Source organism: Polypterus senegalus, chromosome 15 (genome assembly GCF_016835505.1).
Source record: "Polypterus senegalus isolate Bchr_013 chromosome 15, ASM1683550v1, whole genome shotgun sequence".
Taxonomy (NCBI): Eukaryota; Metazoa; Chordata; class Cladistia; order Polypteriformes; family Polypteridae; genus Polypterus; species Polypterus senegalus.
Window position 1 is genome coordinate 116,896,818 of NC_053168.1, and position 144,179 is coordinate 117,040,996.

At 41.2% G+C, this 144,179-nt stretch overlaps 1 protein-coding gene and 1 long non-coding RNA gene across 3 annotated transcripts; both read right to left on the minus strand.

Annotated features, from left to right (window-relative positions):
• Window positions 1-10,211: 10,211 nt before the first annotated feature.
• Window positions 10,212-62,332, minus strand: tmem170b (transmembrane protein 170B). Of its 2 annotated transcripts, XM_039736656.1 has the most exons (4): window positions 61,966-62,332; window positions 38,339-38,509; window positions 18,055-18,105; window positions 10,212-10,475 (listed from the first exon to the last, which is right to left on the minus strand). In XM_039736656.1, the coding sequence occupies exons 1-3, from the start codon at window positions 62,093-62,095 to the stop codon at window positions 18,056-18,058; spliced, it is 351 nt and encodes a 116-aa protein (XP_039592590.1). In that variant the 5' UTR covers window positions 62,096-62,332; the 3' UTR covers window positions 10,212-10,475; window position 18,055. The 2 variants fall into 2 exon arrangements, with proteins under 2 accessions (XP_039592590.1, XP_039592589.1); XM_039736655.1 differs by lacking the exons at window positions 10,212-10,475; window positions 18,055-18,105 and adding an exon at window positions 22,876-28,945.
• Window positions 62,333-106,770: 44,438 nt separating this feature from the next.
• Window positions 106,771-109,347, minus strand: LOC120515876. The gene is made up of 3 exons (XR_005630720.1): window positions 109,202-109,347; window positions 108,756-108,860; window positions 106,771-107,343 (listed from the first exon to the last, which is right to left on the minus strand). It is a non-coding gene; the product is annotated as an uncharacterized LOC120515876 (long non-coding RNA).
• Window positions 109,348-144,179: the final 34,832 nt, after the last annotated feature.

Here is a 144,179-nt window from a genome sequence, read left to right on the forward strand (position 1 = left end):
ACTGGCTGTGCAAAACTTTAGGGCCCCTTGTAATTTTGCTGATTTGAAGGCCTGTCACTGCTCAGTGCTGATTACTTGCAACACCAAATTGGTTGGATTAGCTTGTTAAGCCTTGAACTTCATAGACAGGTCTGTCCAATCATGAGTGGTAAAAGGTATTTAAGGTGGTCAATTGCAAGTTGTGCTTCCCCTTGACTCTCCTCTGAAGAGTGACAGACAGCATGGGATCCTCAAAGCAACTCTCAAAAGATCTGAAAACAAAGATTGTTGAGTCTCATGGTTTAGGGGAAGGCTACAAAAAGCTACCTCAAAGGTTTAAACTGTCAGTGTCAACTGTAAGGAATGGAATCAGGAAATGGAAGGCCACAGGCACAGTTGCTGTTAAACCCAGCAGGTCTGGCAGGCCAAGAAAAATACAGGAGCGGCATATGAGCAGGATTGTGAGAATGGTTACAGACAACCCACAGATCACCTCTAAAGACCTGCAAGAACATCTTGCTGCAGATGGTGTATCTGTACTTCGTTCTACAATTCAGCCAAATTTGCACAAAGAACATCTGTATAGCAGGGTGATGAGAAAAAAGCCCTTTCTGCACTCATGCCACAAACAGAGTCACTTGTTGTATGCAAATGCTCATTTAGACGAGCCAGATTCATTTTGGAACAAAGTGCTTTGGACTGATGAGACAAAAATTGAGTTATTTGGTCAAAATAAAAAGTGCTTTGCATGGCGGAAAAAAAGAACACCGCATTCCAAGAAAAACACCTGCTACCTACTGTCAAATTTGGTGGATGGTTCCATCATGCTGAGGGGCTGTGTGGCTAGTTCAGGGACTGGGGCCTTTGTTAAAGTCGAGGGTCGGATGAATTCAACCCAATATCAACAAATTCTTCAGGATAATGTTCAAGCATCAGTCACAAAGTTGAAGTTACGCAGGGGTTGGATATTCTAGTAAGACAATGACCCAAAACACAGTTCAGAATCTACAAAGGCATTCATGCAGAGAGAGAAGTACAATGTTCTGGAATGGCCATCACAGTCCCCTGACTTGAATATCATCGAAAATCTGTGGGATGATTTGAAGCTGACTGTCCATGCTCGGCTGCCATCAAATTTAACTGAACTGGAGAGATTTTGTATGGAAGAATGGTCAAAAATACCTCCATTCAGAATCCAGACACTTATCAAACGCTATAGGAGGTGTCTAGAGGCTGTTAGATTAGCAAAAGGAGGCTCAACTAAGTATTGATGTCATATCTCTGTTGGGATGCCCAAATTTATGCACCTGTCTAATTTTGTTATAATGCATATTGCATATTTTCTGTTAATCCAATAAACTTAATGTCACTGCTGAAATCCTACTGTTTCCATAAGGCATGTCAGATATTAAAAGGAAGTTGCTACTTTGAAAGCTCAGCCAATGATAAACAAAAATCCAAAGAATTAAGTAGGGTTCCCAAACTTTTTCATATGACTGTAGCGTGAAGTACTAAGTACTTGGCAGTTCTTGAAAATGCTGGACTTATCTATTATATGGATGAGTTGGGTCCCATTTGCAAGCAGGAACTCTGCTGCACCACAGATCTGGGCTTGAAAAGGTCAATTAAATGTTAGGTTACATCATAAAAACTGCTGAATGGAATCGAAAGAACCTTACGCTCAGATTATATAATGCGCCAGCGAGACCACATCAGGAGGGCTGTGTGCGGGTCTGGTCACCACGCTATAAAGAAGACATAGCAGCTCTTGAAGCCGTGCAGAACAGAGCAACCGGTGCATCATGGGACTTGAGGACATGTCGCACTCTGACAAACTGTGAGAACTAAACCTGATTAGTCTCAAGCAGAAGAGCCTGTGTGAGGATTTAATCCAGATTTATCAATGTTATCAATGAAGGAGATCCATCAGAATTCTTTGAGCTTAACTGGGAATCACATATTCGAGGACATCAGTGGACATTAAGGGGAAGTGCATTTAGGACTGACGCATGGAAGAGCTTCTTTATGCAAAGAATTTGGGGTATCTGGAGCAAACTACGGAGCTATACTTGAACATGAAACCTTGGCAACCCTTTAGGAGTACCAGGATGAGATACTGGGACAGAAAGTAAGGAGTCTGATGGACCGAATGGTCTCTTCTTGTTTGTCAAATTCCTTATGTTGTTATGTAAGCCTTCCACACCGTAAATGACTCAGTTTCGAATGGCTAAAGTCCCCTCAAAGGCTCCTTCCCGGCATTCCCTTTGCAGATTTATGAGCAGCCCGAGAAGCCTGCATTAGAAAAAACGAATACATTGATGTGTTTTCCAGGCTAATCCTTATGTGTTATTTTTAGCTTATTTTCCAACAGTTTATCTTGTATTTAAAGAATGTCGCTCTTTGATGATCTGCTCGGTATTGTGTACCTTACACGGAACTTTTTGATGGTGTGTTGACTGGAATAAAAACGCGCAGTCCGCTTGCCAGACTTTCCAAGTTCTCTCTTCTTATTACGTCACACTCCAGTCTGGGCCGCGCTCGCGTGCACTACTTTTGCGCGTGCCTTGTTCTCGCGATTACGGCGTTGTGGTGCGCGTGTAGCTGTCCGCTGTCTGTCTCTCCCCAGTCACACTCCCTTCGGGACGTGGACCTCAAAGCATTACTCATTGCGTACGACAAAAAGAACAATGGCCAGCTCTGGTTATTTTTCTTTCTTTCTTCTTCAAAGCCTGCATTATTAAAAAAAAAATCGACCGTCTAGCGAGCCAGACTGGAATGCGGCTGAATTTAGCCGTCCAGCCCTCTGACAGGCAACGTTCGCTTCATCACAGACTTTCTTATCTTGTTTTGACTTTCTTTTACAGGCGGAAGGAATTTTATTGGCCTGATAAGTCACCAGAAGCTGCATTTTTCGCATATCTTAGAAATGCAAGTTGTGCGGCATCGACATTCTTTAAAACGGCTCACTTTCTGCTCATGTGACAAATGCTCGTCTTTTGAATTCCAGACATCTGAACGTTTTGCGAAAACAATTCAAATGTCACCGGCCCTGCGCCAGTCATGGATGAACTGTACAGTAGGCTTCATCCGTTTTTAGACATTTCTTTTAGGGCAGATTGAGAGAAGAAGCAAGCCATTAAAGTGACAGCAAGACATTGGCTTCTAATGTCCAGGTGTTCGCCATCAGGGTTGCGACAGAATGAATGGAGAAGATTTGGCATTTCACATTTATCTGAATTAAATGTCTTCTGCTAAAATACAAAGTCTCGGAATTAAACATTTCAGTTTATGGGGATATTCATTATTACGAACAGTCTAGCTCCTTTATAGGAACTGGCTGCCGCCTTTCAGTGGTACGTAGCCACGGGGATGTCCTCGTGGTCACCCGGAGGGCCCGAAAGTTCTACGCCATTGGACATTGAAAATCGGAGATAATTGCCGTCCCACCATGTCTGTCCTGCTGGCCGGGGTGGATGTAGTGGAGAGGGGGATTGAAGCATTCTCCTGTCCTGGGAGGACTTCTGTGTAATGTCAAAGCGTAGGAGTCAGCTAAACATGGAGAGGCACCACACATGAGAAGCAGGTAGTGGCAGAGCATGACAGGGGTATGGATAACAGCGAAAGAAAGAAAGCAAGCATCGAAACCTACCATACATATACAGTGTAGTCACAAAGCATTCAGACACCCTCACTTCATGCACAAGTTATTGTGTTGTAGGTTTAATGTTAAATGGTTGAATTTGCCATTTCTGCCCATCAATCTACAATCAATAACCCATTATGAGAAAGTGAACACAGGTTTTCAGAAATGATTGCAAATTTATTAAAAATACAAAATGGAAATTTCTCACAGATATAAGTATTCAAACCCTTGATTCAGTATTTTGTAACAAGTCCCTTTGGCAACAATTGCAGTTTCAGATTTTCTTGGGTAAGTCTCTACAAGCTTTGCACTCCCAGATTTGGTCAGTTTATCCCATTCTTCCTGGCAGATAGATAGATCCCTTCAAGCTGCATTAGACTGGATGGGAAGCGTCTGTGAACTGCCATCTTCAGGTCTCTCCACAGATGTTTTATGACTGGACCACTCAAGGCACATCCGGAGGCCTGTCCTGGCTGTGTGCTTCGGGTCATTGTCGCCATGATAGTTAAACTCTCTTCCAAGTCTGAGGTTGTGCTCATTTTGGAGCAGGTTTTCTTCAAAGACCTCTTTGTTTTTGCCTGCATTCATCCTTCCCTCAATTCTGATCGGTTACCCGTCCGTGCCGCACTCCCATGTTGCCACCATCATGCTTAGATTAAAAAGGTGGGGAGCAGCGCTTGGTCTTCACCAGACTTAGTGCGTGGAGTTCAATTTTTATCTCATCAGGTTTTTCCCTCAGGCTCTCGGAGTCCAGGCGGTCTGTCATATGCTCTTTACTCAAGAGTAGCTCCCATCAAGCCACTCTGCTGGGATGTTCATCCTTCTGACAGGTTCTCCCGACACAGCAGAGGACTTCTGAAGATCTGTTAGAAGGACCATTAAGTTCTCGGTCACCTCCCTTGACCAAGGCTCTTCGTGCCTGAATACTCAGTTTGGCTGGATGGCCAGCACTAGGAAGAATCCTGTTGGTTCCAAACGTCTTCCATTTCACAATTCTGGAGGTCACTGCACTCCTGGGGACACTCAAAGCTTTAGAAACGGTTTATCCCTTTGCCGTGATCGATGCCTCACCATAAACTGATTGTGGAGGTCTACAGAGAGTTCTTTGGACTTCATGGCTTGGTTTTTGTCATGCAGTGTGAACTGTGGACCTCATATACACAGGTGTGTGCCTTTCTAAATGGCGTCCTCCTTCCACGTGGACTCCCGTCAAGTTCTCAGCACATCTCAAGGATAGCAAATGGGACACAAAACCTGGAGGGTCGCAACAAAAGGTCTGAAGACTTCAGCTTTTGATTTTTAATACATTTCTTCATGTCTTCACTTTGTCATTATGGGTTATTGAGTGTTGATTAATGGACAGAAATGGCAGATTTATCTGTTTTACAATTAAATCTACAAAACCGAGACCCTGAAGCAGAATCCAGGTGCAGTGGTAGGGGTTTTGGGCCCCCTTTTTTGGTTGTGTTTTCTATTTCATTTACACCTGCTGATACGTGGTGGCCTACATTGGCTCCTTGAGTTAGGATATTAAAAAGATTTAATATTGAAGGCTATAAAGTTATTATTTACAGCTCTGGTATGTTCCACATCAGCAAACCCCAGTGCCACCCTTCTGTTTGCTTGTGGAGAACTAAGGCAGCTAATCAATGCCTGGCTTATTTCTCAACTGCTTTAATGGCAGGCTGTGTAACGGTGGGGTTTTACTGTACTTGTGTTTTATCGTTAAATGTGAAGTGTGTTTGTTTTTTCCCCCCAGTTTGCAGCTCTTTGTGTAAAGTATTGCTAATCCCAAACTACAAGACTATCGTGTAAATTTTGTGTTACGTGTTATCTGCTCAGCTGCTATAATGAAGTCAGCAGATTAGGGCCGGATGTCCGATAACTGCAGATAAACATTTGGGTGTATCGTGGACTTTTATTCAACATTTCAGTCTGTTGGTTCTTACGGACATCAGGGGTTGGAGAAGGAAAGCCAAATGTCCTGTTAGGCCCAAGACACCGTGGACTCGGGATCAGCCCCTGGCATTAAGGGCCAATGTGACCTGTGATACAAAGAAAGCTTCCCTCGGTAACTGAACTTATTATTAAAAATTCTCTATTGTAAAAGGAAAGACTTTTTACCAAGAGATTTTGTCAAGTCCCACCCTCCTCTCAACCATTTTCAACCAGGCCCACGGTCCTCTCACCTCTCATTCATGTGAATGCTTTTGTCAGACACACTTCCTGCGCTCTCAGCTCTTATACATTTTTATGTTTTCCTCATTTAAAGTCGTTCATGAAAAGTCCTCAATTTCATCCTTCTGTGAAGAAGTTTTTCTGGACAGTATTTTTAGACATACAATCTATTCGTTTCCATCGATGTAGTCCTTTTCTATTCCAAATGAAACATCAATGACTAAGCGAAGAAGAAAGGGCAGCGTGTCGAAAAGAGGCCCAAAAGCATTGGAGAGAAAAGAATTAAAAAAAGAACAATAATAATCAAAGTGCAAATTCAGAAAATCAGGAAAGTAATAATCAGCCCGGAGCATGTGGAACTGAAAACCTAGCAGGTCCAAGCGGGGTCGGAAATAAAAGACAAAGAGTAGAAGACAAAGTAGAACATCATAAAGAGGTTGAAAAACGTTGACGCGATACACATGCAGAGCAGGTTAGAGATAATGAACGTACTAAAGTTCAAAAGTCTCAAAAAACTGATAGTAAAGATCACATTAGCGCAAACAAACGGAAATTATTAGTCAGTGAAATAACAGAACAGCGAAAAGAGATTGAATATATGAACACAGGTGATATGACAGAAGTATGTAGTTATTGTTCAGCTTTAAACTTTAAGTCGGAGACTTATAGATCGTCTAATTCGTGTTGCCATCAGGGAAAGTAGTGTAGTGTTTCTTCCCAATGAAGAGGCGTATCCACAAAAAATAAAAGATTTGTTGCTTGTTGAAAGTGAAATCCACAAACACTACAAGTAAAATATCCACATCTACAATAATCTGTTCGTGTTTGCATCATGCAATGCTCAAAACGTAGATTTACATGATTCAGGACCGTACGCTATGAGAATCTGTGGTCCTGCAACAATTAAAGCTACTACAAGTTTAATTTCAAAGAAACCACAATTCGTTCAGGTTTATATTTATGATCATGGAGAAGCGATGCAACATAGAATCGAAAGAGTTAAACGATCGAACGTATTAGAAATTCTACAGCCAATAATGGATACAAATCCATACATCCAAAAGTATCGCACTTTACATGAAATTTGTCTGCAAAACACAGACAAAGAAGTTTTCTTGGATTTCTATATGAGCCCAAAAGATCACACTCGTATATATAATAAACCAACATGTGATGAATTGTCAGCGATAATAGTTTCAAAAGACGGAGATATCAAAGACAGAAGTTTAAAAAGTATTTGCGTGTTAATTTCAAAGCCAAACAGAATGAAAACATACAGTATAACTCAACAAATACCTCTAACGCAACATGAAACAATTTTATTTCAATTTATTACATTTTACTATTTTTTACTATGGTTAATTACTTGCTGTAATGTAAAATAGTTAGATCTATTATGCATATATAACAGTTCCCATGAAAACTGTTTAAATTGTATATCCGCTTCTCCATATGCAAAGTGCCTAGTGTGTATCACCAGCAAGGGGTTAGCGAGCAGGGGGCAGAGCCCCCTAGTATTTATAACAACACTCAGCTTTGTCTTTGTAAGTTCCTTGGTGTTTACCTTAAGCATGAATCAGGAATTCTAAGTAAATACGGTTATTCCCAAGTCAGACTCGGGGTGGCGTGTAAAGTGTTGTAATAACGCTGGGGAGAGCATTCTGCTGCCATCTAGTGGATGATAGAAATTATTGGGTTTTTTTGCAGCATGCTGCCACTGTAAGGTAGCTCTTCAATATTCATGAATAGGGGCTGAGCTTTCAACCAAAACACAATTAACATGCAGCTGTAAAGCCAGTTTTAGGACAAGCTGAAACAGAACCATCAGATGAATCGAGTGATAGTGATGACAATGTGAATTGGTCGTCAGACGTTGACACGGATAGCAAAACTCGTGCAGATGACACCGTATATACAGTGGAACCTTGGTTCACGAATGTCTAGGAACACATACGAATCAGTTTATGACCAAAAAGTTTGCCAAACTTTTGCATCTGTTCACGACCACACACTCAGTATACGAACAAGCCATTTTCCCTTTTGGTTTGTGCGTTCCGATGATTTCCACACGTGTTCAGTCTCTCCCTGTGCAGCGCACCAGAGAGAGAGAGAGAGAGAGAGAGAGAGACACACACACGAGAGAGAGAGAGAGAGAGAGAGACACACACGAGAGAGAGAGAGAGAGAGAGACACACACACACGAGAGAGAGACAGCTGGACGCATAAGGCAGAGAAGGCAGTTCAAGAATGCACCGGGCCTGCTTTTAAAGAGATAGATCCGAGCATTGTTTTAGACTTTTTTCTATTGGATTTTAACCTTGCTGCAATGTTAATTTTCTTGGTGGTTTATTAAAATTACGGATTTTTCAAATGTTCATTTTATTCCCTGTGCTTGAAACTCATTAAAAAAAGTGTTTTTGGCAAGCGGATCGTATCTCTATAGCGTGAACTCTTGCAGTGTTAGTTTTCTCTGTTGTTCAAGGTTTTGTCAGCGTTATTCAATGTTTTTACATTTAGTTTACTATTATGCTGTGCATTCTATGGTGTTATTAACTAGATTTGTGCTTAAAAAATTTAAAAAAAAAAAGATATCTACATACAATTAATCCATTCCAGACCATATGAACTGTATTTACATGCAATCCTAAGGGGGAATTTACTTCGGTTCACGACCAAATCAGTTTACGACCAGAGTTTTGGAATGAACTATGGTCGTGAACTGAGGTTCCACTGTAGTTGAGTACTGTGGTATGGCTGGGGAGTTTGGTCACCTGAAGGTGGTGCAAGTAAGGTGCAAGGCAAAAAGGGAAAGTGACTGCATTCAAGTAGAAAGAACCCCCAAGTACTGCTCACAGTGCAGCAACATGTGGACGCCACTAAGCTTTGCACTGTGGTGGCCTGCAATAACACGAGGGGCGTATTGATTGGGCAGATCAGGGACTGACATTCCAACCCCTCAAGTGCAAGCAACAGAAAAAAAAAAGTATAAGAAAAGTGTGCAAAAAAACACACATCTAGTATCCTGAGTGTGACATCAGGCTGTGTGGCGGTGACTGTCACAAAACATGTCACACGAAGGACGCGTACTGAATCTGCATCTCTACAGTGGTGACCACTCGACATTCTGCTTCAACTTTATGTTGACAGTGTGCTATTTACATGTTTCAGTGTTTTTGATTCGTTTTTCTTGGGGTAAACGTAATGCTAAGGAGGCAAGACTCCACCCATGATATTCCTATCCTACGCTCAATGTATTTATGATGGCACTCACTCTCAGTGCCGGTTGTCACCCATATGGCGCCCTAGGTAGGCGGTGGGCTCTCCTTGCTATCAGCTGTGGGCACAACCTCAAGTTGCCAAAATGGTGACTCCGAGTCCAGAGGGAAGATATGGAGGAGCAGCAAGGTGAGAAGCGCTTCAACTAAGTTACATGAATGGCATCGTGTCCAGAGCACACATTCAATATTATTAGACATTAATGACCAAGGAGGGGTGCACCATGAGTTACCCCCTCAGTGTCCATAGTGCAGCTGGCTTTTGAGGATTCAGGAGCATGCAGTGCTCAAGTTACACAAACAGCTCCCCTCAGTGGCCGGAGTGCACATCACTTAACTTTTCATAAATGGCACCCTAGGGGCCACCTAATGGATTGATCAGCTCTGCTAGCTCTGTTGGCCCTACACGTTCTTGCTTTATATTAATCTTACATTTTTGTTTTCAATTATAAAAGTATTTAAATAAAATCTTAAATTTCTCTGGGGATCAATAATGTATCCATCTACAGTCAAGGCCAAAAGTTTTAAGAATGACCCAAGTGTTGCTTTTCACAAAGTTTGCTGCGTCAGTGTTTTCAGATCTTTTCGTCAGATGTTTCCATGGTACACTGAAGTAGAATTACAAGCATTTCATAAGTTTCAAAGGATTGCTGACAATGACATGAAGTTTATGTACGGAGTCAATATTTGCAGCGTTGGCCCTTCTTTCTTTTTCAAGGCCCCTGCAATTCTCCCTGGCAGGCTGTCAATCAACTTCTGGGCCAAATCCTGACTGATGGCGGCCCAATCTTGCAGAATCAATGTTTGAAGTTTGTCAGAATTTCTGAGTTTTTGTTTGTCCCCTCCATCTCTTGAGGATTGACCACAAGTTCTCAATGGGATTAAGGTCTGGGGAGTTTCCTGGCCATGGACCCCAAACTTCAATGTTTTGTTCCCCGATCCACTTAGTTATCACTTTTGCCTTATGACCTGGTGCTTCATCATGCTGGAGCGCTCATTGTGTGTCACCAAACTGTTCTTGGATGGCTGGGAGACGCTGCTCTCGGAGGACGTTTTGCTACCATACCAAACACTGAAGCAGCAAACTTTGTGAAAACCAATACTTGGGTTATTCTCAAAACTTTTCGGCCACGACTGTACCTGTCTATCTTTACCTTTGGCTGTGTGTGCAACCAGAACTTTCCACTTAAGTGGTGGGGGCTTGAAGACTAATAATAATAATTCTTTACATTTATATAGCACTACACACCGGGAGGACCCGTGACATGAACCCACCCCAGAGCAACAAAATCAGAGTACCTTTTACATTTTCTATTTAATCCTGCGTACCTGATGTACTTCCAGTTCCAGCTTTTCTCAGTCAAGGTGTCTCCATCCAACATGACAGAGCTTGAGAAGATCTGCAGAGGAGAGAGGCAGAAAAACCCCCAAATGCAGGGGAGAGAAGTTTGTCGTGTCAGACCCCAAAAGAGACTCTGGGGTGGAATGGCTGCCAAAGGGGCTTCAGCTAAGGACAGAGTAAAGGGTCTGAGAGGACTTGATAGATCAGTTTATTATTTTTTATTATATTTGCCAAAATTTCTAAAATCCTGTTTTTCACTGTGTCATTTTTGGGTTAAGGAGGGGAAAAATGTGAACAGAAACAATTTGAGCACAAGACTGCAACATAACAAAACGTGTGAAAAGTGTGGGGGTCTGCATGTTTTCTGAAGGCACTGTATGTAGCCCCTTTTATAATGGGCATTGTGCCCTAAGTAAAGACTTTACATGAAGATTAAAGTGGACTTACCACAGTGCCCAGGAGTTCCCATCAAGCTTCACCACATGAAAATGCAGACCCAGTCGAATTTGAGGGGCGATCTGGTGGCCCAGTGGTTAGAGCTGCTGCCTCACAGACCCAATGGCTCTAATGCCACTTCTGAGTATCATTAACTGTATGCGGAGTTTGCATTTACTTCCTAAGAATGACAGGCAGGTGAGGTTAAAGCGACTGGACACTGGCACTTGCCTTAAGCCCAGCGATACCAGAACAGACTCGCCCCCTAAAACCAATGACCCTAAATTAAGCGGGTTTGAGAATATGCTTTTGTTTAATTTGGAGTTTACACCACAATCACGTCTTCTGGGACGCCATCAAAAGACATCTTAGCAGACGCTCCATTTTTCTAGTGTGTCACATTGGGGGCTTCTGCTCAGCCTCTGATGAGCTTTATGAATGGACACGAATGCAGGAAAACTGCCCTTCTGACAGATTTACGGTTCATTTGTACCTCTGAGGGGGTCTTGTTTTGTTTTGTTTTTTTGTTTCCCCTCTCAGTCAGGCGCCACTGCAGGTCTTCCTGTGCAAGGCCTTAGTGAAAAAAGACCCAGAGATCAGCAGCGAGAGGAAAAGTAAGCAGCAAGAAACTGCACCAGTGGCTCCTGTGGGGGGAAACGACTTCCAGCTGTGGACGGCCTGATAGTACAGCACTCGGTGCAGACCCCCCAGAGCGGCAAAGGGAGCACAGACCCCCATTAGTGTCGTATAAAAGTACCCAACAGCCATTCTTGAGTAAAAACAGAGGCACCTACAAGAAAAAGAATCAAGTTAAAGTAAAATTTGTGCACAAGGAAACTACTCAAGTAGAAGTTTAGAGTATCTCGTGTTAAGTATACTTAAGTTTCAAAAGTAACTGGAGGATCTCTCTCTAATATATAGTCAAAAAAGGCTCTTACAAACCTAAAACAATTCGGATGACCTTTTCTTGCTTGAGTCGTATTACAACCCTAAAGTGCGAGCCAAGTAAATGCAACAAGAAGCAGTGCCATTAAACGCAAGCAAACATCTTAATGATGTGATAAGCGCAAAAAGGAAAGGTGTACAGGCTTACCTCGCTTTAAGAAGGAGCTAATCGACTCGTGAAGACCCCTTTATAAAGTGAACTAGCTGTCCTGCCCATCCAAGACGGATTGTAATCAACGTAAACCAGAGTTCATATTTACAGTTCACCATGCAATGCATACGTCTCTGTTATATGCCAGTTGGTACATTATTTGTTAAGAGCAGTGTTAACGTTTGTGATGCGCCACCTAGTGGAATGATAAATGTAACACAATTTATTACTAAAAATGGTTACGTCAGTTGGAATGATAAATGCAATGCAATTACTAAAATGGTTGTGATGCGCCATCTGTTGGAATGACAAAGACACTGCAACCTGACAGACGCATCCTTTTAGTAAGGTGGATTTTCATAACTTAATTAGATTTTTTAATTTCATAACTTAATTGTAATTAATTCCAATTAATTAGAATAGAATACGTTTTAAAGACACTGCAACCTGATGGACACACAGACACATCCTTTTAGTAAGGTGGATTTTCATGACTTTATTACAATTCATTTTTTATTTCATAACTTAACTGTAATTAATTAATTACAACTACTTGAATAGAATACGTTTTAAGCATTCACTGGCCCCAAAAGTACCCCCCTTTTTCGTTCAAACAACTACAATTAAAATTGACAGAATAGTATCATTAGTCATTAAAACAAACCCCAACGAGGCCCCCAATCCACAGCTCGGATAAAGGCTTGGCGAAGTGGGCTGCTGTTTAAACCCGCCGCTGAGACTGTCAGCAGGTGATGAAACGCCACTATCCACTCGGGGGGCGACGGGGTGGAGGAGACTAGCGGCAGGCGAGATCTCTCAGGGATAACAGTAATGAGGTTAAAGCGGACACGTTCGGGAGGAATTGCTCTTTGAAAAACAAGAACTTTTTTCTATTCAAAGTTTGTTCATTTCGGCCGCAGCCCAAATCAGAGCGTACAGAAGCCCGGCCGTGACCCTCCTGATCGTGATTTTTGCAAGTTTGAATAACAAAAAAAAAGCGAAAGAACGCCACTCGATTTTTTAATTTAATTTCATTTTAACCTCCGCAACAGCGCCCTTCAGCTCCTTTCCCACAACATAACTTCACCTAGAACTGAACTCCGGTTAACGTGGTTCCAACCGGCCCAAATCTCGTTTTCTCTCGTCGCTTTAAAACTTTATTAGCACACCAGCATGAACACCCGCTTATGCATGCTGCGGCTAACAGTCTAAATGTTATTTTACACCGCCATCTACAGGACAGCTCACTACATTACATAAAATCCCTGAACGTCCTACCAAATCTGTGGACAAATTAAACCTGTGATTCGACATAGAGAATCACTGATGACCTATGGAGGAATATTTCGGACAAAAATAAATAAATAAATAAATAAATAAATACATGCGTAAATAAATAAAAGTACTGTGAAATGTGAGCATAAATAAATAAATGTGTTATGAAATGAGAGCCTAAATAAATAAATATGTCATGAAATGAGTGCATAAATAAATAAATGTGGCACGAAATATGTTTTTCGTTGCTTATTTATTTCATTTTGTCCGTAACATTCCTGCAAACCGTCATGAAATACGACTTGAAATAAAACTGTCACTTTCACTCGTCAAAGTTGAGAGGGTGGGCTCTAACACGCCCTCTAGTTACTGATTGGTGAATCGATAGCACAAGAATTAATTAGAAAAATGCTTACTACTGCCGATGAAATGGATTCTGCCAAAGATATTACGTACTATTTCAGAGAGAAAATTGAAGATTTATCGGAAGAAATTACAATGTTGGCGGCCCTTTTAGACCCCGATATAGATTACACTATTTTTGAAATTATCGAAGAACAGGTGGAACGGACTCGACTACACTCCAGTTCGGGTGATGCAGTTCCCTGCTCTGGACGTCCATCCTTTGACATTCCAGCTGAGTCAATAGAACACCTTCTGTTATGCGGTTTAAAAGTACGACAGATTGCAGATCTGTATGGTGTATCAGAGAAGACGATCACAAGGCGAATGAGCCAGTTTGATATACGGTAAGCTGCAACGGCTGTATTAGTTTAGGTACTTTGACTTGGAATGCCCAAAGCAGCGCCAACTAATATTTTGAACTGAACAACTTTGCCACTGATCAGAGCTGTAGAGTTGTTTGAAAAAGTAGCTGCGAATATGCACCTGACTTTATACTCGTAACACAAGGGTCAAATACTCAGTTCAAAATATTTTGACGAGTGAAAGTGACAGTTTTATTTCAAGTCATATTTCATGACGATTTGCAGGAATGTTACGGACAAAATGAAATAAATAAATAAGCAACGAAAAACATATTTCGTGACACATTTATTTATTTATGCTCTCATTTCATGATACATTTATTTATTAAGGCTTCATTTCATGACAAATTTATTTATTAAGGCTTCATTTCATGATACATTTATTTATTTATGCTCACATTTCACAATACTTTTATTTATTTGCGCATTTATTTATTTATTTAATTTTGTCTGAAATAGTCCTCCATAATGACCAACATCGATACATCACCGTAAATTCCATGTTACAATTATAACATTTTTTTGTTAAACGTACTCGTTTGAAAAAATACTATAACAACCTGAGGTGCAAAGAAGAAGAGTTGGCACATAGACTTAAATAGTAGTTAGTAGGCCTGAGCAGGGCAGTATACTGGAAAACACCTCCTTAATGTAACTGCCTGCGTTGTGCCTTTGAAATGTACCTGAAGTAGCGCAATACAAACAGAACTCTGCTAAACTTGCACAGCTCCTCCGCCTCTTTCCATGTTTCAAGCTAATTCTTTTGGTGCTACTCGCTCAGCTGTCTCCATTTTGATTTTACTCACACATCTACACTTTTCAACTGGTTTCTTCTTGCAGGTCTAGGTGGCATACCTGCCACTATTTCAACACTCAACCCTACCCACCTGGAAGGAAAGTGAATTACAGGACAACGGTCAGACCTTAGACCTTCCTGGTTTTCTGTTTCAAAGTCCCACATCATCCATTATAAAGCCGGTGCTACAGCACAAAGACTTATAAAATGAATAAATCAGAAGCAGAGTGAGAAGAAGTCCATATGGAATTAAGGGATTGCTGTTGCCACGGGTTGGCTCTCGAAGTGAACGTCAACTTTTGTTTTTGCTGCAGTCACCCACTCTGTGACAAAGGTACATCAGCGGGGGGTCTTGAGGTATTTTGTTGTCAGGTGGTGCAGCAGAGGAGTTGAATGGTACATTTCTGAGCTGTGATCCGTCCATTGTATGTGTACTGATGAAGCTGCAGATCTATCTTCCTACACTGAACCGACACTGCAAATAGTGGTCTAGGTGGGGACCTCAGCTTTGAGACTCTCCCTCCCTCCACCGCTCTGCTGCCTCCAAGTTCTGCCTCATCCTTTTCCTGAGCAGGCTTGTCAACAATCCACTGCTCACCTGGGCTCAGTGACAACTTGATCTGCCACACTTCTCCCCCTAGCCTTGTTCACACGGGCGTTAAGTTTTTGGATAACCGAACTTGCTCTGAACGTCCTAGACGTTTATGTTGCATTTTGTGGTGGCGATCGATTGACTTCTACACCGGCGTTCGTTTGTCTCTGTCTAACACCAGCCTGCAGCCCAAATTGTAGTTTGTGTGTTAACCTGTGGAGGCAGTGTCGGGAACTGGATATGAAAGCCCTTGTCGTTTTATTTGAGGTGCCTCCTTTCAATATGGACCATTTTGCTATGTTAGATATTAATCTTCTTGTTTTAAAAATACTCGTAATACGGCGACGTAGGGAGAGAAAAAATCGCCGCCGCTACTGGGTTCATCCTCAGACTGCACAACGTCGGGTTAAAGGAAGTTTTTTTGTGCTTTATGAAGAAATGCGAAAATTTCCGCGCAGTTTTTTAAATTACTGTCGGATGTCGGTTTCCACTTTTGATTGTCTGCTGCAGCTGGTGCAATGCCACATTGCACGCCGATCAACCAATATGCGACTTGGTGTTAGCCCCGAAGAGAGACTACTTGTCACTTTGAGGTAAGGAAACAGTAGTCGAGTGTGCGCTTACACCGGTTATGCACTGAAATGAAACCCCCGCTCCTCCGAAGCGTAAAATAAACGCGCAGAAAACGAACTAGAAGCGGTTTCCTTGCGTTCGTTGGGTTTTGAACGCCAAGAAAAAGCTGCATGCAACGTTTTTTTGATGCCGTATAAACGCGCAGCCGGACAAACGCACGTCACCAAAGCCCGTGTGAACACTCTCATTGACTCCTACGTGTAGAAAACACTCGGCGCTTGATCCGCGCTCACCGGACGCTACGAACGCAAAAAAACGCTCGATTTTAACGCCCGTGTGAACAAGGCCTAAGGCCATAACCCTCTCGAGCCTCAGCCAGTTGCCACACACCCAGGATAATGGACCCTAGCAGCTGGAGAAGCTGTGGAGGAGCCACATAGGTAGTGGGCTCTCAGCTGTCTTCCTCCCTACACTGATGCTCATATGGCATTCCAGATCCTGGATTACTTGGTGGGCTCATGCACAACAAGTAATGTACAGCAATACAAGTCTCAGAGTCAGAAAATCCATATGAATGTCCTGCCAACTTGGCGAAAACTAAGCTTTCCAAAATTCTCCAGACTTTGACGTACTACTGACCTTTCACCCTAATCAAGTGTATAAAACAAAAACTTGAACCAGGTCAGCCAGAAATGCAATTTTTGTTGGTTGAATGCACTTTGAGCTGCGCTCCTTGCATGAAAATGTGCTATAGAAATAAAAATGTTATTGCTGTTGAATTGCATGTGGAACAAAGTGATGGAGCATTCAGTGTGTTTAGTTTGCTCTTTATTGTCATGGAAAGCAAACAGTTTATCTTGCAGTGCAATTTTTTTATAAACCAAGTAACAAATCAACAACAAACTCATTTATGGTTCCAATGCAACAAGGAGTTACCACAAATTATGGGATCCAATCCAACACAAAAACAGCAAATTCTCAACGTAAGAGAGCAGTCCAACTGCACGAGAGGGGACATAGATGGCAGATGGGATGCTTGCATTTACACAAATGGTGCCCCTCAGTGTCCAGAGAGCACCCTTCGGGTGTCGGCACCCTAGGTGGCCACCTAATAGATTGACTAGCTCTACTAGCTCTATTGGCCCTGCAGTGTTCTTGCTTTACCTTTAGCTGTGTGTGCAGCCAGCAGTTTCCACTTTAGACGGGGGGCTTGAAGACTAGAGATTATTAGCAATAGAATCAGGAGGTTAGGAGCAGGCGCAGATAGAGCGAGTTGCCACACCCACCACATGACAAACCACCTCAAGATCCCAGATTAAGACCCAAGTGCAGCCATGCGACGGGTGACACCTCAGCAGCACACTAGTTCAGACAGAATGGAATAGTGTGAGGTTTTTTTTTTTGTTTTTTTTATGATGGCTGGAGTGCCAATTCTACCATCAGCCCCCAGGCTTTTCCCTGCAGGTTCGAGGGTCTACACACAGGGCTGGATGCAGATTAACGTCATACCCAGGACGGAGCAATTGCAGGTTAAGGGTCTTGCTCAAGGGCCCAACAGACTAGAGTCACTTCTGGCGTTTACGGGATTTGAACCAGAAACCTTCTGATTGCTACCGCAGATCCCTAGCCTCACAGCCATCACTCTGCCCGCAATAAAATTACAGTACCCATTTTTTTAATCATCTAATCATGTGTACATTATGCACTTGCAGTTCAAGCTTTTCACAGTTAAGGTCTCTACAGAGATGTCCCCATTCAACATGACAAGAACTTGATAGGATCTACGGAGAAGAAAGGCAGAAAACCACCAAATGCATGGGGTGTAAAGCTTGTCATGTCAGACCCAAAAAGACTCCGGTGTGGAATGACTACCAAAGGGGCTTCAACTAAAGACCAAAGAATGAGTCTGAGGGTAACTTGTGTCAATATGACAGTTCAGTTCATTTTTCATGGTTCCAGCTCAACAAGGAGTTACCACAATTATGGAATCCAGTCAAACGCAGAAAGAACTGTTAGAGAGGTGAAATGGGACACTTGGATTTCAACCAGTAACAACCAAAAGGTCCAACATTACAAAACACACACAGATATTAGCCTTCTTACCTTAACCTTTTGTATAATTACACCTGGGCAACATCGGGTACTTGGGCAAGTCTGAAATAGAATTAGAGATACAAAATGTCAAATGTGTGTTCAGAAATCTCAGAGTAGCCAGATTCCTACATCTCAAACGTTTCCTGTCTGTTTTTAAGATATTTAGAAAGCCCTATGAAGTGCAAAGAAGTGATTTGGAGGAATCTCAAAATTAATTTCAGGTATCTTACACTGCATACAAAGTCAAATTGGGATTCCTTAAAATGTATCCAAGGTCCCTCGAAGTGCAGAATTAGTTATTTGAGATCTTAAAATGAAATCCATCAGAAGTATCTCAAACTGTGTTGAAGAGATCATAAAAAAGTAACCTATTGTGATACCCCCTGAAAAGCTGATCTTCATATGAAGAGATCTGGAATCCATTCTGAGCTCTGCTGTAGAAACAGCTCTAGATGTAGATGTTAGTCTGGCTTGCTATAGATACCACTGTCCTCCCCCAGACTCTCAGCGTCATGTGCATTACATCTTTCCTCTTCAGCGTTAGCTGGTTGGTGTCGTCCATGAGCAACTCTTCAGCCGGCTTTGCAGAGAGCGCCTCATTCCCACCCTTCTGCATCACTGCACTCCATTGCAGTGCTCCCAGCCAACCAGCAGGTGACATGCCTTCAGTTCTGCCGTGCTCAGACGTTGGAATGGCTTCTCTAAAGTTCTTAGATCTGTTGATTCTGTTCAGACCATTAAAGGCAACCACCTGTTCAAGACATCACTTCTCTTTAGGTGGAGTTAACTTCCTCAAACAAACCTAATTATTGTTTAGTGTCTTACGCACTTTAATCGTTACAATTCTGAATCAGGAATAATTTGTTTCCTTCATTATCTAACACTTCCCATATTACCTTCTACACAGAATTAGGACTTGGACATTGCACGTCTGCCTCTATTGGATACTTGCAAAGTGCATTGAGCTTGGGGAAGTCATTGTACACTATAAATAAATCTTATTGTCATTAAAACCTCAAAAGTGTTGCAGTACTGCCTCACAGATTCAACATTCTACGTTTGAATTCCACAACCAGTCGTCCATTTGGTGTCCACCTTCTTCATGTGTGTACAGATTTGAAGGGAAGGGAAACAGATTAACAGATGACAGTCACTTATTAGCTTTGTTCTGGGCAATAGACATTTTGGTAGGACTTCTACAACATTCTCTTCAGAGGAATGTTAGGCTTGTTTCAAGGTGTTTGGTGTGTCTGGTTGGTACTCCAAGATGCTTGTTACGCACAACATTTAAGATTATACCAAATACATTTTTGGTTTTCCCCAAACATATTGCGTCGTCATAAGATTTTGGTGATTACGATAAGAATCTTCAAGCTGAACACAAATATAATATCAAGTTGACCATACCACAGTTTTAATGTTTATTGAATTTAGTGTGTTTAATCGCTGGCAGTGAGAGAAGCTATGTTATATGGGTGGGAGATGGTGGCACTGACCAGAAAGCAGGAGACAGAGATGGAGGTGGCACAGTTAAAGATGCTAGTATTTGCATTGGGTGTGACGAGGATGGACAGGATTAGAAATGAGGACATTAGTGGGTCAGCTCAAGTTGGACGGTTGGGAGACAAAGTCAGAGAGGCGAGACATGTGCAGAGGAGAGATGCTGGGTATATTGGGAGAAGGATGCTAAGGATAGAGCTGCCAGGGAAGAGAAAAAGACGAAGGCCTAAGAGAAGGTTTATGGTTGTGGTGAGAGAGGACATGCAGGTGATGGGTGTACAGAATAAGATGTAGAGGACAGAAAGATATGGAAGAAGATGATCCGCTGTGGTGACCCCTAATGGGATCAGCCGAAATAAGAAGAATCACTTAATGATGCTGACACACGATATTAGTTCAATTAAACTAAAAATGTAGTGCTGCCGATTGTACTCCACATCTGATGCTTCTCATTTCAGTTCCCATCAGTAGTTGGCCAGCAATGATAGATTCCACTGCCTCAATTCCACTATTCTATCATTGTAATGTCCTGCTGAAACCTTTCACCACGTTCACCATTGGATGCACCAAGATTAGCAGGGAAGATTAGTATTTCAAGTCTGAATGCAGAAAATGAATCTTGAGCGGCACATTGCACTTCATGGTTTTGTACCCTTGAAACTTGTCCACCAACTGGATGTACTTTGGTGCTCTGTAGATGCCAAGAAAATTCTTGACAACATCCTTCAATGCCTTTTGTACAATTTCCTCCTACACCATGACAGATCTTCAAACCGCTGATCTATGGACCAACAAAAATGTATTCCTTAATCTTAGTATCATCAGATATTTGTGGAAACATCTGTCTCAAATATTCAAAAGCCTTCACAAAATTTTTCATCAGTCCAAGTTTTCAATGAAAAGGTGGCAAAAATGCTGGGTTGACAAGAGCCACACACTTCTTCCCTGAAATGAAATGCTCACAGAGCTGCCAGTTTTTCTTAAAATAATGAGACATTTAGCACGGCTGACCTGTTCGCAAACAAAACAAGACTTGGGAAATCCAAGTTCCATTCCTAGCAGCAGTGCCACCACTCTTAGATCTCCACAGATGTTCCAGTTGTAGTTGTTGTACTGTATATGTGTACTTATGAGAAGAAATCACGAAACTAGACAATTACAATAAAACTGTAGATGACAGGAAAATTCTGAGGTAATTTATGTGATCAGCAGGCCAAAATCCATAAGATACACCCAAACGTGTTCAGGAAGCTAAATCTTCACTGTCCAGTGTTATTATTCCGTACTTCTACACAATACAGCGGGTATAGAAAAGAATCACCCCTTTCAAAATATTCCCTTTTTTTTGCTTTAAAGCCTTAAATGAAAAACACACAAACTAATATTTTTTCCAGCTTTACTTACTCAATGCAATCTCTAACATCCATGTGAAAGGTATCACAGCTACAGTTCGGAAGAATTAAAAAAAAAAAATCAAAAACAAGAAATACTGAGATGAATAAAGGATCCCCCCTCTCCTAAACTCAATCAGGTGTAAGTGCCCACCATTATCATTGCAGACCCTGGTTACTGGCTTCCTTCCACCTGTGATCAATTGTAATCCGTGTGGTTAGTGAAGCTGTTCCTAAAGCCTTCATTCCCTTGCTTGGTGGTGCAACTGACAGCAAACAGCTGACTGTGGGGGGCAAGCCACTTTCAAAAGATCTCAGATATAGATATGTGGACAGACATAAGGCAGGAGATGGATACAAAAATAAATCTGAAAGGCTTTATCAAATCGCAAGGAGCTCAGTAAAGTCCATCATAAAGAAGTGGCGAGTGTTTGGTACTACTAGGACCTTCCCTGGATCCAGCCGCCCCTCCAAACTGGATGGAAGAGCAAGGAGGGAACTGGTAAGTGAGGCTAACAAGAGGCCAATGGCCACTTCGAAGGAGTTACAGGCTTTTATGGTAAAGAATGGTCACTGTGTACATGTGACAACAATTTCACAAGCTGTGGTTTGTTCGGGAGGGTCACAAGGAAAAAGCCACTTCTCAAGAAAGGCCACATTAAGACTCGTTTGAGCTTTGCCAGAATGCACCTTGAAGATTCTGATGCTAAGTGGAAAGAGGTCTTATGGTCAGAAGAGACCAAAATCAAACTATTTGGCCTCAATACCAAACGGTACACCAATGCAGCTCACCATCCACAACAAACCATACCTACAGTAGAGCATGGAGGTGGCAGCATCCTGTTGTGGGGATGTTTCTCTGCCACAGGGCCCGGGGCTCTCGCTAGGGTAGAAGGAAAAATGGATGGGGCAAAATACCGTCAAATTCTTGAGGAAAACCTCTGGCATAAAGTTCACCTTTCAACACGACAACGACACGAAGCACACAGCAAAATTGACCACACAATGGCTGAAGGAGAAAAAAGTGAATGTCCTTCTAAGGCCCAGTCAGAGCCCAGACATAAATCCCATGGAAAATCTGTGGAAAGATTTAAAGATGGCAGACCATCAATGCTCACCATCCAATTTGATCGAATTTGAACAGTTCTGTAAAGAAGAGTGGGGGGCAAATATTGAGTGGGCTCAATCTAGATGTGCAAAGCTGATAGAGAAGCATCTCAAGAGACTGAAGGCTGTCATTAAAGCAAAAGGTGGTTCAACAAAATGACACTGACATGGGGGGGGGTGATCTTTTATTAATCTCAGTAGGTCTTGTTTTTGGTTTTTTATCATTTTTCTGAACTGAAACTGTGATATCTTTCACTTGGATGTTACAGGTTGCATTGAGAAAGTAACGCTGGAAAAAATATTGGTTTGTGTGTTTTCATTTAAGGCTGTAAAGCAAAAAAAAAAAAAGGGAATATTTCGAAGGGGATGAATCTTTTCTATACCCACGATACATCCGAGTACACAGTAGATACACCACACAGTATAAAAGAGCTCTGGAAACTGACCTGTGCTTCTCTGTACTAAAGACCAGAAAGAGGGCCAAGGAAGATGAGGAAACAAGAGCTTCAAATTCAGAAGTCAGTGGATGACATTTCAGAAAGTTTTATTTTCCTTTTTAGTTATGTAGCCAGAAACTGCATCACCTCAGCAACTTGCACATCAAAATCTCTCACCCTTTGGTCACACCAGGACGCAGCTCTAACCGTGCTTAATCAGAAGTGAAAACAGCGGCTGCCTTCAGTTTCTTTATACACAAACTGCATTCACACACACAACACAGACTACTTGAAAGGCTGCTACTTGCTTTTTTCTTTTAATAAGAGAAAAAAAAAATAAACACTTGAAATAAAACAGGCCACATTTTGAACTTTTCCAATGAGTCATGCTTGCATAGTTGTAGAAAACGTTTATTAAATACTTCAGATTTACAAGAGCTGAAAAACAAAATACTGTATGAGTTTAAAAAAAAAAAAAAAGTCACATTATGATAAGGTTCTATTGGTAAGTGCTGAAGCTATGTCATGTATGTCTCTATTTTATGAAGTCTTTTAAACTTTGTTTCAATAAATAAATAAAAAAAAAAAAAGATCCCACTCAAAGAATCTGGCAGCAGGTTGTACTGTAGTCTTCACTAAAAGAATCTCCAGCCACGAGGACTGAACGATCATTCTCTCCACTGCACAAGTCTGGCATTGGACACCCGAACAGCCCATAAGCCACGTTACACGTGTAGGCCTCACTTAAAACACAGAAGGGAATTTCTTCCCTGAAAACGCCACACGTTTCATACTCCATCACACAAGTAAAACTTCATTCTATTAGTGCAGTATGTGTCAGACGTATTACACAAAATATCAATTTAATTTACAATATTTACGTAGGATAAAAAAATAAATAACATTTTAAAACGTAAGATGGCACACAATTTCATTCATTCTACTTTGGGAATAATGTATTTGAAAAAAAGTGACTTTTGTTCATTAGCATTTAAAAAACTGAAAATAAGGCAAAAAAAAAAAAAAAACAGACACAAAAACCACATTCTGATCTTTAAATAACACGACTCTTTAGAATTCTGATAACCAACCTCAAGATTTAGTTGCTTTTTGGGTAAAACTCTGATTTATTCACACTCCCATCTGCCTCCTCCAAAACCAATCCACTATACCTGTGGGGGCGAAACTGATGAACCACCTTTTGTTTTTCTTGCCTCTTAAAATAAAATAGAACAAAGGGAAAAAAGGCAACTTCAGCTATTAAAATGTTTGACAAAATGAATGAAACAAAAAAGCCAATGCAAAATAACCTATAGAGTAGAACATCTGGGAATTTCTTTTATTCTACTCTTGAAGAGCATTTCTGTATAAAACTTCGAGATCCACATTAAACAGTTAAAAAAGAAAAAGGTAATCATTAATTATTTAGGGGTTAAACTTGCCTCAATAGTACTGCAGTGCAGCCTCTATTTTTATTTAGGAGTTCTGGTCAAAAATGATGAAAATCATATGTTCTGTATGCCTTTTACAGTGTTACATTGTGGTGGTGATTCTGCTTATCAATACAGGTCAGGAGGTGTACAGGTGCATACTAGGAGTACATGCCTCTGTATTATGTGGCTGAACTTGGGTTAACCCCTCTTCCATTTACAAGTCATCAGTGGCATCAGGACAAATATAATGGCATGAACAGGTCTTGTAGGTTTTACTGTAACTGACAGAACAAAAATTGACGAGTCTCCTACCACATACTTCCTACGTGATATGAAATGGTCTGATAAACCAAGTCCTCTCTTGCAACTCCTCCAGAGGACAAAAGAATGTTTTGGTTCTCTAGTATCAAAAATCATCCTCAGACTAATTTAATGTAGCATTACTTAATAAAAATCTGTAAGAAATTGTGTAATTGTCATTAGATGTAAAACCACTTATAAAATATTTTAACTGTCCAGAATGAAGAGTTAAAAATGTATGTTTTACCTGCAACTTGACACTTCAACATAAATGTCACAAATTCTGGAGCAAACAGTTAATACAGTTGTATGCATGCGTCCATGTTATGCATGTGAAGCAAACCACAAGATGGTGGTCATTCTCAGGCCCGCATCTGAAGAAGCCAGCGTGTGTCTTGAGGTGGGCCTTAACCAGCAACACCCCCAGACTATGGTGGTCCCTCACACTTTCTTTGAGCTCATAACAAGCTCTTCATTAAATGGAGATTTCAGTTTGGACCCCAACCTTTTCCTCGTCCACTATATTTATATACATAATGTATTATATATATTTTTAGAAGATTTACTTGAGAAATAAATCAGGAATTTCCCTGAAAAATAATTGGTCTTATCAGAGAAGTGGTTATGCAAATACAAGAGAGCATCTTTCTAATAGCCAGACATGAAAACTGCAATACTTGTGACCCAAAGATAATAACATTTAATAACGAGAGGTGTTTATCTTTTGTTCTCTGTTTTTCTTTTTTCTTAGTTTTACAACAGTGGCTCTTAAACTCAGTCCTAGGCTCTCCCATAGCTCTAATATAATGGTATTTAAATCGCATTTCTGTAAACCCTACAAGCATATTATACATAAGATTTTTTTCAGGTTTTAATGTTGAACCATAAGGAGGACATGGACAGGTACATTGACTCATTTCAAGTCTAGGGGGAAAAGAAAAAGAAAAACCTCAAATGACAAAACATGGCTTGAGCCCCACCATAACTTGCTGATGCAATAAATGAAATGGTAACCCTGGGAGTAAAAGTCCAGTATCTTAATCGCTGCGCCACACCACCTGCTGTGCTCAAACCTCTGTATTATCATTCACGCCTGTTAGCTTGTAATAGAAATATCTTTAATACTGGACATGCAGATAGCAGTTTCTGGTTTACATTTAAAGTGTTTTTATTATTCCCATGAAGCAAACATTATATGGTTTATTAGTGTAGCACTGTGGTCTTCAATTAAATTCCTGGAGGGCCGCAATGGCTTCATGTTTTTGTTGCAGCCAGTTTTCTAATCAGAAGCCAGTCTTTGCTTATAATGAAACTTGGTATTAAACTATATGGCCTGAGAGTGTCTTACTTTTTCCATGAAAAATCTTATCACACAGTAGATTTTCCCTTTCAGAGAACATTATCTGTATTTTTTGTGGATAAGAACAAATTTGTACTTCCCTTTTCTTATTTATTTCAAAGACTTAATTGGCACAGAAACTTCATGACGCATATACATGCAGTCGTCGACTTACAACCACGTTCAGTTCTGAGAAGCCAATCGCAAATCAATCTGGATGCAAGACGGTCTGGTATGTGCATTCAAACCTGACTGTATGTCTATATAGTACTGTATAATATGTATAAGTATCTTTATTTGAAAATTATTTCTTTATTATTTCGTTATTACTGTTGCTCACATGGGTGCAGAACCTTTAACAACTTTACAAATTCTTTCTTTGTCAGTGTTATGTCATCAATGTGAGCCTCTCCCAGTGTTCATTGTTAGAAAAGAAATTTTACCGGTGCAGTTTGAGCACTCATATGTTTTCTGCTTTAACATTTCAGCCTGCTGCTAATAAACATTAACTGATAAAGGAGTTCAGTGTGGTTTCATTACCTCTTCGTGGCAGTTCACACGAAACAGCACATTGCGAGAAGCTTCAGAGGTTAACTGGATTCAAAGCCAGAGCACAGCATTACAGCACATGCAGTAAACACTGGTTACAATGGGTAACTTAAAGTCACAAGGCGATTGCACCCGCTGTTCTTCCTCCTTCATACTGCTCGATCTTATTTGTTTTTCCGTCAAGATCGATTGCCTTTTTTCCTGCAGGTAATAAACTGAAATCGAGATGAATGAGTCACGGCATATGGAGCTGACATGGCAAAAACTGTTATTTGCCTGTGAGATGCAGTTGTGGTTAAGTCGAATGGTCATAAAACGCATAAGTCGTAAGTCAATAACTAACCTGTACACCGGTTTAACCATTTAATATTTAGCTTCAGAACTGCTGTTTCATATAAATATAAAACAATTAAAACCTAAATTCAGTTACTTAAAACTGAAAATAGTAATTAAGGTTACTGAATTGTAAATAGTCAGTAAACCAACATTAAGCCGGAAAAAAAGCATACTGTTTTACCAGTAAATAAATAGGTTCTAATTAATAAAATGTTCGAAGACATAACCTGCAGCCACTGAGGCCGTCCAATGTATCTGATGACCTCTGATGTATTACCTTAAATAACCATATTTACATTTTCCCTCCTGGCAGTAATATTTTCGTATCCTTTGTTCCAGCCCTTGTTGCAACTGAATACATTTTTATTTTTAATCTGACTAGAATGTCACAAGTCATTTTTTTTCTTTTTACATTTTACAGCTGAATAATACTTGATTTACAGGCGTGCATTAGAAGTTGAGCCAAATTATACTTGACATTAAACTGACAGTTTTTGCTGCCTTGCTGAGCATTCCCATTCTCAGTCTGCATTCTGAAAGCATTTATATTTTAGGTTTCTCTATAAAAAAAAAAAATCTTTTCAGATACATGGCACAATTAATGCATCATCTTTATACCTTTGTATCTTCCTATGCGTTTTATTACAGATGTCATCATGCATGATGAAGACAAGGGTATAAATGGTATTGAACCAGTGGCTCAACAAACGTTACTAAAAATTAAGGAATCAAAAGAAAAGTTGCACACTTTTGCGCAACACAATCTGTGACAAAAATGCATGGACAGATGGGGATGATCACCATCTAATTCAGTCACAGGTTTACTCAGCAATATTGATTTAATTATGAAACCAGCTGAAAGGAAAACCGTAAGGCTAGAGGACTGAATCTATGAACCAATGTGGTAAATAAATGAAAGCCAAACTTCTCATCATAAGAATTCCAGGCCAAGAGTTCAGGGAAAAGGTTTAAAAATCCGGGAAATGAACATTGTAATCAAAAAGTTACATAAGGAAACAAGACCAGCTGGCCTAAACAAACAAACACAGAGGAATTCTCTTTAAATTGTTGTGTGTCACAATCAAAGGAAATCAACATGTTTCATTAAGGGTCATTCCAATCTACGGCCGGATCCTTTCTTTCACTCTTCTAATTTTCATTTCACAATGAATCTTTAGTGCTCAACATTGGAGCCCAGCATTGGAACTACATGTGGAGTGGTATTTTCTCTGCGATTCAGTGAATATTGTGCCATTGTTGGTTTCTAAGTGAATGTGAAGCAGCTAATAACTGGAATTTATGGAAGGAGGAATGGAAAAACAGTCCGCAGGATTCCCTTTTTAACTTGGGTTTGTTAATCAAAGCCGGACATCCTTTTCAAATCAAGGTGGAGAGATTTCCACAGGAAAAACAAAGACAGTTTGTCAGATAAATACCTCAGAAATAAAAATGCCTAAACCATAACGACTTAGAAGGATTAGGTGGAATGATGAGCAAGAGGAAATTAAAAAAAAAAAAAAAAGACAAAGATAAAAGTGGAATTATGGAAACTGCTTTGTGTATGGTTGTTGGGTGGGCAGGAAGATCATTCCAATTGTAATGAAACTGATCTAATGCTATGCTTGCATGAAAATGGAAACGTACTACATTGTTTCATTTAAGTCAAGCATAAATACCAAAGCAAAATCAAACTGTAAGCGAACTCCCTGTAGTATTCCATTTCAATGCAAAAATGACAGAACAAAAACAGGAAAAAAAAAATAACTGCAAAATATATATAAAAATAAAACCCCCCACACACACAAATCAGAATAAGTAAAATAGGCAGCAGCTAGGTAAAAGTATAAAAAACAAAACACACAAAACAACTCACACAAGAAAGAGCTGGCCAATGTTCCCACAAACATTTGTAAACCTGCACCTGAGCAGATTCTTTACCAGTGTATCAAGAAGTCTTAAAGAAGCTTCTGCTCCTTTCTTTACTTGTCAGACATGTTGAAAAGTAATTTTGGCACATTTTGCAGCAATTAGAGGAAAGTCCCTGAAGTCTGCTAATGCAGGCTTTTTTTTTCTCATTTATAAACACTGCAGACGATATCTCCTTCTAGGCAAAGCTTCACGATTGTTAACTCTGCAAGGTGCTTTTGTCAGAAGACTTTGCGCCGTGTTTCTCATACACCATGCCTGTACTTGAGGCACGTAAGGTGCATTAGTGCAACAGCATGAACACCACAGGATGCTCAACTCATTTGTAAACCTGGTGCTATCATCTGTGAAATGCTTCAGCTGTTCTTCTGTTACCCATCTCTTGTTCACCAGGTCCAAACACAGAAAGAGGACAAAGCTTTCGGGGAAACATCACCAATAAGCGCGAGCTTCACAGCGTGGCAGGAATCCTTGTGATGGAAATGACAACTGTCAGAACGGTCTGTCCCACACCAAACACCAGAGCTTCCAAGGGGGCCATGTTCTTTCCTGCTACCCTGTACACTCCAGCCACAGCGGCACCTAGACATCAGTAGGAAACACAGAATGAAGTGAGCAGATCACAAAATAAATAGCTCAACCCATTGAGATGTATATATAAAAAAAGTGCAGTTCTTTGGAACATTAAATCTGAAGACTGTAAATTTTGCCATTTAAGTGTTCAGTAACGTACACAGCTTTTGAAGTTTTCAGGCAGGATTTGTGAAGTCACTTTCAGCCTTAACTTGAAGCCAAGTAAAAGACAGAACTGATGAGATGGCATCTTTAATTTTAAGGCATCAACAGCCTTCAGCACAATTTCAACTATATGAAAATTGAACTAAAAAAAAGTAATCAGTGCTGTCCAATATTAAATTAGTTTTGTAGCATGCACAGTAATAAATCACCTTAGCTTTGAGATCTTGTGCAGATGGATAAATCAGATATTTATAATGTAAGGCATTAAACATACTGTCAAAAAACACAGTCCTAGTTCTGTAAGCAAAATGTGTGTGAACTATCTGCATTTACAGGTAGCAAATATATAGAAACCTGAAGAATTTTCATCACTAAAACAAATTTGATTTACCTAATGACCTTATTATACCAATTACAGATGTCACTGAATTAAATCACTATAGCGTATCAGAGGAAATGGAAATATTAGCATTATGTGCAATAAACCATGGTAAAAAAATCAAAGAGAAAATACTTCTAGGATTGAACAATGCACATCTCTCATGGGTAAAATTCAAAGGAAACACACGGACTTAAAAACAAAATATAAAATGTATACAAGAACTGACACTGAATCAAGGCACAGACTCAAAAATGTGGGCCGTCAGAGATGGCTGGGGTGGCGACCCGGCCGGGACGTCCAAAAGGACCGGAGGAGGGCTTGCGCCTTCCCCAGACCATGTGGGGGTGACCACCCTGGTAGGGGCCCGTGGTCACCGCCAGGGGGCACCCCTGTGCCTTTGGAGCCCTGGACCTCAACACTTCCTGCACACCCAGAAGTGCTGGGGGGAAGAAGACTGGGGACACCCAGAGTGCTTCTGGGTATGCAGCCGGCACTTCCGCCACACTGGGGCGTGTCGGTGGGAGATTGCCGGGAAGCACCTGGAGCACATCCGGGTGGTTATAAAAGGGGCCGCCTCCCTTCAGACAATGGCTGGAGTCGGGAGTGCAGAAGACTAGAGCTGGAGAAGAGAGAAGGAGGCAGTCTGAAGCAAGGCATTGGTGTTGTGGCCAGGACTTTGGGGACTTGTGGGGTTTGTGGTGCACTTTATTGAACTGTAAATAATGTATAATAAATGTGTTGTGGGTGACATGAACATGTCTGCCTGTCTGTATCTGGGCCAGCCTCCACAGGGCGTATACGGTAAAAATATTTCTTTGCTGAATGACTCAGCCATACATTTAAAAAAGGAACACACTACATTGCAAAATTAAAACAATTTAATCAAACATGTTAACAGTAATATATCATTGATCTCCCTGATGTTCTGAATCAATTTTTAACGATGTGAATAATCACAATTTTAACACTAATCAGATTTTTGTACCATCAACAGTTCTTCTCATCAGATATAATGCAAATAAGTAGCTGATAAACACATGGTAAGAGTACAAAGCTAGCAAAAGCAGTCAAATGTATTAATTACTCTGGGCTGTCTACATGTAGAGAAATGAGAATAAATATAGTAGTCTACCAGACCACCCTGTAACACAAATGCAAATATGATTTCCCAGTCCTTAGAAGTATTTTTTCCTGTTTTAGAGGGTGGAAACGGCTGTAGAAGGCACCACATTTAAATCGCTTACTCTTCAAAACATAATTTTGACAGAACAGTATTTCAGTTCTGCTTTGACACAAATATTTACAGTTTAAAATGTCCATTATGCAAAAAGCAAAATACTGCCATCAGCCAGTTTCAGAAATGTTGAACTTTTTCTTAAGCAGACTTTTAGTTTCTACTTGACATGCACATTATAAGATTTAACTTAATAAATGACTGAATGTCACCAAAACACTTGCATTTTAAGGCTTCCGCAATTTTAAAAGCCTAACCAAAAAAAATTTATACTGCCTTATGGTCCTTTGGAGGACGGGGTAGTAATTAGTCTTAAGTGAACAAACATGTAGGTGTCACAGTTGGGAATTCATCAGCTATAGTATTCCTGCTTCCACTCTTTGAATGAAGACCTGCAATGAAGCAACTTGTTTCCCCAGTTCTCAGTGTAGCCCAGGAGATGGAGTCACCAGTGCTACTTTAGAACTTGTAAAATGTCTTACTGCAATAATAAAAACAATGGTAAACAATTTGCAACTTATAAAAATGTTACTTGTAAAATGGTTAGCTTGCATGTCAAATACAAGGCTTACAAAATATACACACTTCAGTGTTGCCAAAATAACTTCATTGTTTCTATTATGTTTATGCAACTAACATGGAGCATAAAGGTCACTGAATGAAGTAATGCTTCATTTCAGGGGAAAGAAATTATGTGCAATCTCTCCAAATGTAATCTACCTTTGCTGCTGCTCAGATGCCCTTTCAAACTAAGGAGATCTATTTATCAACAAATCTAAGTGTTGTCACTGTCATACAATGATGACAGTGCAGATAATGAGAGAGAGAGATTTCATGGTCACTGCAGTGCTAGTTAGCATCGTGCCACTGAAGATTTGCATAAAGTAACATGCTGTGTCAAACTAAATGTGTTAGTCTAACAGGAACTGATCACTTGTTATAGGTCACAGACTCATCTGAGTGAAAGTAAAAATAACTTGACTCGCTGTTAAGAAGCAGTGGGTTGCAGTTTTCCTCCTCTTAATTATAATTGCTTTTCTTTCTGCTGGCAGATTTTTGTCCAATTTAAACAAAAATAAAATAAGGGTTTAGCTTTCTGATGAATACATGCTTAATGGCTTGCAAATTACAGTATATCAAAGATATTAAAATCCAAGAAATCTGGCAAAGAATCCAAAACATGTAGATTTTCACAATGAATACAGAACTTGGGGTCAAGTTACAGCAGCTCAGAATTGGCCGAGTTACTTGTTCCGGCAGAAGGTCACATGGGCTACACAGTGCATCTGGAATGTCTGTTAGCATGACAGGGTGGCTTGTTAGTTCTTCCATGTTTTACCCTTACAATATTCATTATTCCATAAATGAATGGCAGGAACAAAGAACACATAGTCCTTAAATACAAAAATTATTTAACATGGGAACAAAACCAGTAAATACAAAAAAAGTATAAGCACAAAAGTTGGGAAACCATAAGTAAAAGGAACCATTCACCGAAATGCAAGATGCTAAACCAAACTTGTGAAACAAAACAGCGTACACAATATGCATTTCTATTAAATTGTTTAGTAACAAAGGGAAACATGTTGGTAGGATGTGCCACAGAGACGGCAATTAAAGAGAAGAGGGGATTCTATAAGTAGTGCCAAAAAACAAATTCACAAGTAAATCAGCCTATAAGGAAACAAAGAGAAACATCAGAATAACAGCAAAAGCCATGAGGCAAGAGTGGCAAGAGTGCTGCTGAATGATGAAGTAAATTTGTTGTGCAAAGCAGATGGCAAAATAAAGACATGGTGTAAGTGGTGTTAACTGTTTTGAAAAATGCTGAAGGAAACACCACGATTGAAGGTAATGGAAAACACTTAAGAAGATGAAATCAGATAAAGCAACTGGAGTAGTGTTGAAAATCATGGAGTTGAAGGGTTGATAAATGTTTGTACAGCACAATTGGGGATGAAGGGAAGATTCTTTCCTAATAAGACTGGAACATAAGTGTGCTCGCTTGAGTATTCCAAGGGTAATTCACTGATGTGTGGAGGACATCAAGCAGTCAAACCTTTGAAGAAAGAACTGAAGGAGACTGAGAGTATGACAGAAGAGTAAGAGATCATGTAAAAATAGCAAAAAGAGTGGTTTCATGCCAGAGCAGAAAACAATGGATGTGATCTTCACTTTCAGGGAAATAGAGGAAAACCATCAGACAAAAGCTACAGAAGCTGCATTATGCACCTGTAGACCTGGTGAAGGGCAATAAAAAAGTTACAGGTGGAGGAATGGTTAATATCCGAACTGAGGTCAGTATATAGGGAGGCACAAACAGTGTTTAGGACAATAGATGGGGATAACAAAAATATGTGGGGCTGCACTAGGGGTTCATTCCAAGTCCATGAAATTTCATCATAGTGACACAAGTGATGACAAGAGAAGTGTGTAAAGGTTTGCCATGGGAGCTCTTGCATGCCGACGATCTTGTATTAGAAGCAATAAGTGGAAGGAGAAGATAATGAAGCAGAAAGCTACATAGCTTGTTAGTGAAAAGCCTCACATTAAATGTAGGAGGGATCAAGGTGATGGCTGAAGCCAAACAGGCAGTAGGTATACAGTGGGGGAAAAGTATTTGATCCCCTGCAGAATCTGAAAATTTGCTCATGTACAAAGAAATGAACAGTCTCTAATTTTTATGGTAGTTTCATTTTAATGGAGAGATGCACAATATCTAACAAAAAGCCAAAAAAAACCACATTACATAAAAGTTATAAATTGATTTGCATATCACTGAGAGAAATAAGTATTAAGTAAAGTAAGTATTATTGTTCATTTCTTTGTAAGTAAGCAAACTTACAAATTCAGCAGGGGATCAAATACTTATTTCCCCCACTGTAAAGAGGTGGGTGCATGACAATTTGGGATGTGTAGCAGAGCGGGTGGGAGAAACAAGTTAATGCAGGAGTTGTGAGAAGTGGGTGCATAAAAGATGAAGTGGCATGAAGTGTACAAAAGGAGTATGCGTGGAGTACATCAGTTGTATATTGAAATTGCGAGAGGTGTGAGTAACAGAATGATGCAACAAGTGTAAATTAAAAAACAGAAAAGGAATTGCTTTGAAGAAAGTAAGGAAGGTCTGCTACTTGAGTGACCTGTTCAATGCAGATGGAGTTGCAGGCACAACAGTGACAGCAACCATATGAGATGCATGGAAGAAATTTCAGGAGTGGCCTCCAAATCCAGCTTTTAAATCAGTCTCTCCGACATTGAAAGGAAAGTTTATGACAGCTACGTAAGGAGTAGCAGCATGCTGTATGGGTAGTGGGACATGGTCTCCAGGCTACAAAAAGGACACAGCAGTGCTAGAAAAGGTCCAGAGAAGAGCGACTAGGCGGATTCCAGGGCTAAAGGGGTTGAATTATGAGGAAAGATTAAAAGAGCTGAGCCTATACAGTTTAAACAAAAGAAGATTAAGAGGTGACATGACTGAAGTGTTTAAAATTATGAAGGGAATTAGTACAGTGGATCGAGACTTGTATTTTAAAATGAGTTCATCAAGAACACGGGGACACAGTTGGAAACTTGTTAAGGGTAAATTTCACACAAACATTAGGAGTTTTTCTTTACACAAAGAATGATAGACACTTGGAATAAGCTACCAAGTAGTGTGGTAGACAGTAAGACTTTAGGGACTTTCAAAACTCGACTTGATGTTTTTTTGGAAGAAATAAGTGGATAGGACTGGTGAGCTTTGTTGGGCTGAATGGCCTGTTCTCGTCTATAGTGTATTCTAATGGTCATCAGAGGTAATGCTGTGGAAAACTTTGCCAGCTTTAAATTTACTGGAGTCGTCATCACTAAAAAACTGAATTGGGCACAACACATCCCAGCTCTCAGTCCAATGACTTACCAATGCTTTCACTTAAGAGTAATTCTAAGTTAATACCCCTAGTGTTCTCCCACTAGGCCCACCAGCTTTTGTTGGTGCACAATGGAGTCTACTCTCACATGTTCCATTATACTGTGCATTAGCTCTATTCAGTTTTGGACAACAATAGCACTTAAAGGGAACCAGTCATGCTTTTCTAAATTTAATATCAAAATACTTGTGTGGGTTACTTTGAAGGGTGGGGACAGCAGCATGAAACAACATTACCATCTTTTTATAAATCACAAAAAAATAAGACCATCCTTGATCTAGAACTCAAACACCACCACGCCCCACCAAAAATAAACAATATAAAATCCCAGCCCAGTCTGGGTAAAGCCATGTATAGCCAGTTAAGTCTACCCCTAACTGCTGCATAAGTCTCTCTTTTCCCAGATCAAACTCATCTTATGAACTGAATTTTTAAAATACATTTGGTTATTAACAAAACAATAATGGACTTGGAGAAGCAAGTTAATTTTGTTATATTAATATAGGTGTGTGGGATCTACCTATATATGAAAAAATACCTGTTACTTAATTCCCTTCATGACAATCGTCCTAAAAAGTGTTCAGATATTTTGAAAAATGCATTAAAATACATAATTAGGGGAGGGCTAGAATGTTTTCACTTAATTAGGAAGAAAGTACTTTTTACCTGCTTTTAAACAAAACAAAAAAAGCATTGTTATACAAAAGGATTTTGGACTTAACAAAGCTCTGAACATAAAAAAAAAAAAATCACTGAAACAACAAACTAATCTCATTCTCTTTTAATCCTCTTATCATAAAAATAGCTTAAACTGTAAATATGTTATATTGTTGGGAGGTTTTAGCAGGGAGTGGGTAAGCTCAAGAAAGGCAAACAAAATTTAGAAATTTAAAAAAAAAATTGTGGGTTTTATTACAAAATTTATTACACTGATAATAAACCAAGCTTAAGTTGCTCCAATAGGTCATTGTAGCTGTGCTGAAAGTGGACAAGATGAACTCAACATTTTGAGGCACAACAGACCACAATTTCTGCCAAAGCCGAGCAAAATTTGAAAATACTAATTTTTTGTTTCTTTTAAATCTTGATCAAGTTCCTTCAGATTACAGAAAATAATTTAGACAGAACTGACATTTTGACAAGGCTTATTTTTTTTTTGTGGTCAGTGGGCAAGAAAAGTTTTTTTTTTTTTCTTAAATAAAAGAATATTTCTGAACTCTGGAAAATACAGGGTGAGCAAAATTGAAGTACCACATTTCTCAGGGTTATTGTGCGAGGTAGAGGCAGGCAAGTAGGTTGGGATGGGGGTCCTGTGATAGAAGACCCCTTGTAGTTTTTCAGTCGGCAACATGCTTTGGTCCAGTGTGCACCATGCTTTTGCTGTCATAGCATTCTTTAAAAACAATAAAGCCATCATCACTATGCAACATGCCTTTCGATTGGCACTACAGCATTCCTCCTAATGGTGATGTCCCAAATCAGAAACCAATTCTCTAGTGGGTGGCTAAATTTAGACACACAGGTACAACATTGAACAGAAAATCTCCAGGCCATCCTCGGACTGTATGAAGGCCTGAAAACATCCAAGCTGTAAGGGCATCAATTTTGCAGGTTCCTAGATGTTCAGTGTGCAAACCTGCTTCTGCCTTAGGCATTTCTAACACGTCTTTGAGGAGGATTTTGAAAGCGGCCCTTAATTTTCATCCATACAAAATGGCAGTGCACAAACTCACTGAGAGAAACTGGGAAAGCCACAGAGAGTTGTGCTTTCTGCATTCTGCAAACCATTCATCGAGATGCCATCGTCATGTGCAGTGACAAGGCATACTTCCATTTGAATGGATGCAGAAATAAGCAAAACTTTCAATATTGAGCTGAAACCAACCCTTGCAAATTTCATCAGAGATCTCTGCACAGTTAACGTCTTACAGTTTGGTGAGCATAATGCAGAATTTGGCATTATGGGCACTTTTTTGAGGAGGGGGGAGCAATGGTTACCGTCACGTCAGAAGTTTTTCCTGCCCTAACTGGAAGAAATGGATGTGGTGGATGCCTGGTTTCAACAGGATGGAGCAACAGCTCATATGGCACAAAGATTCATGCACGTTTTGTGGGATGCAATTTCTTTTTGTGGGGCTCACTCAAGTTGAAGCTATGTACACACCAGCCTCAAAACCTTGAAACCCTCAAGAACGCTATTCACCACAAAATCCCCACTATTCCCCTTGAAATGGCCAAACAGAGTCACGCAAGCATTCAGAAATCTTTTTGAAGAGTATCGCTAATGATGGCCACCACCTTGAAAACATCACTTTTAAAACACAGTGAAAAAAATCTATTTTGTATTCCCTTACTTGTGCCATAATGAATTTTATTTTATCTTGTAGCATTTTTGTAGAATAAACGTTTGAAATGTGGTACTTCTTTTTGGATCACCGTGTATATACAAGTCTTATGACAGGTTTTATCTAAATTAAAAGTGAGGCAAAATCATTTTTAATAATTTGTTCAATTAAAATGGAACGACTCCTAAAAGAAACCACCCATTGCAACATTCATTCAATTTGGTCCCTAATGCATTAATTTGCTCAAATCGCAAAAACAAAGACCAAGTACAATAACAAAAATCTAAATTTAATTTCAAGACACATTTCAAATACTTACCCTTAGAAAACAAAATTCTGAAGATTCAAGCTAGCTGCAAACTTTCATTCCATTAACTTCCAAGTCTCTTATTATTACTTCTAACTTTCATATTTGATTTCTTTTTTCCTTTACAAATAAGCCAACTCAAATTTCCTGGAAATTGCTAGATTAATTTTCTTTGGATTTTTAACTTAGATTTCCTCACACAGGCCTTCAATCTGATATTTTACAAGTAAATTTTGGAGATTGGCTGCATGTTTAAAAAGAACCAATGACATTTTAGCTGCATGTAAAGTGCAAGTCCCGTTGAACATACAACTATAATCCAAGAAAGACCGCTTTAACAAAAAAAAAACCAAAAAAAAAACACTGAAAGCCTAAAAAGGCAATTGTCAATTCGAATAAGAAGTCAATGCATCAAAGATAAATTGAGAATGATACTTCACCTTATTCTGATGTAAATCTACTGAAAAGAAAAATGAATTTCTGAAACGATTGCCAAAAAGCAACAACCAACCTTAATTCATGACTATGGGAATGAAGAGAGAATGCAAGAAAAATAATTTTACTCAGGACTGAAGACTAAAACATTCAATGTTTTTAATATTTGGGAAAAAGACCCTAATTTTATTTTTTAATAGTCCTGTGGGTCAAAGGAACTCTTAAAAAAACATGAAAAATAAGGCATACCATGTGCCCTTTTTGTCAATCTTTTTTTCAACGCATAATCATTCTTATAACAAGTATAATTAAGATTTTTTTTATTGATGTATACTATATATAATTTTAAAAGCCCCAAATTTAACTCTGAATAGGATCCAAATTGCATATCTTTGTACAAGAGGGGACTGCACTAAGCAGTTAGTCATTTTTCAACAATAGATGGTTTGCTTCATCTTGAAGACACTTAAATATGGGCGCACCCTGCAAAAGAAATTCTTTTACATCCTAAAGTTACTTCATTTTAACACAGCTTGTAATATAGACCACAAAGAGAACAAGGATAATTGGTGGTGGGGTATGGTTGATAATCACACAAGGTATAACATAACATCCTGCTTACGTACTGGTTATCATCCCACCAGTGACAGAGGCTAGGAATCCAAGGCTGACCAGTATGATGGAGATCAGTCTTCCTTGTTTATGCCTTTGCAACATGATAAACATGAAGAGTCCCACAGCTCCATGGACAAAGAGTGAAGAGAACAAGGCCCACAGGAACACCCAGTACCACATTTCTGCAACAATACAAAAACAAACAGCATATCAGACAAGAATTGACGGTCATTTATAGTCTTGTTAATTAAAGATGTGCTGTCTGGTTCATAAAAATATTGTTAACTATATACATTGATTCCATGTAAACTAAGACCACTGAATTGGCAGAATGGCTTTATTGGGTAATAACTTAGGAAAACAGCAAGAACAAAAGTGAACAGAAATAAAGGAAAAACTGAACCACTAATAAAACTGCGGATGATCCTAAGAAGCAATTTCATAAAAAAGCCAAGACAGTTTAATTTGCATTTTCTGTACTTATATCAATTTTTTTTTTTTTTTTACTGCTTTGGGCGGAAGTAGTCAGACACACACACACACACACACCCCACCACCACCTCATTTCTGCTTACATTTCCACTCAGTTTATGTGTCATCAACCAGCAGGAAGCCACTGGAAGTGCTTAACAAATAGTTAGTTCTGCACATTTGCGTCAAGACCAAAAAACCAAAAACCGATTTCAGCTAGCCGGTCTAGTTTGAAAGTTAAAGATTCACAAAACCAGTCAGCTTGAGACAATTTTTTTCTCCCTCTTTTCAGAATTGTGCCCCAGATATTGCAAAACATTCAGAAAAGTTAACAGAATGAGTACAATTTTCAATCACTTGACCAATGGTCTCTCTCAGGATACAATCATATAGTACCAGTAACGGGAGTACACTTGACTTTAGCATTCCTAGTTTTCATTCTCTTTCTCTGTACATTTATCATTCATTTGATTAGACCTTAATGTGCTTGCTGCTTCCTGAGCAGCTCTTCTTTTCTCCACCCTAGCGGCCCGCTGCTTCTCTTCTTTCGTCTGCACGTTTTCGCGGTAAAACTGACTAAGTTATACAGTATTTTGGCATGCAATCACTTAGTATTTTTTTCTTAATTTTCACTTAAGCGCCACAATCTGCCTCAAGAATGGTTAAAGATATGAAGAGGTAGGGGAAGTGACCGCGAAGGTGGTAGGAAATGAGAACGATGCATGTACGCATGCGCCACACGGTCGCCCTGCTGCGCGCTGCCGAGAGTTGATTCTACAATAAAATAGAAATAAAAGAGTAATAAAAATCATCACCCTTAAAGCGGATAGTAGATGTCATGTAGTATATGTGTACCATATTTAAGGTCAATAGGTGAAACGGCTTGCGAGCTACAGGTGATTTAAAATGGACAGACAAACGAACAGCCACGGTAGCGTATTATATAAGAAGATAGTATTGTTAAAATAACTATAATCATTTAAAATTAAATAAGACAACAGCGTTACATGAAAGCCAGAACAGCATTTCTGGAAACAAGTCCGTCCTCAAATAACTGCCAAAAATCAAAACAAACCTACATAAATTGCTTTAATAATATGCTGAATCATCACTGCAAATTCAATGTCCCTTGGCATACATTTTACAAATAGGAAAAGTCTTGGGATGATGCTACACCAGTGTTCGGGGAGAAATTCCACCTTATGCTATTTTGAGTAGAGCAGTTGAACATACGATCTGGGCACCCTTGTATTATTACCCTTGAAAGTATTCAGCCATAATATGCATCACTATCAACCTCTTCAAGCTATTAGCCACTTGTACCCTGTAAATGAGAGTATTGTCATCATTGAACATGCCACTAATATCAGAACAGAGCCGGTAGTTTACTTCATTTTGAATCTTACCACCCAGAATTACTTTGTATTCATTTCAGTTTACCTTACCCTTTAAGGAAATTCACACTAAAAAAAAAATAAGAAATCCAACATAATTAAATTAAGAAGTAAATTTATTCTAAGAAAAAATAATTCCTCGTCAAAAGAAATCATTATTTATAACAAAACCACTGCATTGGCACCTCTACTTTTAACACTTTGTACAACATTCCTTCGACAATAAAAAAAACAGCAGAGTATTCTATAACATCTTATAAAAGTTGGAGAACATAAAGCTGAGAATCAGAGACCATTGATTCCTCTTTACAGAATCTCTCCAGATCTCCTGTGGTCCTGTGTCCTTTCTTGTACACTCCACTCTTCAACTCACCCCAAAGGTTTCCAATGGGATTTAGGTTCTGGGAATGATTCTGTGTTCACCTAGTTTTGTGAATATTTGGACATGTTTTGGATCATCATCCTAGAGGAAGATCAGACAATGACCCAGTTTTAGTTTCTTGGAGGAGACCCAGAATCTCCTAGTATTTCTGTAATGTACCTAGCAAGGTTCCAAGGGCCTTTGGAGGAAAAACTGCAATTCAGCATCACAGAACATATGACAGTAGTGATCACATTCTTTTCAGTATAGCCATCCCTCTTTTCAAACCAAATCCACCTTTGAGTGTTTGTTGCCCAAAAGCTTATTTTTTATGATCAGGTTAAGACAAAACTCTGTAGCCACCACAGACCTCCAGGACTAACTTTGCAGACACCAGGCTAAGACATGATGCTAAGTTACCTCAGTTTCCAAGAGCAATTTGCAATAATCCTCTTTGGTGGAACTGAAACCAGCTCAGATAAGCCCAATGTCTCCATTTAAGCAAGTCTTAACGCACTCTGTGGAATTAGATTTCACTTTTTTGGACGTTGATCCACCATAGTTGGCAGGACACTTAAGACCACTGCACCATTATACTCCACTCATAACTAGTTCAGTTCTTCCTGCCTATTTGTCATAATTCTCAGTGGAAATTATTGAAATCAAAGAGAAATGCTTTTATAGTGGATTAATCTCCTATAATACAAATATCACACACCATAAAATTATATACCCTTCACACATGAGACTGAACTGTGACATAAAGGTTGTAAAGATTACCTCAGAAATGATTATTCAGCTTTGTTATATCTACTTGAGGACACTGTCCCCCTCCTGACTGAATCAAATAAACGTTTACTGATAGTGGTGCTGAGTGCTGACAATAGCTAAGAAAGCCACAAATAAGGTCATAGTTTAGAAAAGGTATTTATATCAAAACTGAGGGTGTCCTGCATTACTTTAAAGTCCTCTCCAGACAAGGCTCCCAAACGTGACAAGCAGTTTCTGCTGAGCAGAGGTTTCCTGGTTCTCATCGATTTGTTCAGCTGGTCAATTGTAGCAGCAGCATAAACTGGGATTCAAGGGCTTCTGTTAGCTGTAATTTGACAATCCTATTTTGAAGAATGCCAGAAAACTTAATTTTAGTATGACAAAATGACGCCATGAAATGTACATACAAGGAAGAAGATTTAATGCAACATCCTGAAAATTTAAATGGACTCGAACGTGCAACTAAATGTGGACAGGGCATTTGATATCAAAATCTCTGCAGATGTGCCACTGTTTTGAATATGGAAGAAATGCATTTTGTTATGCATTGCTTCTACATTGCCTAAGAATGGACAGAAGCAGAAGCGGACACGCCAACACGACACATTTGCGATGGCCAATGGGTAGTTTGAATGTGTTGTATTATGTCAGTTTCTATCCATTATGATTACCTTGTGATTTTCAAAATGCCTTTTTGATTTACCTTCATTACTTAACTGTTATGAGCACAGCTACATACACAGCCATTCATGTCCCAAAAAAATCAAAGAACATTTACAGTACTTATCATCAATATATAGTCATACACATAGCATGGGAAGCAGTCTAAAAGCTTAGGTGAGAATAAGATACAGTGTCAAGGGTTAACTAATTGCACTAATGCCTCTTCTCCCTCTTCCACAGACCACCAGGAAAACCCATCTAGAACTACTCCTACATCTGGCAGCAGAACACATCCTCTACAGATGTAATTTCTTCCAGAGAACCCACCTCTTCCTACCCTCCACCTATACAACCAGACAATTCCTCTCATTTAATCAGTCTCTGTTAGGACTCAGTCTTTGATGATTACTTGTCGAAAGTTTTTTTTTGTGCTGCAGTCGTTCAGTATAAGAGGTGGATCCCTCAAATCTTTCTCTTATCTTTGTCCCTGTTTTTTTCTCTCTCTCTCATATATATATATATATATATATATATATATATATATATATATATATATATATATATATATATATATATATATATATATATATATATATATATATATATATATATATATATATATATATATATATAAATGTCATGGGAATTGCAATACTCACTGCAGCAATCTTTTACCTCATCTCTAAAAAGCACTACATAAAAAATTAATCATGGAGGATGCTATGAACAGAGACCTCACAAGTGGACCGACTCATTCAGATTCAAAAATTGAAGAGGAAAAAAAAAAAGTGGGATCTTGTTCGATAGCTATATATTTGGCTGAATATGTGGAAAGTAACTCACTTACAAACACCTATTCTCTCATCTAGAATACCCCTCTTTTTTGGTATCAGGACCTGAAACCCTTCACAACAGTAGCAAAGCAGGAATCAGTTCACAATGTAACACCAACAGATTGAAGGGACAACTCAAACACATACCCACTCTGACATTGAAAGTGCCAATTTTAAGGCAGCCAATAAAGCTCAGAATATGATTTTGGGTGTAAAAGGAATCTGCAGTTCCTAGAGGAAACAATTAAAATCATGAGAAACTTTGTGCAATTTTCAAATATAACACAGGTCTGCCAGAAAGTGAAGCAAAGCCAGCAAACATTGACACCATTTAAAACGATTATAACCGACGATGAACGAGAGGAAATTAGCTTGTTAAGGTTTGCAATTCAAAATCATCCTCGTTTTTCGTAGATCTACCAAAACATTTAAAAGAAAACAGGAAGTTAATTAAAACCACACACACTACAGCCCTGCAGAGCAAGCAGTTCAAAAGGTTTAAATCATGAAAATGCTGCATAATGTACTCACTGAACCCTTTTAACCTTCTGGAGTGTTCAACTTCAGCTTCCGCTTTTCTCCTTCCTGTTAGATAACCTCTCTTACAGAAACTTTCTTAAAGAATTGCAAAAGTGTAACGAAGCTCTAGGAAGGGTAGGCAGGCAATGAACCATCTGAGAGCTTCAAATGTAGACTTCAAGATGTTTTTGTTCAGCACAAATTTGGTATTTGACATGGGATTCTTCAGATACATTTACTTATTCATATAGTGCCACAATCCAAAACATCTCACAAATCACAAGCACAAAAGTTTTACAATTGAATATAAAACTGGAGCACTGATTGATGAAATCTATTCAGAGGTACACAAGAGGGTAATGGTAGTATGTAAACCAGACATCTGATTGTTGCCTGACAATGTGATACCTCAGCTACTCACTACACTTTGTATTTTCAATTAAAAAAACATTTATTTAAAAGTAGAACATTTCTGGGATTGGCAAACAAACAGAATTCAAATCAATAAATCAAGTGAATTGACATGTAGACACTACATAGAGTCAAAAAGATAACACACTGAGGGCAAGTCAATCAAACTGCAACATGATCACGATTATTTTTGTCATTTAGAAGTGCCCAGATAAAGTTAGGAGAAGAGTCTGCATTCTCTGCCAGCTTTGCCCTTATGCAGTGTTAAAAGATCATAGAATAAGCTAGAATTTAAAGCAGAAGTTATCTGCCAAATCTTACTACTAGGAAGTAGTTACTTGTGAAGACCACCTCAGCAAACAAGATACAGGACATAAACATGCAAATAGTGAAAGCAAATAATTATGGGCATATCTGACTTTATGGATTAACACATTTTGATAAAAACAAAAGTTATACTTCGACATTCGCAAAAATGAGTTCAAGGGGAAGGGAAGAAGAGAGAGATAAAGGATTAAAAAAAAAAAACCACCACAAACAGAAAAGAGATCTAAAGCTCAGCGTACTATAGAAGGGTAGCCTGGCTAAGACCAGATATGTCTGACGCACAGCCACACAAGCATAATAGGAATTGAGTCTCTCTAGGTTTATGGAACTTGACATTTTTGTGCTACGATGGTCACATTTGAAGCTGAACTCTGAATACATCTACAGTATATGTGCACTACATCTAAGAAAGTGAACTGAACATTTTAAATCCCTGCCATTAGCACAGTAGTGCTCATAACATCATCTTTGTATTGAGGGATTTTTCTTATTACCATCCCATACTTAAGACATAACTTCCAAGAATGGCCTACCAGCATTTTATTTTTTTTTTATTTGACAGTTAATGCCATCAATGAAGTAGACAACCCACTATTCAAAGGCAGGGTGGTCCGTGGAGAATCCCTTTCAACTAGAGAAGGCAGGTAGTATATGGACATCTAATCCCTACATTCCTGTTGACAGGTACACTTGAAGTTTTCCTTATAGTTCATGCAGAGATTAAATTGCGGGCACATTCAAGCACTTTGTGAAGAGTTGTGTGAATCTAGGCGGCAGATAGATATGCAAAAATGTAGCGCCTTGGAAGAGGCTGGACTTTTCCATCATTTTTCGCAAAACAACCAAACAGCTTTAACAGCTACATCATTTTTTTAACCCACGTAATACCTGTACAGCTTGCTGTGGCATCAAACAGAATATCACAAGACAATGCCTCAGAAGAAGTCCTTACACACAGACAATGAAGAGCAGGACAATTCTGACATTGCCTCATTTTGCACAGATTTAAACAAATTCATTAAAAAACAAACTGTCTCTATAAACACTAACACCACTCTATAAATCGGCCAGGATATCGTTCAAGCAAAAGTGGAACAAAAATATTTCTAAAGATCTGGGAACTTGATGATGTTCAGTAACCCAACAAGAAAGAAAAACTAAAAATACTAGAAATGCAGGTAGTAAATATTCCTCTAAATTAATTAGAATTAGAAAAGAGAAGTAGAAGCAACCATGGTTGTCTTGTGAATGATCAAAAAGGTGAAGCTCCATTATAGTTTTAAGAATCTACAGTGTTTTTTTCTCTGGGGCTCTGGATCTTGCCATCATTAAAAGATACTATAACATTTAGAGTCCAAGTTCTAGACCCTTTAATTATTCAGATATTCAAACTTTGCTTTGGGAATGCAGAAAATTATCTAACTTATTAAATCAAGCTCACAAAAAGAATCCGAGCAGTGGGTTTGAAAATATCTTATTTATAAATTTACACATAAAGGTGCACCACCACGTTGATAAAAAAAAAAATCTGTCTCAATGCTCTCCAAGCATGTTTTGATCTCTCCACAGAAAGAAGTCGTCTCAACCCACCCTATCTATCTGCAAGTCTGTGTATTAAATCTAATTAAGCTTTAGCACATTTCTGTGTTAAGGCTTACCTATTTAACTTATCGCTCCATCGGCTTCCAATTAAAATGGGGATGGAGCTCTCTCATGCAGGTGTAGAACAGATCGGCTTCCAGGAGCCATGATGTCGTAGAGCTATAACGCTGCATTTATGTGCTATCGGACAGATGGAGAATACCAGTTTCTGAGTTGAACATTTCAAACGAACACCTGGTGAAGTCTAAGAGAAAACAAACACTGAAATTCTGAGTTTTTGACAGAACACCGACTTTTAACCCTAGTCAATTATATAAAATGAAAAATTATACCCTGGTCAATCAGAAATGCCATTTCTGTGGTCAAACTGCATTTCAAGCAAAGTTCTACATCTTTAATATATTCACATTGCTCTTTATTTTCACAAAATGTGTGGTTAATCTAACTCTTTTGTTTTTGCATAACCAAGAAACAAATCAACAGCAACCTTGTATTCCACTGAAATATTCAACTGGAAATTTAGGACAGTTCACTAAAGTGGAATGGTGAAGCGTCACAAGTTGGATCAACAAAAACTCTAATAGTATGTGAAAAAGCAGCATAATAGCCAATCCTTTTTAGATTTATCTTGGTTTTCTTCAGCTGGTTTTTACTAACCTTGCATATGAAAACTCCATATAGTTTTTAGAATTATGAACTACTTATGTGCCACAAGAGTGTGTTTACACAATGCAGTTCCAAAGTAGGGTAGGGGTGGGTTTCATGTCAGCAAGCACTATATGTTAAGGCTTATTTCTTCATTGAATTTCCAAGCTTCTTTTACAGCCATGTTGGGATGAGATGGTGGGTTTGGAGGAAAGCTTAAATTAAATCTGCAGTTATATTATTTGGACCTGCAGGGTGGTTTTGCCAGCAGGTTCCCTAGGAGTGCTTGTCAGCAGATATTGACCTTCGTGTTATTCTATTTGGACAATTCAATCAACTCCTTTTGTCATTTATTTCTTCTTGTATTATTTCTCTGCTGATATTTTTGGCATATTTAATATGACAATTTCTTCTGGAATCATCCAGGACCTCTGAGAAAACACCAAAAGACATGGTAGTCTTGATTTCCTATAGAGCAGAAAAGTGCACACTGCCTTAAATCGAGAATGTAAAATTTTAACAGATAGCTCTTAGTTTGCTAACACACACTACCAGCTTGTTGCTCCACCTCAGCCAGCCTGCGTGAATATGGAGTGCTCAAAGCGGTAAGATGGAATATACTGCTTAAAATCACAAGGGAGATTCTTTTGTTTCCTTTGTAAAACTCAGGAATGAAAAAAAAAAAAAGTTGTGTTTTACATATAGCCATATCTGCAATTTTCTGGCCTTGCATTACTAAACAAGTTTTGAAATTTTCTGGTTACGAAAAAATCCTTGGCACTGACACAAATGCTACTATGAACCCTTTATTTGATAAATCCCCTGAGCATCCATATCAGCACATTCTTCGGTCTAAACACATCCTTTGAAAATTTGCCTCGCATTACATTATTAACCCTACAGTTAAAGAATACCCTTCACATTATCACACTCATGGTGGCAAGGTGGCACACTGGTAGTACCGCTGCTTCACAGTAAGGAGCTCAGGGTTTGTGTCCCAGGTCCTCCATGCGTGAAGTCTGCATGTTGTCTGCATGCGCTTCCTCCAAGTACTCTGGTTTCCTATCCAAAGACATGCAGGTTAGATGAAGTGACAATGCTAAATTGGCCTTAGTGTGTATTTGCCCTACAATGGGCTGGCACCCTGTCCAGGGTTTGTTCCTGGCTTGCACCTTATGGTAGCTGAATTATGCTCCAGCCACCACCACCCCTTCCCCACCAGGTCTGGACTGAGCAGGATAAAAAAATGGCATGACATTATAATACTCAGTTTAGACTCGATGACATATTACATTTCTCTGCCACTAACCCCTTGTATCAAAAAAGGCAGGCATTACACCTAACACCTTGGATGGATCATAAATGTGCGTGAACAAAGCTTCACTTTCCATCTCTGTCCACAATGGGGCTTTGACAATTCTCTACTTCAAAAGGAGAAATTATGCCAAAAATTAGGTTCACATCTGAACGAGTTTACCTTAATTAGGGCACAGTAGGGGATCCTTCATTTATCTGGCTAGCCATCATGAGTGCTGTTTGTGACTTTCCATTTAATTTGCTAGAAATTTAGCATGATACAAATGATGACAAATTAATGAGCTTGAGTGGCATCTTCCATCTTTAGAAAATTGGCACCCCTTTGCGAAGACCCTTAATTCTGAAACTCTAATTACCCCCGAGTAAAATGGAGTTAAACTCCTTCCAGCTACAAAAAGGTGAATTTCAGATTCAGTGCACAAGAGCCCCCAGGTACAATAATACATTTAACAGGACTTAAGACTCCATTGGTAAGGGTAAATCACCAGACCTTAATGAAATTTCAGTGGTGGTCTTGACTAGCTTCTGAAGCAGTTAGACCCTCTTTTTCTTAAATTCTGGCTTCACCTCCTCCAATATGAATATGTCTATTAGTACAATTTTAATTGTCCTCTTGCCAAAATAGAATAAAAACCACTCTGAATGCATCAGCTATCTTCTAATATCCATGATGAACACAGATGCCAAGTAACAGGCCAAAGTTCAAGCAAATCGGCCGTTATCAATGAATTAGTTCATCCAGATCAAAGTGGTTTTACCAGAGTATGCTGAGCAACAGACAATACTTGTCTTGTTCCTTATGTTATTCATTGTCTTGTTCCTTATGTTAATACTTCCCTGAGCTTTCCCTCAACAGCGTTACTCTCAATGAACACAAGAAAACTGTTTAGCCACATTTACTAGTCATTTTTATTGCATGTAATAGATTTGAAAATGAATGGATATGAATTACTCCTCTTATTCTGGTTCTTTTTGTCATAACTTATGCAAAATTCCACACCTTAAAAATCACACTGGGGTGCTTGACAGGGCTGCCCATTGTCCCCTATTTTATTTAAACCTCTCTCTTGAACCTTTAGCGAGAAGTCCCAGACAGTTAGATTTAATACCTTTAATCTACTTACATGCTGTTCCCCAGGCAAATGAGTATATATTAATTCTCTCCTCAAATATTTTTTGTGAAATTGCAAGAAACCCTGTACTAAATATTCCACATTGGGCACGGATAGGCCATCATGGAGCAATTTAGGATTTTATGATGATTATGCTTCCATTTTATGTCAACTATGGGACTTTAATCATGAAAGAAGGATCACAGGAGGGGAGCTAGATATTAAAATTAACCTAGCCACCTTAGCCCAAATTATGTATTGCTCCTTTAACCACTCCAAAACTAAAATCTCTTTTAAAGAAGTTAGATTCTCTTATCCCGCATACTTTAAAGACCTGTCATCACTTAACAGAGCTATTGGGGCCAATTTCCCTCTGGCACAACCAAGTTTCTATTACAAAGCATTTTCTTTGAATGGTTTGATAAGAGTGGCAACTGCAAGTGACATTTTCGATGGCACAAGGCAATGGCCATTCAAGTCGTTATCAACCAATTCCTCCTTTTAAATTTCTTTCTTATATTCAGCTTAGGTCAGCTCTCGGGACTTGTGGGGTGACTATCTTCTCTAACTACAGATTTTTCTTTTCTCTTTTGCTCTATCCCTTTAATATTTCAACGAGACAATTCTCCCATGATAAAAAGTTGCTTTGAATACCATATTTAAAAATATCTGCATCTAGATATCCAAATTATCAATATACCCAACTTCAACTTGTCTATCTTTATACCTAATCATATAAAAGAGGACACTTCAAAATTTACTTCTGAGTATATTTACATGTAACATACAGTTATGGCCAAAATTATCGGCACTCCTGGAATTTTCCCAGAAAATTGTTGCAATTACAAATGTTTTAGTATACACATGTTTATTTCCTTTATGTGCTTTGGAACAACACAAAAAAACAGAGAAAAAAGCCAAATCTGACATCATGTCACACAGAACTCCAAAAATGGGCCGGACAAAATTATTGGCACCTTTTCAAAATTGTGGGTAAATCGTTTTTTTATTTCAAGCATATGATGCTCATTTGAACTCACCTGAGGCAAGAAACTGGTGCTGGCAATATAGCAATCACACCTGAAGCCAGTTAAAATGGAGAAAAGTTGACTTTCTGTTGTGTGTCTGAGTGTGCCACACTAAGCATGGAGAACAGAAGAAAGAGCAGAGAATTGTCTGAGGACTTGAGAACAAACATTTTGGAAAAATATCAACAATCTCAAAGCTACAAGTCCACCTCCAGAGATCTTCATGTTCCTTTGTCCACTGTGCGCAACATAATCAAGAAGTTCACAACACATGACACTGTGGGTAATCTCCCTGGACGTGGACGGAAGAGAAAAATTCATAAAAGACTGCAACGGAAGATAGTCCGAATGGTGGATAAACAGCCCCAATCAACTTCAAAACATATTCAAGCTGTTCTGCACACTGAGAGTGCAACAGTGTCAGCTCGAACTATCCGTCGACATCTGAACAAAATGAAACTCTATGGGAGGAGAGCCAGGAGGACTTCACTGCTGACACAGAAACAAAAAAGCCAGACTGGAGTTTGCCAAAATGTACTTGAGGAAGCCAAAATCCTTCTGGGCGAACATCTTGTGGACAGATGAGACCAAGGTAGAGCTTTTTGGTAAAGCTCATCATTCTCCTGTTTATAGAAAACGGAATGAGGCCTACAAAGAAAAGAACAAGTACCTACAGTCAAACATGGTGGAGGTTCTAAGATGTTTTGGGGATGTTTTGCTGCCTCTGGTGGTGGATGTCTTGATTGTGTGCAAAGCATCAGGAAATCTGAAAACTAGCAAAAGATATTGGGGCGCAATTGTAGGGCCAAGTGTCAGAAAGCTGGGTCTACGTCAGAGGTCATGGGTGTTCCAGCAGGACAATGACCCCAAACATACCTCTAAAAGCACCCAGAAATGGTTGAAGACAAAGTGCTGGAGAGCTCTGAAGTGGCCAGCAATGAGTCCGGATCTAAATCCGATTGAACACTTATGGAGAGATCTCAAAATTGCTATTGGGAGAAGGCGCCCTTCAAATCTGAGAGACCTTGAGCAGTTTGCAAAGGTAGAGTGTTCGGAAATTCCAGTTGAGAGGTGTAACAAGCTTGTTGATGGTTATAGGAAGCGCTCGATTTCAGTTATTTTTTCCAAAGGGCGTGCAACAAAAAATATTAAGTTGAGGGTGCCAATAATTTTGTCCAGCCCGGTTTTCAGTTTTGTGTGAAACTATGTCAGATTTAACTTTTTTTTTCTGTTTTTTTGTGTTGTTCCAATGCACATAAAGGAAATACAAATGTTTTAATATACACGTTTAATTGCAACAATTTTCTGGGAAAATTCCAGAAATTACGATAATTTTGGCCATGACTATACAGTATAACATAAAGCTATACAAATGGCAGAAATGAATGCAGTGAATAAGAGGACAGTAATAAAAACACACACAGAAAGCTCCAAAATGGGCAACCGGCACAAAGAATGCCAATTTTAAGGCTGATACAGGTGTATCTTTCTAACCATAATATTGTTTTCATTTTCACACTGCATTTTGACATGCAAGCGTGTGTGCCATTTCCTCTTTCTCCATATCTTGGTAAAACTTTAAATATGTTTGGCATTTATTTTTAATCACCAGTTATGATGCATGTATCATTGGTTATAGAGTAAACTCAAGAGCAAAAGTTAACAATTCTTGATACAGAAAAGCAAGGAAAACAAATTCTCAATAAAGAAAGTGTATGCTCAAAATAGTGTATGAGGAAGTGTCATTAAAGTCTATAACAAGTAAGCAAACAAGAATGTACAACAAGCATTTAAGTGTGCAAGTTACATGTGTACACAGAAGCATGCAAGCGTACAAGTTATTTATTCATCGTCTCATCTTTCTTTTGTGCTTACAACTGCAAATGCTGTGCACCCATCCAATATTACAGCCTTCTTTCCACGGAGCGCAGGATGTGCTGTTATAGCTAGTTGATTATATGATTACTCTGTGCAAGGGGTTTGCTATGGATTTGATCTTTAGGGGCTTCATGTATGAACAGTGCGTACGCACAGAAATGTTGTGGAAGAACTTTTCCACGTTCAAATCGCGATGTATAAAACCTACAATCGTACGCAAGTTCTCCGCTCGGTTTTGCAGACTGGTGGCACCCAGCGTCAAAGCAGTGCTACTGTTCCTGTGTGGTTACTTTTTATTTTCCTGACGTGGCTTTATAAATACACTGAAACTTAACTGCATATTGTTTATTAGTGTAATGCATCTGATTGTAATTAACTTGTAACAATATAATGGTCCAGGAAATAGCCATAGTATTCCAAATACCATAACTGCTTTAGCGTTGCTACTCTCATTGCACCTTCTTCTTTCAGCTGCTCCCATTAAGGTTTGCCACAGCGGATCATCTTTTTCCATAATACTCTCACTGCACCAGTATTTATATGAGTGTATCTGAGTGGGGAATCACAGCAGCAGCTGATTGAAAAGAGAATTATTGGTATACAGCATCAAGCCCACACTGCCTCTGCCACGGCAAAACATGTCAAAGCCTTTCCTGTACGGAACTCGAAGTTCAGAAACAGTTTCATCCCAAGAACTATAAATGCACTCAATCAATTGCTCCTTGTAGAACCGTTTGTACTTATAAATACAATTACCTCACTGTAAACTTGCACTACAGTTATAATATTACACAACCTGCACCACTTTATAAAGCTCGTATTTACATATGATGATGGTATCATTTGTAAGATGAAATGCAGCAAAATATGTTGATTATATTGTACAGATAAAACTTTAACTTCATTTAAATAATCTGTATTGTTAATAATTAAACATGTGAGGACACGGTGCCGCAGCGCTTGCATGTTCACATATTGTTCCTGTCTCGCACTGTATATTTGCCGAGACTGACGTAACACTGGAAGGATAGATGGATAGAATAATTAAACACGTACTATGTAGATAGTTTAATGTTCCTTAAAAGTTTTGAAGAATCATCATCATAAGCTTACAGATGGCTTAACGTCTATTACAGAGCCGATTGTGTGGCAATTGGGTATTTGGGGAAAGAAAAAGTATGGACAAGAATTGAAGGTTAGTACGTTTGAAAGAGACAGCACTGCTACAATAAATTACTTCATCGAAGGTTGCACATGGCGCAGCAGCATCTTGTATGAGACATGAACAATCACCGCGCCATTGTGTCCTTAATAACATGCTTTCATTCCAATCATCATGAAAATGATATCACGTATACATCTCATTATTTTAATTATTCAGAGAGCTGTAATATCATAAATGTAATGGATAATGTGTCCTGTCGGAGAAAGAGAAAGAATGGCACAGCACATTGAAGATCAAATACAAAACAAAACATTTAACGTGCTACTTTAGTTATGATAGTATTTGAGATACTAGTAAATTAAATGATTTTAAGATGAAGTTTATGTTCTACTTTAATGACAAAATAAACTACATGATTAAAGTGGATATTTCGAGATTGAAGTTAACATTTCGTGCTTTTTTCCTACTCTGTGCCTTTTTTTTCCCTCATTGTACCCTAATAAGCTTCCATATGACACTCAGACGGTGGGCTATGTCTCGCCTTTTCACGGCAACTTTGATATGTGACAACTTCTTTTTTATGTCGGGCACTCGGCGACATTGTGAACTTGAACTTGTTTCTCCAACACACTATGTCACTCGATCAACTTCCTTTTGTTGATTATACCACTGTATAAACCAACAAATAGTACGTTTTTCCTTGCCTCCACTTGGTATTCGCTGAAATTCTTATATTTTCCCTCTGCCATTGCCATTTCACAGAACACTGAGCTTAAGGTCAATGTATATTGATTTGCATATTCAAAGAGGCGTAATTCTGGGAGGAGACGGGGCGGGACAGAAGGCGCGTGTACGTGGGTTAGTTTTCACACTGATCGGGATTTATGGAGCAGAAGAACGCGGAAGTTGGACTACACACAGATTCCTGCATCTGGAATTTTCGGTGCATAAGCACATTTTGGCTTTTGTGCTTACATCATGTTATAGGGCAAATTCTACGAATGACATTATACATTAGGCCGCTGATCCTTTAGTTAGGCTGAATTTACTGAAAGTCCCTGGTACATTTCTCCACATGTTCTGGAGCTGCCCTTTTATTTCTTAATACTGGTCTCGTGTTTCCTCTTAGCTCAATTCTGACTACAAACACTCCCAACCACAACCCCCACCCATCTTCATCTCCATTAGACCTTTGCACTTTCCTCTCAGCTTTCTTCTGTGGAAAGTAATTTTCTATAGGCACTTTAGTTGCCAAATTGACCCTTGCTTCTAACAGGAAACAGGTTCACTCGTACATATGAATCTTTTCATCTATTTACAAACTATTGTTTTTTGAACTATCCCCTATAAAAAACAAAAAAACAAATTAAGGATTGATATATTTCTTTATCATTGACTGGATGCCCTGACATCTAGGTACTGAAATCTGGCTGCACTCACTGGGATAGTTCTTCCATTATAGTAGTTCTTGTATACAGTATTACTTATCCAGCAACTTTATCTCTGTGATACTGTTTGATAATATTCCACCTTCAAGCTTAATAAAAATGTGATCACAAAAAAAGCAATTTGTCATGTTCATGCCAGAACTGCAGTGTTCATACACATTTCAGAGCTATCAACCGTTAGGCATTTAATGCTTTTTCCATACTCAAGAAAGTTTAATTCCAAACTTAGCAGCACTCATATGATTATATATTATAGTTGTAAATTAATCAACATTCAACCTTCTTGTCAGTAAAATGAATAAAATCCATTCTTTCCCTGATTTACAATTAATTAAAGACAAATGAGGCACTCAGTGCTATCATACTAATCTCATTACCAAGACTGCAGATCTAATAAGGACTGGAATTATAAGAGAAAGAAGGTTTTGTTTGTTTATTTTTAATTCACTGAAAATGCTGTTGGGAAAGCCAAAATGGAGAGATTACTTTGAATCCAAGACATCATCTCTCAGTTCAGAGCAAGCAGATGTGCTCTATGTAACTAATGATCTCACAGACATGTGAGCTGCGATTTAAATTTGAACATGTGATTACTTACATACTGTATTATACAGAAACTTAGGAGTTTGTGCAATGCAGATAGCAAGTTACTGCCTTAAACAGCAGGAAGTACAACAGCAGCAAGGGAGTACACCATGTGGTCTCTTCACTACACTGAAAAGCACTAAGTTTAATATTTCTTCTTTTCAAATATAATTATATCAAAAATTGCAACGCCAACAATCCTTTTATATTGGAGACAATTACTGCTAAAAATATAGTGCAAAGCACATATGAGTAATGGCTACCTCCCATCATGAAACTCTTGTGAGGAAAATATACCTTTAAATTATTAGAAAGCATTTTCCATAGCAGTGGCAGCAGACATGCCATTCTCTGCAGTCAATAAATCGAATGTTATGTACACTAGCATTTTATACACTTAGATACACACCCCATGTATATAAGTAACAATGCTTTTTTTGCATGTACAGTAACAAATTTCAATTTGTGTGTTTGTTTATGGTTCTTATTATTGGGTTAACACCTTAAATTGCTAAAACCCACAAACTGCAATATAAACTCTCTGGTTGATCATATCCAGTTATAAATTTCCACAAGAGTGACAATTCCACAAATATAAACACCAAGAACCTGAAACCTGACTTAGTAGGCGACGACATGCTCATGTATACCAATATTTCACATATATTAGTATTAGGGTTGCAACGATTAGTCGACGTGATCGAAAACAAAAAATCGTCAACGCAGATCCCCATTGTCGGCACATCATAAATAGAACCTTTAATAGAGGCTGCAGTCACAAAGAACCACATTGGTTTTAGTAACTGCAATGCACTACATGAATGTCTGGGGGGCAGTATCATTTGTTATTGTGTGTCAAGATGCACACAGTCCTACCAATGAAGAACGTCTGAGGAGAAGAAGAATGTAGAGGAAAATAAACGTGGTTGCAATAGTGAGTCGGATAGAGGAGGGGGAAGGAGATGGAAAAAAAACTGAGACAGAAACTTTCTAAAGTGTGGTAGCACCTCACCAAAAAAGAAAAAAAAAAAATACATATATATACATTTTGTTACGTTACAGCCTTATTCCAAAATGGATTAAATTCAATTTTTTCCTCAGAATTCTACACACAACACCCCATAATGACAACATGATAAAAGTTTGAGGTTTTTGCAAATTTATTAGAAATAAAAAAAAATTGAGAAATCACATGTACATAAGTATTCACAGCCTTTGCTCAATACTTTGTCGATGCACCTTTGGCAGCAATTACAGCCTCAAGTCTTTTTGAATATGATGTCACAAGTTTGGCACACCTATCCTTGGCCAGTTTCGCCCATTCCTCTTTGCAGCACCTCTCAAGCTCCATCAGGTGGGATGGGAAGCGTCGGTGCACAGCCATTTTAAGATCTCTCCAGAGATGTTCAATCAGATTCAAGTCTGGGCTGTGGCTGGGCCACTCAAGGGCATTCACAGAGTTGTCCTGAAGCCACTCCTTTGATATCTTGGTTGTGTGCTTAGGGTCGTTGTCCTGCTAAAAGATGAACCATCGCCCCAGTCTGAGGTCAAGAGCGCTCTGGAGCAGGTTTTCATCCAGGATGTCTCTGTACACTGCTGCAGTCATCTTTCCCTTTATCCTGACTAGTCTCCCAGTTCCTGCCGCTGAAAAATATCCCCACAGCATGATGCTGCCACCAACATGCTTTCCTGTAGGGATAGTATTGGCCTGGTAATGAGCGGTGCCTGGTTTCTTCCAAACGTGATGCCTGGCATTCACACCAAAGAGTTCAATCTTTGTCTCATCAAAACAGAGAATTCTGTTTCTCATGGTCTGAGAGTCCTTCAGGTGCCTTTTGGCAAACTCCAGACGGGCTGCCATGTGCCTTTTACTAAGGAGTGGCTTCCGTCTGGCCACTCTACCATACAGGCCTGATTGGTGGATTGCTGCAGAGATGGTTGTCCTTCTGGAAGGTTCTCCTCTCTCCACAGAGGACCTCTGGAGCTCTGACAGAGTGACCATCGGGTTCTTGGTCACCTCCCTGACTAAGGCCGTTCTCCCCCGATAGCACAGTTTAGATGGCTGGCCAGCCCTATGAAGAGTCCTGCTGGTTTCGAACTTCTTCCACTTACGGATGATGGAGGCCACTATGCTCATTGGGACCTTCAAAGCAGCAGAGATTTTTCTGTAACCTTCCCCAGATTTGTGCCTCAAGACAATCCTGTCTCGGAGGTCTACAGGCAATTCCTTTGACTTCATGCTTGGTTTGTGCTCTGACATGAACTGTCAACTGTGGGACCTTCTATAGACAGGTATGTGCCTTTCCAAATCATATCCAATTAACTGAATTTACCACAGGTGGACTCCAATTAAGCTGCAGAAACATCTCAAGGATGATCAGGGGAAACAGGATGGACCCGAGCTCAATTTGGAGCTTCATGGCAAAGGCTGTGAATACTTATGGACATGTGCTTTCTTAGTTTTTTTTATTTTTAATAAATTTGCAAAAACCTCAAGTAAACTTTTTTCATGTTGTCATTATGGGGTGTTGTGTGTAGAATTCTGAGGAAAAAAATGAATTTAATCCATTTTGGAATAAGGCTGTAACATAACAAAATGTGGAAAAAGTGATGCACTGTGAATACTTTCCGGACGCACTGTACTTTACGGATTTTTGTTACTTGCCAGCTTGGTTTTAAAAGTTCCATGTTACCATTTTAACATTTAACAATCCTCTGTTTTTTGAGACAAACTCCATTCCAAGATGTTTTATAGATCTCTCACTCTCTCTGCCAGCTTAATGGAAGGCAAGCTAATTGACATAGTGGGTTAGAAGTAAAATGTAAAAACAGTAATGTTGTGGTATTACATTAATATTATTTTCCATTCAACTGGAGTATATGAACATCAGGCTTGGGACCTGAAAATGAAATACTGAATTAACCTCCTTAGCATCAGACCCGAGTGGCTATAAAAGCAGTGCTAAAAGCGTTAGTTCTGAATGTCACTCAGGCAATGGTATAGATGCGTCTTGTGTAAGACCCGAGGATTACTCGGGCTATAAAAGTGCCAACAGCGTTAGTGTCGCGCTTTAGTCGAGAAATGGGATAGACGTGTCTTACATAAGTGTCAGGCCCTAGTTTTACCCGGGCAACTGTGTAGATGCGTCTTCTACTAGCCTCATAATGGCGTCTCATAATAAATGCTTCTCAACATCAGTGATGACAAAGTGAGTCTGTCTTCAGGCAGTGAAATTGAAACGGTCAATGAAAGCGATTCTGGGAATCCAAAAGTGACACTTGTATCACTTGCACATGTGCAATGTGCTGTTCATATTAGTATTACTATTATTATATCTACACTTATGACTTTGTGCTTTTAGTGTTTTGTATGTGTTACAGTAGAAAGATGAGATTTAATAAAATGTAATTTTTCAAGCCAAAAAAATGCAACACTTTTTAAATTTTTTTTGAGAAAAGAATGTAACTTTAAGGAGGCGACAATGAAAAAACAAAATTTCCAAAATAAGAATTATACATCTTTAACACTCAAAGAAAGAAACTAATCACAACATCTTTGGTGAACTGTCCCTTTAAGGCCTTCTTCCAGCATTTCTCTGATGCCAAGACATTGAGTGTTTCAGTTATGCACTAACTTTTCAGCATGGCTCAGCTTATTTAAAAGAACAAAACAGAGAAAAAAAGGGAAGCCTTCTGCCATAGTCCCACCCTAACCACTTTCTTAATTAAAAACAAATACAAGGACATTTCTGCAGATACCCTACTCTGTGCATATATTACTCTGGTGTGACATAAAATGCTTACAGCCTCTATTTTACTTTTCTGGGAAAATCAATAAAATGGACTGGAGAAGATTAGATCCCCTTAACTTTCATCTCCATCCCCCTTTTAGTAGTATATGAAATCAATTTACTAAAAGCTGCTAATTAATGATGCATGCACATTGTGGACGTTCGTGGCACTGTTGCCCCGTTGAACCCACCAGACAGACGTCCCAGACACACTTATAAAAGCACAATGAAGATTTATTAATAATTTTGCTTCAATAAAGTGCCCAAAGCACCTCACTCTCCACAATTCTCAATAATCACAATAATAATAATAATAACACAATCCTCCAACTCCCAGCAGCTCCGTCACACTTCCACCCAACTCCGGCTCAACCTGCTGGGTTCCCCACAATCCTTTGTAAAGTCCATAACCCGGAATTATTCCTTCTCCAGGTCAAACGCCTTCTTCAGGTGTCCCGGAAGTACTGCGTGTATCCGTTCTCATGACTTCGAAGTACTTCTGGGTTAGCATCACGGTAATATTCCCTGGGTTCTTGGTGAGCTCTCCCTGGCGGCACCCACGGCACCCAGCAGGGCTGAAGAGACGGACTCCATGTCCTATACTACCCTGCGGGAATCCGAGGACCCATTTCCATCCAGGGGAGCTACTATCTAGCGCCCGGGGGGGATGTAGTGCCCTGAAAAGGTGGGTTTCTTCCATTGAGGAACGCCGGCCGTCCATCCCAACATAGAGGTAAAAACTCTATGTTGTGTTATTTACAACAAGTTTAATATTCCACTGGTTGATAACATAAAACATAGCTGCACTAAACTGTCCAACTCTGCTTCCTGCTAATCATCAAGTGCCACCCGGAAAGGCTAAACCCCTAAAGACCCTGAAATGGGCAAAGAGTTTCAGAAGGTTAAATTTAAGACAATTATTCAAATTACTTCTTGAGGGGCACATGAATTAAAAGGAAGATAATAGCTGGGAGCTTGCGCCCTGTGTTGGTTGGGATTGGCTCCAGCAGACCCCCCCGTGACCCTGCAGTTAGGATATAGCAGGTTGGATAATGGATGGATGGTTGGATAATGGCTGGGAGAAGGTTATTTAAAACAAGAAAAGAAAATGCAAAACGGTACTGAATGGTTGGCCACACTGGTCGAGCTATAAACAGCCCCATGTACCTTAAACACCCACAGAACATGAAAAACCACCCATCAAAGTAAACAGATTAAAACACCTTCAGTAGGCTCCTTCTATAAACAATATTTTTGATAATTGTTTTCAAAGTGTGGTCCTTCTCAGTGTTTTGCCCTTCAAAAGGGCCTGTGAGTCATGCAAATGTAACCATATTTTTAATAACAGGAATATAGCACTATGTGCTAATGATGACACTATATGAACCACACAATTACAGGATGGAAGACACCGACACACATGGCTTCATGTCTTTAGATCTGCTGAAACATACCAGCTTCAAAAATATGCAAACTGTTTTTGAACCTGCCCCATGTAAAGATGAAGCCTACTCATTTCTAAGATTACAAGATTTTTGGATACCAGCCCAGAAAGAAGGGGTATGAAACTTTCATTGGTGGACTCACCTTTGGACTTCGTGCCAACCTCTGCAATTGAATTTTGGACTTCCTAACCAAAAGACCTGAGCATGTAAGGATTGGCAGCATCACACTCTCCACACTGGTCCTCTACAGGCTCTCCACAGTGTGCCGACCCTCCTTCTGTACACCTTATTCATCTCCAACTATGTGGCCATACACAACTCCAAATCCATCGTGAAATTTGATGAGGACACCATCTTCATAGCCCTGATCACCAACAACAATAAGACAGCCTATAGGGAAGACTCAGTGGTGCCATGACAATCATCTTATCCTTAATATCAGCAAAGCCATGGAGATGGTCACTGATGTCAGAAAGTACAAAGCAGAACAAACTTCTATCTACCAGAGGAAATGTCACTGCAGAGTGAGTATCTTTTAGTTTCTTGAAGTGACCACCACAGACAAACTACAGTGGGCACAACAGACTTCAACTCTTGTGAAAACGGTTCACGAGAACGTCTACATCCTCATATCTATGGACAGCTTACATTTCTTTCCTCCATAGTCCTCAATCTTTTACAGGTGTACAGTGGAGTCTGTCCTTCCTTGGTGTTTCATATCTTGATATAGCACTTGCTGTGCTCAAGAATGTAAATGTAGAGGATAGTAATGGCAGCACTGACTATTATCGGTAAATAGCTACTTTCATGACAGGGGATATTGAACACTCACAGCCTTAGAAAGGCAAATAGGTAACTGAAGACCTCAACCATCCTACATTGCCACTTTTCAACTCATTCTTTCTGGTAAATGACATTGGCACCCACACCTGTAGATGCAGTGAAAGTGGCAAACATAAAGGCCACGTCAGATTACATAATTTTTCAGGCACTTTTCAGTTAGAGCTTATTTAAAACTTCTTAATGAGCTGCTAAGTGCTCCTGTGACTACCAGTTGTCTAATGCAACATACCCAGCAACACTATCCAACTAGCCAGCAACTCAGCATTAACATTTTGTATTAGAATGTATGTCATTCCAACTGATGGCATATCACAAACATTTTTAGTAATAAAATGCATTATTACAAATGTCGGTGATGTGCCATCTGTTGGAATGACAGAGGCTGCAGCTGGATGGACACAGAAACACAGGCACTTGTCCTTTAAGGTGTATTTTTCCCCATTTTACGAATATTGTTAAAATATTGTGAAAGTGGTGTGGATTTCGCAAAACAAAAAAAAATGGCACAAGACAATTTTCTAGTACTGCCAAAAATGATAAAACACCATTAGATCAGTGCTAAATCCTTAAACGTAAAGAAAGAGATTGTAGATCCTTTTTGCGGGCCCAAATTTGAGTCCCACAACACAACTGTTCATTTTTGCAACTGACAAATATGCTAGCATTCGCCCGGTTTCTATTTCACTTTCATGAAAGCCGTGACCGCGGCTGGAAAGTCGACGGTAGCTGCCCGCACAATCGTTGTAAGGGCAGGCCTTTAGTGGAGGATGTGGGCCCGGAAGACAAACGGGTCGGTCTGTGCGCGGCCATGCGCGCTCCAGGGAATTCGGGATGCAAGTCCGCGAGCACGTCTCGAGGGGCTGGGTGACTGCCTGGCACGCGCATGCAGGGTGGGCGGTAATCTTGAACGACACCTGCACCACACGATTCGGCCGCCCCTCGCGAACCCTGCGACACAAATGTCCTGCTTTTTTTTAACTTTCCTACCAACAAGACGTTTGCCAACAAAGCCACTCCGCGACGACGTACCTGTAAAGTGCTGTAACACGGTGCCATGTACCCAGAGGCTCAGAACCTGCTGCACCGAGAGGTTGATGGAGTAGTCCTTCATGTTTCTACCGCTCTTCGTCGCGTTACCGGCGACACGTAATGAAGACATTGAAGAGGCCGACGTAGCTTTCGCTCGGGATGCGCTTTCTTCTTCCTCCAACCTTTCCTCAGGTGTATCTCTGCATTCCGCCAGATACGACCGTCGTGCGCTTTCTTGCCCTCTGCATCTGGCAAGTCAACTCCTGACTAGAAGCCATGATGAGGAGCGGCTGGAGTGGAACTGCCCGCCCACAATCTTGTTTTGACGTAATGGAGGGGCGGGAAGAGGAGGAGTAACGCGGAGCTTAAAGACCCAGCGAGCGAGCGAGAGGCAGAGTTGTCTGTGTGTGGTTATTACTTATGTTTCTGTATATTGAACGCCAAACTTTGCCGTCACCGTTTACTCGATAACTGAATACTGTACTAGGTGTTTTTCTGAAACATCAAACTCCAATATTCCGGTTTCTTTTATGCCTCGGCTTTCGACGTAGTGACGCAAAAGTGACATCTAGTGAATGTGTGTGTCTGTCATAGACATGCGTCCCTTCCAAGGACTACTTTTTGTCTTACATCCGATTCTTTTGTAACAGCTAATATTAGAACACAGTTTAGCGACCTGTTGGTCTTTCGTTGTCTAATTTAATAACTGCCTGTTAATATTTGTATTCTTTGGAGCAGAGGGGCGCGCGCCTGTGGAGCTCGGCTTCAGAAGCACCCCGTCTTCATGCTACAGAAGAAAATGCCATACCAGTATTTGGTAGAAGTCTAGGAAATATCACTAAAACATGATGTGATATTAGCATCCAAAACGAGTAGTATACGTATACAATGGCATTATACACATTTTAAAGTACATTATATTACTGGTTCTCAAAGTCAGTTCTGGGAAACCCATGTGGCTGTAGATTTTTGTTCCAACCAGTTTCACAATCAGTAAGTCATTTTACTAGTAATGGGCATTTCTAATCACTTTATTGATTGATTTTCGGAGTACCCGTTTGAAAAGGAGGTTGGGTCCCTCTGATCACAAACACATATTTTAATAATTCATACATTATTTATATCGGGGTACTCAGATCTGATTCTGGAAGTGCAGGTTTTCATTCCAGCCACTTTTGCAATTAGACGGCAGGCCCAGCAGATAATGAAACTTGTTAATTATATAGCCTGTTAAGAGTTTTTATTCTTCCAAGACAAATCATAATCACATTATAGATTTGTGTTTTCTGAGATTATCCATATTTGATCCATCCCTTCTCACTCATCTATTTCAAAAAATGCCATTTAGATACCTCATGATGCATATGAATGGGTTTAAATGGAAGCACGTTAGCTGGAGAGCTGGTGGTTCCTTTGCCATTTGCATTTCATTATTAATTAATGGCTGGTTAAGAATACAGGAAACAAAACCATAATGTAGCTGTATAAAATTGTCAATTAAGGGTTCTGAATTGTAACAAGTTGATTAAAAATAAGTCCAAACAACATATTGCTTTAAAGTAAATCAATTCTATTTTTAAAATTGGTTAAAGCAAAAACCTGTAGGCACTGTGGACCTCCAGAATAAGATACATATTTAAAATAAGATGTTACGTTACATAATCACAAGTGAATGAAAACTCTGCTGCTAATTCTCGGTTAATAATTCAGTTTACAAATCAAATTAACAAGAATTGTGAGACTTGTTTGTAGGTAATTATCCATTCTCAAATCCAATAAATAAGAAGTATGTGACTTATTTCAAAGTCAAATGAATGAGAATCCTGTGACTTATTCTCGGGTAATGATTCAGTTGGCACTCAAAAATATTGGTGAGACTAATTAGTTAAAGATACAAAGGGACATAAAGATATTTGTTTAATATTATTTTTATATATTCTATTTAAAACTATTCCAGTAAAGAATTGCATAAAACAAACAAAAAATCCTAATATGTTGTTATTATTGTATTGTACTTGCATGATGAATGAGAGAATGATCAATGACATAGTTTTCATTCACCAATAATGATTAGGTTCTAACTAGAAAGAATCATTAATCAGGTGGGTAGTACTTGCACATGCGCTTTAAACATTTAAGCAGAAGAGACTGAGAACATCGCTCATGTGCTTTAGCACTTCCATTGAGCTCCACTGAACTGATTGATTTACGCTCACAAATCGATTCCAACGACAGATTGAAAAGAGCCATTCAAAAAGAATGAATTGTTTGCAAATCACCATCTTTTATCTCTAATTGATGACATTTATTTAACTGGATTTTTTTCTCTTCTATTCTCTTTACAAAAGCATAGCAATTATAAAAAATATTTATATTTTTGGTATAGCTTTAAATATATAGTTCTCTTTTGTTGTTTTCCTGTTAATTTGCATTTTTTGCATAGTTTGTTTCTATTGGAAAGGAAACAAAACCAAGGAGCTGGTGGTGGATTTTAGGAGGCCCAGGCCCTTCCCAGACCCTGTGATCATCAGAGGTGACTGTGTGCAGAGGGTGCAGACCTATAAATACCTGGGAGTTCAGCTGGATGACAAATTGGACTGGACTGCCAATACTGATGCTCTGTGTAAGAAAGGTCAGAGCCGACTATACTTCCTTAGAAGGCTGGCGTCCTTCAACATCTGCAATAAGATGCTGCAGATGTTCTATCAGACGGTTGTGGCGAGCACCCTCTTCTATGCGGTGGTGTGCTGGGGAGACAGCATAAAGAAGAGGGACACCTCAAGCCTAGACAAACTGGTGAGGAAGGCAGGCTCTATTGTAGGCACGGAGCTGGACAGTTTGACATCTGTGGCAGAGCGACGGATGCTGAGCAGGAACCTGTCACTTATGGAGCATCCACTGCATCCACTGAACAGGATCATCTCCAGACAGAGGAGTAGCTTCAGCGACAGACTGCTGTCACCGTCCTGCTCCACTGACAGACTGAGGAGACCCCACACTATGCGACTCTTCAGTTCCACCCAGGGTGGTAAACGTTAACATAATACAAGATTATAGACTGTTACACCTGCCTCGCACTCTCTACCTTGCATTTTTTAACTTGCACTACATCTTTATCACTCTTTAATTAATATTGTTTTTATTGTTATAGGTATGCTGCTGCTGGAGTATGTGAATCTATGTGTATCTATCTATCTATCTATCTATCTATCTATCTATCTATCTATCTATCTATCTATCTAAGATGAGAAGGCAGACTTGCAGTTTGCTGTAGTTGCTTTGGTGTGTCGGTTAGAACACAGGAACTACCATATATACTCACATATAAGTCAGGTCTTGAAACCTAAAAAATCGATGATAAAATCAGACCTCGACTAATGCGCCCATTCAAAAATGCAACACTTACATTTTTTTTTCATCTTCTTGCCTCCTCCAGTCTCGCACCAGTTTCTCTGACGCATCTAATTTTATTGCAGCAGCAAGTTACCAATTTCTTTTGCTACTTCAAAAATGTTTAATTTAAAACCAGCTTCATATTTTCTTCTGATCAAACGCACCGTCATAGATATGGGATGCTCTTACGATAAAGGTGTATGAGGGTGTGAGACACAAAAAACACAAAATAGTGCAAACGTTGCTTCGGAATAGTTTGGGTATAACTGTGTGGTCACGGAGGCACAATACACAGAAAAAAAAGCCAGTGTGCGCAGTGGTTACTCTCTCAGGTGGGCGTTAGCATATCATAATCTCTTGGATCAATGGTGTCAGTTTTCCACATTTGACTTATATGACCAACATTATAAAATACCAGACATTATATGATAAAATCAAGTCCCGACTTATCTGCGAGTATACATGGTAAATAATCAGAATATCTCAAAAAGCAGAATGAAAATCATAATGATGATGAAAATCTAAAAAAACCAAGATAAAAAACTGCATAATACCCATGCAATGAAACAGAAATACAGTACTTGGAACATTCTAATAAGAATTAACCAAATTTAGTTTTGTAATTTCTATATTGACTCCAAAACACACAAACAATATAACAGCTTGTTTAATTAGGCTAGCAGGAGGAGGAGGAGGTTAGGAGCAGGCTCTGATACAGCGCATTGCCGCACCCACAACACGACAAACCAACTCAGGATCCAGATTAGGGCCCAAGTGCAGCCAGGCAACGGGTGACACCTCAGCACCACACTAGTTCAGATGGAATGGAACAGTGTGAGGTTTTTTATGGTGGCTGGAGTGAATTAGGCTAAAAGTCCAATTAAAAACAGGAGTTGGTTGGTTGGATCAAAACCCTGCAGAGACAGGTTGTTCTCAGGACTGAGTGTGAGAAACACTACACTCTGTGTCCAAACGTATGTTGACAGGAGAAATGACGACACCCTTGATCAATAGAGAAATGCAGCCAAACCAGCTAAATGACAACTCATGCACACAGTAATTCATATCACCACATAGTTAGTGTAATGTGCGTTGACATGGCAAACATATTACACCTCAAAGGTGATGAGTATGGTGTATACACTGTATTTTAGTTTCCTTTTAAGAGGACCATTGCTGTGCGTTTGCACTGAATAACTCTTTTGTTTCCTTGTCACTTTATATTGGTTACTTCATGGAACTGATGGACAGGTCTGGAATATCTCAGCCAAGCTTCACACCATCATGCCTGTTGTGCTAGAAGCCATTAAGTGACTGGCAAAGCAGTTTGTGCAGTTTTCGTGTGGTGTGGGTGCACATACATAAAACATAACATGTTTTTTCCAACATAAAAACAAATTCGCAGCAGTGTCTGGTTCTCCTAACATAATCCAACTAATTTGCTGCACTCATATTGCAATAAAGAAACCTAGTGAGAATGAAGCTGCTGTTGTTAAGTGTGAACAGTGACACTTTTATTAACACAACATTATGAGACAGATAAATACTGCATCATGGTGGCCTGGGACAACCCATGATTTATTTACTTTGAAGCAAAACAGATCTGGCAGATGACCTCCTGATGGTACTGGACGTGGTGGCTAGTTTGTTGGTAAGGTAGCTGGCTGAATCCTCAGTTTTTCCTATGGCATATGCTCTTCATTTTAATAATTATCATATCATTACATGTGCCAGATGACAGTGGCTACCCGCTCACACACTGGCACCTTACACCGTTTCCTGAAACCCAGAATGCAGAGGAGAGACACTATAATGGCAGATGTGCTCTTGCACGCTCAGTTGCTGAGCCCACCATAGGACTCCTCATATGCAGGTGGAGGTGTCTGAAGGTGTCAGGTGGGAGGCTGTTCTACTAGCCAATAAAGTTATGCAGCTTTGTGACTGCATATGTGTGAGGTTGACTAGCATAGTCCATATATAGTTGCTTCAGGGTGGCAACTGAGTGGGGTCTGAGGCACATTCAGATACACACATTTACAAAAGGATTGTGGTTTATAAAGGGTAAACTGAGTAGAAATGTGCGTAATCCAGGTTTTACATGTCTGATATATTTCATGCTTGAATCTATGCAAAGTTTAATAAACTCACCTAACCTGCAACCTGAAAGAACATCAGGGCTAAACTAACTTTTGCCTTGGTTTCTTCCTGGATGTCTGGAACAATGTGCTCTGGACAAACAATGCAGGGATATACCATAAGGCATGTTTCTTGGCAACCAAAGACAGCATTTAACCAGGAGAACTTTATAAAAACTGTGAAGCATGGTGGTGGAAATTTTATGGTTTGGTTCTTCTTCTTTACTATGCCAGGGCCTGCATAGCTCACTATCATATAATCCACTAGGAATCTTTCATTTACAGGGTGGCCGACGAAAAAGTAGCCCGCCTTCCTGCCAGAGTGGCGCGCCGATTGACTACCCTCATCACGAAAGCTGTGTAGACGTAGTGCAAACGTGTGAGTACGAGCTGAGCGACGTATTCCATTCCACAAAGAATCATTTTCAGCACTTTCTGTAAAGAGTGAGTAAAGATTTTTGCATTTCAAGTTCTTTCTTTATGGAAGGGCGCCTTTTTTCGCCAGGGAGGCGGGCTACTTTTTCGTGGGCCACCCTGTACCAGAGGGTGCTTGAGGATAATGTGAGGCCAGCTCAAAGAAGACTGAAGATCAACTGAAAGTAGACCTTGCAACATCACAATGACTAGAAGCATTATCTATAACTCCACCAAGGAATGGCTGAAAGGAAAGAAATGGAGGATTCTGGAGTTTTCAAGTCAAAGCCCAGATCTTAATCTCATCAAGATGCTATGGGGAGATTTGAAATGGACTGTGCACAGAATCAAAAAAATGCCAGGATGAAAGAATTCCGCATAGTGGGAAGAAACTTTTTCTCAGGTCATGTCCAATAGTGTAAGACAGTTCTATGAAACAACAACATCAGGGGGCAATGCCAGCCTTAACAGACAAGGGTGGACTTACATTTTCCACAAACAGAAATGGCATATCCATACATTTGTTGTTGAATATATTATTGCAAATTCTTAATTTTCGTTTTTTTTCAGTTATATCTCCTTTATCTATAGATTCTGTTTAAATGAAGATCAAATCTTGATATGTCAACATATATGAACAACAAAAAAAACACTTCCTGGCATGTATTAATTTTTCACAAGACTGCAGGTGCCATGCCCTAGTCAGATTACTTTAAAACTGAGCATATAAGAGATGAATATTTGATATTAAATAATAGTGACGCCGCATACACTCACTCACACAAGTTCCGAATCACCTATCACTCTTTTGGGTTTTGTCAGGAATTTGGAGAACTCACATGGAGAGAATGTGCAGACGCCATACAGCTAGTGTTTGAACCCGAGTCCCTGGCACTGGAGCACTGACAACCACGCTTGAACTTTTTTTTTTTTTTGCAGTTTCCTGTCTGGTTCCATTTCTTTTTCTTTTCAAAGCAGACCACAAGCCTTCAACTTTGAAATCCAACAATCTCTATAATCCCTTCTTGTGGATTATGTTGTTGTCTTCATGGTTAAGCTAAGCTGCTCACTGCAGGTTAATAGATTTACATTACTCGAGTATGCATATTAAATAGTTACATGCATTTGTAACATAATTTGTTTTTCTCCCTATGCAAAGCCACAGCACTTATTTAGTTTGATTCAATTAAACTTTATTGTCATTGTACACTGCCTGACATGCATGTGTGCAACTAAAAATAATTTGGGCTAAAAAAAAACTTTAAAAAAATAATAACGTTAAAAAAGATAAAGCAATAAGTGTGCAGACACTAGTGGGTAGTCAGTTGACAGCTCAGAGTTGTAGAGCATGAAACCGTTGTTGAGTATTTAATTATGTCACTCTTTCTTAGTCTATAGGATTGGTCCTGAAGCAGTGGTGTAGCTCAAGTTTGTGCCCCTTGGCAGGGCGCTGCTTCAGTTTGTTACCCTCCAACATATCTGAATATGTTAACCTATTTAAATAGAACATTAAAATGATGTATAGAGAAAAATTAAGATACATTTTGCATAAATGTATTCATATATAGAGAAACAGCAATAATTTTTCACATATAATTATTTATAAGCATCAACTAAACAAGAATATGGTATAGACGCACTGATAAGCCGTGTAATAATTATTAGTTTAATATAATTACGCTGGATAAACCAGAACCAGTGTGTACAAGTGATAGGTGGGGATGTTTTCTGTGCAGAGCAAGAACGCATTCAGATTGATAATGAAACGGAATTATAAATTGTAAATTAGAAATTATTATCGTTGTAAAGCTTATGTTTATTTTTGTTATTGCCTCATAAATTTCAACTGCTGTGTCTGATGCCGTCACAGGAGGACAGTCTGAAAATTATTTTTGAACCATTTGTGGATAAAAATCAGAGAATTTTACTTTTTCATTCATGAGTGATATTTTTCCGAACCCTGCTGCTTACACACGAATTGTACTGAGCCTTTTGGCCAATAATGCCACCCCAAAAATGTGTTGCCCGCCCCTAGCTACACCACTGACCTGAAGACACCAGTAACGCCTCCGTGAGTGACGACAGTTCGCAGTTGCAGTATGTAGGTTCACTGCCAATAATATGAAGTTTTAACAAACTTCTGCAGGGCTTTCTGATCAGCAGCCATGCAGTTGCCAAATCACACGGTTATGCATCTGGTTAGGATGCTCTCTACTGTCAAGCAAACAATTTAAAAGACAGACGGGTCTTTTTCATCCTCCTTAAGAGAGAAGGTGTTACTGAGCCTTCCTTACCAAGGAGGTGTTAATGGTCTGTGTCAGATTCTCGGTGACATACTATAAATGCCAAGGAACGTAAAGTTAGACGCCTGTTCTACTTCAGCTCCATTGACACAAACTAGGATGGGTGTACATTTTTTGTACGCCCTGAAGTTCCAAGATCAGTTCCATAGACTTTGAGAAATTTAGAGCTACATTGTTATTTGTGCTCCATGCCATTAGCTGCTGAATCTCTTCTCTGTAAGCTGTCTCATTGTTTGAAATTTTCCCTACCATATTGGTGTCATCTACAAATGGAATGATGAAATTAGATTGGGACTAGGGACACAGTCGTGGGTGAAGAGCGAATACAGGAGAGGGCTCAGCACACAGCCCTGTGGTGCACCCGTACTCAAAAACAAGACAGAAGAAGTATTTACCCGTCCTAACATTCTGGCAACTGTTAGAAAGTCCTTTGTTCAATTGCATATGGGGGATAATTAGACCTAAGGAATAGAGTTTGCTGACCATCTTAGAGGGGATGATTGAATTAAATACAGAACCGTAGTCAATAAAATAGCATGCTGACATAACTGTTTTGGAGATCCAGGTGAGTCAAAGCAGAGTGAAGTGTAGTGGATATGACATCCCCCTGTAGACCTCTTTGAGTGATAAGCATACTGGAACTTGTCACGTGTGGCAGGGATGTTTGCTTTGATATAGGAAATGACAATCCTTTCAAAACATCTCATTATAACTGTTATAAGAGCAATGGGCTGATAGTCATTTCAACAAGTCCATTGAGGAGTTCATTTTACTGTGGACATGGGTTTGACTGTCACATTTTTCCACTGTCACAATAAGTAAATCCCTAAGCAGAGAGGGTCCATAGCTGTTGAGATCTGAAGATGATTTCAAAGAGACAGAGAAATACTTGAACAAGTTCATAATACTTGCACCAAAGGGTCCCTTGTATTAGGTGATTACACCTTCGCTTAGACACCATTTCAATATTCATCAACATGCATGTGCGGCAGAAGCAAATCCCACATCAAGTGCTGAGATACCATTGAATTAAAAGCCAGGGATCAGTTTAAGTTTCTGCTTTCTTCTTGTCATTTTACCCTGAAGGCTAGTCAGACACGTTCATTTGATGTGTGCATTTAGAACTGGGGTGTAATTACAGATCCTTTAAAGCTAATCAGATTTGGATAGACTAAAAATATGACAATTCCAAACACATCATTTATCAGAAGCCAAAAATCACAGCAAAATAACGAGTCTTATTAAAATACAATGCCTTAAGCAGGTCATACGACCTTTTGAATGCAGCAACATGATTAATGAGGCCTGTATGTGACTGGAAATTGACAATCAGCTTAGGGTAACAAAAGGCCCACTATGTGTAATTTCAAGAAGATCAAAATTTCTGCTTAATGCATAAATGAAAGGAGCCTTATGAAATAAAGATGGATTACTTAATATGGACAGCATGGTGGCAAATCAGCTGCTTCCTCACAGCTGTACTGTCCTAGGCTTGAATCCCACCTTCTCCCTGTCTGTGTGGAGTCTGCATGTTCAGGTGGAGAAATTTGTTTCTTGGAGCAAAGAGAATTCTCTTTACTTTAACATCAGTAAATCCAAGGAACCGCTAATTGACTTTTGCTGCACCAAAGTGCTTCGATGCCCAGTCACTATTCGGGGAGTGGATGTAGAGGCGGTCCTACAAATACTTGGGGGTCCATATTAATGACAGGTTGGACTGGTCTCTAAACATGGTGGAACTTTATTAGAAAGGGCAGAGAAGACTCATTTTCCTTAGTAGACTGCATTCCTTCAATGTGATGGCCAGTGTGGTGTGCTGGGCTGGTAACATCACTTCTAGAGAGGCCCAACAAATCAACATGCTAGTTAAAAGGGCAGGCTCAGTTATAGGACACACTCTGGACCCTCTGATAGTCAAAGCAAAGGAGAGAATGAAAACAAAACTGAGTGCCATTATGAACAACCCTGCACATGCTCTCTCTGACACACTAACACTGAGGACGTCCAGCCAACAAAATCATTCAGCAGAAGTGCATCAAGAAATGTGTGGAGTTCCCTTGTTCTAATAATTTTCTCAAGGTAACAGGATTATAGTGACATGTTGAATTCGGAGTGAATTATCTTTTTTAATTTTATGGCTGATCTGTTCTCGTTGCTAGCCACAGCTGATGACTCGAGGATAATTACTGTGACGGGTTTGCATGTTCTCCTCATAGCTCTTTCTAGGAATTTTCCTTCCATGTCCAAGGGAGGTTCTACATGGCCCAGAAGTTGTTTCTTACTGACAATGTTGCTGCACTGGAAGTATTCACGGGTTTCTTTTGAAAATGGAATACTCCACCTCAGTCAGGAGGTCAGGAGAGGAGAAGGATAAAGTTCGCCTGGAAGAAGACAGGAATTGTGTTTGTGCTGATTTGAAGGAAAAACCTTTGTGTAGGCATTTATTTAAATAAAAATATACATTTCTGAACCTAGGACTTGTGGCCACTGCATTTATATAATACTGTTTAGACTGTATATATACTGTACTACAGGGAGTCCTCGGGTTACAACGTTTTGAGTTTACAATGGTTACTACCATAAAACGTAAAAAAATGGAGACATGAGTGTTTTGGCTTATGCCGTTAGCGTTGTACTTACAGACTATGTGGGCGAACTAGTTTGGTTGTGCACAGCGGAAGAATACACAGTAACGCAGCATACGAGTGAGGGAGATGGCAAATTAGTTTTGTTGCGCGCGGAGGAAGTGTTCTGTTTGTTTGGCAACTTTGTGACCCTTATCATGGCTCCTAAACGAAAGCCAGTCTGGTAGTGCTTCAAAGAAGACGAAAGCCATCACAATGGAAGTTAAATTAGACATTGTAAAGAGATCAGAAGGAATAAAGGTAAGGAATTTTTTTACACAAAGTTTTTGTCATTTTTTCTGTTACTACAGTACAGTATACTTATGTCCTTTTCTTTTTTTCTGTGGCTTAGTTGTATTCTTATGGTCTAGATCACTGGTTCCCAAACTCGGTCCTGGGGACCCACTGTGGCTGCAGGTTTTTGTTCCCACCAGATTCATAATCGATTACAACTGATCTCATTTAATTAGCTGGTCTTTTTTATTCTTCTCATATTCTGAATTCAGAAAAACACAACAGTATGGTTTTTACATTTATAAGACACTTTTGTTGAAGCACATTACCTGCATTTTGAGGGAGCGTCAGTTGTGGCACTATAGTGCTTTGGTTGTTTTCCTATTTTTTCCCCTTTTCCTGTGTAGTTTGTTCCCTTCTTTTAACCCTAATAGTGACAATTAACAACCAGCATAGCAGACACCTGGGATGATGAAAGCTGCAACGACCCACTAATTAGAAAATAATCAATTAAATAACCAGAGCACCTGGAAAAGTGGAATGAAAATTAGGTTGAAAATACTGTTAACAACTTTAAAAAATTACATATTCCCCATATAACTGCTTAGTCCATTTTAATAAAAAAAAATCTACCAAGCTTAGTTTTGTAATTTCTACATTGATTCCAAAACACAGAAACTGGGAAATAACGACTCACTTAAGTAGGCTAAGAGTCCAATGAAAAACGGATGTTGGTTGGAACAAAAACCAGCAGCCACAGTGGGTCCCCAGGACAGAGTTTGGGAACCACTGTTCTAGATTATGATTCTGCAAATGTGTTAGGATAGGTAAGTGACTTAGGCTAGGGTGTGTTTCACAGAACGGAACTGTGTCGTAACCCGAGGACCCCCTGTATGTATACGTGGGTTGTTCAAATATAAACAGGAATTTATGAGCTGTGCTTTATTTATTGAATACAATGAAATGACGTACGCATTATTTTTCTATGTTGTCTCCTACCACTGCCATCCACTTGTTCCAGTGCTCAGGAAGCTCCTTAATCCCCAAACAGTAGAAGCCTTTCGACTGCATGGTGACCCATTCTTACACAGCGTCAATAACCTCTCATTCAACTTGAATTTCTTCCCTCCTAAAAATTCCTTAAGTGGACCGAAGAGATGATAGTCCCTGTTTGAATGACTTGCACCAATCATACACTCTAGACTGAGAACTCATCCCCAAAATGATTTTTAAGTCTTGAATAAATCTGAGATGGAATGACTGCTTCATTTGTCAAAAACTGAATAATAATGTGCTGCTCCACACTACTTTGTATCTCCTTCTCCGACATGATGATTACAACTGACTGATCAGCTAGTACTACTAACGACAAGTTCATATATGCATGTGTTTGTCCAATGAGTCTTGTCTACCTTGCACTCTTTATAAGAACAGAGCATGAAAATTCCTGTTTATAATTGAACAGCCCTCGTATGTATTGGATTGTGGCGAGTGGCTGGGGGTGGTACTAAGCCGGGACGCCCAGGAGGACCGGAGGAGGGCTTGCACCTCCTCCAGACCACGAAGGGGCAACCATCCTGGTGGCTTTGGGGACCACGGGAATGGGGCTTGGAAGCTCAACCCACCGCCAGGGGGCACCCCGATGCCTGAGGAGCCTTGGTCTTCAGCACTTCCGCCACACCCAGAAGTGCTGGGGGGAAGAAGACCAGGGACACCCGGAGTGCTTCCGGGTGTGCAGCCGGTACTTCCGCCACACCGGGGAGTGCCGGCAGAAGATTATCAGGAGGCACCTGGAGCACGTCCGGGTATGTATAAAAGGGGACCCCTCCCTCCATTTGTTGGCTGGGGTTGAGAGGAAGAGAGACGGAGCTCGGGAGGTTGAGGAGAGGAGTGCAGGTGGACCTGAGAGGAGTACTGGGGTTGTGTGTGTCACTTATTTGTAAATAGAATGTACACTAAACGTGTGTTGGGTGAACTATCAGTGTCCGCCTGTCTGTGTCCGGGGCCATGCTCCACATGGATATACACTGTATAGTATCTAGAATCGATAGACAGTATATACTCTACCACTCAAAGGTTTGTGCACAGTGTACACACCCAGACATTTTGACAGAAATTAATATATTTTCTCGAGGTACTGTTAAATTTATTTAAAATACTGTCAAGATATTATTAGTGTTGCTAATGGCTATTTCTGCTTGAAATTACTGATTTTTATTTCATTATTCACATATTAGTGCCCTGATGGTTAGGTCCTTTCTCTCATCTTTAACCAGTTTTGTTTAAATGCTTATTGGTTATCAGAGAAACCTTTTTACTTGAATTACAACACTGCTGAAACCTGTTATTGTGTTCACTTGGGTAACAAGGTACTGGCATTCCTAAAATTCAGTTCTGGGTTCAGAAATGGCCAAAATGTTGTTTTTTTTTTCTTTGCAAAATGGAGGTTATTCCATGGAACAGACCGTCAAGAAACTGAAGATTTCATAAAAAAAGTGTTCACTACTGTCTTGAGAGAAGAGGTCAAACTGTATCTAAACAGAATAGATGAACAATGGAAAGACCCGGGTAGGCATCTGCATAAGAGGAGAAGGACATTGGAGTTTGTAGTATGAGAAATAAGTGGCTTACATGTCCTCAGTTGGCATCATCCTTAATACACACCAAATACCAGTGTCATCTGTAACAGAGAAAAGACAATTCTGAGATGCTGGCCTAAGAGGTAGAGCTTCAAAGAAAAAGCTATATCTGAAACTGGAAAATAAAAATAAAGATTAACATGAGCAAAAGAACACAGACATTGGACAGATGATGACTGGAAAAGCATATTATGGTCAGTTCCTGAAATAACACCTGAACATAAAATCTTTTAATAAATGATGACCTTCCTTACTAATTTTCCCATTACTCTGAATTGTACACCCTGCGCTTAATCCTACTCAGACGAATTCTGATTCCTCACAACTCAAAGACTGAAGTAAGCTGCTTCAGGAAAACGCATTAATAAATTGACGAGACAAAGAAAACGTTTCATAAAACCTACGATACCACTCGTGACCACTAGATGTCAGTAAAAGAATGCGAACGTACTTTTCCCGTGGATTTCCTTACAGTCCATGTACAGTCCAGCCAGACAACAGTGAACGAACCTGTTTAATCCAATTTGGGGACACAGAGGGTGGAGCCTGTCCTGGTTATACGAGAGGCAGGGCGGGATAAACAGTAGGACTGAATCAAAAAACTGCAGAGGACTTGGAAATTAAGTCAAAGTCATAATCTTAAAACGTGCAAGGGGGTAAAAGCCAGAGATCAAAATAAATAGATAGATAGATAAGGCAGTATTTAATACAAGATAGATAGATAGATAGATAAGGCAGTATTTAATACAAGATAGATAGATAGATAGATAGATAGATAGATAGATAGATACTGTAGACAGATAAGGCAGTATTTAATACAAGATAGGTAGATAGACAGATAGATAGATAGATAGATACATAGATAGATAGATAAGGCAGTATTTAATACAAGATAGATAGATAGATAGATAGATAGATAGATAGATAGATAGATAGATAGATAGATAGATAGATAGATAGATAGATAGATAGATAGATAGATAGATAGATAGATAAGGCAGTATTTAATACAAGATAGATAGATAGATAGATAGATAGATAGATAGATAGATGGTGCATTCAGCGTGTCCAGCCTGACTCTGAGATTGAACTAGCCTTTTTAATTAGTTTATTAAATCTGTTGGCACTAATGCCATTTGCCCAGGATACTGCAGCAGAGCAGATGGCACTGAGCACTACAAACTGGTAGAAAACATAAGAGTGGCCTGCGTGGACCAAGTGACCTCAACCTCATCAGAAGGTGACTCTGGTCATTCTCGTATAGCCTCTGTCTGTGTTGGTACTTCAGTCAAGTTTGTCACTGAGATGCACTCTGCATGTGAGAATAATAAAGATGGAGAGATGCATACGCCTGGAGGTCCATGTGGTTCAGTAGTTTCATTTATTTTCATGCTGTTTGTTGAAATGATTCAGAGTCGTGTCACATGACCACCAACAACACAGCAGTGATGATTCTGGAAGTTCCAATGTAAATACAGCAACAACCCCGTGTGGTGATATCTCTCAGTGGGATAAACCTGAACTTCTTGAGTGGCAGTTAGTTTGCTTATTAAGTAAACCACATTCTAGGTGTCCTAACGGGATTTTGTTATCTTTTTTCACTTTTGATTTTGATTTAGGTTTGCCACAGTACTTTGTTTACTTGTTTTATTTTTTTGATCTACTCCCACCTTGCCTCACTGCAATTCTTGTTTTTCTTTTCATTATTACCTCCCAGTCTTATTCTTTTACTTGTAATAATCTCTGAAGAGACTGTCTCACAACACAAAGCAAAAAATGAATTTAACCACTAGATGCCTTGGCCTCAGAAACCCTACTCAGAAACGTATTTTTAGAAGCCAAGGAAAAGCTAGAAAAAAATAAATAAATACTGTACACTATTCTGCTCTCCTCTGCCCCCTGCTGGTCTGGAGGAGTTGTACTGAAAACTGACATCTGGGATGCTCTCTTTGACTGTGACACCTCTGAAAGGCAGTTTTTAAATCTTGATTACTAAAGATGAAGAAGACTTTAATCCTGGTTCAGTGTGTTTCTGATTTTGCATGTTAGCTCTAAACCCGTTGTGTATGATGAGCAAGTGTGGTTGTCTAAATGAGTCATGACTTAGTAGTGTAACAGATTGGTGCCCATTCCAGGGTTGGTTCCTGCCTTGCATCCCTAAATTGGATTAAGTGTAATCTAAAAACAGATGAACGGAAAGTCCTAATTGATTCGTTACGCTGCATCTTTGTTATGGAGTCGGAGGCCAGCAGCACTGAGCTGCCATGAAGGTCGGTCATGTAATCTGACATGCTCACTCTAACAAGTCCACGACTTGCTGCTATAAAGTCAAACAGGTCTGACTGTGTCTTTAGTCATTGGGGCGGACTGACAACCGATGAATGCTGCCCTGGAAGTACAATGGAGATAATGCAGAGATGATTAATAAAGAATTAGTATGGGTGTTTTGTATCTCACAAACATGGACAGAAACTCAACTGTGTTTTATGGACCATGACAGAATAAAAACGGCTGAATTTGTGACTGAACTAACTGTGGCTGTTAACGCTTTGTACAATGTCAGCTCCATCAGGTAGCTTATTATTGGCTATCAAAAAAAAGGGTAAGCACGGCTGTGCTGGACAGTCGACACGCAATCGCTAAATGTGGCATGGCCAGCAATTGTCTGTCGTGTAAAATGATATGGATCCGGTGACATAATATGACATTGGCTTTATTGAACTATCCTATTCTAAAATAGATACTATTAAAATAAACTGAAATAAAAGGAACTTACATAATAAAAGTGAAATAGAGCAGTGATGAAATAATCATGTTAGACTCACAGCTGCACAGGGGTCTGCCGCTGGTCTTTCTTGTAAACAGCCCTCACTAACTCACATCTATCATTCATCGCAGCTTATCTGTTCCCCTTGATGTCAAATCAATTGTATGTCTGGTCAGAAACACAGAAACAGTGTTTTGTTTAGCTATAACATAACTCAGAGAAGAAAAAGTGACAGTGCACTGGCACAAACTGAAAAAATCAGATGTCCCAAGTTGACTCTCCAGCAGATGCCACAATAGATATATAGTACATATATAGAGAAATCCACAAAGGGATAAAATGAATCCCATATCTTAAAATAGCCTTTTATTCCCAAGCTTTCGACAACCTACCAGGTATCATGTAACGCATGTAAACTATGTAACATTCTATGATCTGCTTCTCGCAGCTGAAGAGGGCCTCATGACGGATGTTTGCTGACTGGTAGACCAACCACATGCGTTACCTGATAGGTAACCACCCATACAATCAGATCAGGACTCAGAACACGGATGCTATGAATATATATATATATACATATATATATATATATAGTATATTATGACAGATTGGGGGCGCTGTCATCCCCTTGAACCCTCAGACCAGATGCCAGACACCAGATAAAAGTCCAAAAGTTGACTTTATTAAAGCAGATCAGTGCACAAAGCACCTTCCTCTCCACAATACTCATAAATCCACACAATAATACACAATAACCAATAATCCTGCACTCCCAGACGCTTTGCCACCCTGCCACCCAGCACAGCTCACTCGTCTAGGATGTTCCACAGTTTTTTATAGTCCCTGACCCTGAAATGTTTCCGCCCCGGGTCACATCAAAAGTCTTCTTTTCATCCCGGAAGTACATCATTCCTCCTGTCGCTGTAACTAAAACGTACTTCCGGGTTTTAGGGCATGTAAGAGTCACTGGGCCTCCCTGCAGCATCCTCTGTTGGCCCCCAAGGTATCCAGCAGGGCTGTAAAGGAAAACTCCACTGTCCCTGATTCCCTGCTGGCATTCGAGGCACCTCCATACTGCAGGGAGGGATCCATTTGGCGGCCTGGGAGTATTGGCCGGGATGACTGGCTGGTCATATTCTATAATAGATAGATAGATAGATAGATAGATAGATAGATAGATAGATAGATAGATAGATAGATAGATACTTTATTAATCCCAAGGGGAAATTCACATAATCCAATATATACTATATATACAGTGTGCCCCGGCTGGGGCGCCCAGGAGGACCAGAGGAGGGCTTGTGCCTCCTCCAGACCGTGAGGAGGCGTCCGTCCTGGTTATGTTGGGGGCCTCGGGTACAGGGCTTGGAAGCCCAACCCTGTAGGGCCCCTTGGCCACCGCCAGGTGGCGCCCAGGTGCCTGAGGAAACCCTGGAGCCCAGCACTTCCGCCACACCAGGAAGTGCTGGGGGGAAGAGAACAGGAGACACCCGGACGGCTTCCGGGTGCACAACCGGCACTTCCGCCACACAGGGGTGTGTCCAAAGGAGAGTGCCGGGAAGCAGCTGGAGCCCATCCGGGTTCCCATTTAAGGGGCCGCCTCCCCCCAGTCATTAGTGGATGTCAGGTGGAAGAGGACAGAGCTGGAGAGAGGATGGGAGGCGGCCAAGAGAACGGCACAGTGACGGAGAGGCCTGGACTTTGGGGAATCGGTGCAAGAGGCACTGGGGTTCGTGCAGTGTAAATATTGTGAAAATAAACGTGTGTTGGGTGAACTATGTTGTCCGTCTGCCTGTGTCTGGGTCCCAGTTCACAACAGTATATGTATTTTTTAAAGAGAGACAGATAAAAGGTTCCCCCTGTATATAGTAGGGTTTTCTGAAAAATAACCGAAGCAAGTAAGTGATCATAAATGACTGAGTCCCAAAGTAAACTGACTTCAGAGCAAGGCTATCTATCTATCTATCTGTTGGCTTTTTATTTTTTTATTTTTTTTTATGTAGGTTTACAGTCACGTGTACTTGAGGCTGGCAATTTGAGCAGTTATTGTAAGTGAACTATGTCATTGTGACATAATTTTGAGTCATTAAAGCCACTGAGTTAATAAATCTATTATAATAATCATAACCTGCATGTCGTTTCAGACATGAGTCCAATACAGAACTAACTCAAAGATGTCCAAACTGCTGGTTATATGAGTTACAGGCAGGAGGGAACAGTCCAGGAGTGCAGACAACGGAGGTGACATCAGAGGTGGAACAACCATCAGTCTTCTGCTCTGCAGTCTGAGGATTAGAGAGGGCATTAGCACACAGTGCCAGCCCCTGATTTGGCTTGTAAATACATGACCAGAGACTTTAAACTGCCCTTCAAGTGCACGTGTGTGACAGTGTGTATATACAGTGCATCCAGAAAGTATTCACAGCGCATCACTTTTTCCACATTTTGTTATGTTACAGCCTTATTCCAAAATGGATTAGATTCATTTTTTTTCCTCAGAATTCTACACACAAAACCCCATAATGACAATGTGAAAAAAGTTTACTTGAGGTTTTTGCAAATTTATTAAAAATTAAAAAACTGAGAAATCACATGTCCATAAGTATTCACAGCCTTTGCTCAATACTTTGTCGATGCACCTTTGGCAGCAATTACAGCCTCAAGTCTTTTTGAATATGATGCCACAAGCTTGGCACACCTACCCTTGGCCAGTTTCGCCCATTCCTCTTTGCAGCACCTCTCAAGCTTCATCAGGTTGGATGGGAAGCGTCAGTGCACAGCCATTTTAAGATCTCTCCAGAGATGTTCAATCGGATTCAAGTCTGGGTTCTGGCTGGGCCACTCAAGGACATTCACAGAGTTGTCCTGAAGCCACTTCTTTGATATCTTGGCTGTGTGCTTAGGGTCGTTGTCCTGCTGAAAGATGAACCATCGCCCCAGTCTGAGGTCAAGAGCGCTCTGGAGCAGGTTTTCATCCAGGATGTCTCTGTACGTTGCTGCAGTCATCTTTCCCTTTATCCCGACTAGTCTCCCAGTTCCTGCCGCTGAAAAACATCCCCACAGCATGATGCTACCACCACCATACTTCACTGTAGGGATGGTATTGGCCTGGTGATGAGCGGTGCCTGGTTTCCTCCAAACGTGACACCTGGCATTCACACCAAAGAGTTCAATCTTTGTCTCATCAGACCAGAGAATTTTGTTTCTCATGGTCTGAGAGTCCTTCAGGTGCCTTTTGGCAAACTCCAGGCGGGCTGCCATGTGCCTTTTACTAAGAAGTGGCTTCCATCTGGCCACTCTACCATACAGGCCTGATTGATGGATTGGTACAGAGATGGTTGTCCTTCTGGAAGGTTCTCCTCTCTCCACAGAGGACCTCTGGAGCTCTGACAGAGTGACCATCGGGTTCTTGGCCGTTCTCCCCCGATCGCTCAGTTTAGATGGCCGGCCAGCTCTAGGAAGAGTCCTGGTGGTTTCAAACTTCTTCCACTTATGGATGATGGAGGCCACTGTGCTCATTGGGACCTTCAAAGCAGCAGAAATTTTTCTGTAACCTACCCCAGATTTGTGCCTTGAGACAATCCTGTCTCGGAGGTCTACAGACAATTCCTTTGACTTCATGCTTGGTTTGTGCTCTGACGTGAACTGTCAACTGTGGGACCTTATATAGACAGGTGTGTGCCTTTCCAAATCATGTCCAATCAACTGAATTTACCACAGGTGGACTCCAATTAAGCTGCAGAAACATCTCAAGGATGATCAGAGGAAACAGGATGCACCTGAGCTCAATTTTAAGGCTGTGAATGCTTATGTACATGTGATTTCTCAGTTTTTTTATTTTTAATAAATTTGCAAAAACCTTAAGCAAACTTATATATATATGTACTGTATGTGTTAACATAATGAAAATGTACAATTTTTTTTTAAAGTGAACTGAATAAATATAACAAAAAATAGGAAATGTGAAAAATCAAACAGCAAATCCAAAACTGAAATCTTTCATTCATAGAAGTATTCAGGCCCTTAATTCAGTACTTTGCAGAAGGCCCCCTGGCAGCAGTTACAGTTTTCAGCTCTGGGTAGGTCTCTGCAAACTTTGCACAGCTGGATTTGGGCAGTTTATCCCATTCCTTCTGTCAGATCCTCTTTAAGCTCCATTTGACCAGATGGGAAGCGTCTGTAAACTGCCATCTTCAGGTCTCTCCACAGATGTTCTATGGGATTTAAAGTCTTAGTTTTGGCTGGGGCATCGATAGATCATCAGAGACTTGTCTTCTCAGTTTTTGATTTTTAATAAATTTGCCAACCTTTCCAATTACAGATTTTCACTTTGTCATTGTGAGTTATTGAGTGTGGATTGATGAGAAAAAAAAAGCTATTTTTTCCAATTAAAATTAAATGTACAACACATCATAGTGTGTAAAAAGTAAAGGGGTCTGAATATTTGAATACCCAATGTATACTGTATACCACATTTAAAAAAATGTGAGAAATATTTTCATTTTAAAAGTTTTGCATTGCTCATAACGTAGTTCTCTCTGCACCGCAAGCACCAGAGCACCAAAATGGCCCCTGTGCATTTCAAGGTTACATGTCAGTGCTTGTTATTCATTCCTCCATACAGTATGTCGTATTGTGTATACTGTATATTGATTGTTCCATTTTGTTCAAATTTGTTAATTTCTAGGACGTTATTAGAGTTTCAGTCACCTGTATAATGTGTGGTAAATGCCTCTTAAATTTGGACCACACGTGTTTTGTTAAAAAGAGCAACGCCATTTTGCAAGCAGGAGTTCAAAACTACCAGGGTATATACATGGGTTATGCAAAAGTGTGCTCCTCCTTAGGCAGAATTATTTAACGCTCTACATTGATCTATTCAGGAGAATAAAAACATTAACAAATATATCAATATAAATTTGAAAAATAAATAAATAAATAAAATAATCCAACAATAGCCAGCGATGAAACCATAACAGAGGTATAGCAAATGAATGGGTAAGTGGAAGAAGTGTCAGCTCAGGCCCGTCATGAGTGTAATGAATAAAGCACACACACACCCAGTAAGAAGTGACCACTCCTGCAGGCTGTGCGTAAGACAGCCATGATGTGATGTGTGATGGTAATCAGATCTCTAAAGCCTCAGTCACAATACACAAAGTCACACCCCGTCACCTTCTGCCGTGACTCACAACAGTATAAGGATCGAGTTCCCATTTTGCGCTGCGCTATTTAAACGACCGTAGCCAACATCAAACACACTGTATGAAATAAGAGAGTGTGGGACCCACATATCAGGCCGATAGCAATTATGACAGCTCACGGGCAGGGTACTGAGACAACATTTACAGAAGACAAAAGGGGACACAGAAATGACTAAAGAAAGACGCGCTGGCAAACAGTTTTAGAAGAAAAAGAGATGCGCAGAGAGATGCAGGCACTGCCTAACTCGGCCTCTTACCAGCCAACTCAGCTTACCTGTGCGTTGCTCGAGGGCAGGCCATGGTGTCCGGAGAAGCAAAGTGTTTACGTGTCTTAAATATGGACTGATCATGTGACGTGTTTACCAGGATTGAGCTGCTGTGTCCCAGTCAGGTCCACCAGTGCAGAGGGGCTGCCTTTCCAGGTGACCCTCATGTCACAGTGTGGTCTGATTTTTAATAGTTCAAAGGTCATACTCAAAGTAATGAGCAGAGTGGGATTAACAAAAATGCCAGGAGATACTGAAATGTGTGTCATTCTAGCTAAGAGTCATCTCACACCTGAATGAAAAATGACATCACCTGCCTTAGTTAAGTCTTCAAAGTTTAGCATGAAAGAGTGGCTGACAGGGAGATGTCATTTTGACAGCTTGCAGTGATTGAATTTCTTTTGAGGCAGGAAATTCCCATGACTGATATTTAGGCCACGACTTTAGGTTGCATATGCGTGGGCACTAGTAGTATCAGATATGGGTAAATCACTTTAATGATAACCGGTGAACTGCCTCTGCCAAGAACAAGACAGCAAAAAAAAATCAAACACGTTATAACAGAAAATCGATTTGTGACACATAAGACAGGCATGCACTGTACTGTTCTGGCAAGATCTTAAGCATGATTTTGTTCTTTATTTTGTTTTATATCTTGTATTAGGAATTTGTTAGTTTTCACATACCCCTTCGGGTCAGAGTGCAGGGTCAGCCATTGTGAAGAACCCCTGGAGCAATTGCAGGTTAATGTCTTGCTCAAGAGCCCAGCAGAGTGGGATCTCTTTTGGCAGTAATGGAGATTCGAACCGGCAACCTTCCATGATACCAGTGCAGATCCTTAGCCTCAGTGCCACCATGCAAACCAATTTGCTGAGTCGACACAAATTTCACCTTCATGCAGGGGTTTGCGATGCCCGATTCAATCTGACGTTTGGGCTGTCGTACGATCAACAAGATGTCATACAATCGTCGTATGGTCAGAAGAATTTCTGCCGTGTCAGAAGTTTCCATCGGTTGTCTTGTAGTTGAAGTGGTCTCATGGCACAATTTTCTGTTGTCACCTTCAAATTTCCTGAAATGCATTGCGCAGCAACTACAGTGAGATGCAACAATAAAACAACAGACATGGTGCAGAGAGAACGCCTTGTGCGGATGGAGAGCACAGAGGTCAAGTTCACCGAGCTTAGGAAGCCAAACACATGCTTACATGACGTGTCTTACTTTCTTTATCATTCCATGAATGGGAGAAAAGTTGGCTGAAGAAAGCTTAATGACAAAAGTAGGACATTAAGAAGTCAAACAGAATGTGAGGTTATATAGCATGGTGTGTGGAGTACAACCCCAAGGAGGTTCTGCTCGCACTGGTGAGGCTTCATCTGGAGTACTGTGTGCAGTTTTGGTCTTCAGGCTACAAATAAGACATAGCAGCACTAGAAAAGGTCCAGAGAAGAGCGACTAGGCTGAGTCCAGGGCCGCACGGGATGAATTATGAAGAAAGATTAAAAGAGCTGAGCCTATATAGTTTAAGCAAAAGAAGATTAAGAGATGACATTACTGAAGTGCTTAAAATTATGAAGCGCAGTGGATTGAGAAGGTGTTCATCAAGAACATGGAGATACAGTTGGAAACTTGTTAAAGGTACATTTTTCACAAACATTAGGAAGTTTTTCAGATGCTTGGACTAAGCTACCAAGTAGGGTGGTAGACAGTAACACTTTAGGAACTTTCAGAACTCTACTTGATGCTTTTTAGAAGAATTAAATGGATAGGACTGATGATCTTTGTTGGGCTAAATGGTCTGTTCTCGTTTAGATTGTTCTGTTTGCTTGAAGAATCTGAAACAAACAAACACAACAGTAAATTGCATAGATTATGTACCTCCAATTGTCTCTGCTGTGTTGGTTCATATCAAGCAAACTGAACATTTCAATTTTATTTTCATTAAGAAAAAATATCACCCCACAGTGAGCACAGCACAGCACAGCACCGAAATATCGTTCCTAAGCAGTGCTCTTCAGCCTGTCACACACATGTGCTTGGGAGGCAGCTTGAGGGCTCTTCTACAGTAGATGTAATTCCACCCCAAACCAAGGGTTGGCACTGTCACCTAATGCTTTTCCTCCTTTTCTTCTTACAGATCGGATGACCGCCAGTCCACCCGACGCTACTTATGGGTTCTTGCCTCCTGGCCCCGCCCCTTCTGACATGTCTCCTTCTTAGGGGGCAGCACCACCATCTCCGGATCAGTCAACTTCTGTCTTCCATCTGAAAAGACACTGATACCTTCTTGCTTCTTGCCTTGCCTTTTTTTCCCTTTTTGGCCAACAAATGTACAAGGTTTGCCTCGAGGTACCTCATCTCTCTTTAACCGTCCCTTTGATTTTCTTACAAACATCAGAATAAGGATGTGAAAGCAATGCTGGCATGTGAGTGGAAGTTGTTCGTGTTTGACAATCTCCTCGTTTATCTGCATTCACTTCTGTCTTTGTTTTTGCATTTTGTTCATGTCAATGAGCCATAGCATCAATGGCTCTTTATTCAGGCTTGCCTTACCTTTTGCTATGTTCCTTAGTGTCTCTTCATCTTATTGTTTCTCGTTCTTTGTCACTGAAGCAACTCCTGTGTTTGGCTTGATGCTCAGCAGATGTCGCTTCTCTTCTTCTTCTTCCTATGAGCAGCCATCATGGTTTGTAGCACTGTATTTTGCAATCACACCTGTCACTTTGCTGTGAGGACATGGGCACCAGTCAAGCATTTGTCCATCTTTCTCATGTGTGCATTCTGAACCCCATACTTGATGCTCAGAAGATGATGTTGCTCTTCTTTTTCTTCTTTTTCTTTTCATGAGTGGCCTCAACAATGCACTTCATGCTCAGCAGATGTTCCAGTTGTTCTTTTCTTCTTTGCCAAGTCAACCAGCTGAACAGTTTACCATAAGAAAGTTGCAACTCCCAACAATTTTGCAGATATTGACGTTACCCAATTTTTTTTGCTTCACCGGCACACATCACATCATAAGCTTTTGAATAACGTCAAGTAATTGCATGGCAGGTGAACAGAACCCTTGCATTTTAAATGCTCGTTTATAGATAACACAGCAAGTAGAATCTCACTCAGTGAACAAACTGAGGTCAGAGTGCCAGCTAAACTGGTGGACAAAACTAAAAAAGATCAACGACAACAGAGTCAAAGTCAAACACAGAGGAAATTGGAAATCAATCAACATTTATTTATATAGCACATATTCATACAAAAAAAATGTAGCTCAAAGTGCTTTACAAAATGAATAGAAAAATAGAAGACACAATAAAAGATAAACATAAGTCAACATTAATTAACATAGAATAAGAGTAAGGTTCGATGGCCTGGGTGGACAGAAAAAACAAAAAAAAAACTCCAAAGGCTGGAGAAAAAAAATAAAATCTGTAGGGTTCCAGACCACGAGACCGCCCAGTCCCCTCTGGGCAATCTACCTAACATAAGTCAAACAGTCCTCTTTGTATTTAGCGTTTTCATGGAAGGACCAGATGATGATGGTCACGTAGACTTCTGGCTTTCAGTCCATCAATGTTGGTGTATCATGATGCTTTGAGTAGGTGGTGGTGGCGCAGGCCGCCACCACAAAGAAACCGGAAAAAGAAACAGAAGAGAGAGTTGGGGTCAGTATGGAAACCTTTATAAAAAACCTTTCCTTAAGTAAACTGCAATGTGAAATATTATCTTTTGTAAATTTTGTAGGAGTTGACTAAATTTTAATCAGACTTTACACTGGGAGTTTTCTGACGTTTCATGAGTCAGAGATTTTCTAAGTAATATTCTTGGTTTCTTTCTGTCTAAAGTTTTCCAGCAAGACAACAACCCCAAGCAAAAAAGTTACATAAGAAAGGCTTAAAAACAAGTGTTAATGTCCCGGAGTAGCCGAGTCAGAGTCCGGGGTCCATATTTGTCAGGTTTCTTAGAATTACTCCTAGGCATTTCCTTAAAAGTCTGATGAGGATAAGAATCTGGCCTCTCCCAGAGTAGGACGTGACAAGTAGTTACTGTATGAAGCCTCCTACTAGCATTCTCAGTAATTAATGATGTCACAATTTTATTTCACCCCTCGCATTTTGTATTTTTTTGATATTACAGCTACGGTTTCACCACAAAGATGATGATAATAATTGTCACCATCAACATCAACATAATAATTTAGGACATTGCACAAGGCTGCAAATAATTGTTTGCCACTTTGAAACATCATGAATGATGGTGTAATGCATAGTAAGATGGAAAGACAGAGCCACACACACACACACCGAATAAGAGTTAAGCCAGTGTATTTAACAATGAATGATCCACAGCCGTACTTTCAGAGCCTTTGTGTTATTACGGCCAGGGTAAACACCTCATAAAGTAACAGTTACTGATTCTAGCCATGGCCATTACTGCACTGTTACTGAAGATGTGCTCATTCTTGCGCTCTTCCTGATAGTCTTCCAGAGTTGCATGTCATGTTGTGCCTCCTAACTCTTCTGCCAGGCTCAACAATATTTATCTAATGTGTCCACCCGCCTTCTTGAACCTTCCCAGCCTTGTAAGGTGTAAAGCAAATGTTCCAGAGGATGATGGAGTGCAGAGCTCAGCATACCTGTGTCACATTTCACTGTCATCCTCGGGGTAATATGCTGGCCACTGCAGTACAGTTTGCACCCATGACCACCTACCTGTGTGTCGTGATATCGCGTGCGATTCACAAATGTGTGCTCCTCCACACTTGGGGCAATGATCTTTATGGGTGTGCCAATTTGCACGAATGCAGCTTGCCTCCACATGACTTCACGTGCCGTGGCCAAGAGAAATTTTAATTGCACTGTAGGGTTTCCTTTTCTGAGAACATTATGCATGTGTTTTGTGGACCAGCACAGATTTAAAGTTAATGGCCCTTCCGGTTCGTCTCTCATTTATTTCTAAACATATTTTAACACAGATACTTCATGGTGCATCTGGAAGCACATTAGCTGGAGAGCTGCTGGTTTATTGGCTATCTGCATCTCATTATTAACTAATGTCTGATTAAGAAAATAGGCAACAATTAAAACTTAAATGCTGGTGCTAGGGTGGCATGGTGGCACAGTGAGTAGCGCTGATGCCTCGCAATTAGGAGACCCAGGTTCGCTTCCCGGGTCCTCCCTGTGTGGAGTTTGCATGTTCTCCCTGTGTCTGCGTGGGTTTCCTCCCACAGTCCAAAGACATGCAGTTTAGGTGTGTTGACGAGCCTAAACTATGCTTGGTGTGTGTGTGCCCTGTGGTGGGCTGGTGCCCCACCCAGGGTTTATTTCCTGTGTTGGCTGGGATTGGCGCCAGCAGACCCCCATGACCCTGTAGTTAGGATATAGCGGGTTGGATAATGGATGGATGCTTGTGCTAAAAACTAAAATAGGCAATTAAGCATCGTGAACTGTAGCAGACAATTAAAATTAAGCCCAAAAAATGTATTGCTTTAGTACGACGTAGTAAATAAATGGGCTCTAATCAAGACATTGGTTAAAGTGAAAAGCTGCAGCCATTGTGGACCTCCAGGACTGTAATTGAGGACCTCTGATCTACAAAGTAACTCAAATTTGTCTTGGATGAATGAAAGCACCAACAAGGCATAGAGTTAAATACCAAGTTTCATTATCAGCCAGGTCTGAGGTCTAATTAGGGAACTACCTGGAATGAAAACCAGTAGCCACTGCGGTCTTCCAGGACCGTGATTGGGGACCTCTGGCATAGATGGAGCAATCCTGTGACATGCACAATTTGTTATAAATATTATTCCAACTGATATCTTTTTACGAGTTCATTGCCGTCCATCATTTCCATAACAACCTCATTTCCCACGTTATGCCTGAACGCCACCTTCTGGTAGCTCCTACTAAGGTGGGACATCTAACGAGCCCCCCTAAATGCTGGTGAAGTTAGGAGCAATTGCATAAATTAGGAAAACTGACAAAATGCTTTTGCTCCTAATTCTTTTTTGATTTTTGAGTATTTTTCCTAGTCCTAGATGCTCTATATATACTGGCACTGGACTTCGGTTTACCATATAAGTCTTGTGCTGTTGATCAATGTCAAAATAGCCCAATGAAATCCATTGGGATTCAATGTCATATAACAACAAAATATGAAAACATCCAAGGGGTGCACTCTGACTGTGTGGAAAGACATCAAACAGACGAGCTTCTCTTCTGTTTATGAGTTCGGAAACACTCGCATTCCTTATGCTTCATTGCGTTAGACGCATTTTACTTCTGGGTGAGCACAAAGAGCCGTGCCTACAGCTGAAGACATAACCAAACCTGTCTGATTCTGTCAGGGTGACTAGCTGGAGTGAGACACTGGGCACGTCATACTAGGTGACTTGAGGTCCAACTCAGGACATCATGAGCTTTTTAACACTTTATTTTATTTTATTTGGTTTGTTTAGGGTGTTTTAAAGAGATCGGACAACTCAGACAAAATCAAAGTACAAAGAGAAAGTCAAGACCATCGTCCTTCTAGCCCAGTGGTTCCCAAACTCGATCCTGAGGACCCCCTGTGGCTGCAGGTTTTTGTTCCAACTAACTTCCATTTTTCATTGGACTCTTAGCCTAATCAAGTGAGTCCTTATTTCCCAGTTTGTGTTTTGGAGTTGATGCAGAAATTACAAACTAGATTTTGGTAGATTTTTATTAAAATGTAATAAGCAGTTATATGGGGAATATGTAGGGTTTTTTTTAAGTCGTTAACAGTATTTTCAACCTAATTTTCACTCTGCATTTCCAGGTGTTCTGGTAATTTAATTTAATTATTTACTAATTAGTGAGTCCGACACTGAAGTCGTTGCAGCGTTCATCATCCCGGTGTCTGCTGTACTGGTTGTTAATTGTCACTATTAGGGTTAAATGAAGGGAGCAAACTACACAGGAAAAGGGGAAAATAATAGGAAAACAACAAAAGAGAGGTAAGCATTTATAGCTTTAGAAAAAATATAAATATTTCTAAATGTCTCTCTATTATAATAAAAAAAATCTTGGGAGGAGAGATGAGACGTGATTTTCTCAGAGAGACACTTTCACGTCCCGCGAGATGAGACTTTGTGCCAGGAGATTTAAACATACCCAGGGTCGGAAATAAAAGACAAAGAGTAGATGACAAAGTAGAACATCGTAAAGAATTCAAAAACGATACACATGCAGAGCAGGTTAGAGATAATGGGAGTATGAAAATTCGAAAGTCTCAGAAAAAGGATAGTAAAGATTACATTAGAGCAAACAAACATAAATTATTACTCAATGAAATAACGAAACTGAGAAAAGAGATCGAATATATTGTTCAATTTAAACTTTAAGTCGGAGACTTGCAGATCATCTAATTCATGTTGCCATCAGGGAAAGAAAAGTAGTGTTTCTTCCCAATGAAGAGGAGTATCCACGAGAAATAAAAGATTTGTTGTTTGGTGAAAGTGAAATCCACAAACACTGTCACACTTGGGTCACATTGTTGCACAGATACACAGGAGATTTTACAGACAGAAACGTTATTCAAACACTTCAAACAAACATAAGTCTCTTTCAGGAGTGAATTGAACTCCGTGTGTAGTCGGAGGGGACAATTCCGTCTCTCAATTAAAAGAATAGAAAATCTTCCTCTTCATAGGGGCGCACCTAGGGAGCGGGACCCCCCACAGAAGCAGAGGATGTCTGGGGGAGAAGAGAGACAAGGCAGTGAGACAAAAGGACAGCTGCTGTGCAGGCTTTTAAATGTTTGAGGCGCTACACAAGATGCAGATCACGTGGCACAGAAGCAGCAGCAAGCCAGCAGCTGATTGAGCAAACTGTATTTGTTTCCCATTGTATCACCATTTAAGAGGGGGTTTCGGAGGAGCGTGTCTCCTTGGGGTGCGTTCAGCCCCCCTCTTCATAACATGAGCAGCAGAGACGCGAAGTGGCTGGCACGTAAAACAGGCAATTTGGCGAGCGAAAAGAGCAGGGGGCAAAGCGCCCTAGTCTTATAAATGTAAAAACCATACTGTTGAGTTTTTCTGAATGCAGAACAAGAGAAGAATAAAAAAGACCAGCTAATTAAATGAGATCAGTCGTTAGTGATTATTATTACCAATTGGGAATCTGGTTGGAACAAAAACCTGCAGCCACAGTGGGTCCACAGGACCGAGTTTGGGAACCACTGAATTAACCATTTTCAGATTCATGTGTGTGTGTGGCCAGCAGGGGGAGCTTTTTCACACATTACCATTTTGCATATGTTGTTAACTTTAATGGGATTTGCTGAGACAAAAACCAGGCACATTTCACAGCTATGGAAAAGGACAACCAGGACCGTGGTGGAGCTCAAACACTTTGTGACTAAAGACAGTGGCAGACAGGAGGAGTTTTTCATACATTTTTCTATTATTATGCTTATTTTGTGCCTGTCCTGACTCGGCGGGAAAACCAATACCTAGTTTCATGAGTTAAACAAGCAAAAGGCAAAACAAATGAAAATTAAAATAAAACAAAGCAACAGAAACCCAGACAAGACGCAATAATCACAGTTAATAATCAAGACAAGACACGACAAACAATCAAAAAGAGAATTCAAAACGGTTTAGAAAGTTTTTATCCATTGATCAGGTAAGTGCCAAAGACTGCTGATTCATTTGAGGTCACGATCCCGGAGACCACGCCCCTAGAAACGCAGGATACAACCCTGACAACGGTACACAAAAATGGCTTTCATAACAGGAAAAGGCTATGAGACCTCAAATTTCACGACAGCACCTTTAATTAGATATAATCATTCAGGTCACAATGCAATGAGGAATTAGGAGCATCAACTGCCAGGTCTCCAGCCGATTCAGAATGCCGTGCCACTGATGAGAGCGGCCACTGGAGGGAGCGTGTTTTATTATTTTGTGTGTTTGATCAGGATTTGATCATTCAACTGCAGATTTCATCTAAGCCCTTCTACCAGATCAAAGGTTTAACACTCTGATTTGATTGGATTTTTTATCTTCTCCTGATTTACAATGTTTTCCTAATTTTAGTTATGATCTTTGCCTCCACCTTTCAAATTAACGGTTCCTGAACTGGATTAAGTGGGTTTAGCAAATACAGTGCCTTTAGAAAGTCTTCAGACCCCTTCAATCTTTTCATATTTTGTTATGTTTCAGCCTTGTACTAAAATCAGTTCAATTAATTTTTTTCTTTCCACATCAAGCAACATTCAATACCCCAAAACAGCAAACAAACCCAGGATATTAGAGATTTTTGCAAATTTATTAAAAATAAAAAACTGAAATATCTCATTGACACAAGTATTCAGACCCTATACTCAGTACTTAGTTGAAGCCCCTATTGGCTGCGATTCTTCAGTCTGACATATCGAGCTTTGCACACCTGGATTTGGGGATTTTCTGACATTCTTCTCTGCAGATCCTCTCAGATTCTGCCAGGTTGGATGGAGACCCTCAGTGGACAGCTATTTACTGGTCTCGTCATAAAAGTTCAGTTGGGTTCAAGTCCAGGCTTCGTTTGGACCAATCAAGAACATCCCCAGAGTTGGCCCTCGGCCACTGCTATGCATTGTGCTTTGGGTGATTGTCCTGTTGGAAGACAAACCTTCTGCCCAGAGAGCCGGTTTTTCTTTAAGGGTACCACAGTTCTTTGCTCCATTTAGCCTTCCCTCGACACTGCCCAGCCTTCCAGTCACTGCCATGTTTCACCATTGGAATGGCATTTTGCAAATGATGAATGGTGGGTGCCTGGTTTCCTCCAGGCACAACACCTTTAAATTGGGCTCAGGCAGTTCAGTCTTGGTTTCATCTGACCAGAGAATCCTGTTTCTCACAGCTGAAGAGTCCTTTAGATGCCTCTTTGCAAGTTCCAAACTTTCTTTCATGTGTCATCTGGTCACTCTGCCATAAAGCCCTGATTAGTGGAGTGATGCAGTGGTGTTTGTCCTTCTGGAAGTTTATCTCCCACATCTTCACAATGATTCTCTGGAGCTCAGACAAAGTGCCCATTGGTCACCTCTCTTCCCTGATTGCTCAGCTCTAGGAAGAGATGAGGTTGTTACAAATGTCTTCCATTTAAGTATCATGGAGGCACATTCAAAGCTCTAGATTTTCCTTTCTAGCCTTCCATCGATCTTGTGCCTCAACACAATCCTGTCTCTAACCTCTGCAGGCAATTCCTTCAACCTCACGGCTTGGCTTTTGCTCAACTGTGAGACCTTCTATAGTCAGATGTGTGCCTCTCCTAATCAGGTCCAATCAATTGAATGGACCAAAGGTGGACTCTGAGCAAGGTCTGCAAACATCTCAGGGATGATGAATGGATTGGGATGCAGTTGGGCTAAATGTCAAGTGCCATCGCAAAGGGTCCGAATACTTGTGCCAATAGGAAATTTCAGTTTATTTTTAATAAAGGGTTTGCAGAATGTCCTAAGATCCCGATTTTGCTTTGTCATGCCAGTTGAATCGAGTGTTGTTTGATGAAAAAATTAATTTCAATTATCTATATATCTTACATATAAATGTCTACACGTGGAAGTGTGTGTGTGTGTCTGTCCGGCCAACAAGTGAAAGGTGGAGTCGGGGTAAGGGAAACCGACAACTCGCTTAGCCACTAATAACACAAGCAAGGCCAGCACGTCAACAAAATGAAACCTCAGAAGAAAGAAAACGTCGCTTAGCCGCTAACATCGACAAACCGGTATCCTTTTTACATTTCCTCCCGCCGCTGATGCACAAGCGAGGTGAGCACGTCGGCAAAACGAATCCTCCTGAGAGAGAAATGCCCAGAGTAGTTCCTTTCAATTACCTGACATCTCTACATTTCTTTTTTTTTCTGACGATTTCAATAGTTTCTAGGACCCCAGTCTTTTTACAGCGCAGGCTTACACAGCTAATATAATATATAAAATCCAATACCTGTCTGTCTGCTTTTCACAAGAGAACTTCTTAACGGATTTAGATCGGGTTTCTTCTGTAATTTGCTTGAACAGTCAGTTGATTTTGTAACTTCTCTCATCACGCTAAGAATCATAGTTCACTTGTAGAAGCGATATATTCGCACTAATCCAAGGGACATGCAGCGGGCTGAGAGGAGAGAGAAGTGTGATGTCTGGATTGGGGAGCCAGGCAGGGCCCTCCTCACTGTCCTTTTTCACTAATACGTGGGCGATGGCAAGTATATATACTGCTCAAAAGAATTAAAGGAACACTTTTAAATCAGAGTATAGCATAAAGTCAATGAAACTTATGGGATATTAATCTGGTCAGTTAAGTAGCAGAGGGGGTTGTTAATCAGTTTCAGCTGCTTCGGTGTTAATGAAATTAACAACAGATGCACTAAAGGGGCAACAATGAGATGACCCCCAAAACAGGAATGGTTTAACAGGTGGAGGCCACTGACATTTTTCCCTCCTCATCTTTTCTGACTGTTACTTCACTAGTTTTGCATTTGGCTACAGTCAGTGTCACTACTGGTAGCATGAGGCGATACCTGGACCCTACAGAGGTTGCACAGGTAGTCCAACTTCTCCAGGATGGCACATCAATACGTGTCATCGCCAGAAGGTTTGCTGTGTCTCCCTGCACAGTCTCAAGGGCATGGAGGAGATTCTAGGAGACAAGCAGTTACTCTAGGAGAGCTGGAGAGGGCCATAGAAGGTCCATAGCCCATCAGCAGGACCAGTATCTGCTCCTTTGGGCAAGGAGGAACAGGATGAGCACTGCCAGAGCCCTACAAAATGACCTCCAGCAGGCCACTGGTGTGAATGTCTCTGACCAAACAACCAGAAAGACTTCATGAGGGTGACCCAAGGGCCCCATGTCCTCTGATGGGCCCTGAGCTCACTGCCCAGCAGCATGCAGCTCGATTGGCATTCGCCATAGAATACCAGAATTGGCAGATGCACCACTGGTGCCCTGTGGTTTTACAGATGAGGCAGGTTCACCCTGAGCACGTGACAGAAGTGAAAGGGTCTGGAGAAGCCATGGAGAACATTATGCTGCCTGTAACATCATTCAGCATGAGCAGTTTGGTGGTGGGTTAATGATTGTCTGGGGAGGCATATCCATGGAGGGTCACACAGACCGCTACAGGCTTGACAAAGGCACCTTGGCTGCCATTAGGTATCAGGATGAAATCCTTGGACCCATTGTCAGACCCTATGCTGGTACAGTGGCTCCTGGTGCACGACAATTCCTGGCCTCATGTGGTGAGAGTATGCAGGCAGTTCCTGGAGGATGAAGGAATTGATACCATTGACTGGCCACCACACTTTCCTGACCTAAATCCAATAGAACACCTCTGGGACATTATGTTTTGGTCCATCCAATGCCACCAGGTTGCACCTCAGACTGTCCAGGAGCTCAGTGATGCCCTGGTCCAGATCTGGGAGAAGATCCCCCACAACACCATCTGTCATCTCATTAGAAGCATGCACCGATGTTGTCAGGCATGTATACAAGAACACAGGGGCCATACAAAGTGTTGTGTACAATTTTGAGTTGCTGCAATTAAATTTTGGCAAAATGGACTAGCCTGCCACATAATTTTTTCACTCTGATTTTTGGGGCATCTTTGAATTCAGGGCTCTGTAGGTTGATCATTTTCATTTCCATCAAACGATGTGGCATCCTTTCGTTCCTAACACATTACCCAGTCTATATCAGTATAGATATCCAGGAGGATTTCTTTTTCCCATTGAGATCTGATGTGTTTTCAAAGTGTTCCTTTAATTTTTTTGAGCAGTTTATATCAAAAATCCAATGTTTGTCTGGATTTAGATCTGTTTTTTTCTAGAATTTGCTTGAACATTCGAGTTGATTTTGCAACTTCTCTCATCATGCTATCTATCATAAGTCACGTGCGTTACCGATTTATTAGCGCGAATCCAAGAGAGACGCTGCAGGCTGAGGGGAGGGAGACAGGGCCCTCCTCACTCATGTGTCAGCCTCCGTTCGAGTCCATCTACATCTCACCACGTGTTCAAGCGTCACATTGGAGCAGACCTACCTTCTGCTTGACCAGAGTTACATTTTTTTTTTAATTCATTTTTAAAGTTTGTCCTGTTTCAATACTACATGGGCGGAGCTGCAGGGGACAGCTAGTTTTAGCATAAGGCTGCAACAAAATCAGAAGAAAGTGAAGGGGTCTGAAGACTTTCAGAAGGCACCAGAGCTGAACGCTCCGAGAGTAACACCCAAATAGTTCATTTGACCTGACACTTGATGATGTATTATTACAAATTATAAGACGTGAATTTTTTAAATATAACAAAAAATATGCCTGAACGCAGATCAGTTCCAATTTTTTAATCCAAAGCACAAAGACCTGAGATGATGGGGAGTCCACTCGGGTCCTGGAAGACCACAGTCGATGCCAGTTTTCTAGCTCAGGACATCCCTGTCTTGTTTAATCAGACAACTCAGTCTGCCCTCTCAGAAATCACCAATGTTGTGTCTTAATGGATGCAAACACAGAATGTCTTCATGCCTTTCAGTGCACAGACGTCTAGTCATGCTCCATATTAGTTGGCTTCCCTTAGCCTATCTTGATTCTTAAGATTTTCTGGCTTTTATGAGTTCTTTTTTACTTTCTTGTATATGAAGTATAGGGAAAGTATTGTAATCATTCGAATATTCGATGTCAAAATTTCGATGAATTTCCCTGAGTCCGAAAATACAATATTTGGAATTATGTCTGTGTGTCTGGGTGTGTGTGTGTGTGTAAACACGATAACCTAAGAACACTTTCACTTAGGTCAACCAAATTTTGCATACAAATATTAGGTACAAACTGTAGATTTCAATTTGATCAACTTTACTTTTATATTATTAATTTGATTTGATTTGTTGTTGATTGTACATTAATGTCTGTCAGTCAGTCATTTTCCAACCCGCTATATCCTAACACAGGCTCACGGGGGTCTGCTGGAGCCAATCCCAGCCAGCACAGGGCACAAGGCAGGATCAAACCCGGGCAGGGTGCCAGCCCACTGCAGGGCACACACACCAAGCACAATTTGGGATCGCCTAAGCACCTAACCTGCATGTCTTTGGACTGTGGGAGGAAAACCACGCAGACACGGAAAGAACATGCAAACCCCACGCAGGGAGGACCCGGGAAGCGAACCCAGGTCTCCTTACTGCGAGGCAGCAGTGCTACCACTGCACCACCCTACTTTAATGTACATAATATAAAAATATAATCATTGTCTTGCGGTTAACTCCTCAAATATCCATCCCCATATCCGAGTATACGAGAGAGTCTAGGGGAGACCACTCCAGTTTTTTTTCCATAGGCAGTTGTTGAAGGGTACAAATAAAATGATAAGTAACAGCAAACCTATTAATTCAGAAGCATTGGCACCTGAGAGTGTGGGTAATGAAGAAGTTGTTTTATTACAGAACTTCAAAAAGAAATATAATTTGGTCATTGACTGCACAGGATTAGTCCACTATAGCACACTTAGCACTTTGCCAGTTTATCATGAAAGTTGATTTTTCTGTGGGAAATGTTTCAAACATCGGGGTCCTGCTTATCCTGATATGTGGTTTAGAAAATGAATGGATGAATAGATGGATCAAGCCATCTACGGTGATTAAATGACATATCCAATCAGAACTGTCTTCTGATTGTGAAGCTGGTTGAAAGGATCACCTGCGCTAGACTGGGTCGCCTATCCAAGACAGCCAAGTAATGTAGGCGACATGTTGCCCAGATTCTGTGGGCTTGTCTGCTTCACACCTTCCTGCTCCTGTCCAAAACCACCTGCTTCCTTCAACTTCTCTCTAACAAAACAGAATGGCATCATGCGGGATCTCGTCTCAATTTAACAAGCTGAGCTGTCACTGAACTGTGCTCGTCTTCTCTTCTCTGACTTGGCAGTTCACTTGCAGCCTTGCGGTTACAGACGCGAAGTTGAAGCCGCCAAGGTGACGGGATGGGCGAGTCGTCGAGCGCCTCGTTTATCTTATGGTAGGAGTTTACGACAAGAGCACATTGTCTGCCCCAGAGGACCATCTTAAACGAGTAGGCAGCCATAAAATGCAGGGAGTCGATTAGGCAAATGAGCCTCTTAATTACCGGTGCGGCAGGGTGCTGGATGAATGATTGTAATACACACCGGCCGTCGGAGCCAAGACTGCGTCCCTCGGGGCTGCGCGGATTCTCTCATTACCAGATAGCAAGGGAGTCGGGGCCACCCGCAGCACAGCGGGGCCTCACAGGCGCCCATCCTCGAGGACCCTCGGGCTGCCCGTCTAGACTGGTACGCGAACTGTGATGCAAGTTTACATCGGGGGGAAGCGAAAGAGCGCCTTCACCCAAAATGTCCTTTTTTGTTTTTTGTTCTTTTCTGGGCCAGTAATCTCAGTCCAAAGTCCTCTTCTCCTGTCTAATAAACCGCACCTTAAAGGTCAATGAGCCTGGTCCTCCGTGCAGTCCTCACCTGGCTATGCAAAGTGCCGCGTCTCCATAGCTTACCGCTTATGTGGACCGACACCGTGCTGGATGAGCTACAACCACCAATAAAAGGGGCTTAACGATAATGGATGGACGGAGGAATGCTTCCCTTATCTGGCATACGAAAGGTGCATATTAACAAACAGAAGAGGAGAACTGTTTTGCTGTCAACAGCAGTTCACTGATATATTAGACCCTACATAATCATTTTTATAAAACAAAAAAAAAAATTCTCAGTTCTTAAGATATAAATAACACTGCAAATCAGTTGCCAAAAGTCATTAAGTACATCAAAAGGGAAGTATAAGCATGTTAGCTTTGTTGATCACTTAAAAGGATTCCTAGAAGGGGAATTCTGTCATTCCTTAAAGACTTGAAAACAGGAGTCATATTTAAAAATCCTGATAAATAATAATTCATTAAGTAAAAGAAACTTACTAATGGAAAGTTTTAAAAATATTCTGGGTTGTATGCTTTAATTTCTTAAACACCTTTAATAGTATCTATCTATCTATCTATCTATCTATCTATCTATCTATCTATCTATCTATCTATCTATCTATCTATCTATCTATCATATAGTGCCTTTCATATCTATCTATCTATCTATCTATCTATCTATCTATCTATCTATCTATCTATCTATCTGTCTATCATATTAAGCCTTTAATATCTGTCTGTGACTCATTTTACTGTGGATATTTTTGATCGCTATAAGAGGCGCTATAAAGAACAGAGTAAAGCCAATATCTACATACACCACCTCTGGGGAGAATTAGAGGAAATGCAGGTAACATTCTTTCCGCTTGCTTTCAGTGAAGCCTTTGGCTTTTCCCATTAGCGCTGTATATCAGTACTTAAGTCAGCACAATTTGGAAGGAGTGAGACTTGGAATTTCCTGGGTCACACTCAGGAATTCTGCTCTTGTCCAAGTGACTAAGAAGAGAATATTTACAGATGTTCCTCGTTTCGTGAGGCATGCAGAGTGGGGGAGGTATGTGTGTGTTAGCATAGACTTACTAATGCATTTCCACTAAAATGAAAACATTGCAGGCAACTTTATAAATAAGGATTTACTGGAATTTATGTGAATGAGCATCACATGGTGTGTGTGTGTGTGTGTGTGTGTGTGTGTGTGTATGAGAGGTGGGGTCAGGGGGTTAAGGGCTTAGCCACAAGAAATAATAGACGAATATGCAGCTTAGAATAGACAGTTCAAAAAGGAGCAGGAAGAAAGAAAGAAAGAAAGAAAGAAAGAGTGCCCCCCCCGCTCATGGTGTAAGTGCTCTGTCCTGTGTATTCCGTCATTTTGGCTTGTGCTCTTTTGTCTGGGCAGCACCGGTCCCTTGGGTTTCAGTCCCACTCCTAGGCCATTATGTCTCGTGGCTTCTCGGCTGAGCTGCACTCAAAGACTAACGTGTTCAAGGTTTGTGGTCACCATGGAAGATCTGTCCATTTTTAAACCTGCTTGATCGAATTATGAAGATTATGAGGAGCCAAAGGTAAAAAAGGAACAAATCTGCACTGGTACAGCACGCTGCTGCACCCACCACACAAAGAAACAACCCAGGATCCTGGCTGGCAACCCCCCTGAAATGACCGTCTATCTGCCACAGCCAGGTGTTACCTGGGTGTCCCTTTTGCCTTGTCCAAATACTCACTCAAGTCCTCAACAATGAGTTCCTGTGATCCAGATCACCCTCAGGGAATCGCGCCACATGGCCGTAGTGCCATAAATGACGCTCCCTCACAATGCAGGTAATGTGCCTCATACTGGACTCCGTGAGTAACTGCTCATTCGACACAAAGTCAACCCAGCGATACCCAAGGATTCTCCAAACAGACACAATACCAAAGGAGTGCAAAGGAGTCCAGTTCGGACCCCTTCACATTTTTCACATGTTGGTATATTGCAGCCTTATATTAAAATCATTAAAGTTCTTTATTAAAACATCAGAAAACACTCAATGTCCTAGAATGACACAACAGCAACAAGATATTCAAAATTTTCAAACATTTATTGAACAGAAAAAAACTGAAATACAGCATTGACCCAAGCGTTCAGATCCTTTACTGTGACCCTTGCCACTTCCCTCAGGTACGTCCCATTCTATTGATCATCGTTGAGATGTTTGGAGGTCAATTCAGTTGATTGGACTGATATGGAAAGCCCTGCGACAGTCTATAGAAGGTCCCACAGATGAGCAAAAAGCACTCCATGAGGTCCACGGAATTGCCTGCGGAGATTAGAGGCAGGATTGTGTCCAGACAAAGAGCTCAGGAAGACTGCACAAAAAATTCTACAGCATTAAAGGATCCCAAGAGCACAGTGGCCTCCATAATTCTTAAATTAAAAAAAAGTTTGGGACAACCACAACTCTTCCTACAGCTGGCCACCTAGTGAAACTGAGAGCCTTGGTAAGAGAGGTGACCAAGAACCCAGCGGTCACTCTGGCTGAGTTCCACTAGGACAACCATGACTGCAACACTCCACTTGTCTGGGCTTTATGATGGCGTAGAATATAAAAGACACACAGAAGGCTGCAAAAAGGCATCTAAAGGACTCTGGGACTGCGAGAAACAAGACGTTCTGGATTAGAGAAACTAAGTTTGAACTTTTTGGCCTCGGTTCTAAGAGTCACGTCAGGATGAAGCTCATCACCTATACTATACCATTCCAGTGGTGAAGGTTGGTGGTGGCAGTATCATTGGAATTTTCTTAGTGGCAGCGACTAGGAGAGTAGACAGTGCAGTGAGGAAAAGCTTAATGGAGCAAAGTCCTGAGACACCCTAATAGTGCTCAGAGTGCTCTGGACTCCAACTGGACTGAAGCAAAAGACAATGCAGGAGTGGCTTAGGGACAACTCTGTGAATGTTCATAAGTACTCAAACCCCATCATGTGAAATTGAAAATCTCTGCGGAGACCTGAAAATAGTAGCCCTCCAGATGGTCTCCACCTAACCTGACAGAGCTTGAGAGGATCTGCAGAGAAACAAGAGAGAAAATCCCCAAATTCAGGTGTGTGATGTTTGACGTGTCCAACCCAAGAAGACTCCAGGCTGCCAAAGGTCCTGAGTAAAAAGTCTGAATACTTATGTCAATGGGATAATTCCCTTTGTTTATCTTTAATAAATCTGCCAATATTTCTCAAATCCTGTTTCTGCTTTATCATTCTGGGGTAATGAGTGTTACTTGATGAGAGAAAAAAGTGAATTGAAATGATTTTAGCACAAGGCTGACACATAACAAAATGTGAAAAGAGTGAAGGAGCCTGAAGACTGTGAGGTTGTCCTGTGCCAACCTCATGGTCCCCCCTCACCATACCCACACATATGCTCAGCCCACTTTTCCAGACTTGATCACCACAAAAAAGAGTTGGGGATCCACCCCACATACTGTAGTGCAGGGAAATAAAAAACATTTGAAATAACCAAACGAGTAATCACTTCAGACTGAGCCTACACAAGAATATGTATTGACGGCTCAGCTTGTGGCTGTTGACCGATTTTATAGCAGGAGGACAGGAAGGGCAAGTTTGTTGGACAGGAAGTGGAATGAGGTCATCAGTTGCTGCCGGACTTGAGGTCGGTGGTGCAGTCAAGTGGTTATCCCTTCTGAAGGTCAATGGGAAGAGAAGAAGAGGCATTAGTGTTCACCGCCATCGCTCCATCCGGCTTGTCGATACCCCTATATGTGCCTTTGACTGCCTCCCAAGCGCACGTTACAGAGGGTCTCAGCTAGTCAGACCACATGTGAGGCAATACACAGCTCCTGATATAATCTTTATACACCCTCGCACATAGAGGCCATTTAAAGAAGTGTATCTAAATGTAATGCTTTCTTCACGTCAGAGCAGCACCATTTGAGGATGACGCTCATTTGGTTTCAGGCTCTGTGCTTCATTTTTCTGCCTATTTTCACCCCAATATATAATTCATAAAAACAGAGCAACTATTATTAATAGCATTTCAAAGGTTACAGTACTCCATAGAAGAGAAAAAAAGAAAGCACTGCTACTGTTGCATCTCAACCCCAGCCTGGCCTGGTCCTTTAAATGGAAAGAAGGATTCAAGAAAATGACCAGTGGCTGCTTTGAGCTGATTTCTTTTATCGTGTCAGCGTGTGAAGTAATGACATGGGGGCCAAATCTGACAAGACTTACGTGAGCCATTGAAGGTCTGTGGGTCAAAAATACTGGAGCACCTCATGGAACTGTCCTGTCTCCCTTCTCATTTACCCTCTACACCAGCATAATAACAGCACTTGTCATCCACAGAATGTTTCAGAGGACTCCTCCATCACAGGCTGCATTAATAATGGAGACAAGTCAAGTAGAGGACTTTGTCTTGTGGTGCCATCAGCAAGATGCAAGACCTGGTGGTGGATTTCAGGTGGCCAAAGAGCCTCTGAGTCCAGTCGTCATCTGGGGGAGAGTGTGGAAGTGGTGCAGAACTCCACGTACACACAGGGGTCCGTCCATATACAGTTAGGTCCATAAATATTTGGACAGAGACAACTTTTTTCTAATTTTGGTTCTGTACATTACCACAATAAATTTTAAATGAAACAACTCAGATGCAGTTGAAGTGCAGACTTTCAGCTTTAATTCAGTGGGTTGAACAAAACGATTGCATAAAAATGTGAAGGAACTAAACCATTTTTTAACACAATCCCTTCATTTCAGGGCTCAAAAGTAATTGGACAAATTAAATAACTGGAAATAAAATGTTCATTTCTAATACTTGGTTGAAAACCCTTTGCTGGCAATGACAGCCTGAAGTCTTGAACTCATGGACATCACCAGATGCTGGGTTTCCTCCTTTTTAATGCTCTGCCAGGCCTTTACTGCAGTGGCTTTCAGTTGCTGTTTGTTTGTGGGCCTTTCTGTCTGAAGTTTAGTCTTCAACAAGTGAAATGCATGCTCAATTGGGTTAAGATCAGGTGACTGACTTGGCCATTCAAGAATTTTCCACTTCTTTGCTTTAATAAACTCCTGGGTTGCTTTGGCTGTATGTTTTGGGTCATTGTCCATCTGTATCATGAAACGCCCAATCAATTTGACTGCATTTAGCTGGATTTGAGCAGACAGTATGTCTCTGAACACCTCAGAATTCATTCGGCTGCTTCTGTCCTGTGTCACATCATCAATAAACACTAGTGTCCCAGTGCCACTGGCAGCCATGCACGCCAAGCCATCACACTGCCTCCACCGTGTTTTACAGATGATGTGGTATGCTTTGGATAATGAGCTGTTCCACACCTTCTCCATACTTTTTCTTGCCATCATTCTGGTAGAGGTTGATCTTGGTTTCATCTGTCCAAAGAATGTTTTTCCAGAACTGTGCTGGCTTTTTAGATGTTCTTTAGCAAAGTCCAATCTAGCCTTTCTATTCTTGAGGCTTATGAGTGGCTTGCACCTTGCAGTGCACCCTCTGTATTTACTTTCATGCAGTCTCTCTTTATGGTAGACTTGGATATCGATACGCCAACCCCCTGGAGAGTGTTGTTCACTTGGTTGGCTGTTGTGAAGGGGTTTCTCTTCACCATGGAAATGATTCTGCGATCATCCACCACTGTTGTCTTCAGTGGATGTCCAGGTCTTTTCGCTGCTGAGTTCACCAGTGCTTGCTTTCTTTCTCAGGATGTACCAAACTGTAGATTTTGCCACTCGTAATATTGTAGCAATTTCTCGGATGGGTTTTTTCTGTTGTCGCAGCTTAAGGATGGCTTCTTTCACCTGCATGGAGAGCTCCTTTGACCGCATGTTGTCTTCACAGAAAATCTTCCACATGCAAGCACCACACCTCAAATCAACTCCCGGCCTTTTATCTGCTTAACTGATAAGACATAACGACGGACTTGAACACACCTGCCCATGAAATAGCCTTTGAGTCAATTGTCCAATTACTTTTTAGTCCTTGAAATGAAGGGATTGTGTTAAAAATGCTTTAGTTGCCTCACATTTTTATGTAATCTTTCTGTTCAACCCACTGAATTAAAGCTGAAAGTCTGCACTTTAACTGCATCGGAGTTGTTTCATTTAAAATTTATTGTGGTGATGTACAGAACCAAAATGAGAAAAAAGTTGTCTCTGTCCAAATATTTATGGACCTAACTGTAAAACAACAAACTGGAGTGGTCTGACAACACAGTGGCGCTGGACAGGAAGGGCCAGAGCAGACTGCACTTGCTAAGGAGCCTCAGGTCTTTTGATGTGTGCAGCACGCTGCTGGAAATGTTCTACCAGACCTTAGACACCAGTGTGGTGTTCTAGGCTGCGGTCTCCTGGGGAAGCAAACTGAGCTCAAAAGAAGCTCAATGCCTGAATAAACTTATCTGGAAAGCCTCCTCCATCACCAGGGGTACCCTGAACACTGGAAGCTGTTGTAGAAAAGAGTATGATAGCAGAACTGGAGGCCATCATGAAAAATCTCCTCCAGGAGGCGCTGTGTTTGAACACTTTTAGCCACAGATTCACTCCACCACTGTGTGCTAAGAAGAGCATCTGGGGGTCTTTTCTACCCACCACTATCAGGCAATTTACTGCTTCCACACAATGTTCTTACTAAGTTCATTTTGAAATATCTGCAGAATATTTACTTACTTGCTTACCTATCGACTGATTGCTAGATTGGCTGTATTATCTGTCCTGTGAGTCTGTATCCTTGTTTTTTATGTTTCTGCTGCTGTATGAACCTAAATTTCTCCTTGAGATTAATCAGATTTATCTAATCTAATCTAAATCACCAAAATAATAGGAGGCTTTTCAGCTTGCACTTCATGTCAGTGACCACAAAAGGACAAAGGACCGCATTCCAAAGTGATATAAGCTGTACGAGTTCAAACTTATAAGCATTTACGTGTAGCGGCTATTTTACAATGTGCGTGTAATTTTAAGACACAGATCAATGCTCAACAACTTTCATTTCTTACAAAATAGACATATTGAGTTTTTTGAAGCTTTTGTTTTCTAATGGTGCATGACTTCCATTATAATACACCATTTTTTAATTAACTTTAGAACATAAATTTCACATGTAAATGTATATATGTGTATACTGTGTTTGTGAAGAAATACCTTTGAATTTAAAAATGTAAAACTTATCGTTTAAGTTTATTTTTATATTTAGTGCTTTTAAAATTTTTTTACTCTTAGGTTCTTTGTTTTGTTATTTTTGTTCATATTGTTTTGTTTAAATATTATTTAGTACTTATGCATTTGTATATTTGCCATTTTACTGCCAGGGTTTGACTTTAATTTTTCTTTTCTGCTTCCTCTTTGTTTGTTGTAAAGTATTATTTTTCAGATATTTATGGTATTTTGTTAAAAATATTGTCCTGCTTATTTATTATTTATTACCTATTGTGGACACAAGGGGGCACCCTAAATGCCAGGCACAACTCCCACATACACAGTTTTAGGTTAAAGTTCTTTCATTTATCTCCAAGTACCTGAACAGGCCTTCTATTCGGTCTGGCACACACATCTGTCTCCTTCCACTCCTCCTATGTGAGTGTCATCCTCTTCCTCTTCTTCTTCTTTTATCTTGGACTCAGGAGTACCTCTGGCGTCAGAGCTTTGTCTTTCAGAAGCACTTCCAGGGCCAGACTGAAGCCTCTCAAAGTAAGGATGGTATTCAACTGCAGCTTCCCCGATGGCACCCAAGTACCCCAACAGAGCCACACATCAGGACTACAGCTCACAACACAACAAGCTGTAGTCACAATGTTTAAAAAGCACATACGTATTTGCTTTGTTATCGTATACCATTATAAAATTATGCCTGGGCAATGTCTGGTACTTAGGCTTCTGTTCTATAACTCTGTGATCGGCAGTAACATCACTGGAAGACAAGCCCACCAAATCAACAAGTGGAGTAAGAAGGCAGGTTCTGTTGTGGTTTAGAGTCTTGAACCCCCTGTAGGAGAAGAGAATTAAAACCAGAAATTTCAATACCATTACAATATACAAAAGTCAAAGAATTAAACAAAGAAGAGGGTTTTTAGGCTTAAGAGGGAAGCTGCAGACACTGTGGTCAAAAACCCACCAACAGACAATGCTGCGGAAAACTCTTAAGCATAAACTGGTTCTTAAATAGATGGCTGCCGTAATTAGCAGCACACCAGAGTAATTGCTGACAAGTGGAGGACCCACCCCTTTTGGCTCCGTTCTCAGGGGTAAAGGAAACACACGATTAACAAACAAAAGGGGCTTTAAAGGATGGGCATCAGAAACAATAGAGCCGGGAGTGGAGCCCCCAGGGGAACATGACACTCTCTTTATATTTTCAGACTGGCATATGCAGGATATCTTCAACTTCTTACAGGAAATTCTTTGAGACCTAGCTCTTCATTGTACCACCATGGTTGTCCTTTTGTCTCAGTCCTCAATCTCTCAGCCAGGCACCAGACTTACCAAGCTCCATACCCATATGATGTTTCAATTAATAATTTCAAATACAGGAAAAGTAAACCCAGCAATGTTTCATTGGCAATAATAGATAAAGCAATTTATGGCCCAGAAAACTGCCTCATTAGGAAGTGGAACAAAAGAAAAAAGATGCCTGGGAACTCTAACTGCATTGATTAATGTTGTACATTTAGGCCAAAACTATGTGAAATGTTCTAGTTGTCGACACTCTGATTTCTGTCTCACGTCAAGGCCTTTGCTTATTTAATTCCAGAACTCCAAGTGTCATGCGGCCCTGTGGCGTGACCAAACTGGGTCTAGTTGAGAGGGACATTGCCATCTCTCGTGGGAAGGGATGAATTGTTCTAGGTTTCCGGGCTCGCCCAATCCATCCATTATTCTCTTTACCCCGACTGAGATAAGGATCACAAACTAACCAGGGAAGCACCTCCATTCACACTGTCCTTCCATTCCACTAGCCTCCCAGTTGGATATGGCATCATTTTCTATCCTAGTCAGGATGCCAGTCTGACCATTAAGGCATTTACACTCTGTACTAGCCAGGGGTTTGATGGGTGTTCCCCTCCCAAGCAGGGCATTTTGTGCATATTTTAGGACTGTCAAGAACTGGGGGTTTCTAAGAACAAAAGTCTCAAAGAATGGCCCAGAATGTCCACTAGATGGTAAATGTAGAATTTTTATATATAAAACTATAAATTATAAATTATTATTAAATATTTATTATACAAAAATGCTCTGTAAACAGTGAAACTCCAAATAGCACAAAAGGCTCAACGGGGTTACCTGCAAAGGTAAACAATGTTCTAATACACAAATCCAAAGAATAGCCCAAAAATAGAGCAAAGGTCAAAGATTCAATAAATACACAAAAGCCACAGAAATATCACCAAAGAAACTCACCAACACCAGCACATTCAATGAACCGCAAAGGACTGCTGGTTTTCCTCTGCTTTTTAAGTGCTGAAGGTAATCCCTTGATAGTGATGGGTAGGTGGCCTCACCTCTCTTGGGAAATGTAGCAAAACAAGCATAGAGACACAGAAATTAAATGACATGCAAAACTAATAAGAAACACAAAATAATGCAAATAATTAGCAAAAGTGACACTATTAACATAAACAAAAGAAGCAAAATTGGACAGAAAGGATGTAACGAAGAAATCTGAATACCATCCAGGGGAGGAAATATGGCTGAAATATTACAGGGACATTTCAGAGTATACTTTTTAACTTAAAGAGCTAAGCGCATTTTAGGCCGGTGTAGGCCCAGCCACTGAGGTGGGAGCCTTTTGGTGCGCCATCTCCCCTGGACAAGCTAGAGGGACTGAGACATGCTTCCCCACCTACCTTTTCCATTCTGTTGTGATATGTAAAACACGAGGCATTAGATAGATGAGCTTCTATTTTGTTTTCGAGGTCCATTACATTCACGATCCTTGTTCCTCATCCCTGCACTATATGAATGGGCACTCAACGGTTGTAATCTCTCATACGTACAGAGCCGACCAGTGCAATTAAACACAAGATTAAACCTGTTTTTATTTGGTTGCGGTGAGTCACAGACTATTTGGGACGTATCACTGGACATGTCCCATTATGTGACTGGACCTCAGGGGAGTGTGCCACCAACAGCTGCTGACTCACCAAAAATGATATAAGACTGAAAATGGCTGTAAGAATCTTATAATGTGGCATGGCCTTTAGGTGGACCACAGATCCAGATGGCCCCTGTATGAGGCGTGTGTGTGTGACAGACTTGCATCTGCAGCCTCCAATGACCCTAAACTGGAGTAAGCAAGTTTAGGAAATGGCTTTGCAGGCTGAAAGCTCAAGTTCTGAAGTTTGTTTACAGGCTGGCATGAGGCCCTACATAATGTAGTGTAGCGTCATAGGATAGTATAGTCTCGGAAAAAGAGTTTATATTTAAATGAGGGACCCTAGTGCTCTTGGAGTCATTTTATGACTCCAGCAGGCATCTTACATCATGCAGCAGGCATTTTCTTGATGTCTGATGAGAGCACAGGAAAGGTATGCAGGCCCAGCAAAGGCAACTAGTAAAAAAGTCTGAGCTGCTAAATCCCCATAAGGAAAAGAGAAAAGAATATTTAGCTTAAGTGTCACATCTACATCTATGGGTTTAGTTTCCCTGTCTAGCCTGTAAAGGTTAGGGTAGATTTTAAGCAAACCTAAGAGCTGGCACTGCTCAAAATCAAGTCATGCTCTCATTTAGCAATCGGAAACAGACAAGAAAGGGCACTTAAAATATAAAGAATACCGCTTGATGCTCGGCTTTTGTCTCAGGGCTAAGGTATGTCTTTTTTTATTGAGTAACAGAGCTGTTTGTACCACACAGGCTGTCTTGTCCTCTTCTTGGGCATCCAGACCAGTTTGCCCTCCTATGAACTGTCCAAGAAGTCTACCTCTGGAGCCTATTAGGACCAAACCCATGAAAGTTAGCTAGTCTACTTCTGTGCAGTCCCACATGAGCAGTTGTTCCACCTTTCCTCAGACTCTAGAGGTTCTGTCTGTGTAAGCAACTTCTTTTCTTCAGTGTTGTGTTCTCCTAAAAGACTGAAATATCGCTATAGATTGTTCTCCCTCAGGTGGGACACACAATAAGCCATTCCACCTGCACTTCAGAACGGGTGATCCACCTGAAGATAAGCATGTTTGGGCCTGGCCAGTACTTGGATGGGAGAAAAAGCTTGAGCTGCTACTGGAAGAAATGTAGGTGAGGTCATCAGGGGAAACTCATTCTGTGTTCTGTGTGTGGATCTCAATGCCCCAGTGCAGTGACGGGGACACAGTGCTGAAACAATGGGGCCATCCTTTGAATGAGATGTAAAAATGAGGTTCTGACTATCTGTAGTCATAAAAGATCCCTGGGCATCCTTTGAAAAGAGTAGGACGTCATCTGAAGAACTGGATAAATAAACCACAATGACTTTGCCCATTCTGGCCCCCTAATTTTTCCCTAATTGACTATCTCTCACCCCTTCACCACCTAATTGTTAGTGTGTGGTGAGCATACTGGCACAAAAATGGCCACCCATCACATTATCCGAGATGCTACAAACTGGCGGTTGTTGAAGTGGTTCTCCACTGTCTATGTAAAGCACTTTGTATGTCTAGAAATGTGCTACCTAACCCTAACCGCCTCTTCGGGTAATTCTCCTAGTGCTTGTCTCTGTCTGTATGGTTAATCGTGCAGCTTTACAATCCTGCCGACTATGCTAATGTTCCTACACTCCTGATTACCCATCAGTAGACAGAGTTTGATCAAGCCAGGTTTTCTCCTAAGTACTTCTTTTTGTCTTGTTTGTACTCTTTTCATTACTGTTCACTGTTTTCTGTTCTTTTTTATAATATTGGTATTTTTATAATTTTTCTAGTCACATATTTAATGCCAATTTTTTATTTTATGTTCATTTAGATTCTATATTCTATAACGGAGAATGTATTCCGTTATGTTCCTTGTGTTTTGCGGGTGGATCCTCAAGATACAGGGTAACCTGTTGTCATAGTTAAGCTGCTGCCCCTAAGACTTAAGGCTAGAGACATACTGGCATACGTATATAAGTGTAAGTAAATACACTCATAATGTAATGTTCAGGTTTTTTACCCACTCTATCATGAAGGGGGCTACCATCAACATATCTGTCCACTCACTAGGTAGGACATGTGTTCACAGTTCTGCAAAATATGAGAGCTCCTTTGGTTAGACGTACCACATATACATTCTTGGCCAGGAAAGTACTTCTGACCTAAAAAGAGAATCGTCACATTGACAATGCTATATAAGAATTCTCGTAGCAGTTTTTCAAACTTGGTGGGGCATTTTAAATCCAGGAGGTCTTTCTCTGGTGAGTGAATATCATTGGACATTGCTTGAACCCAAGATTCTTCTCATTTCCTCTGTAAATCAAAATTTTGCTCACGCCTGGTGGCCCCTGACGCTCTTATTGACGGTTGTCCAGATTTTAAACGATTTGCGGAAGCTGTTGGGATGTCATTGTGTATAGGTAGCTACAAATTTCCAGAGATTTACTTGTATTCCAGCAATAAGGTGTCCTGTCTTTGTAAAGATGGGGTTACTGAGTATGGGGAGCCAAAAAAAAGAAGTCATCTTGGCAGTGTGGTACTGTAGTCCCACTACAGACACTGTGTGACCATAAGTAAGTCACCTGATCTGCCTGGGCTCCAATTGGAAAACCCAAATTAATGTAACCAATTGTATTATAAATGTTGTAAGTTGCCTCGGATAAAGTAAGTAAATGTAATGCCTTGATTCTACTAATAATAATATGCATTGTTATGTTAAGTTTCATATCCAGCTTTGCAACATGAGGACTGCCTAGCCACATTGCTGCCCCATATGCCGGCATGCGGTATACAAGCCCAAGATCTGAGCATCTCCATGTTGTAGCTGTAGCTGTAGCACTCCAAGATACACCAAGACAAAGAGGACAAAAAGAAGTATTTAAACATGAGACTGAACAGGAGGAACCCTGGCTCGGCCCTAACAGTCTGATGCTGTTCAGCTGAGCCATGTGGATCTCCAGGTCACCATCAGACTCCATTGTTGGCTCCTAGTGGTCATGTGCTGATACAACAGTTAAAGGGTTCCAAAAGTGTGGCCCCCTTGCATTGAACCCACCAGTAGTGGAATACAGTGACTTGTTCTCATTTTTACCAGTAGACTTTATTTCATTTCTTTTATTCATACCTTCCGTTCTGTAGCCCTCATCATGCTAACATTTCATTTTATGCACTACCAGTCATCATTTGCATGTGTGGATATTTTAACAGCGTTTGACATAAGTAATAAATGCAAGTAGAAAGGAGCCTGTAATGGAGTTGCATGTCAACAGCACCTTTCATGCAAGGTCCTGCATGTCACCTCACTTCATGCTGATATGCCACATTTCCGTTGTGGTTTTCACGCTGGCTTCTTTTTTTCTCGTATTCATGAGTGAGCAGTCATCTCTGAGAGTATTCTATTAAGGCATAAAGATTAGCAATCTAGCAAGTGGTGGTCCGCTTGCAGCATTTGAAGGAACAGTAAACTAGTTCAGAGCCAGAAGAGACCATCATCTTTACCGGCTCACCAGGCTCATCTTCTCCCTCAGGTAGGCCGCACCATTTCAATAACTCATTTTTTTCCAATTCCCTCTACTGGGAGAGCCCTTTAGAAATAATTGCTGGCAGCTTTTGAGCTATGGATGCCGCATGGGGACAGAATAATTGAAGCGAGGCTCCAAGTCGGTTTGTTCAATTAACTTCTGTGTGAAAGAAGTCACTGCGGCTCTGAGCATGTTGTGCTTTTCTTTTCTTCATTTGTGTAGTTTTAGTGATTTGTTTTCTTCTCTCTTATTATTGGGCGCAGCAGTGGTGCCTGTGGTGGGTGTCACAGATTCAGCATTGTGGGTTCAAATCCCAGATTCCTGATGTTGTCTTTTTTTGGATTGCATGTTCTCCCTCATCCATGATATCGTTACAGGCATTCAGAGCCCATGGCCAAGGCAAAGCTTAAGCTGGGCATTTAGATTTCTGTGGGAGGGCATCAGTCGGTACGGATGTCCGATATCAAGTGATCTGATAACTATTTTAAACACTGACGACAAAAGAATTTTGGGTGCACTAATCAGTCAAGCGCTGGTCTGAAGAGGTGCTTCGTAATAAGAGTAGAAGAACTTTCAGTGCCTGTAAAAAGTGTTCAACCCTTGGGAAGCTTTCATATTATATTGTTATAAAACATTTAGCTTTTTTGATACTGATCAACATAAAAAGATTTTTTAATGACAAGGTGAAAACAGATCTTTGCAAAGTGTTCTAAATTAATTGACACTAAATAATTGATCACATGAGTATTCACCTCCATCTCAGGTCAGTATTTAGTAGATGCGCCTTTGGCAGCCATGACAGCCCTGAGTTTGTGTGCACATCTGCCCGGCTGAGTAAATAGACGGCTGCTGCATGCGGGCGAGCTGGTGGCACTCTGCAGGTTATCCACCCTTGGCACAAATATAGGGACTTGTCAGGCTGTGCACAGGGGTGGGAAGCCATCGAGATCATATGAAGTTGCTTTTGTGTCTAAACTCGAGCATCACAATGGTCTCCTGTCACCTGAGCCATTAAGACCTGCTGACTAAAATGAGACATGGACCTCTGCTTATGGGCACCTAGGTGCTCAAAAGATATGGAGGGAAAATTATAAAATGTGGTCCAAATTAAGGAAGACTTTACAACATCTCAGAATAAAGCCAGGATATGCACATCCACAAATTTAGTTTGGTTGTAAATGTTAAAGGCACCCTCTTAGCTTCTCTGGTGCACTCCTTTATAAGGTTCATCGCTCTACAGTGAATCTTTAATGTCAAAGAGAAAGAAAATCTCTGCAATATGACCTAAACTAATTACAAATATAAAACTAAGAATAACTCTTCACATAGGTTTTCATCTCTTTAAATCAGTATTTAGTAGATACGCCTTTGGCGGCCATGACAGCCTTGAGTCCATGTGGGCAGGTTTCTCATATCTACCACCCAGCACAGTCATCCTCAGCCCTTTGTAATAATCTCTCCATTATATAAAAAAAAACTTTGGGACGAGACTGCGACAAGACGTGATCTTTGGAAGAGAGACAGAGAGACAATTTCACGTCTCGCGAGACAGGCAAGTCACGTCATACTCACGACCTTTGGAAGCAAGTCCCGCGATACACATGCAGAGCAGGTTAGAGATAATGGAGTAGGAAAATTCAAAAGTCTCCAAAAAAATGAGAGGAAAGATCACATTAGTTCAAACAAAACAAAAATATTACTCGGTGAAATAACGGAACAGTGAAAAGTGATCAAATTGTGTTTGAGGAAATCTGGGGGACAAGAGAGACAAGGCAGTGACCTTAAAACGTTTGAAGTGCTGCATGCAAGCCAGCAGCTGATCGAGCAAAGAGGAGGTAAAAAAAAAACAACTGTTATTTGATTCCCATTGTATCACCGTTAAGGAGGGGATTCAGAGCAGTGGCCACGTCTCCTTGGCACATATCGCTAGCAGGGGATAAGGGGTAGGTGCCCAAAGAGCAGATCATGTGGAAAGGCAGCAGCAGCAAGCCAGCAGCTGATCGAGCAAAGAGGAGGTAAAAAAAGGCATTTGTGTCCTGTTGTATCAACGTTTAAAAGGGGTTTCGGAGGAGTGTCCGCGTCTCCTTGGGGTGCATTCAGCCCCCCTCTTGGTGCGTAGTGCTTGGCAAGTGAACGAGCAGGGGGTGAAGCCCCCTAGTAATAATAATTTCTTACATTTATAGAGCGCATTTCTCGCTACTCAAAGCACTTCACAATGTGTAGCATCCACCTGGATGATGCGACGGCAGCCATTATTGCACCAGTATGCTCACCACACATTAGCTATTAGGTGATGAAGGGGTGAGAGACAGGGAGACAATTAGAGACAGGGGATGACTGACTAGGCCATGGGGGGCAACTTAGCCAGGACATCGGGATAGACCCTGCTCTTTTCGAAGGATGCTCAGGGATTTTTAACGACCACAGAGTCTCAGGACCTCGGTTTTACATCTCATCCAAAGGATGGCACCACATTTACAGCACAGTGTGCCCGTCACTGCACTGGGGCATTAGGATCCACAAAAAGATCTCAGGATAAGCGCCCCCAGCTGGTATCACCAACACCTCTTCCTGCAGCAACCCAAGCTTTTCCTAGATGGTCTCCCATTTGTGAGAGCCAATAACGTGCTGCCTGGTTGAACTGGTGCTGCACCCTTAAGTACGTCTCGCTCTGTCAGGTCAGCAGACCAGATGCTTTTATGAGTTCCTAAGACACAATGCAAACTCCGAGGTAATCGGGCTTTTTCAGTTGCAGCTCCAAAACTCTGGAATGATTTGCTGTTGCACATTAGGCAGGCTCCTTCACTTGCGGTCTTTAAGTCCTATTTAAAAACACACTTTCACTCCCTGACCTTTAACCCAGTATGATATGTTGACTATCTGTGTACTATTTATTATGAATTTCTTTAGCTCTTATGAGTTTATGTTTTTCTGTTTCTTTTACCCTTTAGTTACTGTGTGTCTGATATGTTGGGTTTTATTGTACAGCACTTTGGCCAGCCTTGTTGGTTTCAAAGTGCTTTATAAATAAATAAATAATATATAAAAGGTTAACGCTCTGGTGAGTTTAGCTGTAATTCTTTTTTTTTTTATCTTTTTTCTCTTTTGTCACGTTACATGAAAGCTTCTCTTCTGTTTCTGAAGTCCAATCTTCCCACATTCCTTATTGCTAGTCGTTGCATTGGATGTTTTCTGTTTCCTGACGAGTGCTCTTTTGGTTGCCAACTCTCATCTACGACTAAAGACAAAATGAAACGTCAAAGGAGTCGTGGACTAGTCGGACTTTGTCACGAGGTCTGTCACTGCTTTCGACTTGCTAAGATTATATAAATGAAAGCTATGACCGAAAATGGCTGGAAAAAGTCATCTAATGTGACCTGGGGCCTCATTTATAATGCTGTGTGTAGAGCTCACACTATAACATGGCGTAAGCACAAAAGCGGGAATGTGCTACGCACAGAAAAACCCATGATGCATAAATCTGTGCGTACGCCAACTTCCACGTTCTTCCGCTAGATAAATCCCAGTCAGCGTGAAAAGTAACGCACACGTCTGCTGTCCCTCCCCAACTTCTCCCAGAATAACGCCTCTTTGAATTTGGAAATCAATATAAATAACCCTTAAGCTCAGCGTTCTGTGAAAAGACAATGGGAAAAGCACGGGGGAAAATAATTTCAGCGAATACCAAGTGGAAGCAAGGATTAACGTACTATTTGTTGGTTTAATGAGTGGTATAATCAACAAAAGGAAGTTGATCGAGTGACAGAGTGTTGGAGAAACTCGAAAGCTCAAATTCTTTAGTTATTTTATTCAGTTCCTAACTTTTCCCTCTTGCTTTGTACCTTTTTACTCGTTCTTAACTATTCATAAATGAGTCCTTTTAGTTGTATTCAAGTCTTCATTTATACCTTTTCTCTTTTCCATTTTCATTTTATTTGCTTCTGGGTGTACAGTATTTATTTTGCACATGAATAAACATTTCCTTGAAGTGACACCATTGATGATTTATTGCTGAGCTTTTGTTTTTACGGTTTCATTTTTTCAATGTTTTTTACGGTTCACTTCTTGCAAGCTGTGTGTCTTTCTTTTTTGCATTTGTCAAGGGTCGACCATTTCTGTTTCCTTATTCAAAGTTTGCTGTTAGACAAGGTCTAGACAGACATTACTCCCTGGCCTGGATCAACAGGTTGTGGAAACAGTCATTTGCCTTGAGCATAATTTTAGTTTCTTTTCCTGGCACTCGTTCTTCTTCTGGAAATCACCCGTGATCGTATCTTCTTAATTCATAAGTAATGTAATTGTTTGAAATTTTAGAATTTGGTGGCCTGAGGCCATTCTTGGTAACTAATTCTCTGGACAAATTCTTTACAAACACAACCTACAATGAATTAATCATCTTCCTTTTGGATGTACTTGATGTACTTTCAGTGGTGGACGGGGGTCAGCTTGTGTACTTTGACCAGTCGGTGGCTACACAGCACCATTTGCAGACAGTTGTGTGCTCTGACTCCTTTCTCCTTTGGCCAGCATTAAGTATTTCAGCCATTAGTGCTACCGTAGCTCTTCTGTGGGTTTGGACCAGACAGGCTAACATTCACGCCCCATGGATATCAAAGATCCTTGGGCACTCATGACCTTGTTACCAGTTCACCAGCTGTCCTCCCTTGGAACACTTTTGGTACTGTAGGTACTAACCACTGCATACTGGGAACACCTCACAAGACCTGCCATTTTGGAGGTGCCCTGACCCAGTTGTCTAGCCATCACATATTGGCCTTTAATAAAGTTGCTCCAATTCCTACACTTGTCCGTTTCCCAGCTTCCAACATATCACCTTCAAGAACTGACTGTTCACTTGCCATCTAATATATCCTACCCCTTGTCAGGTGCCATTGTAATGAGATAATCGATGTCATTCACTTCACCGGTCAGTGGTTTTAATGTTGTAGCTTACTATATACAAAGGGCATTCAAAAAGTTTCTGCACTTTTATATTTTTGCAAAGAAAGGTGACTATGAAGAACAGTGAAATACTTAATAAATAGAGTTAAAAAATGTGTGGAAACATTTTAAAAGTTCATTGTATATACAGTAAGATGAAAACAATTGTTAGGCAGAAACAGGGTTGGGTACTGGTTGGTAATCCCGTTTAATATGGTGGGAATCAAAAAGGGAGCAAAAATGCATGTATGGGTGTTTAGAGCTAGGGAGCCATTCCAGCCTCCTCAAAGTCTGGGCCTTAACTGAACATCTACATCTGGTGGCTTTGAGATTCTTATATCACCACTGTGGAAGGAGCAGGGCTTTGCAGCAGAAGCTGGAACTGGGCCACTTGTAATCCAGCCGGTGAGCCTCTGAACAATAGCCGGAAAAGGATCTCTGCTCTGGGTGGTACTGGCCTGCTTTATTTACTGATGTTTTGAAGATGTCCCTGAAGCGTGCGTGATTGACATGGTATATATTATTCCTGTGCATGTTTGCAGGAGGTTGTGCTCATTTGTTCTTTCATTCATTCATTCATTTGTTTGTTCGTTCATTCATAGTATCTATCTATCTATCTATCTATCTATCTATCTATCTATCTATCTATCATGTAGTGCCTTTCATATCTATCTATCTATCTATCTATCTATCTATCTATCTATCTATCTATCTATTTATTTATCTATCTATCTGTTGTAAATGAAAGCTGGGTTGCTAACGTGAGTTCAAACAGAACTGCCAAAGATGGCGGAGCTTCGGAGCTTCTGGCTTTCAGTCCTCCCGGCAGGAAGAGGCGGGTCCAGGTATCACCAGAAGTGATGTCAGAGGTGTTCTAGCCATCAATCATCCGGTCTGCAGAGGGAGAAAGAGAGAAAAATGTTAAGGCTCAGTGCCAATCCCTGGTGTGACGGTGGAATTATAGTCACTAGAGCCTTTCAGCTGCCACCTATGTACACACGTGTGACACAAATCTGTCTTGTGAAATGTTTTATGAGTGTTCCATTATAATAAATATTATATGTTACACTAGGGGGCTTTACCCCCTGCTCGCTTCACTCGCCAACCCCTCCCCCCCCCACCACCAGAGCTAAGTGCCATTGTGAAGAGGGGGGCTGAACGCACTCCAAGGAGACACAGTCGCTCCTCTGTATCCCCTCTTAAATGGTGATACAATGAGAAACATATAACAGTTGGTTTTTTTTACCTCCTATTTGCTCGATCAGCTGCTGGCTTGCTGCTGCTGTCGTGCCGTTTGATCTGCATCTCGTGCGGTGCTTCAAATGTTTAAAAGCCTGTACAGCAGCTGTCCATTTGTCTCACTGCCTTGTCTCTCTTGTCCCCCAGACATCCTCAGACACTATTCGATCTGTTTTCGCTGTTCTGTTATTTCACCGAGTAATATTTTCAGTTTTTTTGCACTAATGCGATCTTTACTCTCATTTTTTTGAGACTTTCAAATTTTCCTACTTCCATTATCTCTAACCTGCTCTGTATGTGTATCACGGGACTTGCTTCCAACGGTTGTAAGTATGACGTGACTTGTCCATCTCGCCAGACATGAAAGTGTCTCTCTGTCTCTTTTCCAAAGATCACATCTCGTCACTAGGAAAAAAGTCTTGTCGCAAGATTTTTTTTTATAATAGAGAGATATGCTTTATAGGTATTAATTATTATAATATATTTTATCATTTTTTAACAGTCAAATCTTCATTAAGGAACACAGAAACACATAATGACAAACATACGGAACAGATATGCATCAGTTTTAATTGAGCAACAACCACCCTGACACCCTCCACCCTTTCCTCTGCCATCAACACCCAGCCCTGTAGAAGCACTCGGTTCTTGATAAGTGTTAAAAGGAAAACCAAAGTACGAGTACAAGGAGCAGCACTGCTGCCAGCCCAGAGGTATAACATATTTAATACTATATATCCATCCATTATCCAACCCGCTATATCCTAACAACTGGGTCACAGGGGTCTGCTGGAGCCAATCCCAGCCAACACAGGGCACAAGGCAGGAAACAAACCCCGGGCAGGGCACCAACCAACCACAGGGCACACACACACGGGACAATTTAGAATCAGCAACACACCTCACCTGCGTGTCTTTGGACTGTGGGAGGAAACCCACGCAGACACGGGGAGAACATGCAAACTCCACGCAGGGAGGACCCGGGAAGTGAACCCGGGTCTCCTAACGGCAAGGCAGCAGTGCTACCCACCATGCCACTGTGTCGCCCTAATACTGTATATACTAATATTTATTATTTGTATATCATACAGCAATTTCTTGCTTTTCTGAAGGCAATTGTGAATAAAGAACAGCATTTTCTTTGTGATACATGGCAATAAAACAGCTAGCTAATTTCTAAAGTAATTTTTTTCTGGCATGGCAGATGTGAAAGATTGTGTGTGTGTGAGTGTGTGTACTACAGAGTGTGGCCGAGCGAACACTGTTAGGGCTTACTCTGAATCCACTCCTTTACACGCCAACCTGCTCTTTGCTTTCTTTGAGCTGCTGCCTTAGTTGAGGTCTGTCCTAGTTGGCTGCCTGCTGAGATGCCTTCTCTGATTGGACCTCCTGGCTGTGTGGGCGGGGTTTACGTGTTAATAGAAGCCTGTTTGGGTTTGGGGAAAGAGACAGAAGAAAGGACTTGTGTTTAACAGAGCAGGGTGTGGAGAGTTTGGGTTGGATGGTTTGGCTTTGGTGTTGCTTGTTTTTTAAGACTGCCATCCTGGTCATAACTGCTGTTAAAATGATTTGAGCTGTGGAGTGTTTTCTAGCTTTGCAATTCCTTCAGCAAGGCCCTTAACCTGAATTTGCTTCATCCAGGGTTAGGATGTTAACCTGCATCCAGCCCTGCAAGCAGGTCTTCCAACTCAGAGGGAAAACCTGGGGCACTCCAGCCACCGTAAAGTGCATTTTTTTAAGTAGTTAGGTTACTGTTGTCCTATATTGCTTCTGCTTTTTCCATCCATCCATCCATCCTCTTCCGCTTATCCGAGGTCGGGTCGCAGGGGCAGCAGCTTAAGCAGAGAGGCCCAGACTTCCCTCTCCCCAGCCACTTCTTCAAGCTCTTCTGGGAGAATCCCAAGGCGTTCCTAGGCCAGCCGGGAGACATAGTCCCTCCAGCGTGTCCTGGGTCTTCCCCTGGGCCTCCTCCAAGTTTGTACGTGCCTGGAACATCTCACCAGGGAGGCGTCCAGGAGGCATCCTGATCAGATGCCCGAGCCAACTCATCTGACTCCTCTCGATGCGGAGGAGTAGTGGCTCTACTCTGAGCCCCTCCCAGATGACCGAGCTCCTCACCCTATCTTTAAGGGAAAGCCCAGACACCCTGCGGAGGAAACTCATTTCAGCCACTTGTATTCGCGATCTCGTTCTTTCGGTCACTACCCATAGCTCATGACCATAGGTGAGGGTAGGAGCGTAGATCGACTGGTAAACTGAGAGCTTTGCCTTACGGCTCAGCTCCTTTTTCACCACGACAGACCGATGCAGAGCCCGCATCACTGCGGATGCCGCACCGATCCGCCTGTCGATCTCACGGTCCATTCTTCCCTCACTCATGAACAAGACCCCGAGATACTTGAACTCCTCCACTTGGGGCAGGATCTCTCCCCCAACCCTGAGAGGGCACTCCACCCTTTTCCGGCTGAGGACCATGGTCTCGGATTTGGAGGTGCTGATTCTCATCCCAGCCGCTTTACACTCAGCTGTGAACCGATCCAGAGAGAGCTGAAGATCACGGCCTGATGAAGCAAACAGGACAACATCATCTGCAAAAAGCTTCTGCTTTTTTAGAGTAAATTTAGAATATTATTTTACAAATTATTTAGAGTATTTTTGTGGTTTTCTCTCTCATTTAAGTGCCTTTAGGCTGCGTCAATAACCTTGGTGTGGCCCCTGCTGTACTGATATCTCCATGGCGTTTATTTCAGTCCTCAGCATCCAGTGCAGACGTATGGATGCTCACACACCTTTATACACCAAAATACATGCAGAGTAAATTCCAAATGGAGAATAATTCTCACAAAAGACCCCTACAAGGTCGAGTGCACTGCTCCCGAAGCCTCATCCCTGACAAAATACATAGAGCAGCAGAAACACGAGGGGGTGCCCACCTCATGGGGAACCACCGACAAAGGAACATTAGAGAACATGGCATTACACCTACTGTTAATTAACTAAACAAAACCTGAGCACCGCAGAATTAACAAAAATGATATAAACACACGACAAATATGTGTATGGTATTAAATCTGAATCCAGACTCTTCATGCGTAGCTCCTAGCTGGTGGAACAAGATGCCCACCTCCATTTTGTGTTCAGACTGCCTCAATGTGTTTATGAAGCTAACAGAGCTGTTAGGTTTTAATATCTAGGAATTGAAATTGTATTTTGTTCTTGATTCTTCACTTGTGGTGACCAGTTTCATAACCTTGTCCTGTAACACTTGTTCTCAAACAGTCCTCCTGATTGATGTTACTCAATTATGTAAGTCACTTTGGATTAAAACATCCACCCATCAATTATCCAACCTGCTATATCCCAACTACAGGGTCATTGAGGGTCTGCTGGAGCCAATCCCAGCCAACACAGGGCGCAAGGCAGGAAACAAACCCTGGGCGGGACGCCAGCCCACCGCAGGGGATTAAAACATCTGCTAAGTAATTAAATATGAATTTAAATACTATAAAATAAACAAAACGTCAAAGGAACAGAATCAAAACCCAAGCCAGGGGAAATAGTTTAAACAAACTGTAAGAAGATGGACTTTTTGAAAAGGAGGTTTCTGTGTCTCATGGCATTTCATGGCTGAAGTAGCAATGCCCATCGTGCTTTGCTGTTTTACCGTTCACATTACAACTTGACAAATCCCTATTTGAAATGTGAAGCTGCAGGCATCAGTGGTAACCTAAAAAATGAAATCTCAAGCTGGTTAACCGGCAGGAGATGAAAAAGTACAGACAAGAGGAGAATAGTGGAGGTCATCAGTGCAGTCCCTCAGGGGTCGGTCCTAGGACTGCTGTTTTTCTGATTTATATTGGTGACATTGATTCCAATGTAGTTAATAAACTTGTAAAATCGCAAATGCCACTAAAATTGGAGAAATTATTGGCACTGAAGAGTCAGCAAAAAGAATTCAAAAGACCTGGACAAACTTCAGAAATGGGTGATTAAATGTAGAAGAGTGCAAAGTGCTACACGAGGGCAAAAGAAACATCAATTATAAATACGAGATAGGAGACGCCGTCATGCAGAAAGCAACCTCTGGAAAGGATTTAGGGGATTTATGCTGACAAAACACTTTCATTATCTTAGCAACGTGAAGAAGTAATGAGAAAGGCAAATTCAATGTTAGATTACATTATCTAAACTGTTGAATATAAATAAAAGGACGTTATGCTCAGTACACTAGTGCAGTACTGTGTGCAGTTCTGGTGACCATGCTATGAAAAAGACATAGCAGCACATGAAGACGCGCAGAGGAGAGCAACCAGGAGCATCGCAAGACTTAAGGACATGCCTAACTCTGACAGACTCAGAGAATTAAACCTCTTAACGCGCACACGTGCCGGTCCCGGGACATAACAGCGTTTTAAAAACGTTACAGTAATGTGTGCATGCCCATCTGTCATGCATCTCGACACCCTACCCATCAAATGAAACTTCAAAGTCTCGTCTTTCCGATGATATAAACCATTTTGACACACAACAACCACAGCACTAACACTAAAGCCTTTTTTACAGAGAAGTACATACTTTTAAGAGTTGACTGTTCCTACCTTTGAAGACCCCCTGCAAGTCAAACATCAATATTTCCGAGCAGTATTGATCCCATTGTGTCCGTAAGGCTCCAGCGAATATAATCCAGTAAAACGATTTAGGTCCAAAACACACGATATATTCTCAAAGGGACAAAAACTCCAGAAAACGTTTCATAACTTGAGACCACCTACGTAATTTTTTTTCACTTATATTGCTCATATTAGACGTAATTTGTTTCTGTTGGCGATAATAATGCTACCGCATGAAACACGGAAGTGTTAGCTTCTGATCGACACCTAAGTTGGCCAATTACGACGGGTCTGGGGTTGACTGGCACCTCACAGAAAGCTTGCAGGATGACGTATAGCTCTGAACTCTGGTAGAATCTACCAGTTTGATTGGACACTGTGACTGACACTCAAAACTTACAGCCAATGAGCAGCCGAGCATTTTGATATGTAACTTGCCATACTAACTTGTAAACAAAACGATCGGAGCTGCGTGAAGGTGGCATTTGTGCCAGTCTGCAGAGTTGGTGCGTGGTTGTTTATTGTGATTTCGCCAAGTTTTTCGCATTTTAAATATGAATAAAAGTAGAAGTTTAAACGTAAATAAACGCTCGATTAAATAATAGATGCATGTATGCGCGTTGCGAAAGTATTCAACCGGCACAGGGGACATGTAATGGCAGAGAGCGACGTGCCACGCCTTGTGCTTTCTGCTTGCTAGTGATTGCTGCCATCAAGTGGCACATGGAAAAACGCTGAGCTGTGTTGTAACAGTTTGTAAAAGAAATATATATAGTTTGTGTGCATTTTATAAAAAAAAAAAAAAGTAAAAAATATAAATATATTTTTGGCCCATAACTTGTATTGACTATTTTTACATAGAAATGTGTATTTTTTATTGTTTTTATTATGGAACATGAATTTCCATAACTAATAGAGTGACACTGTGTGTAGATATAGATTCCTTTAGGTGTAAGCTTTCAGTAGAGCCCTCATTGATATATGTGGGTTGAAGCATTCAAAAGTTATTACACTTTTTCCATATGTTCCAAAATGTGGATAATGGTCCCTCTAAAAAGCCCCTGGGCATGCCCACATAAAAACTGGTGTAAAAAATGTCATTTTTACAGGTATTCTTTTCAAATTTGAAATTTGAGTAGTCAACAAGTTATTCTGTTGGTACATAGTGTGTTTCTGTCCCCACCTACCTACTGCAGCTTTATTTTCCTTTATTTTCATAAAAAACTTAGGCGAGAACAAAAAAATTCGTTTTTTTTTGTGAGTTCTAATGTGCATAACTTTTGATCAGTCACACCTACAGTGACTCTGACTACTAAGGGTGAAACTAGAGACTGTTACCTTTACAAAGAGACCAAACATGTGTTTATACTCCAGATAGTTCAATAACAGCAATGATTCTAATTTGGAGAGGTCGAATTACAAGCGATTTAGCAAAAATGACCCCGCTTGATACCTGCTTTGTCTAAAACAGAAGTGACTGAGTGGGGACCTACAGTGGCTGAGCAGTGCAGTGCCAAAGGGGCCTAATGCTTACATACACCCTGTCTGCGGTGTGTGGAAGTGGGCGGCACCAACTCAAAGAGAGGTGTGGCCATCCTAATAGAAGAGAAGGGGCGTGTTTAAAAATTCAAAAAGGGGTGTTAACGTTTTAAAAAGGGGAAGCCGGAGATTTTAATAAAAATAGCTGAGCAGCATTTAGTAGAGAGTGCAGCATTTTTCAGAAATTGCCTGCTGGAAGTAAGAATTCATGCCAGAAATGACGTCACACATACATCATTAAAAACAGAGAACGAAGCCTCGTTGCACATATGAAAGGCTTCTTGTGATATTAGTGAATATTAATCAAAGCCATTGAACTAATATTTTAATTGCATTACATGGAACACAACATGCAGTGATTTTTTCTGGTGAAATGTTTCTTAGTAACGCTCATGTAAAAGTGTTTGCTTTTTAGTCCGGTTTGTGTGACTTCATTTCTGGCAGGAAACGCTAAATGCTGCTCAGCTATGGTTATTAAGATCTGCTCCGTCCCCTTTTCCAAAGGTTCACACCCCTTTTGGAATTTTTAAACACACCCCTTCACTTCTCTTAGCTTTGCCACACCTCTCTTTGAATTGTTGCCGCCCATTTCCATACACCATAGAGATCATGTACATTCAGCTATAAGCATCGTTGGGACCTCATCCAGGTCTTCAAAATCCACAAAGGCATTGGCAAAGAAGATCCAGCAGAATTCTTTCAGCTGAAGGGTGAATCGCATACTTAAGGACATCAGCGGAAATTAAAGGGAAGGGAATTTAGGACTGAATCCAGGAAGCACTTCTTTACACAAAGAGTTGTGAGAATCTCAAACAAACTAACAAGTCATGGAGTCGAAGCAGAAACCTTGACAGCCTTTAAGAAGAATCTGGGTGAGACATTGGGACAGCTTAGCTATTAGCTAAACAAATAGACTTGATGGACTGAGTGATCTCCCCTCGTTTGTCAGATTTTTTTATGTTCTATGGCTCTCTGACTTGCTGAGGCAGGCAAACGAAACGACCAGACACCCACACACAACAGGGGGAGCTCATATCTGACCCTCAACGTTCATCTTATCATTTCACTATGCGATTTTGTCTCCCTTACTCCTTGTCACTCTTAATTGAAAATAGAAAGTTAGTCCATTTGTTCACTCTTTACTTTATATAGCATCTTGTTATGCAAATAGTCAAAGTGAAGAAAGCTGTTAAGGCCAAAGGACTTGAGGATGTGTGCAGCTTGCAAAAGCATTGACAGCTGCATGAGCGAGAGAGCAAATAAAAAAGCATCCAGGACAGGAGTAGGGGAAGAAAAGGCTGAAACGGAACCCACAGATCACCCACTGAGGCAGAAGCTTTGCTTCAGAAGAGCATTTCTCTGAAAACAGGCTTACTGGTAGGAAACCAAAGCACTTTTGAGGAAAGTGTGGGGAGATATTGTCTTAGAGGGAGATGACAGATGTGGCAAATGATAAGAGAGTTCTCAGTGGCTGATTGGAGTCCTGCGCAGATGGAAATCTCACGTACCTTTTGTTTCTATACAACATTTTCGTATATGCAGTGAATTCAGAAAAGTGTGCAGACCCCTTCACTGTTTTCACGTTCTGCTTTGCTGCAGCTTTGTGTTAAAACCATTTAAATTCATATCTATCTTCAAGCTCTGCTAATTGATCACACAGCACTTTGCAATTGGATTCTGCAGCAGTTGCTTTTTTGTCGATGTCAGATGTCAATTGTTCATCTTGTTCAATACGAGTTTCCTTAACTTCATCCTGGTGAGCACCAAGTACTCGAATTTTACCCTCAGTTTTGTTCATATTTTCCTTTGCTAGATTTGTTTGTACCTCCTGGTCATTTATATCCTGAAGCAGCTTCTCTGTGTGTTCACACTATATCCTTCTTTATATCCTCCTTTACATCATTTGTTCTTACCCCAAGTGCGATAATCAATACCTTCAGCTCTGACAGCTCATTTCCATCTTCTCAATGCTCTGAAGGTGGAGTTTCCTATCCCATTGGAGCTGATGCTGTTGGTAGTAGTTGACGGAGGGAATAAAGAGGCCCTGCTCGGTTCTGATGCCCCATCTGAGATCAGCGAATTCTCACTGCCTGCCTCACTCGCAGTTTTGCTCCCACATTTGCTATCGGCAGGAGCAGATGCTGCAGTGTGAGGTCCTTGCTGATCCATTCCTTTTGCCCGTCTCTTCCAGTTCCGTCTGTGGTGGGCTGTATCGTGAACTTGACATTTGAGACCTACCTTTTCCTTCTCTTTCTGACCCCTTGGTCTCCTGCTCATGTATTTATTCCTCTCAGGTTGATTAAATACAGGATATTAAAAAAAAGCTAAACACTGCTTCCAGTGGAGTACCATCTCAGAAGACCATCTCTCGAAACGGACAAAACCAACTCCAGGATTTTAGACATTTTTGAAAATTTATTAAAAATAAACAAATGAAATATCCCATTGTGGCAGACAGCCAGGACCCTTTCCTGGCCACGACAGCCTTCATAAAGGAAGGACCAGGTGAGAGAACAGGCATAGGGCGCTAGATGGAAGCCCCCCTGGGTTGCAGCAATGCCTCAGATTCCCATAAGGCTTCATGGGAGTTGGAGTTCAATGCAGTCCATGGGTGGACTTGCGGAGCCCTACATTGTCAGGCTTCTGCCTCACCCCAACCACCCCAACAGGCCACTGGAAGTACTCCCAGGTGCAGGATAAAAGAAGCCAGGAACCAGAGTCGGGAGGAAGAGTGAGGTGGAAGGAGAGAGTGAGAGCAAAAGAAGAAGAAGGAAGACGAAAAAGGCCCTGCTGTGTACTTTATTATTGGGCTTTGTTCTGTGACTGTGCTGTTTAGGTGGGAAACCTTTGAAAAGCATTTCCCACAGCAGAATAAAAGCCTGTGTGCATGTGAAAGAACTTGTGTCTGTGTCGGAGAGTTGGAGTGCCTTTGAAAACATGAGACATCAGACAGACGAGTGAGGTCAAAAACAGCCGCGTTCCTTATTCCTCATCACTGTTTCTGTGCCTTACACTTCCAAACGAGCACTCATTAGTTGTCAGCTCTCATTCTCACAGTGCAGCCCCGGCGGCTAAAGACAAAAATGTTGTCAGGGTGAGTCAGAGACCTGTTTGAGTTGGTTAGTGGTGGTCACGGGTAGTCACAGCCTTCGACTCGCTAAGATTATGTAATGGAAGTCAATGACTGAAAATTCACTGGGAAAGTCGACATAGCACATAGCTGTTAATAGAGCGCTTGCTGTTTTGCTTGAAAAGATAAGTCAGAAAGAGGAATCAAAATGTCCAAATCAGACTGGCAAGGTTATTTTTCTTAGGCAGGGGTTTGACTACTGCAGATCTCAATCAGTCCTCATGGCTTTCAGGCTTCACGTGAAAGAATTAGACAATGATGGTCATGTGGACCTCTGGCCTTCAATCCATCAATGCAGGGACATCACAGTGCTTTGATCAGTTGGTGGTGGAATAGCATAGAAAGTAGGGGTTAGTACGGATTTTGGAGCCACCATAAATGATAATTAAATGCATACACAGAATATCAGGGTTAAACTAAAATGAAGTTGTAAGAAAGCAGTGTTAAATTAAATACTAAGTATGTAAGGTACTACTTGTCACTCTTAATTGAAAATAGAAAGTTAGTCCATTTGTTCGCTCTTCACTTTATATAGGTTCTTTGTTATGCAAATAATCAAAATGAAGAAAGCTCTGAAGGCCAAAGGACTTGAGGACGTGTGCAGCTTGCAAAAGCATTGACAGCTGCATGAGTGAGAGAGCAAATGCTCATGGCCCATAGCTGTTAACAGAGTGCTCACATTTTATTTTGCTTGAAAAGATAAGTTAAGGAAAGAAATAAAAATGTCCAAAACAGACTGGCAAGGTTATCTTTCTTAGGCAGGGGTTTGACTACTGCAGTTCTGGGAAAATACCAATCTGTATTGAGCATTGAAAACACGGTGGACACAGCCTAGTCCAGTGGGCTGGATGGACCAAGTGTCTGCAGTGCTTTCATTCTTTTGGTTTTTCTGGGTGTCATGTGTTGTGCTTTTCTCCTATGGAACTGCGGGTTCAAATCTCATTATAGAGGTTCACAGAGAAGAGCACGAGTAAAGCTGAGCCCTGAATTAGAATTCCACTTCCATGGCACCATCATTTAGTCTGTAAATCATGGTTTGACTCTCCATTTTAGTTGTTTAATGTCCCTCGCATTGAAAGATGGCACCCTAGAACAGGGGTCGCCAACTCCAGTCCCGGAGGGCCCCAGTGGCTGCAGGTTTTCATTCTGACCCTTTTCTTCATTCTGTTTTTGCTGCTAATTAACTTCTTTTGAACTCATTTTAATTGACTTGTTCTTGAAGACTCAGACCCCTTAATTGTTTTTTTCCTTAATTAGCAGCCAAATAATAATGAGATACAAAATGAGCCAAAACAACTGGTGTCCATCGTACAATATCTGAAAATAAAGAACGGTGAAGGTCTGGGGCATGTCGATCTTCTCAGGTCGCCAAAACAGTTTAACATTGCTGTTAGAAAAGAAAAAATCAGCAATTTTAGAAATGTCTGCTAATGCACCACGAGAGCAGCAACAAGCCACGGAATTAAAGAATGAGTTTAATTAACGGCAAGAATCGGCACCTCATTAAGCAGCTGGTTGGAGTGAAATTGGTTGGAGTTTGACGCCTCACTTAGTTGGTATTCTGTTGGCTCCCTCGCTTCACATTTTATTTCTGTTCATTTAAGGAAAGAAATGAAGCAATCCGGAGGAACGATGAAGAAAGAAATTCACGGGAGCAAGAGTGGTGGCTCTGAGGCTAGGGATGTGCACTGGCAATTGGAAGATTACCGGTTCGAATCCCACAAATGCCGATAGGGACTCTGCTTTGTTGGGCCCTTGAGCAAGGCCCTTAACCTGCAATTGCTTTGTGTAGTGAGAAAAGCGCTATATAAATGCAAAGAATTATTATTAAAAAGCAATTCAATTAAAAAAGAATTCACAAGAAGTTAATTAGCAGCACAAACAGGGCACTCATTAAAAAAAAAAAGGTTAGAATGAAAACCTGCAGCCACGGTGGGTCCTCCAGGACCGGACTTGGCGACCCATGCCCTAGAAGATGAGCCTGAATTAGGAGTCCACTTCCAGAGCACCATCCTTCAATGTGAATGACAGGAAGCAAGCAAAACAGAGAGTGAAACCCATTTACGCATGTATAAACTGCAGAAGAAGATGGAAACAGCCGAGCATCTGTGTATCAATTGGGGGGCTTCTAACCCCATATATGGCGGGCAATGCGGTGTCGTGGTTAAGACTTTGGACTTCAAACCCTGAGCTTGGGGGTTCAAATCCTGCTACTGACACACACTCTGTAACCCTGAGCAAAGCACTTGGCCTGCCTGCGCTCCAATTGGAAAACCACAAGAAATGTTGTAACATAAATGTTGTAAGTCGCCTTGGCTTAATATGCAATGTGTAGCCTTACTTTAGGGCTCTTGACCTCCCACCCCCAAAGCCAGGTGTGCTCCTGAGAAATGGTGACGGACGGCCAAACCCTTACTGGATTTATAGCACTGTTTTGGATGGGTGAGCGGTGGGGTGGGCGGTGGACGTTCCTCACACCTGCGAGGCACTTGAGGCGCTGCATACTTTCACTTCAGCACCTCCGCCGCCATCAGCCCAGCCTGACAATTTGATTTGCTGTGCAAGTTCATCCATCAGCACGACTCGAGGATCTGTCATCAGATTTACGTCCACAGCGTCACCAATACCAGACGCTGATCTGACAGGCGGCGGGGTTTCTTTTTTCAGCGTCCACATTAATCAACATGTTAGTTAAGCTTGGGCCTGCAGGTTAAAAAAAACATCCTGCCTAGATTGAGTTTTCGTTTTTTGAATTTAATTCAACATGTCCGCAATGTTGCCACACGCGTTGTAAATATCACTGCAATGCCCCGATTGTGCTATCAAGATGGATACTGACCAGAGAAAATACCAACGTGGTCATTTTAGAGAAATCATATCAGGATTAGACATCATATCGGTTTTATTTTATTCAGGCAGATTATTTTACTCTGAGATAAGTGAGGTACGCCTTGAGTTCACGTTAATGTCACACCAACAAACAAGTGCAGGTCTGATTGTCTCATCCAGCCGGCTGGCCCTGATGTTATTGTATTAATGTGGTAAAACATTTCACTGGTAAGCAGTATGATGCCTTGAGATTAATTGCTAAGGTGTTAGACTGTAAAGCATGTGGCTGTGTGATGAGCCCCGTCTGAGAGCGCCGAAGTGTTGGATGTTGCTTGGACATGCAAGTGAGAGTTCTACTGAACGCTTTAGATGTGACAAAGCTACTGTGGACTGAGAAAGCATTTGGACCCCTTCACGCTTTTCACATATTCTTATGTTGCGTCCTTCTGCTAAAATCATAAACTCATTTTTTCCCTCATCAAGTAACAATCAATACCACAGAATGGCAAAGCCAACACAGGATTTTAGTAAGGTTAGCAAATTTATTAGAAATAACAAACTGAGCTGTCGCACTGACACCAGTGTTCAGACCCTTTCCTCAGTACTTCGTTGAAGCCCCCTGTGGCAGCGATTCCAGCCTGGAGTCTCCTTGGGTTTGACGCGTCGAACCTCTCACACCTGGATTTGGAGATTTCTTGCAGATTCTCTCAAGCTCTGTCAGGCTAGATGGAGAATGATGGTGGGCAGCTATTTTTAGGTCTCTCTAGAGGTGTCCGATTCTAATGCCATCTCTTTGAACATAACATTCCTAATCCATATTTCCAGTTCATGGTCATTGCACCAGCATGAGGTCCATGTGCCTGGATTTATCAAAGAATTATAAGAATAAGTTCTAGGAATTGCACTAAAAGTCTGACTAGGATAGAAATTCGCCCTACCAGAGTAGAATATGAGAAGAAGATATGTGGCGTCCTACACGCAAACCCAGCAAGGAGAAGGAGGCCTCATCTGAGAATGAATGACAGAAGTTTACAGTGATGGCACTTATGATGACATTTTGTGGTTTCCTGTTATTAAGGCTTCTTCTTCTTCTTCTTCTTCTTCTTCTTCTTCTTCTTCTTCTTCTTCTTCTTCTTTCAGCTGCTCCCATTAGGGGCCGCCACAGAGAATCATCTTTTTCCATATTTTCCTGTCCTCATCATCTTGTTCTATCACACGCATCACCTGCATGTTCTCTATCACCATATCCATAAACCTTCTCTTAGGCCTTCCTCTTGTCCTCTTCCCTGGTAGCTCTATCCTTAGCATCCTTCTCCCAATATACCCAGCATCTCTCCTCTGCACATGTCCAAACCAACGCAATCTCGCGACTTTGTCTCCCAATCGTCCAACTTGAGCTGACCCTCTAATGTACTCATTTCTATTCCTATCCTTCCTCGTCACACCCAATGCAAATCTTAGCATCTTACTAAGTCTTCAGCACAAAGATAATAATAATAAGAAGAAGAATATTCAAAGGAACGTGATTAATTAAAAAAAAAAAAGTCTGGTTATTTATGAAGATTAAAGGCTTTATAATGCATTGGTGAGGCCTCATCTGGAGTACTGTGTGCAGTTTTGGTCTCCAGACTACACCGCTAGAAAAAGCCCAGACAAGAGTGATGAGGCTCATTGCAGGGCTACAGGGGATGAATCATGAGGAAAAGAGCTGAGCCTTTTCAGCTTAAGCCAAAGAAGATTAAGAGGAGACATGACTGAAGTGTTTAGAATTATGAAGGGAATTAGTCCAGTGGATCAAGACGGTGACTTTAAAATGAGCTCATCAAGAACAATGGGACGCAGTTAGAAACTTGTTAAGGGTAAAATTTCGCACAAACATCAGGTAGTTTTTCTTTACACAGACACATGGAGTAAGTGACCAAGTAGTGTGGTAGACAGTAGGACTTTAGGGACTTTTAAAACTCGATTTAATGTTATTTTGGTTGATTTGAGCGGATAGGACTGGCGAGCTGAGTTGGGCTCAATGGCCTGTTCTCTTCCAGATTGTTCAAATGTTCTCGTGAAGTACTCTTCAGTCATGTTGCACTGAGTTGCACCAGGCCACTTCTCAATAACATCAAGAAAAATACTGTAACGAACAGCACAATGGAAAGAGCAAGACACACACACACACACACACACACACCAGATGAGTGATAAGCCCGAAAACAGGCATGTTTATCAAACAATGAACGATCTTTCAGAATAATCATCTTCACGCTGTTATGGCCATGGGTACCGCCTCACAAAGTGACAGTTACTGAACAGCCATGGCTATTCTTGCACTGTTTTCGATGTCACATTCACTCTTCTGATGTGTCACGTGCCGCCTCTCTCTCTCTCTCTCTCTCTGATCCCCTCTTATCTTCTGCAAGGATCTTTTTATCAAATGCTCTGGGAGTCTCCACCTGCATTCTTGAAACTTCCCGAGCTTGTAAAGTGAAATGTGAATGTTCCTTGAGTTTGTCCATTACAGAGCTCAGTGTACTTGTGTGACATTTTGCTGGCAATCACCCATCCAGTCCCACCTATCTCCAGGGTAATATGATATGATAGCTACTACAATACAGTTAGCACCTGTGACCACATGTGTGTGTTGATACCGTGATGTCACTTGCTCATCCATACTTGGGGCCATGATCGTTATATGTGTGCTGTCAACTACAACAACAACTCCTGGAAAAACAGAAATTGGCAAGCACGCAGCTTGCTTTAATATTCCTTGAAGTGGAGTGGTGGGGAAATGTTACCTCACATGTTGCAAGACCGTTCAAAGTTTGGTGCTTTATACATAACATTACCGACACTTTCATTTGGTCTGACACAGATGGAATGATCACATAATGACCAAAATTTGTTAAGAATGTTAACAAACTGTCAAGTTGATATCTTAATTCAAGTTCATTATTGTCCAGCATTTCCAGAACATTCTGCCTTTCCCTGGATTCACATGCTGATCTCTGCCTGAACGCCATCTTCTAGCAGCTCCTAGTGAGTTAGAACAGCTCACAAGCCCTCCTAAGTCCAAGTGAAGTTAGGAGTAGTTTCCTAAATTGGGAAAATTGATAATGACTATGTTCACATTACAAGCTTCTTTGCTCAATTCCAATTTTTTGCTCATTTCGGATTTGCCAGTCTTGACGATACACCTTCATAACTACAAGTGACCCTCCAAATAGAACACATGCACACATTGATACGTTTGTTCTAATGTTCTTGTGAAGTACTCTACAGTCATGAGCTGAAGCAGACCACTTCTCAACAACATCAAGAAAACACTGTTTTGTTTTTAACGCTGAGATACGAGTCATGGTATTATGCTGCATTCGATTAAATCTAGGAACTCATAATTTCTGATCTACAATTTGGAAAATGTAAAGAAAAAGCTCCTCAAACTCAAAATTCCTACTCACAAACTTGGGCCTTCTCCCTCAAGTCTGAGTATGTCCAACTTTAGATTATCACGTCCATCCAAAATGGCAATGTACACCAGAAACAGTAAGCACAGTAACACTTTATAGATTTCATTTGATAATTAGAAGAATTCACTTTAAATGAATCACCCCAGTCGATAATAGTGAATATTGAGAAGGTTAGTGGGAATATTACCAGAACGAACAGTAACAAACTAACCGATGCAAGCTTGACTCATGCTTCAGTTTGTACTCTTTCAGACATGACAACGTTTGGCTCCTTTCTTGCTCATCTGTTTCTTCTTTGATCCCGTAGAACTATTAGTCTGTGTTTGTTGTGGTAACAACAGCTTTAATGTGAGCATCCATGTTTACTTTCTCACTTGGGTAGAGCGAATGCATGGAGGTCCCAATTGCTACTTCTGACTTCCCAGTTCTGCCGAATGATGAATGCGACAAAATGGACGCGTTATTCACCAGTGTATGCATCACAATTTGCTCTGGAGGGCTTTGTCAGCCATACACGATTAGGTTGAGAAGGCGACAAAAGAGCCAGACTGACAGATCAGTGTACTTGTGTGACATTTCGCTGTCAATCACCCACCTAGTGCCACCTATCTTCAGGGTAATATCAGGGTAATGTGATAGCTACTACAATGCGGTTTGCACCCATGACCATCTGCATGGTGACGGCATTGCTGGCACAGCTGCACCAAGGGATTTATGGGTACGAGAAAGAAGCCAGCAGTGGTGTAACTGTCACTATTGTCACAGCTGCAGCTCTCCCCAATGGTGTTTTGCTGCATTGCAGATGTTGGTTGATGACGACAGCGCACAGCCCATGCAAATGGCCAAAAAAAATAAATAGACTCTGGCTGTGGACCTCCAGGGCTTCTATAGCGCCCCCTGGTTGGAATAAGTTCTTTTGTAATTGCGGTATTTTAAGTAACCCAAAACTATATAGATATACAGTGATGTAAAAAGGCGATATCCATCCCATAGTGATACGGCAGTAAGAAATCACATAAGAGACAATAATTTAGCTTTCTTTAATGACGATTTGCGCGGCATAACAGACGAAAGGAAGCCATAGCAAGACAATTACCGAAGTGGGAGTTCGATTGATGCAGTCTGCCATTTTTGTCGTTGCGCTGGAAGGATTTTCACAATCAGATGACATTATCTCTCATCCGTCCGTTGGCTTCCCCGGTGTGTCGGGCAATGTTCCAAGGCTTTATACTCTTTCTCCATGTGCAGGCCCTTACTTAGGTAAATCATGCCATTCCAAACAAGGCAAAGAGAGGATTCAATTTCATGCACACAGAAATAGTACAATGGCCATTTCCATAGTTGTCCCTTTCGTGTCTTCTAATGCTTGCCTAGCAGTTCTAAATGATGAGCCCCTGTGTGCTAAATCTGGCCTTTAGCTACACATGTGAGAAAGTAGCAGATTTATAAAATATTTTTTGTACAGAGCACAGTGACATATCTCTTTATTATAAAAAAACTTGGGGAGGCAGAGTAGGGAGATGAAACGTGATCTTCGCAGAAGACTATTTTAGGCCCCACTAGAGACACTTTAACTTGCTCCCAGCTCTTAAAACAATGACAAGCCGACAAGCAAAATACACAGCTCGCAGCAGATGATCCGACCACTTCTCCTTGCATGCATTCAGCCATCCTAACCCCCTCTTCACAACGTGAGCAGCAGAGACACGAAGTGGCAAAAAGGATAGCAGCTGTACAGGCTTTAAAATGATCGACGGGCAGCGCGACAGCAGCTGCCCCCCTTCACAACGCAAGCAGCGTTATACGTCCTGCGAGAAAGAGATTTAACCGCGCCCAGGGGCGGAAATAAAGGACAAATATTGTTTTTACAACATCACGTGAGACCAGGCAGTGAGCCATCATTTAAAACAAGTCCACAGACACGCATCATGTGCTCCCAGTTCTTAAAATAACGACATGCGACAAGCAGAACAGGCAGCTTGCCAGCAGCAGAAAGACAGCAGATGATCCAACGGCAAATCCATAGCGCGCGTTCAGCTGCACCCCCCCTTCACAACACGAGCAGCATTATACGTCTGGCAAAGAAGAGATGTAACCACGCACAGGGCCGGAAATAAAGGACAAGTATCGTTTTTACAAGTATAAGTTTTTAGAGTAAAAGTGAAAACAATGCATAAGTAACAACTCCCATGAAAATAACAATCTCTTTAAATTGTATATCCGGTAAACAAAACACGGGGGTGGGTGAGCGAAGCGAGCAGGGGGCAGAGCCCCCTAGCTGAACATACAAACTTAAATTCTGATTACAGGGCTCCACTCCATTGAGGAGGTTGTCACTTTATATTACATGTCAGTGATAAGACCCGGTTACACTATGGTTAAGTTTAGGGTTGAGCGAGGGTTATCTGACTCACGTCAAGTAAAGCAGGTGACAAACAACTGCAATCTAATTGGCTGTCCAGCGGGGCTTCTGATTTGTGGAGGTCAGCAGCTGGATCCATCTCAAAAAAAATGTCCGATCTGACCATTCTCATTCTTGTTGAATTGGTTACGTATCCAGTCCAGGAGAAATCCGAAATCTGATTTGAAAAAGATGCGATGTTTGTGTCCACACAGCCCTAAAAATATCAGATGTGTGTCACATTAAGGGCTAAAAATCCGATTTGAGTCACTCCAACCTGGTGATGTGAACGTAGCCAGGAAGCTTTTTCTCCGATCCCTAAGAAGAGGAGGACCAAGTTGACCTCACTCTGAGATTTTTAAGACAGTTTGGACTTCCTGTTCTGAGACACTTGATAAATAGGGGTGCCACAAAGCAGCTCATTTCAGGTCCCACTCACACACAAGAAAGGGGTAGAATTGGGGAGAATGTACAGACTCCACGTAATCAACAACCAGACCCAAAGTTTGATGCCACAACACCAGATCCTTGAAGCAGCGACACTAACTACTGCCCCCCTGGTGCCCTCTTGCTTTAATGTCTTCGGATCACACTTTATACAAAACTGGGGTGCTGCCACCTAGTGGTGCCTTGATGCTACAGGGTTCAGTCTGTCAGTGCCCATTTGTCCTTTACGTGACTTCCGCCAAATATTTGTATCTCTGTCATAATAATGAAATGATAACAGCGAGCGCTGAAGAAGTTAGCAAAGGTAGTGCTGTAAATAAAAATCAGAAGAAGCAACTGTAATAATTAGGAAAGGCCCACGGGTCGTAATCTGAGAGACGGTAAAGACATGATGGCCCCAAAGGCAATAACCCCGCAGCCCTACATGAGGCGCTCCAGCTGTTCTGCACCACTTAATGCCTGACCCGTCTGTCCGACTTCTGTCCATATTGCACTGCTGGTGCCTGCGCTCTTCTTTGTGTCAGGGTGCGTTTAGCGATTGGCTTTATATGAAATAGCGACTGATTAAATAACTGATTTCACCTTAAAACAGTAAGCGGTGTGAGAGGCCATGGCAGGAGTGTGCGATCCAGTGTGTGCCATCTGCTCGCCATATTTCCTCCTCTCTTTTTCTCCAACTGAACGGCTCCGTCCAGATGGCATACCTTTGAAAATGAAATCAGGCCCCCCCAAAGCAGGTAACAGAGAGACGCAACTTCCTGACCCCTAATGCAATTTTTTCTTATGTGTCTTGGCTTGTGAGGGAGGTGCGCCCGAGGAGAACGCAGATGTCATCTGTAGCCCAGCGAAAGGCCGCTCTCTCGATCCCCTTGTGCTGAATGTTCAAGCTTTTCGCCTGCGTTTACTGGGAAACCAAGAAAGTGACACCAGAATGTCCAGATTTTCATTTCATTCATTCGTTCTTTGAAACTGCATATTCTTCAGGGTTGGGACAGAGGTGGGATTGTATCAGGGGGTCTAGTGTCCTGCCTACCTGATCACTCTCCCCTTTCTTACAGTAAGCGATTTTTCTTCCCACGTGTCAAAGTTAACTAGTAAGTCCGAACTTGTGGGTGTGGGGCTGAGCGGGGTCTACCATGGGGAGCAGTGATGAGCGAACCCCGCTGAATTGGTTTTGGTGAAATCTCAGGAAATATTCAGGAACTTCACCGAACTCAGAGAAATGTCAACAGGAAGGTTAAACTGAACTACAGGGTGGTCCAGATCTAATTATGCAGATCCAGATCGTCTGGATGACTTTGATTTATGTGGGGACGATTCCAGTTCGACGCAAAGACGATTCTTCATGTCATCAGTTTGCACACTTCTCAAGATTTTCCGGTGTGATTTTCTACATAATAAACTTAATAAGTTATAGCGTAATGAAAATGACATAATTAGATCTGGACCACCCTATAGTGTTGAGTAGATTATAATGGTGCCGTGGTCTTTAAGTGTCCCTGATGGCTGCGGAAACTTCTGCCAACTATGCTGGACTAATTATTGAGGCCAAACAAGTGACCTGAGTTGTAAGGCAGCAGTGCTAACCACTACACCACCCTGAGATAAAATGAATAGCATTGGCCTGTAATATTGGCTGCTACAGTTCAGTGATGTCACAGAGGCCTTGCAAAGCATCATGGGGAGCTGGGCAAAGAAAGTTCATCTCAGCTAGCAAGCATTCAGGAAAATATCCATCATACATGGGCACTGTGTCTGCGTGGATTTCCTCCGGGTGCTCCGGTTTTCCTCCCACAGTCCAAAGACATGCAGGTTGGGTGCACTGGCAATCCTAAATTGTCCCTAATATGTGTTTGGTGTGTGGGTGTGTGCCCTGCAGTGGGCTGGCACCCTGCCCAGAAGTTATTCCTGCCTTGCGCCCTGTGCTGGCTGGGATTGGCTCCAGCAGACCCCGTGACCCTGTGTTTGGATATAGCGGGATGGATAATGACTGACTGACTGACTGGGCACCGATGAACACTGTCTTTTCTTACAGCAATAAAAAAATCCCACTTCTCCCACCAAACATACTCTCTCTGCCTTCACTATGAAGCTATATCCGTACAGTGTGGCATTAGTCAAGGAAGGCAGTAAACATTATACAATACAATACAGGTAGTCTCCAGGTTACCGACATACGAACGGGGCGGTAACTGCGACGCATGCACCTCAGTAACTGTCACTCCGTCATCTTCGGCCTGGGGACGCTGCAAGCGGTGGCTGGATGGAGGCTGGAGGGGGGCGATTTCGCTGCTCGTGCAGTGTAGAGTCCCTCGGGTGGCTCCCGGCGGCAAGCGATTTCACTGCCTGCCCACCACACATGGCTGCCCCGTTCGTTCTCGTTGGGCAGCTGGCAATGCTGCAAGTGGTGACCCAATTGTGGCTGAACGGAGGCCATTGAGGGTGAACAGGGAGGCGGGGGGTAGCATTGTAGTGTGCCTCGGGTGGCTGCCTGTTGAATGGGGGCGGTGGTGGGCGATTCACTACCCGTCTTTGGCCACACCGTGTTCGACACTGCAGGCAGCATACAGTAGTGGAGGTGACTGTGAGGTGGGCTGGTGATGAACCGCCCGTCGATGCCCCCATTCATTCTCAATAGCAAGCCTGCTTGTACTGTTAAGCACATAGCAGGAAGTTGTCTCTTGTCAGTACATCAGACGTATTGACGACGGGTGCCTTCCTGCTGTGATATCGTGTACTGTGCTGTGCAGAAGAGCTCAACTTAACCTTTTGTCTTCACCCTTCAAAAATGTCTCTGAAACTCAAATCTGATGCAACTGCTGGTGATACAATGAAGAAGAGAAAAACCGTCACCATTGAAAATAAAGTAGAAATAATAAAACGGTCAGAGAGAGGAGAAACGCCATCATTCATTGGCAGAGCACTTGGTTACAGTCGGTCAACTATAGCAATTATTAAAATAATGTACCTGTTTCAACTTACATAAAAATTCAACGGAAGTACAAACCTACAGTCCCTGTCTCGTACGTAACCTGGGGACTGCCTGTACAATAAAATGCAATTTGTTTTTGTATCGCCCAAAATCACACAAGTAGTGCTGTAATGGGCTTTAACAGGCCCTGCCTCTTGACAGCCCCCCAGCCTTGACTCTCTAAGAAGACAAGAAAAAACTCCCAAAAAAACCTAGTAGGGAAAAAATGGAAGAAATCTCAAGAAAGGCAGTTCAAAGAGAGACCCCGTTTCCAGCTAGGTTGGGTGTCAGAAAGAAGGGGGTCAATACAATACAATACAATACAATACACAGAACAGAACACAAGTAATCCTCAATACAATATAATAGTAAAATAAAAATATTACAAGTACAGAGCAGAATTGGACAGTAGATGATATCACATAATAAAGACTTTGTTTAGAGTCCTGGAGACGTCAGCCATCAAGCTGCCTCCCCCTATTGGCCATTCCACACCTCAGTCAGTGCTGGGCCAACCAATCTGATGAAAGGACCCCCTCTACCGCACGATTATACAAAACTGAACTGGAAAAATCTACTTTAAAAGGTGGGAGTTGCTTACCCTCTTGGTGGGGGTCACAGTTTCCTTTCATATTTCACATAACTGATGACTTCATATTGGGCAGGTATGGGTGAGTGTTGATGTGTGCCCTGTGACTAGAATGGCTGTGGCTCCCGCCTGGTGTCTGCAGCTTCTATAGTGACTTCCGCCCCCTGAGCCTGCTTTGGCCAAAATGGATTCACAAAATGAATGGATGGATGGATATTTGGACAGAAGGAAAAAAACGGGGGAGACCTGCTCTCGATGTGTCATCTGTCATGACTACCCAGAGTACGTGCTGCACACACACAAATACATCTGCACCATTCTGCCTGCGCGAACTTCCCATTGACTTTCACTTCAGTTGTTTTAATTTCGACCTGCCAGCTTCCTCAAACACAATGCCTCACGTCAGCCAAATGAGAATTTTGTAAGGTCCCAGTGATATTTACTCAAAAGGAGCTCTTGCCAAAGGTAATGAGTCGACAGTCAGAAGAGTAAACACTGGCCGGGCAGCTCGAGTTCGTTAGTATGTCCTAAGGATCTCGGCCAAATAATCCGGAGCTGACCAAAGTAACTTCTTCACACGCTCGCTCACTCGTCCGCATGCACAGGCAACACCACACGCGGCCGCATTCTCTTCTCTCTGTTTTCCGTCTGCTGGTGCTGAGTTAAGGAAAGTCAGAAATGAGAGCCCGAGGGGAAATAAGGAACAATCACTGCCTAATAGAATAATCTCCCTGGCTTCCCACGAGAGCGCACGCCTGACTGTTTGCCTAATAAGCGGCACACCGGTCTATTTTGGGAAATCAGGTCAGAAGCAAAAGTGAGTCATGAAGTACATGCGCTACGCCTTCTTTAATGGTCATTTGGAAAGTTTTCTGTCGGGAAATGGAGTTGGGAGGCCGCATCTTGAAAAGGAGGCAGGCAGAAGTTTACTCATCAATCAGTCCATCTTTGTTTTATGTAATTCCATCCTTGGGTGATGGCAGCAACCACTTCTTGGAGGAATACTGTACTCCGTTTGGAGAGAGGGCTTGGACTTGTCTTTTTGGTCTGATACTCACTCACAGACACACACCCATCCTGTGCCCAATGGCCTGAAAAGGACAATGAATTAATATTGTTAAGACATGGGGGGTTTGCTGTCCACTTCCACTTTCTTCATTTAAATGTCACCAAATAAACATGAAAACAGACAAAGGCACTCTGGGCTTTTCGGACTCTTCTACAGGTGTTTGACATTTCACTGTATCTCCACCAGATTTCAAGAACTGCTCGGCGAATCCTTTATGTGTCTGTTTGCTTGGGCTGCACGTGCTTTACAGCTGCATCAGCACGACCAACGTACTGTATGTCTACTAGTGCTGGTGACACGGTGACAGAATTCAAGACATGATCTCCAAAAAAGAGTAAATCAAAACCGTGGATGGGATGTGTCCTCACTTGGCCAGGGGATGCTGAACGCTTTTCAGATGCGCAGATGAAGGTGTGATTGCACAGAATTAGGAGTGGCTGTGTATGTTTAGAAAAGAACCGATGTGGCTGTGTGTGTCTGGACACGTGTGGCTGTGGGTTGTTGACGTCACGTGTGGATGAGAAGGTGGCTCTGTGGGTGAGTGGCAGTGTGGCTTTGTGCCTGGACACCTATGGACATGTGATCACTGATAGATGCTTGGGTGCTTGTATGAGGTGGGTGGGATTGTGCAAATTTGGGAGTACATCCATAGGCTTCGAAGTCTACAGATTCCACTAGTGTTTCGCCTTGGGGGTCTTAGAAGTGCCCATAACATGTCCCTGACATTATAGGCATGAACATACCATACTCTGGATGTCAGTATGTGTCCTTATGCATGCATGTACGTAGATAAGGCCACATCTGTGTGTGGACCTGCATGCACCCTGACATATCAGGACATGTGAAGTGTGATGGAAGGCCGGTGCCCTTACCCTGGCCAGGATGTCATGCATTCAGAATAGGACTGAGAGAGAGAGTGTGCCTGTGGACCTACATTCCCCAGGTTGGTAGATGGCAGACCCCTGGGTTGCTACATTGCCACAGATTCCCACAGGTCTTCATGGGAGTTGGAGTTCTGTGACTTAGCCCTGTTGGGTGCCGTGGGTGCTGCCAGGGAGTGCCACAGGGACTCCTGAGCCCTACTTCATCGGGCTCCTGCCTCACTGAGTCAGGAGGAAGGGAGATGAAGCTTACTGGAGGTAGGAAAAGGCAGAGAGATTGAGACAGAAGGAAGAGACAAAGAGAGGAAGACAAAGTTCTGTGTGCTTTATTTGTGCTTGTTTAGCACTCCAGCCACCATAAAAAAAAAAATCTCACTCTGTTCCAGTGTGGTGCTGAAGTGTCACACACTGCACTCGGGTCCCAATCAAGGTGGTTCATCATGTGTTGGGGGGCAGCAACGCGCTATCAGCGCATAGTCCCAACCTCTCTTTGTACTGTGCTGTGGAAAACGATTCTGGGAAGCCATAAGAAAAGCCTGTATGTTTTGCCTAACTTGTGCCTTGTGTTTGTGTCTGGTGTTGGAGAGCAGGAGTGCCCCCTTCAGGCCACAAAAGACATACTTAAGTTGGCTACAAGTGTGAACTAAGAAGACATGGACTGTTCTGTTGTTGGGTCCTATAATAGAAAACAAGAAATGAGTCCATCATGGATCACGCAGGTGTCTGTCATTCCCTGGTTTCTCCAAACTCATTCTAGTTCTGGCGTCCAGTGACAAGACCACTGATTGAAAGCTCGTGTGCAGCTTCTCTTTTCTAAATTGAGCTTTCCTAAAAAATACAGAGTATCCATTAAGATCAGGAGGTCTCCTGTGATTCTGCTGTCCATGTGGTTCAGCTTCTCACGCGTTTCTTCTTCCCGTGACTCCTGCTTGCCTGTGTCCAGTCAGCCCAACATTGCTCTCCAAAGTTGTTACTATGCCGATTAGCCGTCGTCTGTGATTAATTAGAGGGATACACTCAAAGTCATACTCAACAACTGAGAAGAATAAGAGTCCACCCAGTGAGCTTGCCAACAAAAAGGGAGCTTGGACCCCA

Excerpts from the sequence above, each read along its gene's own strand:
- tmem170b (XM_039736655.1), bottom strand. The coding sequence starts at position 62,095 with ATGTCTTCATTACGTGTCGCCGGTAACGCGACGAAGAGCGGTAGAAAC. Across the intron at positions 38,510-61,965 it reads CGTGTTACAGCACTTTACAG|AAATGTGGTACTGGGTGTTC; the intron begins GTACGTCGTCGC and ends GTATTGTTGCAG. Across the intron at positions 28,946-38,338 it reads CACTGGTGGGATGATAACCA|GTGCCGCTGTGGCTGGAGTG; the intron begins GTACGTAAGCAG and ends ACTGATGTCTAG.